Source organism: Pongo pygmaeus, chromosome 9, assembly GCF_028885625.2.
Source record: "Pongo pygmaeus isolate AG05252 chromosome 9, NHGRI_mPonPyg2-v2.0_pri, whole genome shotgun sequence".
In the NCBI taxonomy this organism is placed as follows: Eukaryota; Metazoa; Chordata; class Mammalia; order Primates; family Hominidae; genus Pongo; species Pongo pygmaeus.
The window spans coordinates 7,594,693-7,734,724 of record NC_072382.2 but is presented as its reverse complement, the minus strand read 5'-3'; the positions used below and the strand labels follow the sequence as shown (position 1 = coordinate 7,734,724).

At 52.2% G+C, this 140,032-nt stretch overlaps 4 protein-coding genes and 1 pseudogene across 12 annotated transcripts in view; 3 read left to right on the top strand and 2 right to left on the bottom strand.

Moving 5' to 3' along the window:
• Positions 1–14,529, bottom strand: part of PC (pyruvate carboxylase) — a 112,435-nt gene extending 97,906 nt beyond the window's left edge. Inside the window, exons 1-3 of one of the 7 annotated variants that reach the window (XM_054441746.2) lie at positions 14,424–14,486; positions 13,842–14,098; positions 8,518–8,556 (exon numbers count right to left, since the gene is read on the bottom strand). The gene's annotated coding sequence lies outside the window, so the exon portion shown is untranslated. Of the gene's footprint in view, positions 1–8,517; positions 8,557–10,327; positions 10,516–13,841; positions 14,099–14,423 lie in introns of all 7 variants that reach the window. The other 6 variants (XM_054441748.2, XM_054441743.2, XM_054441744.2 and 3 more) reach the window with 6 other exon arrangements.
• Positions 14,530–31,402: 16,873 nt separating this feature from the next.
• C9H11orf86 (chromosome 9 C11orf86 homolog) lies at positions 31,403–33,157 on the top strand. Of its 2 annotated transcripts, none has more exons than XM_054441740.2 (2): positions 31,403–31,771; positions 32,328–33,157. In XM_054441740.2, exons 1-2 carry the CDS (start codon positions 31,412–31,414, stop codon positions 32,397–32,399), a joined length of 432 nt encoding a protein of 143 aa, XP_054297715.2. In that variant the 5' UTR covers positions 31,403–31,411; the 3' UTR covers positions 32,400–33,157. The 2 variants fall into 2 exon arrangements, with proteins under 2 accessions (XP_054297715.2, XP_054297714.2); XM_054441739.2 differs by having other exon boundaries at positions 32,325–33,157.
• Positions 33,158–51,391: 18,234 nt separating this feature from the next.
• On the bottom strand, positions 51,392–51,539 carry LOC129009211 (small nucleolar RNA U3; annotated as a pseudogene).
• A 27,812-nt stretch (positions 51,540–79,351) lies between these two features.
• On the top strand, positions 79,352–106,890 carry SYT12 (synaptotagmin 12). 2 transcript variants are annotated; one of them, XM_054440829.2, is made up of 8 exons: positions 79,352–79,388; positions 86,604–86,660; positions 91,121–91,314; positions 96,113–96,505; positions 99,958–100,173; positions 100,913–101,033; positions 102,064–102,197; positions 104,593–106,890. In XM_054440829.2, exons 2-8 carry the CDS (start codon positions 86,627–86,629, stop codon positions 104,764–104,766), a joined length of 1,266 nt encoding a protein of 421 aa, XP_054296804.1. In that variant the 5' UTR covers positions 79,352–79,388; positions 86,604–86,626; the 3' UTR covers positions 104,767–106,890. The 2 variants fall into 2 exon arrangements, with proteins under 2 accessions (XP_054296804.1, XP_054296803.1); XM_054440828.2 differs by lacking the exon at positions 79,352–79,388 and adding an exon at positions 79,672–79,923.
• A 5,990-nt stretch (positions 106,891–112,880) lies between these two features.
• Positions 112,881–127,452, top strand: RHOD (ras homolog family member D). The gene is made up of 5 exons (XM_054440804.2): positions 112,881–113,107; positions 121,642–121,729; positions 122,485–122,594; positions 125,855–125,989; positions 126,869–127,452. The coding sequence occupies exons 1-5, from the start codon at positions 112,976–112,978 to the stop codon at positions 127,034–127,036; spliced, it is 633 nt and encodes a 210-aa protein (XP_054296779.1). The 5' UTR covers positions 112,881–112,975; the 3' UTR covers positions 127,037–127,452.
• The last annotated feature ends 12,580 nt before the right edge of the window (positions 127,453–140,032 follow it).

The window sequence follows — 140,032 nt, the reverse complement described above, 5'->3', positions numbered from 1 at the left end:
CGCTGAGGCAGGAGAATGGCGTGAACCCCAGAGGCGGAGCTTGCGGTGAGCAGAGATCGCGCCACTGCACTCCAGCCTGGGCGACAGAGCGAGACTCCGGCTCAAAAAAAAAAAAAAAAAAAAGAAAGAAATTTCTCAACATGGTGAAACCCCGTTTCTACTAAAAAATGCAAAAATTAGCCGGCGCCTGTATTGCCGGCTAACAGAGAGGCTGAGGCAGAGAATCTCTTGAACCCAGGAGACGGAGGTTGCAGTGAGCCAAGATCACGCCACTGCCCTCCAGCCTGGGTGATAAGAGCGAAACTGTCTCAAAAAAAAAAAAAAAAAAAAAGGCCGGGCGCGGCGGCTCACGCCTATAATCTCAGCACTTTGGGAGCCCGAGGCAGGCGGATCACGAGGTGAGAAGATCGAGACCATCCTGGCTAACACGCTGAAACCCCGTCTCTAATAAAAATACAAAAAATTAGCCGGGCGTGATGGTGGGCGCCTGTAGTCCCAGCTACTTGGGAGGCTGAGGCAAGAGAATGGCGTGAACTCAGGAGGCGGAGCTTGCAGTGAGCCGAGATCACACCACTGCACTCCAGCCTGGGCGACAGAGCAAGACTCCATCTCAGAAAAAACAACTTCAGGCCGGCCGCAATGGCTCACACCTGTAATCCCAGCACTTTGGGAGGCCGAGGCGGGCGGATCTCTTGAGGTCAGGAGTTCGAGACCAGCCTGCCCAACATGGTGAAACCCCATCTCTACTAAGAGTACAAAAATTAGCTGGGCATGGTGGCACACACCTATAATCCCAGCTATTCAGGAGTCTGAGGCAGGAGAATCGCTTGAACCCGGGAGGCAGGGGTTGCAGTGAGCCGAGATTGCACCCCTGCATCCATCCTGGGTGACACAGGAAGACTCTGTCTCAAAAAGTAAATAAATAAAAATAAAAATAATAAATAAATTTCTATTGTTTATAAATTACCTAGAATAAGGTTATTTTGTTATAGCAGCCCAAAGGGATGAAGACAATGTATTTTACCACAATTTTTTAAAATGGGGGACAAAAAACTCTTGCAGTGCAAAAACCTAAGTCAGCCTCCTGTCAATTTCTCCCCCAAATGTCCTTTTCTTGTCACTCTACAAATCTCTGCTCTTACTCACATGGGGCCACATGTGCATCAGACATCAAAGGAGAGGTCAAACTGCATTAATAATTCTCAACCACGTCCACTCACCACCTACAAGCTTCCTGGGGCCATACCCAGTGACCAGGACAGGAATGCAATTCTGCATCTAGTTATCATCCAAGACGCAGATTTCTAACAAGAATTTGATGGCAATGGCCTCTCCAAAGATTGGTAGCTCTCCACTGGGAGGTTAGGGAGAGGCCAAAATTCTCACCATTTCCAGAGGGGTGAACTGAAGAACAAGAAAAAGGTGGCACTGGTTCCAGATGCTATAATTTATTGGTAACTAGGCGTGATCAGAAAGCAAGAACTCTTAAGTACCACCCTCTCTTTCTCTTTATTCGAAAAGTTTTAAGAGATGGAAGGAAATGCTAGACATGGACTCAGAAGACTGGGACTCAAATTCTAGCCCTGGTGGGTCACTGACATGATTTTACAACTAGTCCTTGGTCAGAGAAAGCCTTGGGAGATAGAGAATCTAAAGAATCTAAACTGTATCTATTTTGTATTTAGTTCCACCTATTTTTGTGGCCATACTGCATAACAAAAAGGAAGCCTTAAATAGATTAACTGAATTCAAATGGTTTGGCGGGGGGGTGGGGGGGGGTGGGGGGTGGGGGGGGTGGTCGGAATTGCAGTTACATGAGATGAGAAGAGGAAGACATTAGTAATGTGATACTTCTATTTGAGGCACATGGGCTGTGCGACCATCCCCATTTGGAGGCAAAATGGTGGCAGTGGAGCAGGCTCTGCTTAGCAGTTAGATTCAAAGTCCAGTTTCATCCCTGCCAGGGGTCTCTTTAATTATAAAGAAAATGTCATCCAGTTGAGAAAGAAAGGCCAAAAGTTCATTAGAAAAATAATTTACTATACTTTAAAATCATGTATTTATTTCCTTATTAGGTAAGCTTCTCTAATTCCAGGAAAATATTAGATTAAATATAGACAAGGCTAGGAAAATAAAAACCATAGTATTTATATTTTTGTGTTACGAAATCTGTGTGTTATCTGTTACTTTACGTACTCTAAGAGAATATGGTCTGTTTAGAATAACAAATCAGTCTTGAGATTCCAATTAAAACATGTAACTGAGGCCAGGCGTGGTGGCTCACATCTGTAACCCCATGATTTTGGGAGGCTGAGGCAGGTGGATCGCATGATAGCAGTTTGAGACCAGCCCTGGCAACATAGTGAAATCCCACCTCTACAAAGAAAATTTTTTAAAAGGCCAGGTGCAGTGGCTCATGCCTGTAATCCCGGCACTTTGGGAGACCAAGGCGGGCAGATCACAAGGTCGGGAGTTCGAGATCAGCCTGGCCAATATGGTGAAACCCCGTCTCTACTAAAAATACAAAAATTAGCTGGGCCATGCCTGTAGTCCCAGCTACTCGGGAGGCTGAGGCAGAAGAATCGCTTGAACTCAGGAGGCAGAGGTTGCAAGTAGGCCAAGATCATGAAACCGCATTGCAGCCTGGGCAACAGAGTGAGATTCCATCTCAAAAAATATATATATATTTTTAAAAATCAGCCAGGCAGGACGTGCATGCCATAGTCCCAGCTACTCAAGAGGTTGAGATGGGAGGATCGCTTGAGCATGGGAGATCGAGGCTGCAGTGAGCCACGATCACATCAGTGCAAGCCAGTCTGGGGGACAGAGAAAGACCCTGTCTCAAAACAAAAAACATGTAACTGAGTAGTTAGTTTAGACGTGTGATTTTACATAGAAATTTTACTAAGTTTAAAATCAGTACTGGCAGATGACAAGCACATGAAAAGATGCTCAACATCATTATCGTTAGGAAAATTCAAATTGAAACCATGAGATACCACCATATACCTTTTTAAATGGCTAAAACTTAAAAGACTAACCATAGCCAGTGTTGGGGAGGATGAAGAGAAACTGGAACTCTCATACACAGCTGGTAGGAATGTAAAATACTACAACTATGTCAGAAAATTTGGCAGTTCAAGTTAAACATACATACAGCTACCAAAGGATCCAGCCACTCCACTCCTAGGCATTTACCCAAGAGAAAAGGAAATATATGTTCACACAAAGACTTATACACAAATGTTCACAGCAGCTTTATTTGTAAATGCCAAAAAGTAGAAGCACCTGAGATGACCAACAAAGGTGACTGGATAAACTGTAATACCCATATAACGAAATCAGCAAAAAAAAAAAAAAAAAAAAGGCTGGGTGCAGTAGCTCACGCCTGTAATCTCAGCACTTTGGGAGGCCAAGGCAGGAGGATCACAAGGTCAGGAGATCAAGATCATCCTGGCTAACACAGTGAAACCCTGTCTCTACTAAAAATACAAAAACAAAATTAACCAGGTGTGGTGGTGGGTGCCTGTAGTCCCAGCTACTCGGGAGGCTGAGGCAGAGCTTGCAGTGAGCCGAGATCACGCCACTGCACTCCAGCCTGGGCGACAGAGCAAGACTCCGTCTCAAAAAAAAAAAAAAAAAAAGAACTGACCAGGAACAGTGGCTCATGCCTGTAACCCCAGCACTTTGGGGGGCCAAGGTGGGAAGTGGGAAGGACTGCTTGAGTTCAGGAGTTCAAGACAAGCCTAAGGGTCAGGTGCGGTAGCTCATGCAGGTAATCCCAACACTTTGCAAGGCTGAGGTGGGATGGATCATTTGAGGTCAGGAGTTGAGACCAGCCTGGCCAACACGGTGAAACCCCGTCTCTACTAAAAATACAAAAATTAGCTGGGCGTGGTGGTGGGCACCTCTAGTCCCAGCTACTTGGGAGGCTGAGGCAGAAGAATCGCTTGAACCTGGGAGGCAGAGGTTGCAGTGAGCCGAGATCATGCCACTGCACTCCAGTCTGGGTGACAGAATGAGACTCCGTCTCAAAAAAAAAAAAAAAACAAGCATAAGCAACATAGCGAGGTCTCGTCTCTACTAAAGATTTTTATATATATATATTAGCCAGGCGTAGTGGCACACACCTGTAGTTCCAGCCACTCAGTGAGATGGGAGATCATGTGAGCCCAGAAGATCAAGGCTGCAGTGAGCTATGATCACACCACTATATTCCAGCTTGGGTGACAAAGCAAGACTCTGTCTTAAAAAAAAAAAAAAAAAGAAGGAAATGAACTATCAATACATGCAACAACATGGACATATCTCAAGATAATTATGCTGAGTAAAAGAAGGCAGAGGAAAAAGAATATATACTGTACGAGTCAATTTATGTGAAATTCCAGGAAATGGAAACTAACCTACAGTAACAGAAAGCAGTTCCATGGTTTCTTGAAGAGTGCGGAGGCAGAGGGAGGAATTCCAAAGGTGATGAATGTGTTCACTCTCTGGACTGCAGTGATGGTTTCACAAGTGTACACATATGTTAAAACTTAGCAAACTGTATACTTTAAATATGTGCAACTTATTATATCTCAGTAATACTCCAATAAAGCTATTGTAAAAACTAAAATGTATCACGCCTGTAATCGCAGCACTTTGGGAGGCCAAGGCAGGCCGATTACTTGAGCTCAGGAGTTGGAGATAAGCCTGGGCAATGTGGTGAAACCCCATCTCTACAAAAGTACATAAATTAGCCGGGTGTGGTGGCTTGAACCTGTAGTCCCAGCTACTCAGGAGTCTGAAGAGGGAAGATCACCTGAGCCTGGGAGGTAGAGGTTGCAGTGAGCTGAGACTGTGCCACTGTACTCCAGCCTGAGTGACAGAATCAGAACCTGTCTCAAAATAAACAAAAATAAATAAATAAAACATAAAACAGTATAGGAAAGTTTAAGAAAAGTGTAACATTCAGCTTCATTTATTAGATTTACAAGAGTCATTTAGGTATTAGAGGTTTTATTTTAATCAGACAAATGGAAGAATTATTATTATTTATTATTATTATTATTTTTATTTTTTTGAGATGGAGTCTTGCTCTGTCGCCAGGCTGGAGTGCAGTGGCACAATCTCAGCTCACTGCAACCTCCGCCTCCCGGGTTCAAGCGATTCTTCTGCCTCAGCCTCCCGAGTAGCTGGGATTACAGGCGCGTGACCACCACACTCAGCTAATTTTTGTATTTTTACTAGAGACAGGGTTTCACCATGTTGGCCAGGATGGTCTCAATCTCCTGACCTCATGATCTGCCCGCCTTGGTCTCCCAAAGTGCTGGGATTACAGGCGTGAGCCACCCACCATGCCCGGCCAGAAGAATTATTAAAATAGTTAACAGAAGTTGAATATAATTTATAAGTTCAATTGAAACATTTCAGAAGTTTCATTAAATTTGCAAATGGGACCAAGCATTAATCAAAAATCCCCCTAAGGCCAGGGGCGGTGGCTCACGCCTGTAATCCCAGCACTTTGGGAGGCGGAGGCAGGCAGATCACTTGAGCTCAGGAGTTCGAGACCAGCCTGACCAACATGAAGAAACCCCGCCTCTACTAAAAATACAAATTAGCAAGCATGGTGGCCGGCGCCTGTAATCCCAGCTACTCAGGAGGCTGAGGCAGGAGAATCGCTTGAACCGGGAGGCGGAGGTTGCAGTGAGCCGAGATCGTGATAGAGCGAGACTCCGTCTCAAAAAAAAAAAAAAAAAAAAAAAAGTCCCCTGAAAGTGACTGTTAAAATGTCCTAGGATCGTAAATAGATCAGAAAGATTTATAGGCTACACTTATAAGCTAAACTTAAAAGTCTAGCCCTTAAAATAACTAGGTTTCTGAATTCATAATTTTAACAAATTGAAAATCAATTGTTTTCGGCCAAAGTAATTTCTGAATAATCTTTGCATTACACAAAAATCCAGGGGTAGGAGTGGGTGTGGCATCCAAACCTCCCTCAGACATGCCACATGCCAGTCACCTGAAACTCACCAAGTCGCTTAGTCTCTAGTCTCTCTGAACCTCTGGTTCCTCACCCAATACAAGAGAGAAATATTTTCCAGAATAAATAATACACTTATTAATGATTTAATATTAATACATTTCATATTGATACACAGCATGTACGTGAGAAGAGGCTCTCAAAAAAGCATGAAGTGATGTACAAACGTAAGAAATGGGCAGCATGTGTCACTTCATAGTAACTGCAGCGCCCAGTGACAGACATGGGAAAGGTGACACACATCCCCAGAGACTAAGTATGACTCAGCACGGCCAGGTCGTGGAATTTTCCCAAAGCATCGTTGTGATGTCATGGTGGATGTCGTCAGGAGAGGAGCTGCCACAGAAGCAGTCAGGCCCTTCCACACACAGGCAGTGGAAATGTACTCCCAGCTGTCCCGTGCCCTCCCGGCCCCACCTCTTTCTCTGGCCTCGAGGCAAATCAGGACAAGAAGGTAACACAAGAGCAGGAAACCCGAGGTAGTGCTGGGAGAACCTGGGGTAATGCCTTCAGGCATAACACTTAACAACACAACAAAGGGCCACATCCATGTCCCCCCCCCAGGAGAAAGCTGAAGAGGAGGGGAGGGTGACAAGCTTAGACTGCAGAGCCTTAGTCCCTAGGCAAAGCTCAAATCAGCAGTGCCTTGGGAACTGAGGAGCCAAACAAGCTTTGACAAATTACATGACCTGGAAGAAGAGGTCCCTTCTTGGTGACTGATTTTCCCTCCCTATTGATGGATCTAAGGGAAGACATCAATAAAAGATGGCAATCTTAAAAGAAGAAAAAACAATGTGATCAGCATCTTGGATTCTGCTAACCAGCCTTCTCTAGGCTTCAGTTTCTTCAGTTCTGTAAGACAAGCGGTTTGGGGGAACCTTCTCCAACATGCCCACCTCTCATTGTAGGGATGCAAGTAAGAGAAATAACATCCAACTCTAGCAGCCAAGAATAAGAGGACAGAGCAAGCAGAGAGAGAACAAGGGGGTGAAACTCATGGAGGGTGGAGTTCTTCCACGTTATGGCCATTCCCACCATGAGCCCATTGCCCTTACTCAATGGTAGCGTGCAGATGGCACCTGCTGGCCCAAGACCTAGGTCCAAGGGAGGACTGCGGGAAATCTCACACAGGAAACCAGCTTCTGCGTCGTGAAGGGTCGTCAGAGGAAAACCTCCACATAATGGGTGGAAAACCGAGAAAAACTCCTATACCAAGGAATCCCCACTCAGCAATGGACATGAGCTCTGGAGAAAGTTGTCCCTGAGCCACAAAGTCCCCAAGGCCACAGCAGGCCTGAAGAGAAGCGCATTATTGCCGTCACAAATGCTGGGAGAGCACCTGGTTCCCTGGCTTGGCTGCTCCTGCAGACCAGCAGGGGGAAAGGGGACTGGACTAGCAGGGGACCGGCTGGAGGGCTGTGGAATTTAGGCTGAGAGGAAGCCACTGAATCTCCCAGGCACCTGCCACCATGGAAATCCATGTTGGGGGAACCGTAAAAGCAGTAGAGGCCGGACGCGGTGGCTCACACCTGTAATCCCAGCACCTGGGGAGGCCGAGGAGGGCGGATCACCTGAGGTCAAGAGTTCGACACCAGCCTGACCAACATGGTAAAATCCCATCTCTACTAAAAATACAAAAATTAGGCCAGGCACAGTGGCTCATGCCTGTAATCCCAGCACTTTGAGGGGCTGATCACAAGGTCAAGGCTGATCACAAGGCGGATCACAAGGTCAAGAGATTGAGACCATCCTGGCCAACATGGTGAAACCCCATCTCTACTAAAAATACAAAAATTAGCTGGGCATGGCGGCACGCACCTGTAGTCCCAGCTACTCGGGAGGCTGAGGCAGGAGAATCGCCTGAACTCAGGAGGTGGAGGTTGCAGTGAGCCGAGCTTGCGCCACTGCACTCCAGCCTGGCAACAGAGCGAGACTCCGTCTCAAAAAAAAAAAAAAAAAAAAAAAGAAAAGAAAAAAACTTAGCCAGGTGTGGTGGCACATGCCTGTAAAACGTGCAGGGGAAGAAGGGCAGGTCCCTTTTTCCCCGTTGTTACCGTGACTGGCAAAGGTTGAGCGTCACCCTCTGGAAACCCGTGTCAAGTGACTTTACAACCAGCTGGCAGAGCCACCTCACACCACAACTGCCTGCTCTCCATGCTGACTCAAGGGGTCTTCTCAGAGGTGGCCCAGCCCCAGGGATTCTTCCTGCCCAGCTTCCTAAGCTGACCATGCCCTTCCAGAACCAGGGCCTTCTGCTGAGGCTGGCCAGCTGCCAAATGGGGCCAGCAGGGAGCCAGATGTCACTTTTCTGTAAAAATCAAGAGCAACTGGAAACAGACAAGACTGCTTAAACGGATATTATCCACAAATCAGAGCACAGCCTTTTTTTATTGATTGAGCTTAAGACCTGATATGCCAAACTGCTGGCATCCACAGCTGCTCCTGGTGAAGACCCCCACACATCCCGCCAGCCTGGATTCAGGCACAGGACTTACCCTTAGTGTTTGGTGAGCTCTCCAGAAGGCAGACACTATCTAAAGCAAAAGAAAAAACAGCATTACCCTCATTGCTCCAGGAACTTCCCAGAGAAAACAGGAGGGGCAAGAACACAGACTTTAGAACCCAGAGAACTTTTTCACTCTTGTTGCCCAGGCTGGAGTGCAATGGCACGATCTCGGCTCACTGCAACCTCCTCTTCCCGGGTTCAAGCGATTCTCCTGCCTCAGCCTCCTGAGGTAGTTGAGATTACAGACATGCGCCACCACGCCCGTCTAATTTTGTATTTTTAGTAGAGACGGGGGTTTCTCTATGTTGGTCAGGCTGGTCTCGAACTCCCGACCTCAGGTGATCCACCCGCCTCGGCCTCCCAAAGTGCTGGGATTACAGGTGTGAGCCTCCACACCCGGCCGAGAACTGTTTCTTTGCTTCCATTGAGGGCACCAGGAGGGTACAGGGCTGGAAGTGCCAGCTCTGCTGTCCCACTGCCTGGACTGCACCTCTTGTTACTTTAACAGCCGCTCTGTAATCACTCAGTCTGTTTCCTCATCTATAAAATGGGAATAATAACAACGCCCATCTCACAGCATACTAGGGAATACCCAGTGAGGCAGCACACACACAGCAGTGGCACCATGCCTGGCACAGAGGACACACTGGGATGTTAAACGACAGGCTAGGTGGGAGGCGCTTAAGTAAAACCCTTTTCTGCCACCCACTACACATGAACAAGAAGTTCTAGAAACAGTTCTTGTTTTATCTGAAGTGCTTTCTCTTCCTCCCCACTCCATCCAGCCTCAGGCCCACTTTCTCTGCATCTCCAGAGCTGTCTCTAATCCTTCAGGAGCTCCCTCTGAATACTGGGAGTCTGGTTCTTCTCTCACTCCACAACTTGACACTAATAAGCTGTCTTACGTGACCTGAGATGTGTCCTCTATTTCCCGGCTATTTCCTCAAATCCTTTCCTGCAGAGACCCCTCCCTGCCACACGTAAGAGCACACCTCGTGTTTATGCCCATGGGAGCCCACAGTTGGTATTATGTGATCACTTTTCGGAGTTTTATCGACTGCTTATTTCCGAAAAAGCCACAGCTACCCTAGCCACTAGTCAATGAACAGCAAAATGGAAACACAGGCCAGCAAGCTCAAATCCCTGTTCAGAGAAAACCAACTGCCTTGGCAGATAATGTCAAGGCTGAAATTCAATGTCTGGGGCACCCAAGTCAATAAAATATTTATTGAGCACATACTTTGCACAAGGAACTGTATGTACACTCTGGCCCTGCCCACAAAGTGCCAAAAAGCAAGTTGTTAGGGGCTGGTTAAAAGAAGCAAAAATGGGATGGCACGTGAGAGGGACTCCAGCAGTGAGCCGCCTAGCCTGCCTGGCTGTGTTACTCTGGGCGAGTTATTTCACCTCTCTGTGTCTCACCTATGAGAGTCCGTCATTTGTAAGAGATGGATCTAATAGTACTTTCGTAATAGGATTGTTGTGATAATGATGTGTGTATGTAAGGGGCTTAGTAAGGCCATCACCACCACACAGTAGTTGACTTTTATTAATAACAATAAATCATTACTTATCATCATCATTATGAAAAGAGAGCCCAGTCCAACTGAATAGAGTTGGCAAGCCTTAATAAAGTCCCGTGTCTCGAAGAATAATTTAATTTTGACAGGACAAGATAAGAGGCAAGGCCCTGCAGAAAACAAAGTCAACAAGAACAAGAGCAGAGGGGGGACTATGAGAAGCAAGTTTGGGGTAACAGTGACTAATCTCACTATGGGGGCTGACACAGAAGAGGGTACCTGCGGAGGCAAATGGAAGAAAGAGCCCAACAGGTGGAATCATATTAGAGAGTCTTGAACGCCAAGATGAGGCAAGCTTTTCATTCGGTAAGTAAGAGGAAATGGTTTATTCTTTTGGCCATTTCCCATCTTCTACCGTCAGGCCCGACTCCTTTGGCAAAGTGTCCACAGGTGAGACTAGAAGGCAGCTAAGAGAAAGAGAGGAAGGCATGGTCAGTCAGGCCCAGGTGAGGTTTCAGAGTGAGCAGGCAAAATGCCCCGCCGCTGTGAAGGAGGCCTCTGGGCGAGAAACCTGCCCCAAAGCAGGAAGTTTCAGGATACGAGAAACAGGGCCCATTCAGATGGGGGCAGGACGATATTGGGAGGCAGCCAAAGAAAAGACCATGCTCATCCTCAATGAAAATGTTGACCAGAGGCCGGGTACGGTGGCTCACGCCTGTAATCCTAGCACTTTGGGAGGCTGAGGCAGGTGATCACCTGAAGTCAGGAGTTCGAGACCAGCCTGCCCAACATGGTGAAACCCCATCTCTACTAAAGATACAAAAATTAGCCAGGCAAAGGGGTGGTGCCTGTAATCCCAGCTACTCAGGAGGTTGAGGCAGGAGAATTGCTTGAATCCGGGAGGCAGAGGCTGCAGTGAGCCAAGATGGTGCCACTGTACTCCAGCCTGGGCAACAAAACAAGACTCCATCTCAAAAAAAACAAAACAAAACACAGAAAATGTTGACCTGAATGAGGCCTCTAGCCCATGCAGAAGGTGCCAGTGAGAAATGTGGACTGCCAGATGTACTGCCATAGTGACCATGGTGCTGGCCATCCCTGCCACCTCCAAAAGTAACTCCTTTCCGTATTCCCCATCTTGCACCCTTCTCTCCTCACTGGTTCCCAGTTTGACCCCTTTTCAACTAATTCACCCAAAACATTCATTAAGCACCTACTTGTTCCTGGCACTATTAGGGACTGTGAGGACAGACGGAAGAGGGACACAGGGAACTGTGGCTTGGGATAAGAGTAGTGAATCTGAGGTCCTGCCCTGCCCCTGGTCCCAGAGCCCCCATGAGTAGTGGTGGGAGGACAGGTACCTATCGCAGTGCCTGGGGCACTGGAAGTGAGACCGGGTGAAAACAAGGAGCAGGACAAAAAAGGGAAAAGGGCCTGGGGGACCTACTGTGGGCTACCAGGGACAACCTTCTAGGGGAGATCTTGGAGGTGAGAACTGGCAAAGGGAACCGAGTCAGCCAGGCTGCAACGGGCTTCAGTAGAAAGACAGAAGGCGTTATGACACACGAGGGTACACTGGGGTAAACTGAGGAAACTCTGGATGACAGCCTAATTAATTAAAAAAGCAGATACTGAGCAACTGTAGTGAACAAAGCCCCTTCCCTAAGAGCAGGGCACGGCAGGATGGAGGAGCCATTAGTAAACAAATGACGGCTGTTTTCAGGGAGCTTACCAGAACACCATGGGACACAACCTGCAGCTCAGGCCTGCAGCTGGGCCCTCAGAGCCCTGTCTGCCTTTGGGGCTTTTTTTTTTTTTGTCTTTTTTTTTTTTTTTTTTTTGACACGGAGTCTCACTCTGTTGCCCAGGCTGGAGTGCAGGGGCGTGATCTCAGCTCACTGCAACCTCCAACTCCCAGGTTCAAGCAATTCTCCCGCCTCAGCCTCCTGAGTAGCTGGGATTACAGGTGCCCGCCACCACACCTGGCTAGTTTTTGTATTTTTAGCAGAGAAGAGGTTTCCCCATGTTGGCCAAGCTGGTCTCGAACTCCTGACCTCAGGTGATCCACCCGCCTCGGCCTCCCAAAGTGCTGGGATTAAAGGCATGAGCACCGCACCCAGCCCCGTCTACCTTTGCATCTAATCTTGCTTCCTCAGTTTGGCTTCCAGTCACTGACTTACCTGCACCTTAGCAAATCCTAGTGCCCTCACCTGGTTACATCTCCTGTAGCGGCCTCTTCCCAGTGACCAATCAAGTTTCTTACACCCAACAGTGAAGCTGTTTCCCACACAATCTCCTTCCACCTTCCTCAGCCTTCCTCTTCCAGTTCTAATTGCTTGAAACCTCTGTAACTGGCCAGGCATGATGGCTCATGCCTATAATCCCAGCACTTTGGGAGGTCGAGGCGGGTGGATCACCTAAGGTCAGGAGTTCAAGTCCAGCCTGGCCAACATAGTGAAACCCCGTCTCTACTAAAAATACAAAAATTAGCCAGGTGTGGTGGCATGCGCCTGTAATCCCAGCTACTCAGGATGCTGAGGCAGGAGAATCGCTTGAACTCAGGAGGCGGAGGTTGTGGTGAGCTGAGATCACTCCACTGCACTCCAGCCTGGGTGACAAGAGCGAAACTCCAACTCAAAAAACAAAAACAAAAACAAAAAAACCTGTTTAACAAAACCTCTCCAGAATAAAACTTTCTAGCTGTTCAAATCCAGTCAGTTTCTCCACTTCAGTGGCATCAAAAAGAGGTCCACAACTCACCTCCTCCACGAAGTCTTCCCAAGCCCATCCCCTTCCAGGCCATTTCTCCTCTCTCTCGCTTTAGTGTGTGGTTTGCTGTGATTTACTGGCCTCTACTGAACTTCCTCTTCCATGTCCTCCTAGGGCCAATACCTCGCCCACTAGGCTGTCTACAAACATCTGCAGCAGGCTGCCTTGCTGCTTAGGTTTTGTTTATTTTTCTCTCCCCCAATCAGTTTGTCAGCAGTTGCAGGACAAGAATTGACCTCATCGCCCACGCTGTCTCTCGGCCCAGTGTAGGGATAGGAACACTGTAGGTGTGCAAAAGAATGTGATTAAGAGTTCAACAGTTAAGGAGAGCCTGCAGGCAGGAAGCTGTAGCTGCAAGTGAGAGAAATGCTGAGCACATCCACCCCCAGCACAAGTGTTTGCATCACATACAGGGAAAGGGTGCCTTGGGGGAGGCCAGCCAGGGCTGATGGTGGCAGTGGGTAAGGGAGCAACAGGGAGGCAGATGGCAGGCACTCTGGAGGTTCTGGTTGTCATCAGCAAGTGTTGGTACTTCTCTGAGCCTGTTTTCTCAGCTGGAGAAGGGGTAAGGAGCACAGGCCCACCTCTTCTCACAAAATAAAGACACAATCTGATTTTTAACAATTTCAGGCCAGGCACGCCTGTAATCTCAGCACTTTGGGAAGCCAGGGCAGGCCGCTCGCTTGAGCGTAAGAGTTCGAGACCAGCCTGGGCAACATGACGGAACCTCGTCTCTACCAAAAAATACAAAAATTAGCTAGGCATGGTGGCGCCCGCCTGTAGTCCCAGCACTGGGGGACTGTGGCAGGAGGGTCGCTTGAGCCCGGGAGGTCGAGGCTGCAGTGAGCCGAGATCGCGCCACTGCACTCCAGCCTGGGTGGGTGACAGCAAGACCCTGTCTAAAAAAGAAAAGAAAACAAAAGAATCTCAAAGTTGCCAGGGACCTAGGGACTTGGCTTCCGACTCTGATGCGCTTTGTAAACTACTAAAAGCTGGAGAAATAAGGGGCTGAGCCCAGCCCCACCTCCTGAATGAGCGGCCTTGGGCGAATCACTGCGTCTGGGCGCCTGGAGCTTCCCCGTCTGAAACAAAGTAGAGGATCCTACGGGAGGCGGAGTGCGAGCGCAAGGAACAAGGAAAGCCCTCGCCTTACACGCCGCGGCTTCCTGCAGAGCTGAGCCACATCCAGTACGATGGGGACAACTTGGGCTCCCGATCCTGACAGACTTGGGTTCGAACCCTCAGGGACCTCGCGCGAGGCGCTTTAGTCAGTTTCTCCATCTGCAAAATGGGCCCGAGAGCAAGAATGAGGCAGCCCGCGGGCGGACGCTGCAGAGGGGCGCTCGGGGGCTGGAGCCGGGGGCGGGTCCGGGGGCGGGTCCAGCCGGCCGAGCCCCCGCGCGAGGGGGAGGGACGCCGCCCGCCGCGTCGCGTCGCGCACCGCGCACAGCCCGCCGCCGTCTCCTCCAGCCGTCGCTCGCGGAGCCCGCGCCGCCTTTGCGCGCGCGACCCTTACATAAGCGTCCCTCGCGGCGGTGCCGGCGCACGTCCACCCGCTCCGACCCGCCGCGGGAAGAGGACCGTGCGGAGCGCGGCGGACACTCACCTCCTCGCTGCCGCCAGTCCTCGCCGCCGCCTCTACCGCTGCTGCCTCCACTGACAGAGAACAGCTGCGGTCTCCGTGCAACCGAACTTGCTGCAGTCCCGGCCCCGCCTTACGGACTTCCTATTGGCCCAGACAGCCCAACCCCTCCCGTTATTGGGCAGTGTTCTCCGTCACTCCTCGCCCCTCCGCTCTGGACTCCTCCCTGCGCCCGCCTGTCCGTCACGTTTAAGCCTTGGCGCCCCACGTCAGCCCCGCCCCTCCCGTCCCCGGCGAGCGCCTGGATTAGTGGCGAGGCTGGGAGAGCCCGCCCCTGGCGCACCACCGCCTACTCCCTTGTCTCCGGAGCCTCACGTGGGCCGCCGGACCCTAGCCGACGCCCGCAATAGGCGGAAGTGGCCGGGCTGCGGCTCGCAGTTATTGGCTGTCGGCGGGGGTGGGGACGTTCGATTCATTCACCCGAGTAGCACGTGTCTCCCGAAGCTGCAAGCACAACAGATCGCACTGGGGCTCAGGCATCCCGGCTAGACGCAGATACGCGCTGGCTAGCGGAGAAGAGGTCGCAGGAAAAGCTAACGTTAGCGAAGGGCAGGAGGAAGGAGAAGGCGCTTGTGCCACACGGGTTACATGACTGTGTCCTTTAGTAGCTGCGTAGGTGATGATGGGGGTCTAGAGTACGTCTGTGTGACCTTGGGCAAGCAACTTAACCTCTGAGTCTTCGGTTTTGTCATCTGCAGAGCGAAGCTGCTCAGGACCTAGGGGGTTTGGAAGGCCTGTTTGAGACACAAGACACTTGACAAGACCCAAGACACTTGTCAAAGAGGAAAGCTTTGACAAGTGGAACAAGTGACTGAGGCATAAGTCTCTGTCATCGAGGCTTATTAATCCAGTTTGAGGGCGTGCTCGGGAAAAACACGAACCACAGACACATCCGTGGTTGTTTTTCCGAAGAGGTTTTCGGGAGGTTTAGTATTTATGCATTTCCTTAAAGGGGGAATGAGGGGAAGGCATGTAGGAAGAAGAGCAAGTAGGCGATTAGGACAATAGTTACATTCCTATGGGACTTTAGCTAATGCCCGGTAAATCTACGTAAGATAAGATGAATGTCTGAAGAGAAAAAGAGAGTAAAGGAAGAGTCAGTTATGCAGATGTCTCTGAGTAGGTAGTTTTGACTTTGTTCTGCACCTGGGAAAATAAGCTTGTAATGACATTCTTATTGTGGAATTTTTAGGAGCTAGACTTAGATTGTAGACCTGAAGCTACAATTGACCTGTCCTTGTTTATGGGAGACCAGCAAGAATTTACTTGTGAATGATCTGTGGGGGCAGCCCTTCCCAAATGCCTGAGACTTTTTACCTTTCCGTGTGGATCTGGCTGATGCCTAATGCTAGTAACAGCTATTGTTTTGGAAGAGGGTGTTGCAGTGACTCAGCTTCAAGGCTTAATCTTCACTTTCGCATGAATTGGGGCGGTGGCGGGGGGGGGGGGGTCCCGAGATTTTTACTTTCATTCACCGCTTCGTAAACTGGGATCTGTGCCAACCAGGGGATAAAGGAGTGACCAAACAAACCAAAATCCTGCCTTCAAAGGAGAGCAGACAGATTAATATATAGTACATCAGATGGTAATAAGGGCAAAAAGAAAAAATAACGTGCTTCCAAAAAGGAGACTCAAAGACTATGAGAACATCTTGCCAACTAGAAATTGTTTGTTGAGCCTGGAGAGATCTGACTCTTCTCTCAGACTCCTTGTATAAGTAGTTTCTCACTCCAACTTCCCTGTCATTCCTTCTACCCGTCCTGAAGAACCCCAACCTTGGGTTGGATCCGACACAGCTATTTTAGTAACAGAACAAGGATTAAGATCCCAGTTCACCTTTGGGAGGCTGAGTAGGGAGGAATACTTGAGCCCAGGAGTTTGAGACCAGCGTTGGCAACACACTAAGACCTCATCTCTGTCTTTTAAAAATTAAAAAATGGGGCCGGGCTCCGTGGCTCACACTTGTAATCCCAGCTCTTTGGGAGGCCGAGGCAGGCAGATCACAAGGTCAGGAATTCAAGACCAGCCTGGCCAATATGGTGAAACCTTGTCTCTACTAAAAAAGTACAAAAATTAGCCAGGTGTGGTGGCAGTCACCTGTAGTCCCAGCTACTAGGGAGGCTGAGGCAAGAGAATCGCTTGAACCCGGGAGGCGGAGGTTGCAGTGAGCCAAGATCATGCCACTGCACTCCAGCCTGGGTGACAGAGCGAGACTCCATCTCAAAAAAAAAAAAAAAAAAAAAAATTAAAAAATGGGCTGGGCACGATGGCTCACGCCTGTAATCCCAGCACTCTGGGAGGCTGAGGCGAGTGGATCATCTGAAGTCAGGAGTTCAGGACCAGCCTGATAAACATGGTGAAACCCCGTCTCTACTAAAAATACAAAAATTAACTGGGTATGGTGGTGGGCACCTGTAATCCCAGCTACTCGGGAGGCTGAGACAGGAAAATTGGTTGCAGTGAGCTGAGATTCCACCATTGCACTCCAGCCTGGGCAACAGAGCAAAACTCCATCTCAAAAAAATAAAAATTGGCCAGGTGCAGTGGCTCACGTCTATAATCCCAGCACTATGGGAGGTCGAGGTGGGTGGATCACTTGAGGCCAGGCGTTCGAGACCAGCTTGGCCAACACGGCGAAACCCTGTCTCTACTAAAAATACAAAATTAGCCAGGCGTGGTGGTGCATGCCTGTAATCCCAGCTACTAGGGAGGCTGTGGCAGGAGAATTGCTTGAACCCAGGAGCCGGAGATTGCAGTGAGCCAAGGTTGCACATTGCACTCTAGCCTGGGCAATAAGAGTGAAAAACTTTGTCTCAAAAAAAAAAAAAAAAAGAAGAAAGAAAGAAAGAAAAAGAAAAAGCACTTCTCAGCGTGGGCTTCTGTGCCACTAGCAACAGAATCTCCTGAGGACAAGGTGGGAAACACAGATTCCTGAGCCCCATCCCATTGCTCTTATGCATATTAACCACCAACTCAGAGGTCTTAGAATCACCAGCAGAATACCTGAGTCGCCTTTGCCTCTTCAATCCATCTCTAGGGACTGAGACTGAAACTGACCCAATAGGGACTGAGACTGAAACTGACCCAATAGTCCCATAGACTTTTTTTTTTTTAAATAAACGTAGAAATGGACCCTTTTGGTCTTAAAGCTTGAAACTTACATTTGTTTTATCTGAGTTCCTTCCTCAGGAAAGGACACTCAGGCCTCTCAAAAAAAAGTATCAGAGAACTGAAACTCACCAATTCAAGGCATCCAGACAACAAGATGCCAGAACCCACTTTCACCCTGCTTGCTTCCTTACTTCTCCCTAGTTCCTGTTTTCTTTTTTTTTTTTTTTTTTCTGAGATGGAGTCTTGCTGTGTCGCCCAGGCTGGAGTGCAATGGCGTGATCTTGGCTCACTGCAACCTCTACCTCCCAGGTTCAAGCAGTTCTCCTGCCTCAGCCTCCCGAGTAGCTGGAATTACAGGTGCTCGCCACTATGCCTGGCTAATTTTTGTATTTTTAGTAGACTATGTTAGTCAGGCTGGTCTCGAGCTCCTGACCTCGTGACCCACCCGCCTCCACCTCCCAGAGTGCTGGGATTATAGGCGTGAGCCACCATGCCTGGCCCGTAGTTCTTGTTTTTTTACACATTGTTACATTTCTTCCCTCTATGTTAACTCTTAATTTTAGTCACTCAGGGAGATGGATTTGAGACTGATCTTCTATCTCCTAGGCTGTAGCACCCAGTTAAAGCCTTCTTCCTTGGCAATAATTGTCTCAGTGATTAGCTTTCTGTGGAGAAAGCAGCAGGACCTAGATGGAGGCCCTGGTGTTTCAGAAACAAGACCCCCTGCACTGCAGTGCTAGTTTTAGAAGCTCTCCCAGTGGTTCTAATGGAGTCGGTGTGAAGACCCACAGAGAGGCTAGAGAAATACTCTCTAGGCTTCCTGGATGGTAAGACTCTTCCAGGGCCCTTTAAAAACAAAACCAAGGCCGGGCACAGTGGCTCACGCCTGTAATCCCAGCACTTTGAGAGGCTGAGGCAGGTGGATCACCTGAGGTCAGGAGCTCGAGACCAGCCTGGCCAACATGGTGAAAACCCGTCTCTATTAAAAATATAAAAATTAGCTGGGTGTGGTGGCACATGCCTGTAATCCCAGCTACTTGGAAGGCTGAGGCAGGAGAATCACTTGAACCCGGGCGGCAGAGGTTGCAGTGAGCTGAGATCGCGCCACTGCACTCCAGCCTGGGCAACAATAACGAAACTCGGTCTCAAAAAATAAATAAAAAAATAAAAACAAAACCAGATTCCTGGACCCACACTCACCCCTGTGGATAATGATTCAGTCAATTTGGGGTGGGGCCTAGTAATCTTTTCAATGCTTTTTTTTTTTTCTTTTAGCAAGCACTCAATTGATTCTTGAGATCTGGGGAGCTTGGGAAACTTAGCTAAGCTCCTAGGAGGATGCAGCAGCAGCTGAAGCCAGACAGAGGGGCTGAGACGTGCTATGGAAGGCTGGCCAAGGTTAAGCTCTGGTACAGAGAACACAGGCAGCAGGACTCTGTTGGGAGGGAAATGATGTTCAGGGGGTCCTTACAGAGCAGCTGAGGGGCTGCCCTAAGGCTAGGAGTGTAGGCCTGCTTTATTATTTCTTAGTAGCTAACACTCTAAAACGTTCTTGGGCTGGGCCGGGCATGGTGGCTCACACCTGTAATCCCAGCACTTTGAGGGGCTGAGGCAGGTGGATCACTTGAGGTTAGGAGTTTGAGACCAGCCTGGCCAACATGGTGAAACCCCGTCTCTACTGAAAAATACAAAATCAGCTGGGCGTGGTGGCGCACGCCTGTAATCCTAGCTACTTGGGAGGCTGAGGCAGGAGAATTACTTGAACCTAGGAGGCGGAGGTTACATTGAGCCAAGATCCCACCATTGCACTCCAGCCTAGATGACAAGAGTGAAACTCCGTCTCAAAAAAAAAAGAAAGCCGGGCGTGGTGGCTCACGCCTGTAATCCCAGCACTTTGGGAGGCCTCGGCAGGCGGATCATGAGGTCAGGCTATTGAGACCATCCTGGCTAACACGGTGAAACCCCGTCTCTACTAAAAATACAAAAAAAATTATCCGGGCACGGTGGCGGGTGCCTGTAGTCCCAGCTACTCAGGAGGCTGAAGCAGGAGAATGGCGTGAACCCGGGAGGCGGAGCTTGCAGTGAGCCGAGATAGTGCCACTGCACTCTCCAGCCTGGGCAACAGAGGAAGACTCTGCCTCAAAAAAAAAAAAAAAAAGAAAGAAAATTCTTGGGCCAGGTGCAGTAGCTCACGCCTATACCCCTAGCACTTTGGGAGGCTAAAAGTGGTGAGGAGGCTCTTCTTCTTCCTCTGCCCCAGCCTGTGGGCATCGGCCCTGGTATGGACCTGGCACCATGATAAAGGGATGCGGCCATGGTGAGGCATCTCCCACAGGCTTTAGGGGCATGAGACTTGGGCAAGTGGGCTCTGAAACAGGAGTGGGAGCTGGGTGTGGTGGTGCATGTCTGTAATCCCATACTTTGCGGGGGCCAAGGTGGGTGGATCACTTGAGCCCAGGAGTTCGAGACCAGCCTGGGCAATATAGTGAGGCCTCATTTATTTTTTTTTTTTTGAGATGGAGTCTCGCTCTGTCACCCAGGCTGGAGTGCAGTGCAGTGGCGCGATCTCGGCTCACTGCAACCTCCACCTCCCAGGTTCATGCGATTCTCCTGCCTCAGCTTCTCGAGTAGCTGAGACTACAGGCGACTGCCACCACGCCCGGCTAATTTTCTTGTATGTTTAGTAGAGATGGGGTTTCACCATGTTAGGCACGATGGTCTCAATCTCCTGAATGTGAGGACTCATCTCTATTAAAAATTGAAAAAGAAAGGCCAGGCACGGTGGCTCATGCCTGTAATCCCAGCACTTTGGGAGGCTGAGGTGGGCGGATCACTTGAGGTTAGGAGCTTGAGACCAGCCTGGCCAACATGGCGAAACCCCATCTCTACTAAAAATACAAAAAATTAGCCGGGTGTGGTGGCTGGCGGATGCCTATAATCCCAGCTACTTGGGAGACTGAGGCAGGAAAATCATTGAACTCGGGAGACAGAGGTTGCAGTGAGCCGGGATCACACCACTTCACTCTAGCCTGGGTAACAGAGTGAGATTCTGTCTCACAAAAAAAAAATTAAAAAAAAAAAAAAGTCAGCCAGGCGTGGTGGGGTGTGCCTATAGTCCTAACTACTGGGGAGGCTAGGTGAGAGGATCGCTTGAACCTGGGAGGTGGAGGTTTCAATGAACCGAGATTGTGCCACTGCGCTGCACTCCAGCCTGGGCAACAGAGCAAGATCCAGTCTTCAGACAAAACAAAACAAAACAAAAACAGGAAGTTGCAGCTAAGAGGCTGGGCTGTGGGTAGGTAAAAGGGCTGGCTTTGCTGTTACTCTGGGGGGCACGTTGGGAGTAGCTAACCCATCCCTTTGCTTCTTAGGGACATGTTCAGAGGCTCGGAGACAGAAGAGGGCAGATCTCATAATTGACAGAGACTTCTGCAGTCTAAGAACACAGGGGAGATGCTGGCCCTTGGTCCACCTCGGCCGGTGGAAGGTCTGACCGTCTTGTGGCGATCCCATGATGGGTTCACGAGCCCAGTGGAATTGTCCAGACTGAACGGCCAAAGTAGGAGGAGGCTGAAAAGACAGGGCGGTTTCTAGGGGTGAGAAGCCACGGGGTTAAAGGAGCCTGGGAACACGGTGGGGGGAAACATTGGAATTTAGGCTCCCTCCAAGCCAAAAATGGTACTTGAGTGGCCACAGGCAAGGGCACAGGCCACCTCACACACTTGCAGTTTCCACACCACAAACACTCCTGGCCAATGCTTTGCTTGCTCAGTCCACGCTGGCGGGAGAAATCTTTCTTTTGTCATCTCTGGGGTGGGGATCGGGGACATCGGGGTTGTCCTTATGAGATCCTCAGGTTAAAGCCAGGCTTCTGGATTCTAAACACAGAGGGGTGAGCCATTTCCAGTCTCATAGTAACTGCTGTGTTTCGAGGGATCTGTAGCTTTGTTTTTTGTTTTTTTGTTTGTTTGTTGTTTGTTTTTGTTTTTGTTTTTGTTTTGAGACGGGGTTTCACTCTGTCACCCAGGCTGCAGTGCAATGGTGTGATCTCAGCTCACTGCAACCTCCGCCTCCTGGGTTTAAGTGATTCTCCTGCCTCAGCCTCCTGAGTAGATGGAATTACAGGCACCTGCCATCACATCCGGCTAATTTTTTTTTTTTTTTTTTTTTTTTTTTTTTGAGACGGAGTCTCACTCTGTTACCAGGCTGCTGGAGTGCAGTGGCGCGATCTCGGCTCCCCACAATCTCCGCCTCCCGGGTTCAAGCAATTCTCCTGCCTCAGCCTCCCAAGTAGCTGGGACTACAGGCGTATGCCACCATGCCCAGCTAATTTTTGTATTTTTAGTAGGGACGGGGCTTCACCATGTTGGCCAGGCAGGTCTTGAACCCCTGACCTCAGGTGATCCACCCGCCTCAGCCTCCCAAAGTGCTGGGATTACAGACGTGAGCCACTGCGCCCAGCCAGGATATGTAGCTTTGTCTGGGAGCTCCCATCCATCTGGATGTCTCCAGCCTTCTTGTTCCTAACTGCCCTGTCCTTGGCCACCATGCTGTCTGAACTTGCTGGTACGCCGTCCTCCCTACACCCCAATGGTATGAGGTATCATCATTCCTCTATCCCCATCGTGCCTTCTGCCTGTGCTTGGGCTGTTTCCCTTGCATGGGTTTCCTTTTCTCAATAGATTCGCCTGATAAACTCTCTTCCTGTCATCTCTCTCTCTCTCTCTCTCTCTCTCAAGACTTAACCCAGCCATTGTCTCCTTCATGAAGCCCTCCAAAGCCACTCTCATGGTGTAAGGGGCCCTCCTAGGACTCCCATAACACCCTGGGCATTATTTCTAGCCCAGCACCACACTGCTTTGAAATGAGGTGCTTTGAGGTCTGTCCCCCGAAACGAGTCTGGGAAAGTAGCTCATTTTTTATAGTGCTGCAGAAATGGCTCAATATCCTCCCACCACCTCATCTTCCTTCCCAGCCCAGGGACACTGTCAGAGCCTCAGAAATTCCTCAGAATTTGCTCCTCTCGGTCCATGCCCCCAGTCTGACCTGTTCCAGGTGATCATCTCTTTAACTTTTCCCTCCCCCATAAACGTGGCGTCCACTGGACTCTGTGGACTCTGCTTGGTCTCTGGGGCACTCCTATTCGCTGACTATTAAACATTTACTATGTGCTAAACTCAACTCTTGTAGAGGTGTGAGGAGGGAATAAGGGACAGAAGATAAACCCAAGAACTTTTTTTTTTTTTTTTTTGAACAGAGTCTTGCTCTGTCGCCCAGGCTAGAGTGCAGTGGCATGATCTCGGCTCACTGTAACCTCTGCCTCCTGGGTTCAAATGCTTCTCTGCCTCAGCCTCCCGAGTAGCTGGAGTTACAGGCACCCGCCACCACGCCTAGCTAATTTTTGTATTTTTAGTAGAGACGGGGTTTCACCATCTTGGCCAGGCTGGTCTCGAACTCTTGACCTCATGATTCGCTCCACACACCGCCCACCTCCCAAAATACTGGGATTACAGGCGTGAGCCACTGCACTTGGCCCACAAACAATTTTAAATTAAATAAATGTATATCTGCACAGTCACTCATCTTACTTCTGGTGAGCATTATACTTTTTTACTTATTTAAAAAAATTTTTTTAGACAGAGTCTCAGTCTGTTGCCCAGACTAGAGTACAGTGTCACGATCTCTGCTCACTGCAACCTCCGCCTCCCAGGTTCAAGCAATTGCTGTGCTCCAGCCTCCCGAGTAGCTGGGATTACAGGTGTGTGCCCCCACACCCGCTGATTTTTATATTATTAGTAGAGATGGGGTTTCACCATGTTGGCCAGGCTGGTCTTGAACTCCTGACCTCAGGTGATCCACCCACCTCACACTCCCAAAATACTGGGATTTACAGGCATAAGCCACCACGTCCAGCCGCATGGCTGATTTTTGTATTTTTTTTAGAGACAGGGTTTCGCCATGTTGGCCAGGCTGGTCTTGAACTCCTGGCCTCAAGTGCTCTGCCTGCCTCGGCCTCCCAAAGTGCTGGGATTACAGACATGAACGACCACGCCCAGCCTGGACATCATATTTTCAAGGAGAAAGTCTAGTAGTACTAACTGCTAGGTTTATAATTTTGTCTGATCCTCCTAGAGGGTACATGAAGACTCAGGCCCCACCCATGGAGGGTAGAACACACATTTGCTGAAGACTCTATGTGCTGGGCTGACTCAACTGGGCTGGATTCCAGGCCCATCACTGACTATGCTTCTGTCATTTCAACGGAAAGAAGAGGAAATGAGGATAAGTTCCAGAGGGATGCAAGGGTGAAGTGCACTCACAAAGATCAGTCTCCAGGGTAGAGGGCACGCCCCACCCCTGCTGCCCTCCAAGGTCAGTCAGACTTCCAATGTCTGATTCTCAAGGTTCTGGCGAGTGGGCTCTCGGGACTGGGCTCCAACATCACCTCCTCCGAGAGGCCTGCCTAGATCCTCCCCTCCCTCAAGCCAGATGTGGTCTCTCATTCTCTTCTGTTCACCAAAACAAGGTCTTGCCCACAGCAGGTAGATATAGATCACTTTCATTGGCTCACTCCTAAGGAACATGGTAGCCTGCCCCAGCTTGCAGCCTTCCAGTATGTCTAAGCCTGACCAGAACTTTAAATGACATCAGCCATGTACATGAATAGATACAGGAAATACCTCTTTCCTACTTCACTTTAGGAAATAGATACTACTGTGTTTTGTTAATTTCAAGGCACACTTCTTTTCCTCCACATTTTAACCTCTCTAAAACGGGGCTGCACCTTCCAATGAGTGGGTAATAGGTACTCTCTTCCTTCCTTCTTTCCTTTCTTTCTTTTTTTTTTTTTCTTTTCTGAGACGGGGCCTCACTCTGTTGCCCAGGCTGGAGTGCAGTGGCTTCAATCACAGCTCCAGCCTCAACCTGCTGGGCTCAAGCAATCCTCCCACCTCAGCCTCCCAATTGGCTGGGACTGCAAGCACATGCCACCAGGCCCAGCTATTTTTTTTCTATTTTTTTATACAGGCAGGGTGTCATGTTGTGCAGGCTGGTCTTAAACTCCTGGGTTCAAGCAATCCTCCTGCCTTGGCCTCCCAAAGTGCTGGGATTATAGACGTGAGCCACCGTGCCCAGCCCAGATATTCTTTCTTAACGGTATATAAAATACTGCCACCTTTCCGTAGATGTCCTCTTAGATTTGATGAAATAAAGCATTATCCCTGTGTTATAGCTGAGAAATTATAGACACATGAGGTTAAGCCACTCACCCAAGACACAGAGCCAGTACATGAAAGGGCAAGGCTTTAAACTCAGGCAATGGAGGAGGCCTGGAATCCTCGGTGTCTGTGGTAGGCCATCTCCAAGACAGTCCCCAGTGATCCTAGCCTCCTGGTGTTCACACCCTTGTGTAATCTCCACCCCTTGAGGGTAGGCTGGACCTGGTGACTCGCCTCTAAGGAACAGAATAAAGCAAGTGATGGGTTGTCATGTTCTGTGGTGGGCAAGTCTATGTACACGTATCCCTAAAACTCAAGGAAGCTGAGGCCAAAGAAAGCGGCTGACAAATTCAGTTTCTTAGAAAAAACATTTCTTTTTTTTGTTGTTTCTTTTTGAGACGGAGTCTCACTCCGTCGCCCAGACTGGAGTGCAATGGCACCATCTAGGCTCACTGCAACCTCTGCCTCCCGGGTTCAAGCAATTCTCCTGCCTCAGCCTCCCGAGTACTTGGGGTTACAGGTGCCCGCCACCATGCCCGGCTGATTTTTGTATTTTTAGTAGAGACCGGATTTCGCCATGTTGGCCAGGCTGGTCTCAAACTCCTGACCTCAAATGATCCGCCTGCCTTGGCCTCCCAAAGTGCTGAGATTACAGGTGTGAGCCACCACACCCAGCCAAAAAGAAACATTTAATATAGATTCAGGAACAGAAGCCAAGTCTGCGTCTCAGGCTGCGGCAAGACATGATGGTGGATCCCCACGCTATAAACCCCCAGACCCAGGGCTTATATACCACAGGGCAGGAATGTGTAAGACAATTAAAGTTGAGACCTCAGAGAAAGGCAAGAATGTGATATGAATCTGCCTATGGGTAAGATTTCTGGTAACAGTAGATAAAGTAGAAATCTTAGAGGCATTCCCGGAATGGGGGTTAATAAGAAGTCAACATGGTGGATTAGCATCCAAGATGGAGTTGCTCTGGCCTCCACATGTCACTTCTGCAGTTAGGTCCCCAAAGATCCTGGCTTGTCTTTCTCACCATCTCTTGCTCTCACTCGCTTGCTCTGATTAAAGCCAGCTGCCACATAGTGAGATGGTCTTTGGAGAGGCCCAAGTAGCAACAATCAACCATCAAGAAACAAGCCCTCAGTCCCACAGTCCGAAAAGAATTGAATTACGCAAACAACCACAAGAACGAGCTTGGAAGCAGATTCACCCCAGAAGGACCTGGAGAAGAGTTGACTGTAGCCTCTGAGAGATCTGAGCCAGAGACCTGCTAAGCTACACCCCCATTCCTGACCCACAGAAACCAAGATAATAAATGTGTGTTGTTTTAAGTCTCTAAGTTTTGGGGTAATTTGTTAGATAGCAATAGACAACTAACAGTCTCCAATATTTAACACCAGTTATTTACTGTGTTGGGTCGTGGGGACATTAAGGTGTTCTTCTAGCCTTCAGGGGGTACCTAGTCTGGTGAGGTGAGGCAGACATGTGTGATTGTGTTACTCTGTGTATTGGGTTATTGGGTGGGCTGGAGAGAGGACTGCCTATCTTACACAGCCTGGAGGTGTCAGGGCAGGCTTTTTGGGGAGGTGTCACTCACAAAGCAGAATTTTGAAAGGTGAGTAAGAGCTTGCCAGGTGCTATAGTTTGAATGTCTGTTCCAAAACTCATGTCGAACTATAATTGCCATTATGACAGTATCAAGAGGTGATTAGGTGACTGGATTACTGCAATTATCAGGAAGCGGGTTCTTGATAAAAGTGAGTTCAACCCCCTCTTGCCCTTGCTCACGTTTACTTTCTCTTACCCTTCCACCTTCTGCTGTGGGATGACATAGCACGAAGGCCCTCATCAGAGGCTGATGCCATTCTTTTGGACTTCCCAGCCTCCAGAACCATGAATCAAATGAACAATTGTTTAGAAATTAACCCATCTCTGTTACAGCAACACAAATCAGCCTAAGATACCAGGTGAAGAAGGCAAAGAAGCAGTGAGGAGGGAAGGAGGAGAACACAGATTTTCTCCCTCTCCTCGATGGATCTGGGAAATTGCTTTAAGACTGCATGCTTGGCAAGAGGGTACTCCACAGCTATGTGCTTGACGCAAGAGTGAGTGATTCATCCCACCACATCTCAAAAGTCTGTGAGTCAGCCAGTTCTTCCTGGGCTCAGACCTTTGTGAGAGTGGGGATTTGAGTTGACTACGTGTGTTGAAGTGAGGGTGTTGAAGATTGTGTAATGGTTTTGTTGCTTTTTAACCAGGGTCAGGATTGACCTTTGGTATGTTGTCAGGGTTGAAATTAAAAGGCCTGAGTACAAATCAGAGTCAGTGTTTGGGACAGGCTGGGGCAGAAGGTCAGGCTCCTTTTTTACATTCTCTTCACACTGGCCCTGTCATAGATCCTCTGGGAGCTGAGCCTGGCAGATTTTAAGCAACCCTTCACCCAGGGAAGATTCAGAAACTGAGCAGAAGGGATGAGGGCAAGGCCAGGCCCTGGGGGACAAGGCTAGTGTGAGCCAAGAGCTGCAGCCAGCACTTCCCTGGCCCTGGATAGGGGTGCCCTCTGCAGTACCCCAAACATGGAGGAGGCAGGACAGCTGGCTTCCAGTCCTGCCTCTGCTGCCGCGTCTGGGGAAGGAGACCTGAGTGATTGAAGCATGGGTTTTTAAAGCCCGGCTGACCAGGGTGGCCGGCCAGCTCTGCCACTTAGTGGGCATGCTCTCCAGCCAGGTGCTTAATCTCCCTGATCCTCAGTTTTCTGATCTATAAAATGAGATGACAATCCCCACATCATAGGACTATCATGAGGTTTAAATGAAATCTGTGAAGGGGTTGACTCAAAACAGTGGTTAAAACAAAAAGGAGCTGGGCGTGATGGCTCATGCCTGTAATCCCAACTATTCAGGAGGCTGAGACAGGAGGATCACTTGAGACCAGGAGTTTGTGACCAGCCTGGGCAACATAGAGAAATCTTATCTCTAAAATAAACAAAGAAATGCATAATAAAAATAAAACAAAAAGGAGCATGGAACAGCACTCAAATTCCACCATTTTGAGGCCAGGCGTGGTGGCTCACACCTGTAATCCCAGCACTTTGGGAGGCTGAGGTGGGCAGATTGCTTGAGCTCAGGAGTTCAAAACCAGTCTGAGTAACATGATGAAACTCCATCTCTACAAAAAATACAAAAATTAGTCAGGCATGGTGGCACATACCCGTAGTCCCAGCTACTCAGGAGGCTGAGGTGGGAGGATCACTTGAGCCTGGAGGCCAATGTTTTATTGAGCTGAAATTGTGCCACTGCCCTACAGCCTGAGCAACAGAGTGAGACCCTGTTTCAAAAAACAAAACAACCATTCTGGGGAATCTGCTGGCCCAGCCCCAGGCTTCTTTCTCTTCCTCCTGTCTCGGGGGAAAGAGTTGCTGCCAGTAGTCTCACCTTTAGAAGCATCCACACTCATGATTTCATCTTATTTTTGAAACAACCCATTTTACAGGCTGGGTGGGGTGGCTCATGCCTGTAATCCTGGCACTTTGGGAGGCGAGGAGGGTGGATCATGAGGCCAGGAGTTTGAGAACAGCCAGGCCAACATGGTGAAACTCCATCTCTACTAAAAATACAAAAATTAGCCAGGCATGGTGGCATGTGCCTGTAATCCTAGCTATTCGGGAGGCTGAGGCAGAAGAATCGCTTGAACCTGGGAGGCAGAGGTTGCAGTGAGCCAAGATCGCGCCACTGCACTCCAGTCTAGGCGCCAGAGCAAGACTCCATCTCAAAAAAAAAAAAATTTAAAAAGAAACAACCCACTTTACAGATGAGACTGAAAGGATCTGCCCACGGCAGTGAATACCACTGATATGGTTTGGATTTGTGTCCCCACCAAACTTCATGTTGAATTGTAGTCCCCAGTGTTGGAGGTGGTTGGCTCATGGGGGTGGATTCTCGTGAATGGTTTAGACCCATCCCCTTGGTGCTGTTTTCATGATAGTGAGTTCTTGTGAGATCTGGTTGTTTCAAAGTGTGTAGGCTGAGCACGGTGGCTCACGCCTTTATTCCAAACACTTTGGGAGACTGAGGTGGGCAGATCACTTGAGGCCAGGAGTTCAAGGCCAGACTGGGAAATATAGCAAGATCCTGTCTCTACCAAAAATACAAAAAATTAACTGGGCGTGGTGGCAGGCACCTGTAGTCCCAGCTGCTCAGGAGGCTGAGGCACGAGAATCACTTGAACCCAGGAGGCGGAGGTTGCAGTGAACCAAGATTGCGCCACTGCACTCCAGCCTGGGCGACAGAGTGAGACTCTGTCTCAAAACAAAGTGTACAGCACCTCCTGCCACGCTCTCTCTTTCTCCTGCTCCTATCATGTGAGATGCCTCATCCCCGCTTTGCCTTCCACTGCGGTTGGAAGCTTCCTGAGGCCTCCCCAGCAGCAGAAGCTGCTATGCTTCCTGTACAGCCTGCAGAACCATGAGCCAATTAAACTTTTTGTCTTTATAAATTACCCAGTCTCAGGTATTTCTTATTTTTATTATTATTATTTTTTGAGACAGAGTCTCGCTCTGTTGCCCAGGCTGGGGTGCAGTGGCGCAATCTTAGCTCACTACAACCTCTGCCTCCTGGGTTCAAGCGATTCTCCTGCCTCAGCCTCCCGAGTAGCTGGGATTACAGTTGCCCACCACTATACGTGGATAATTTTTTGTTTTATTTTGAGACGAAGTCTTGCTGTTGCCCAGGCTAGAGTGCAGTGGCACGATCTCGGCTCACTGCAACCTCTGCCTCCTGGGTTCAAGCAATTCTCCTGCCTCAGCCTCCCGAGTAGCTGGGATTACAGGCACACGCCACCCTGCCTGCCTAATCTTTGTATTTTTTCAGTGGAGACGGGGTTTCACCATGTTGGCCAGGCTGGTCTCAAACTCCTGACCTTGTGATCCACCTGCCTCGGCCTCCCAAAGTGCTGGGATTACAGTTGTGAGCCACTGCAACCTGGCCTAATTTTTGTATTTTTAGTAAAGATGGGGTTTCACCATATTGGCCAGGCTGGTCTTGAACTTCTGACCTCAAGTGATCCACCCACCTCAGCCTCCCAAAGTGCTAGGATTACAGGCATGAGCCACCGCTCCCAGCCTCAGGTCTTTCTTTATAGCAGCAGGAGAACGGACTAATACAACCACCAACTCACTTTGTTCGAGGGGTTGCTGTGTGCCAAGCCCTGTGGATCACATTTAATACGCACAACAATTACCCAAGTTATTTGTCCCTCTTACGGATGAAGGAGAAAAATGTGCCCAGGGTCACAAGGCTGCAAGGAATGAAGCTACAGTTTACCCAGAGGCAGTTGGTCCTCAGAGCTTGAGTGCTCAAGGATAGTGCTGTGCTGCTGGGATATTAGGGGCAGCGCTGGGCCTGGAAAAAATCCAGGCCTCCTGACTCCTAGCCTGGAGCCGTCCTATTTCCTTTTGTTTCTTAAAAAAAAAATTAAAAAAAAAAAAAAGAAATTCTCCAGTATTGTAAAACACATATACCATAAAGTTTACCATTTCAGCCATTGTTGTGCAACCAATCTCTGGAACTCTTCATCTTATGAAACCTGAAAATTTACAGCCATTAAACTCTTCATTCCTCCCTCCCCCAGTGCCTGGCAACGGCCATCCTCCTTGCTGTCTTTGTGAATGTGATTGTTCTAGGTTGGAGCCATACTGATTCTTTTTTTAAAAATATATTTCTTTTTGAGACGCAATCTTGCTCTGTCACCCAGGTTGGGTGCAGTGGCACAATCTCGGCTCACTGCAACCTCCACCTTCCGGGTTCAAGTGATTCTCCTGCCTCAGCGTCCTGAGTAGCTGGGATTACAGGTGCCCGCCACCGTGCCCAGCTAATTTTTTGTATTTTTAGTAGAGACGGGGTTTTACCATGTTGGCAAGGCTGGTCTGGAACGCCTGATCTCAGGCAATCTGCCTGCCTCGGCCTCTCAAAGTGCTAGGATTACAGGCATGAGCCACCAGGCCTGGCCCAATTCTTAAAAGGCTGTCTCTGTTTTGCTGTTAAGCCATGGTGCTCAGTGTCAATGGATGCCAGGGCCATAGAAATTCAGAGGAGCACCAACTCTTCAGGGATGAGGTAGTCAGGGAAGACTGCCTAGAGGAGAAGGAGGGGAGGGGAGGAGAAGGAGGGGAGGGAGGGGAGGAGAAGGAGGGGAGGGAGGGGAGGGGGAGGGGGAGGGGGAGTGGGAGGGGGAGTGGGAGGGGGAGGGGGAGGAGAGGGGAAGTGGGAGGGGGAGGAGAGGGGGAGGAGGGGGGAGAGTGGGAGGGGGAGGGGAGGGGGAGGGAGAGTGGGAGGGGGAGGGGAGGGGGAGGGAGAGTGGGAGGGGGAGGGGGAGGGGAGGGAGAGGGGAGGAAGAGGGGAGGAGGAGGGGAGGGGAGGAGGGGGGAGGGGAGGGGGAGGGGGGAAGGATAGGGGAAGGAGGGAGTGGCAATTTCCTCCCCTTGGCCTTCGCTCCTTGACCCAGAAGGTGGGGAGGCAGTGGTGAGGTGACTCAGGGATGCTCGGCCCTGTGGCCTGCCCTTTGATTTATGAAAGCCACCTTGGCAGCACCAACCTTTGCCCCTAGGTGATCTCTTGTCAGATGGGTGGAGGCACTGGGCCACCTCAGAGGGCCAGTGTCTTGCTGAGGGGCCGGAGCAGTCCTGTGCCTGCAGCCTCTGGAGCCATGGGAACAGGGCTGCGAAGCCAGTCCTTGCGAGGGCCCCGACCCTCCTATGGAAAGCTGCAGGAGCCCTGGGGGCGGCCCCAGGAGGGCCAACTCCGCAGGGCGCTAAGCCTCAGACAGGGGCGAGAGAAGTCCAGGTCCCAGGGCCTCGAGAGAGGCACAGAAGGGCCAGATGCCACTGCCCAGGAGTGGGTGCCAGGGAGCCTGGGGGACACAGAGCAGCTGATCCAAGCCCAGCGAGGAGGCAGCCGGCGGTGGCTGAGGCGGTACCAACAGGTATGGCTGTGGGCTGAAGGATGGAGGGTACCACAGCGGGTGGGCGGGGATGCCAGGGCAGGAAAGGTTCAGAGGCAGAGCCATCCTGGGCTGTGTACCAAGATGACAACCGAGCTGCCTGGAGATGAGGGTGCAGAGAGAGACACCCCAGAGCCACGTTTCAGAGGGCCCTGAAGGCATTTGAGATGTATCCCATAGGGACTTGGGGAGCCACTGAAGGTTTTAGAGGAGGAGGGTGACACGGTGAGCACTGTTTTTAGCTGATTGATAGTATGTTGGACGGAGGAAGGGAGCAGGAGGCAAGGAGATCAGCCAGTGCAACTTCCCGGGAAGTACACTGTGTGACCCTCTCACCCCAGAGAAAAAGGGGAGATCTGGACCCCTTTGTGGGGGGCTGCGGGCTCCTGGCCCCTACCTCCTTCCTCTAAGAGACAGGGTATCCAATGAGCAGTGCTTCTCTCCCTGGGGTCTACCCCCACCTCGTGGCTGTGGGTGGAACAACATCTAAGCCCACCACTCAGCCCGTGGGACCTCTCCCACCTCTGTCTTCCAGCAGGTAAGAAGAAGGTGGGAGAGCTTTGTCGCCATCTTCCCCAGAGTGACTCTGAGTCAGCCGGCCTCCCTGTAGCCCACACTGGGCACCATCAGCTAAAGATGCTGGAAGCCATGGTGGCCCCCTTGCTGTGCCCGGACCAGCCCACCGTGTCTGCTGACCTACCTCTTCACGGCTCTCTGGACTATGGCTGGGTGGCCCAAGGAGGCTTCTGCCACCAGCACACTGGAGTCGCCACATGGCTGCTCCTCTCAGCTCTGGCCCTTCCACTCCAGCACTAGCTCTCTTCGAAGACCCTAGCAGGGTCAAAAAGAAGGGGGCTCAGCTGTCTGCCCTCTGGGCTTGGGTAGGGGCCTTGGACTATGATTCTGTGAAGGTTTAGAAGAAGCCTGCCCGGAATGGGGGCTGTGGACGCTCCTGCCCCACACGACCAGCTGTCAACTTCCAGGACGGAGCTTGATGAAGCCAGACCCATGGCTGAGAGGCTCACGGACGTTGCCTGGTCACTGGACCATGACCCAACTGCCCTTCTTGTCAGTTGCTGATGGTGGGCCAGGGCGCAGGTCTCCCTCCCAGATGGTGAGCCCTCTGGGGCAAGGACCACAGCTGGGTGGCCCTCCGGGCTGAGCACCCTGTGCTGAAAACCTTTGAACCTCACGGTGTCCTGATGAAGGAAGCAGAGGAAGCCTTTCTCCCTGTGTGACAGAGGGGGAAACTGAGGCCCAGAGTGGGGAAGGGATTTCTTGTTTTTGGCATCTCCGACCCCACCCCACCCCATCCAGTGTCCAGCACTGGAGTCGAACACAGTAATAAAGATGCTGAGAAAAAGTCAACGATTTGCCTGGTGACTAACTCGCTGGCTCAGACACCCCCCCGCCCGCCCCGCTGACCCCTGTGAGGCAGGCTAAGCCCAAAGCATCCCAGAATGGTTGGGCAGGGGCACCAGGGCCCGGGGCGGGGTGGATCCCCCACCAGGCTGGGCCTTTCCTGCCACTTCTCTGGACCTTTCTCCCCAGAGGGATTGTGCCCACCCTGTGCTGACCTCAAGGCCAGCTTCAGAGGACCTGGCTCTCAGTGTCCTGCCTCTGTGCCCACCCCACTGAGGTGGGGCTCCTTCTGAGGCTTAGAGAGGCAAGGGCCACACAGAAGGAGAGGGTCTGACCCCAAAAAGCCTGAGCTCTTCGAGAGACACTGGCACTTTTTGCAAGGCCCCTGGGACTCTCCAGGCTCAAGCAGGCCCAAGGTCAAAGGTGAGGGAGCAGCTAAGCATCCTGGTCCAGGATCTGTTCCGGGGGGCGTTGTCCAGCAGACAGAGGGGTGGCTTCCCCGTTTTCCCAGAGACCAGGCCCCATCAGGGCCATTTAGAAACAAGGGGGGAGCTGGGAAAATTTTCTTCCAGGAAGCCTAGGGTACCTGGCTGGGAAGCTAGACGGTAGGAGCCCACCAGAAGCCTTGAGCCCAGCCAGTCTTATGCTTCAGATGCCCTTCTCAGCCTCTTCTGCAGCAGTCCCTGAGGTGCCTCTGGGGAACCCCAAGACTCCAGGGAACAGAATTGAAATTCACAGCTCTGACCCACCTCTCAGTGTCTGGAGAAGGACCTCTCAATGTTCCTCCTCAATGTCTGGAGGAGGAAAATGGGGCCCAGAATGGGGCAGGACTTCTCATCCTCCAGGACGCTGCCCTCCAAGTTCGTCCCAGCCTCTTTATCCTCAGAGAATCTCTAGTCCAACTCCCAGAAGTTCTACTTGTCACACTGACCAGTTAGTCTAGTTATGTGCTTTTTTATTTTCTTTCTTTCTTTTTCTCTCTTTCTTTCCCTTTCTTTCTTTTCTCTTTCTTTCTTTCTTTCTTTCTTTTCTTTCTTTCTTTATTTCTTTTTCTTCTTTCTTTTTCTTTCCTTTCTTCTTTCTTTCTCTCTTTTTCTTTCTTTTTCTTCTTTCTTTTTCTTTCCTTTCTTCTTTCTTTCTCTCTTTTTCTTTCTTTCTTTTTTTTTTTGTCTAGTTAATGTGCTTATTTTTTGAGATGGAGTCTTGCTCTGTCACCCAGGTTGGAGTGCAGTGGCATGATCTCGGCTCACTGCAACCTCCGCCTCCCGGGTTCAAGCGATTCTCCTGCCTCAGCCTGGATTCTCCTGCTTCATCCAAGTAGCTGGGATTACAGGTGCCTGCCACTACTCCTGGCTAATTTTTGTATTTTTAGTAGAAACGGGGTATCACCATGTTGGCCAAGCTGGTCTCAAACTCCTGACCTCAAGCGATCCACCCTCCTTGGCCTCACAAAGTGCTGGGATTACAGACATGACCCACAGCGCCTGGCTTTTTTCTTCCATTACACTGAAAGTTCCATGGAAACCTGGTCTGTTCACTACCAGGACCCCAGTGCCTAGCTCTGGGCCTGGCATATAGTAGGTGTTTAATGAATTATCATTCCATGAATGAGGGACTGGCCCAAGGTCACCCAGTGAGTTGATGGCTGAACTGAGCCTGAGGCTCATGGGTTTGAGGGGGTCCCATTCAGACAGAGGAATTCTAGCCTTGTCAGCAGCCCCATCAACAGGGACCACATCTCTGGGGTCCTTGGCTGAGGCCTCCCCCAAACATTTACACACTCTGGTAGGTAGGTTGCTTCCAAAGATGTCCATAACCATCTCTCCCATCCCATCTCTCCCATGCATTGTCTTGTCACACCTCTCATCTAGAGTGGAGTCTATGGGGGGCCAAGGTAGGCGATCTCTGAAGCCCAGGAGTTCCGGGATGCAGTGAGCTGTGATTGTGCCATGTACTACAGTCTGGACTAGACAGCAAGATCCCATCTCTTAAAAAAAAAAAAAAAAAGTGGAATATATTTTCCCTTTCCTTGACTCTAGATGGGCCATGTGACCTGCTTTGGCCAACAGAATGCATTGGAAATAATGTTCTGGGACTTCGCCACCTAGGCCTCAATAGGCCTTGCAGCTTCGTTTTTGCTGTCCTCTGTTTCTACTTCTAGAAGCCAGATGCCATGTAAAGAACTCTGGGCCATCCTGCCAGGAACGGTGGCTCACACCTGTAATCCCAGCACTTTGGGAGGCCGAGGCAGATGGATCGCCTGAGGTCAGGAGTTTGAGGCTAGCCTGGCCCACATGGTGAAACTCCGTTTCTACTAAAAATACAAAAATTAGCCACACATGGTGGTGCAAGCCTGTAATCCCAGCTACTCAGGAGGCTGAGGCAGGAGAATCGCTTGAACCTGGGAGGTAGAGGTGGCAGTGAGCCAAGATCATGCCTTTGCACTCCAGCCTGGGCTACAAGAGCAAAACTTCATCTCAAAAAAAAAAAAAAGATTAAAAAAAAAGAACTCTGGGCCATCCTGATAGGAAGGCCATGTGGAGGTCAAGGGCCACATGGAAGAGAACCAAGGTACCCCAGCCAACAGCCAGAACCAACTGCCTGTCATGTAAGTGAGCCCCCAGCCCAGCTGCTAGCTGACTGCAGCCTGGCTCACCCCAGCTGACACCACATGGAGCAGAAGAACCACCCAACTAAGCCCAGCCAACCCATGGAATTGAGATCTAAGAAACCCTTTTTGCTTGACACCTCTAGGTTTAGGGTGTATTACATTCCTAGGATTGCCATAACAAATCATCACAAACTGGGTGGCTTAAAACAACAGAAATTTGTTCTCTAATACTTCTGGAGTTCACAAGTCCAAAATCAAGTTGTTGGCAGTGCTGCACTATTTCTGAAGGCTCTAGGGAAGAATTCTTCCTGCCTCTTCCTAGCTTCCCATGGTTGCTGGCAATCCTTGGTATTCCTTGGCTTTTGGATGCATCATTCCAATCTATGCCTCCATCATCACATGGCATTCTCCTTGTGTGTCTGTGACCAAATTTCCCTCCTTTTTTTTTTTTTTTACAGAAAGCATCTTTCTCTGTTGCCCAGACTGGAGTGCAGTAGCATGACCATAGCTCAAGTGTAACTTTGAAATCCTGGGCTCAAGGGATCCTCACACCTCAGCCTCCTGAGTAGTTAGGACTACGAGCATGTGCCACCATGCCTGGCTGATTTTTTTATTTTTATTTTTTTTTTGGCACGGAGTCTCACTCTGCCGCCCAGGCTAGAGTGCAGTGGCGTGATCTCGGCTCACTGCAAGCTCCGCCTCCCGGGTTCACACCATTCTCCTGCCTCAGCCTCCTGAGCAGCTGGGACTACAGGCGCCCGCCACCATGCCCGGCTAATTTTTTGTATTTTTAGTAGAGACGGGGTTAGCCAGGATGGTCTCAATCTCCTGACCTCATGATCTGCCTGCCTCAGCCTCCCAAAGTGCTGGGATTACAGGTGTGAGCCACCACACCTGGCCGCCTGGCTGATTTTTTTATTTTAATTTTTATTTATATATATTTTTTGAGATGGAGTCTCACTGTCACCCAGGCTGGAATGCAGTGGTGCCATCTCAGCTCACAGCAACCTCTGCCTCCTGGGTTCAAAGGATTCTCCTGCCTCAGCCTCCTGAGTAGGTGGAATTACAGGCACCCACCACCATGCTCGGCTAATTTTTTTTTTTTTTTTGTATTTTTAATAGAGATGGAGTTTTACCATGTTGGCCAGGCTGGTCTCAAACTCCTGACCTCAGGTGATCTACCTGCCTTGGCCTCCCACAGTGCTGGGATTACAAGCTGGGCCACTGCGCTCAGCATTTTTTTTTTTTTTTTTTTTTGAGACAAGGTCTCACTTTATCACGCAGGCTAGAGTGCAGTGGCACAGTCTTGGCTCACTGCAGCCTCAGCCCCCCAGGTTCAAGCAATTCTCTTGCCTCAGCCCCCCAAGTAGCTGGGACTACCACCTGGCTAATTTTTGTATTTTTTGTAGAGGTGGGGTTTTGCCATGTTGCCCAGGCTGGTGTTGAACTTCTGTTCTCAAGCAATCCTCCCATCTTGGCCTCCCAAAGTGCTGGGTTTACAGGCATGAACCACTGCACCTGGCCAAACTTTCTCTCTTTTTTTTTTTTTTGAGATGGAGTTTCTCTCTGTCGCCAGGCTGGAGTATAGTGGTGCGATCTTGGCTCACTACAACCTCCACCTCCTGGGCTCAAGCGATTCTCCTGCCTCAGCCTCCAGAGTAGCGGGGAATACAGGTGTGCACCACCATACCCAGCTAATTTTTGTATTTTTAGTAGAGACGGGGTTTCACAGAGTTGGCCAGGATGGTCTCAATCTCTTGACCTCATGATCCGCCCACCTCAGCCTCCCAAAGTGCTGGGATTATAGGCATGAGCCTATTTCTCTCTTCTTGTAAGGACAACTGTTGTATTGGGTTTAGGACCCACTCTACTCCAGTATGACCTTAACTTGATTATATCTGCAAAGACTCGGTTTCCAAATAAGGTCACATTCACAGGTTCCAGGTATACATGAATTTTGCGGAGACAAAATTCAACCCAGTAGAGGGGGGTAGTTTGATATGTGTAATAGGCAACACACACACCTCCTTCCCGTGACCCTGGCAGGGTAGCTCTCAGCTGGGGCACAGTAGCCTGAGGACAATGCCAAGAGAGGAGCAAGGCATTTGATTATAACCTTCCTGGAAGGAATAAAGTTACACGGTGCTGCAGACTGGTTGCCACAGCTGGGTAAAACCTTTACAACAGGCTCTGAGGTCCATTAGAAAACTTGTCTCAGCCAGGTGCGGTGGCTCACACCTGTAATCCCAGCACTTTGGGATGCCAAAGCAGGCAGATCACTTGAGGTCAGGAGTTCGAGATCAGCCTGGCCAACATGGTGAAACCCCGTCTCTACTAAAAAAATTTAAAAAATTAGCCAGGCGTGGTGGCGAGCACCTGTAATCCCAGCTACTCGGAAGGCTGAGGCAGGAGAATCGCTTGAACCCGGGAGATGGAGATTGCAGTGAGCCGAGATCTCCCCACTGCACTCCAGCCTGGGCAACAGAGCAAGACTCTGTCTCACAAAAAAAAAAAAAAAAAAAAAAAATTTAAATGAAAGAAAAGAAAACTTGTCTCTTTCCCAGTAACTTGGAAAAGCAGGGGAAAAAGGCAAAAAAGAAAGAAAACTTGTCCCCAGGCTGGAGGAGGCCAGAAGAGTGGCCACGGAGTTTCTAAACTGGGTGACCACTCTTCTGTCAATAATAGTCCCTGAAGAATTTTTAAACAGAGGAAGACAGGAAGAAGGAAAATAGCGTTTCTAGATCACTCATGGGGTCCACGCCTTCTTCTGGGCACTCGGCCAGGGCCATCTGGGGAGACAACAGGATTCAGTGGTTAACCATGCTGGTGCTGGGGCCGGACTACCTGGGTTTGAATCCTGACTCTACCACTTGCTGGTTTATAACCCTGAGCAAGTCACTTATCTTCTCTGCCTCAGTTTCCTCATTTGTAAAATGCAGCTAATAACGGCACTCAGCTCCTAGGGTCACTGAGGGGTTCTCATGAATGTAAGGTCCTTAGCACTGCCCAGAACAGAGGAAGTATCCTTATGATCTAGTCATCCTCATGTGCAGCCACACAGGGCCGGCATCATTGTCCCCATTCTACAGGTGAAGAAATGGAGATTAATTCTTTTTTTTTTTTTTTTTTTTTTTGAGACGGAGTCTTACTCTGTCACCCAAGCTGGAGTACAGTGGCGCGATCTCTGCTCACTGCAACCTCCGCCTCCCGGGTTCAAGCAATTCTCCTGCCTCAGCCTCCTAAGTAGCTGGGATTACAGGTGTCTGCCACCGCGCCTGGCTAACTTTTGTATTTTTAGTAGAGACGGGGTTTCACCATGTTGGCCAGGCTGGTCTTGAACTCCTGACTTCAAATGATCCATCTGCCTCGGCCTCCCAAACTGGGGATTACAGGCATAAGCCACTGCACCCAGCTAGAAATGGAGATTCAAAAAGTGGCGTGGGGGGCAGGCTGGCTGCTTGCACACACTGTTCCCTTTGCCTAGAACACTCTTCTCTCCCTTTTTCTAGCTTATTCTCTCTTCATCTTTGGCTCAAGTGTCTCATCCTCAGGGATGTCTCCCTCTCCTGCTCCCCCAGACTGAGCTGGTCTCCCTTCACCTTCCCAGAATCCTGGCTTCGTCCCCAGGGCCCCAGGCACTTAGACATCGGGTGTGGAGGGGGTTCAGTGGTGGCCCCAAAGAGATGTGTCCATGTTCTAATCCCTGAACCTGTGAATGTGACCTTATTTGGAAAAAAGGTCTTTGCAGGTGTGATTAAGTTAAGATCTTGGGAGGAAGAGATCATTGTGGATTACCCAGGTAGGCCCTATATCCAATGACAGGTTTTCTTGTCAGGGAGGCACACAAAGGAAAGACACAGAGGAGAGGCGACACAAAGATGGAGACAGAGATTGGAGTGATGTGGCCACAAACCTTGGAAGCCAAGGATTGCCAACACCACAGAAGCTTTTTATAGCTTCTGTAAAAAGGCAAGAGAGGACCCTCCTCTAGAGCCTCGAGGGGGAGTGTGGCCCCATTGGCAGCTTGACCTTGACCTCAGGCTGCTGTTCCCCAGAACTGTGAGAGAACCCATTTCTGTTGCTTTCAGCCACTGGGTTTGGTGTCATTCGTTACAGCAGCCACAGGAAACTCACAAGGCGTGTTTGTAGAATTCACCTGGAACACAGTCCCCTGACTCCCATTTGGACTGTAACTTGGGTGCAAAATAGGCCTTCATCATGTTAAGCCACTGATCTGGGGGCTGCTCTTTACAGCCACGAGCCTACTCTGACTCATTCCATGTCAGTAACACGTGGCTCCCTCAGGAGACTGGAAACTCCTTGAGGGCAGGACCATGTCTCCCACTCACCATGAGCAGCTCACCCTGTACAGTGGCCGCCACATTGTAGGAAGAAGCATTTGTTGAATGCATTGAGGCTGAGACCTGGAGAATGAGCAGGAGTTGGCCAGATAAAGGGAGGGGATCAATCTTTCATGTGAAGGGAAAGGCGGAGCGGCGTGGGAAAGGTCCAGAGGCTGGAGAGAACAGAGTTCACCTGGGAAGTGCCAACCCATTCAGTGGTCTAGGACGCAGCAGATGCCCCCTGGCTCAGGCTCTGCACACGTTTACTGCAAATGATTCCCCATCTCCTCTCCCTGCTCCCTGCCCCACTCAAGACTTCTTCAGGTCTTGCCCATCCTGGTTTTGTCTGCACATAAGAACATCACGGTCATGGGGCAGGTGGGTGGCTGGGAAAGACACTGACTGGGCCTCAGGCCAGGCTCCGTGACTGCCACCCACACACTCATGCCCTTGGGCCTCCATTTCCTCCTCTGTCAAAGGCAGATGATAATTTTCCTTGCCAGCTCTTAGGGCGGGGTGAGGTGACAGGAGGAGGCGTGGACCGCACTGAGCTGGGCCAGAGCCATAGCAGGGCTGGGTTCAAACCTGGTGAGAGGAAGGCCCCAGGCTGGAGTGTGGTGGCGCGATCTCGGCTCACTGCAACCTCCGCCTCCCAGGTTCATGCCATTCTCCTGCCTCAGCCTCCTGAGTAGCTGGGACTACAGGCGCGCGCCACCACGCCCACCTAATTTTTTGTATTTTTAGTAGAGATGGGGTTTCACCGTGTTAGTAAGGATGGTCTTGATCTCCTGACCTCGTGATCCGCCCGTCGCGGCCTCCCAAAGTGCTGGGATTACAAGCATGAGCCACCGCGCCTGGCGGTCGAGTCCATTTCTATGTTCTCTTTCAGCTGCCCCCAGTGGGCAGAGCAACCCAGTGGGCAGTCCTCTCCCATGCCATGGGGTCTCAGGTACCCCTCATGGGGTCCTACAGACAGGATCTGGAGGAGCCTGTGACCCCCTCAGTCCCACTCCACCAAGCTCCACTCTCTCCTGCTCAACATCCCAACATCCCTCACCCAGCCTCTCCTCACACGTCCAGGGCTGGGGAGCTCACTACTTACCAGGCTTTGATCTGCGCATATGACGCCTTCCCTCAAGGAGCTCACTGTGGCTAGAGAGGCAGACAGACCGACAGACACATAACCGGCTGCTCTGCTACGAGGCAGAATGGAGTAAGTGTTCACTGGGGCAGCAAGGTGAGGATCACACAGAGGTCCCCATTCCTGAACCAGTGCGACATTCTGAGCCTGGCCAGACATCTTCCCCAGCTTCCTGCAAGCTTCCTGTGAGGGCAAAGCCTTCGAGAGGTAGAAAAAAACCATCTTGCAGGGGCAATGGGCCTGCTCGGCTGCACCAATAGGGGAGGCGGCGAAGCAAGCAGGGAACGCTGTGCCCCCACCCACCTCTCAGAGTGAAGACTGCGAACTCAGGCTGGAAGGGCCCTAGGAGTCCAACAGATGCAGCCCGTTTATTTTACAGATGTGGAAACTGAGGCTCCCACAGCAAACCAGAGGCAAAACTGGGGGTCCTCTTCCAGAGCTCCTACCTCCCAGCCCAGAGTTCTCTGCCTGCACTGGGTATCGAAAGCCCCCTTCCCGAGGAGCACCTCTGCCCAGCCGCCACACCGTCTGGGAAGTGAGGAGCGCCTCTGCCTGGCTGCCCCATCTGGGAAGGGAGGAGCACCTCTGCCCAGCCGCCACACCGTCTGGGAAGTGAGGAGCGCCTCTGCCTGGTCGCCCCGTCTAGGAGGTGAGGAGCGCCTCTGCCCGGCCGCCCTGTCTGGGAGGTGAGGAGCGCCTCTGCCTGGCCGCCACCCCATCTGGGAGGAAGTGAGGAGCGCCTCTGCCCGGCCGCCCCGTCTGGGAAGTGAGGAGCGCCTCTGCCCGGCCGCCCCCTCTGGGAAGTGAGGAGCGCCTCTGCTCGGCCGCCCCCTCTGGGAAGTGAGGAGCGCCTCTGCTCGGCCGCCCCGTCGGGGAAGGGAGGAGCGCCTCTGCCCGGCCACCCCGTCTGGGAGGTGAGGAGCGCCTCTGCCCGGCTGCCACCCAGTCTGGGAGGAACTGAGGAGCGCCTCTGCCCGGGCGGCCCCGTCTGGGAAGCGAGGAGCGCCTCTGCCCGGGCGGCCCCGTCGGGGAAGTGAGGAGCGCCTCTGCCCGGCCGCCCCGTCTGGGAGGAGAGGAGCGCCTCTGCCCGGGCGGCCCCGTCTGGGAAGCGAGGGGCGCCTCTGCCCAGCCGCCCTGTCTGGGAGGTGAGGAGCGCCTCTGCCCGGCTGCCCTGTCTGGGAGGTGTACCCAACAGCTCCGAAGAGACAGCGACCATCGGGAGCGGGCCATGAGGACGATGGCGGTTTTGTTGAAAGGAAGGGGGAGGAAGTGTGGGGAAAGGAAGGAGAGATCAGATTGTTGCTGTGTCTGTGTAGAAAGGGGTGGGCATAGGAGACTCCATTTTGTTCTGACTAGGAGAAATTCTTCTGCCTTGGGATGCTGTTGATCTATGTATGGCCTTTCCCCCAGCCCCCTGCTCTCTGAAACATGTGCTGTGTCAACTCAGGGTTAAATGGATTAAGGGTGGTGCAAGATGTGCTTTGTTAAACAGATGCTTGAAGGCAGCATGCTCTTTAAGAGTCATCACCACTCCCTAATCTCAAGTACTCAGGGGCACAAACACTGCAGAAGGCCGCAGGGTCCTCTGCCTAGGAAAACCAGAGACCTTTGTTCATGTGTTTATCTCCTGACCTTCTCTCCACTATTATCCTATGACCCTGCCATATCCCCCTCTCGGAGAAACACCCAAGAATGATCAATAAATACTTCAGAAATTAAAAAAAAAAAAAAAAAAAAAAAAAAAAAAAAAAGAAAGCCCCCTTCCCTGGGAGGCACCAAACTCAGGGTGCCCAGCCAGTCAGGAGAGCCAGGAGGGGCTCAGGCTTGGGCGGAAGTCTGAGTCCAAGCCTCCAACCTGCAACTAGCTTGCTGAGTGACCCTGGGGACACCATGGTCTTCATTTTCTCCTCCGTAAAATGGGATCATGATCTTTGTTTCTCCCTTGGGCTGAAGGACAGATGAGATGCTGAGTGTTGCAAACGCTTTGCAAACTGCAGATGCTGTGTCCAGAGAGGCAACACCACCGTCACCCGCTCCTCACCACCCTCTTCATCATGCTAGAGAGTAAAAGCTCTGTGGCCAAACTGCCCAGGTTTGAATCCTGACTCTGCCACTTGCTAGCTGGGTGACATCGGGCAAGTCATCCGATGTCGGGCAAGTTCACCTTGCTGCCCCAGTGAACACTTACTCCATTCTGCCTCGTAGCAGATCGGCCGGTTATGTGTCTGTCTCTCTGTCCCTCGAACTAGTTGTCCCTCCTTACAAGGTTGTTGAGTTAATACATGTAAAACCCTTGGAGCAGTTGGTCCTTGGTTCTTAGGAGCCAGTTCCAGGATGTTCTCACCGTGCAACCCAGGGCAGGTCTCATCTCTGAGCCTCAGCAGCCTCCTCTGAAAAATGGGGATGTTAATAATAGCACCTGGCTGGGGGCGACCTGGAGGATGGAGCAGGGCCAAGGCACACACTGTGCTGAGCCCAGGGCCAGCCCACAGAAGCACTGGCTCAATGAGTACCTCAGAAGCCTGGCATTTGGAGCCCAGCGTGTCCTCAGCTCACCTTGGCTGGGCTTGGCCTTGGCAGGCCCATGGGTGGCAGGGAAGGGCCATCAGGATCTGGGAAAGCAGGTCCAGCCCCAGACCAGATGGCCACCCTGGGGCCTCCCAGGAGGTAGGCTCTCCTTTAGTGACCTGCATGGTCATGAGTTTGGGAGGAAGGAGCTTTCTCCCCGCCCCCTGCTCCCACTGTGGCTGCCAAAGAACCCTCCCTGTCTCACCCCAGCCAGGCCATGTCTCCCTTCTCTGAGCTTCAGGTACAAGCAGTCAGTTAGTCAATAGCTGGCAAGGCTCACTCAGAGCCCTGCTAGGGCGAGGACTTCAGCAAAGATGAGTCGCGCCTGCTCACTGAAGTCCAGCCTGGTAGAGCCCACATCCCAGCACAAAGGTGCCCTGAGAAAGGCAAGGTTAGCTCTTGGAGGGTGGGCACCAGAGAGCCTCCTGAGGAGGGGCCGGCAGAGCTGAGTGTGGGCTACCCCAGTGGAAGAGTTGGAAAGGCACATGAGGCAGAGGGAACAGCAGGTGCAAAGGCATGCAGATGTGGAACAGCTGGAATATTGGGAGAACAAGGCAAACTCAGTTTCTTGGGGAAAAGGTGGAACCGGGGAATGTGAGGACAGAGAGGTTGGCAAGGGACAGAGCTCAAAGGACCAGGAAGGGCCGGGTGTGGTGGCTCACACCTGTAATCCCAGCACTTTGGGAGGCCAAGGTGGGTGGATCACCTGAGGCCAGGAGTTCAAGACCAGCCTGGCCAACATGGTGAAACTTCCATCTCTACTAAAAATACAAAAATCAGCCGGGCACAGTGGCACACACCTGTAATCCCACTTACTCGGGAGGCTGAGGCAGAATCACTTGAACCTGGGAGGCAGAGGTTGCAGTGAGCCGAGATCATGCCACTGCACTCCAACCTGGGGGACAGAGCGAGACTCCCTCTCAAAAAAAAAAAAAAAAAATTTAGCTGGGCATGGTTGTGCACGCCTGTGGTCCCAGCTACTTGGGAGGCTGAGGTGGGAGGACGGCTTGAGCTAAGGAGGCAGAGGTTGCAGTGAGCTGACATTGTACTCCAGCCTGAGAGACAGAGCCAGATGCTGTCCCAAAAAAGAGAAAAAAAAAAAAAAAAAAAAAGGACTGGGAAGACAAGAACAGGAGTTTGAACTTGGCCTGAGGAGCACCAGGGAGCCATTGTAGAGTGTTCAGCAGAAGAGGGAGAGCAGCAGCTTAGAAAGATTCCTTGCGGTCAGGTGAGCACAGAGGGTGGGTGGGGCCCACTGGGAGGAGTGCAGAGGCTCAGAGGGAGGCGCAGGCTTAACCGGGCCACACACAGCTGAGTGCCCTATACCCAACACCCCATCCGGCCTCCTTGGCATAGCTTTACCTTCTGTCTCGTTTCCACTTGCCTGAGTTCCACCTCCCCCAGTAGCTGCTCCCAGAGGCCAGGAGCACTTGGGCCTCCCCTCCCCGGCCAAGGCATCAGCCCTGACAGCAGGAGGCGGATGTGTCAGTGATGGCTGGTGGCATGCCTGCGCCCCTGCTTCTGCCTGCGCCTGTGTGGGACGCCTCCTGGGCCTTTCCCTGCTCTGTCCCCGTGCCCAAGCTGGAGCCACGGGCCCCACCTCTCCATCCTCACTCTCATGGTTGTCACCTCCTGCACATAGACAACAGACAATGCCTAGTTAGTGTGATGACATTAAATGTCCGCAGACAAGAGACAGTTGGAAGGATGGAAACCTCCATAGTCGGTGACTCTTTCCCGACTGGTTGCTCTGCCACGAAGCAGAACAGAGTAAAGTGCTAACTGGGGCAGTGAGATGAGGGAGATTAAACAGAGGCCCCACTTCCTAAACCAGTGTGACACTCGGCCTGACCAGACACCTTCCCCAGCTTCCCGTGAGCTTCCTGCGAGGACAAAGCCTGAGAGATGGAAATAAACATCTTGCAGGGAAAATGGGGCTGCTCGGTTGCACTAATGGAGGAAGCAGCGAAGCAAGCAGGGAACGCTTTTCCTGGCATTCTACATCCACACCCACCAGCTAACCTTGTCAGCCCCATCTTCAAAATAAAATATATCCACACTCTGAGCTCCTCCCCTCACCCTCAGCAACACAGCCCTGGGCTGAGCCACCGTCATCTCTCACTGGGATAATTTCTGCAGCCTCCTAGCTGGTGGCCCATGTTCAGCTTCACCCTCTGCCATTTACTTACCACACAAGGTCCAAAACAAAAGCCAGGTCCAGGCACTTCTCTGATCAAAATTCAGAAATGGCTTCCCTGTTCATGCAGAGTAAATTCCATGGCCCACGACACTCTACCCTCTGGGTGCCTCGAAATTCATCGGGAGGCCTCTGCCTCGACTCCACTCACCCTGGCCCCTTGTTGTTCCCGGAACCCAACACACATCCCACCTCAGGACCTTTGTACTTACCGTTCCGTCTACCTGAAATACTTTCCCCGAAATGCCTGCCTCACTTCCTTGCCTCTCTGCTCATTAATTGCCTCATCACAGAGGCCTTCCTTGACCTCTACCAAAAACAGGTCTTGGCTGGGCGAGGTGGCTCATCCCTGTAATCCCAGCACTCTTGGAGCCTGAGGTGGATGGAACACTTGAGGCCAGGAGTTCGAGACCAGCCTGACCAACATGGCAAAACCCCATCTCTACTAAAAATACAAACATTAGCCTGGCATGGTGGCATACTTCCTGTAATCCTAGCTACTCGGGAGGCTGAGGCAGGAGAATTGCTTGAACCCGGGAGGTGGGGTTGCAGTGAGCCAAGATTGTGCCACTGCACTCCAGCCTGGGCCACAGAGCAAGACTCAGTCTCAAACGACGACAACAACAACAACAACAACAAACCCAGCTCTCCCCAACCCATCCTTTCTCTCTGCTCCTTACCTGTTTATTCTGGCTGACATTTACTTATTGTCTCCCCCACCAGAATGTCAGCTCCATGAGGCAGGAATTTGATATGTTTTGTGTCCTGCTGTATTCCCAATACCTAGTGCTTAATAGGTGCTCATTTAATAGTTGTTAACTGAGGCCGGGCATGGTGGCTCACACCTGTAATCCCAGCATTTTGAGAGGCTGAGGTGGGCAGATCACCTGAGGTCGGGAGTTTGAGAACAGCCTGGCCAACATGGAGAAACCCCGTCTCTACTAAAAATATAAAAATTAGCCAGTCGTGGTGGTGTATGCCTGTAATCTCAGCTACTTGGGAGGCTGAGGCAAGAGAATCGCTTGAACCTGGGAAGTGGAGGTTGCGGTGAGCCGAGATCACGCCATTGCACTCCAGCCTGGGCAACAGCGTGAGACTCCACCTCAAAAAAAAAAAAAAAAGTTGTTAACTGAATTGAGTGAATGAATGACTTATTGAATAAGGCTTCAGCATCCAAAAGAGTTTAGGAAACTTCATGGAAGGAGGCTTACTTGGGTCAGGTAGCGGAACTTGCAAACTTGTGGTTCCCTCTCTAATCTTTTGAATTTACTGGCACATGTCTGCCCTGACCCTCTTTTCAAAAAAATATTTTTTATTTATTTTTATTTTTATTTTTTTTAGATAGAGTCTTGCTCTGTCGCCCAGGCTGGAGTGCAGTGGCGTGATCTCAGCTCACTGCAACCTCTGCTTCCTGGGTTCAAGTGAGCGGCCTCAGCCTCCCAAGTAGCTGGGATTACAGGGATGCACCACCATGCCCAGCTAATTTTTGTATTTTTAGTATAGACAGCATTTCACCATGTTGGCCAGGCTGGCCTCAAACTCCTGACCTCAGGTAATCCATCCACCTCAGCCTCCCATAGTGCTGGGATTACAGGCATGAGCCATGGCGCCCAGCCCCCAATATTTTTTTTCAATAAAAAGTAGAGATGAGGTCTTGCTATATTGCCCAGGCTGGTCTCAAACTTCTGGGCTCAAGGGATCCTCCTGCCTCTGTCTCCCAGAATGCTGGGATTATGGGCATGAGCCAACATGCTCAGCTCTCAAGCGTCATTTGTTCATTCAGCAAATGTGTACCCACTTCTGCTCTGGGTAGGACTCTGGGAGCCCAGAACAATCAAGCTCCAGCCCTGTAGCTATGAAAACAAGACAAATACAAGAATGGAAATGAACACTTAGAACACTAAGCAGCTCAGCTGTAAATGATATTTACATAGTAAAATAATGTAATCAACAAATATTTATTTAACCAAAAATCACGACGGAACTCTGTTGGGAGGACCAGAAGAAAGGATAGGTGTGTATGTATGTGGGAAGTGGGAGGGAGATAGAAGAGCTAAGCTCTCATCTTCCATAGTAGGAAGTCAATAGATAGTGTCCAAATTTGAAAAACCAAGAAATTGCAATGCAAGCATATTATCTAGAAATACAGAGGTAAATCTCAGAGGAAATACCTCCCAGAGCAGCTGCCCTGGGGGTGGCATGGGATAGGACCAAGTGCTGCTGGTTTTCTTAAGTCTTCAACTATTTGATTTTTTTTTTGGAAATCAGCTTTCCCAGGTTGAATTCAACTATTTGATTTTGTAAATTAAGCACACAGGTTGCTTTGATAAAAATTTAAATCAGGCCAGGCTCAGAGGCTCACACCTGTAATCCCAGCACTTTGGGAGGCTGAGGCGGGTGGATCACCTCAGCCTCCCAAATCAATCCCAGCACTTTGGGAGGCTGAGATCGGGAGTTCAAGACCAGCCTGGTCAACATGGCGAAACCTCGTCTCTACTAAAAATACAAAAATTAGCCAGGCGTGATGGCTAATACCTGTAGTCCCAGCTACCCAGAAGGCTGAGGCAGGAGAATTGCTTGAACCCAGGAGGCGGAGGTTGCAGTGAGCCAAGATCACGCCATTGTATTCCAGCCTAGGCAACAAGAGTGAAACTCTGTCTCAAAAAAAAAAAAAAAAAAAAAAAAAATCAAATCAAATCAAATCAAATAATAGATTTAACATAGATTTATAAATTACTTATGAGGCTATGAATTCGTGGCTGCAAGAATTAGATGTTTTGGAAATAAGTCTTTTAAAGGTCATTTCAAAAGGCAACACAGGGCTGGGCATGGCAGCTCATACCTGTAATCCCAGCACTTTGGGAGGCTGAAGCAGGAGTATCACTTGAGCTCAGGAGTTGTGTTTTTTTTTGTTTTTTGAGATGGAATCTCGCTGTGTTGCCTAGGCTGGAGTGCAGTGGCTCAGTCTCGGTTCATTGCCACCTCTGCCTCCCAGGTTCAAGCGATTCTCCTCCCTCAGCCTCCCAAGTAGCTGGGATTACAGGTACCTGCCACCACGCTTGGCTAATTTTTTCTATTTTTAGTAGAGACGGGGTTTCACCATGTTGGCCAAGCTGGTCTCGAACTCCTGACCTTGTGATCCGCCGACCTCGGCCTCCCAGAATGCTGGGATTACAGGCATGCTCAGGAGTTTCAGACCAGCCTGGGCAACATAACAAGACCTCATCTCCACTGCTAAAAAAATAATTAGCTGGGCATGGTGGTGCATGTCTGTAGTCTCAGCGACTGGGGAGGCTGAGACGGGAGGATCGCTTAAGCCTGGAGATGGAGCTGCAGTGAGCGATTATTGAGCCTGTGAACTCCAGCCTGGGGAACTGAGCAGGACTGCGTCTTAAAAGAAAAAAGGCAACACAGGATAATTGGCAAAATTGCAATATGATCTAAAGAATGGAATGGTATCGCCATTACATTTCCCAAATTTGATGGTTATGTAAGGGAGTTCTTACGAGATGCATGCTGAATGAAGTTTTTAGGGGACATAATGTTTACAACCTATTCTCAAATGATTTAAGGAAATATATACACATATACACATATTACATATTCATATAAAAGAATGTGAACGATAAAACAAATGTGGCAAAAATTGGTGGATCAAGGTGAAGGGTATATGAGCATACGTTGTACTACCCTTGCAACTTTCCGTATGTATACATTTTTTTTCAAAATAAGGCCGGGCACAGTGGCTCATGCCTGTAATCCCAGCGCTTTGGGAGACCAAGGTGGGTGGATCACCTGAGGTCGGGAGTTCGAGACCAGCCTGACCAATATGGTGAAACCCCATCTCTACTAAAAATATAAAAATTAACGGGGTTTGGTGGCACGCGCCTGTAATCCCAGCTACCCAGGAGGCTAAGGCAGGAGAATCGCTTGAACCTGGGAGGCAGAAGTTGCAGTGAGCAGAGACTGCACCACTGCACTCCAGCCTGGACCACAGAGGGAGACCCTGTCTCAGAAAAACAAAAAAAAAAAAAAAACAAAATAAGAAATTAAGAAAATAAAGCAATATGATAACATCACAAAAAGAGAGATAGCCAGACAGTATGTACCTCCTGATGGGAGCAACAGTACTATCTATAAAACATGCTTGCCCAAATAAGTCATGGCTGCATTTTATCAAGCTTCTAGATCCAACCCCAATTTACAAGAACCCCTGGCAATGGATAAACATATTAAATCACACCATGGGGCTGCAACCAGCAAAATGCAGGTGTGGGGATCCCTACAGAACAGCCCAGCTTTTTTTTTTTGAGACAGAGTCTCACTCTCACTCTGTCACCCAGCTTGGAGTGCAGCGGCACAATCTCGGCTCACTGCGACTCCCACCTCCCGAGTTCAAGCAATTCTCCTGCCTCAGCCTCCTGAGTAGCTGGGACTACAGGTGCCCGCCACCACGCCTGGCTAATTTTTGTATTTTTAGTAGAGATGGGGTTTCGCCATGTTGGCCAGGCTGGTCTCGAACTCCTGACCTCAGGTGATCCACCTGTCTCAGCCTCCCAAAGTGCTGGGATTACGGGCGTGAGCCACCACGCCCGGCCACTTTATTTCAACAAATAAATTACGAAGAAAAAAGAGAGATGGGAAAACTCTAGATGAAAAGAAACCTGACCTATTAACCAATTGCATTGCTTCTATTTGGATATTAATTCAAACAAACTGCAAAAAAAAAAAATAAAGAAAATATTTATGAGACATTTGGAACTTTGAACATTGACTAGAAATTGACGAGATATTTGATATTATACAACTATTCCTTTTTTTAGGAGCAAAAATGATATAACAATTTATTTTTTCTTTTGAGACGGAGTCTCACTCACTCTATCATCCAGGCTGGAGTGCAGTAGCACGACCTTGGCTCACTAGCCTGCATCTCTTTGGTTCAAGCGAGTCTTGTGCTTCAGCCTCCCAAGCAGCTGGGATTACAGGTGTGCATCACCATGCCCAGCTAACTTTTTTTTTTTTTTTTTTTGAGACAGAGTCTCTCTCTGTCGCCCAGGCTGGAGTACAGTGGCGCGATCTTGGCTCACTGCAACCTCCCAGCTTCAAGTAATTCTCCCTCAGCCTCCTGAGTAGCTGGAACTACAGGCACGTGCCACCAGGCCCAGCTAATTTTTGTATTTTCTGTAGAGACAGGGTCTCACCACGTTGGCCAGGCTGGTCTTGAACTTCTGACCTTGTGATCCACCCGCCTTGGCCTCCCAAAGTGCTGGGATTACAGGCGTAAGCCACCGCGCCCGGCCTAATTTTTGTGTTTTTAGTAGAGACAGGGTTCACCATGTTGGCCAGGCTGTTTTCAAACTCCTGACCTCAAGTGATCCACCTACCTCAGCCTACCAAAGTGCTGGGACTACAAGTGTGAGCCATGGCATCTGGTCTATTTTTTCTTCTTAAAAAATGTTTTGCTTTATATGTTCAGAGAAACTTCTTTAGTAATAAACTATAGAAATGATCCTTGAAAGTACAGTCCTTATTTATTCTTAAAAATTTTTTTTTGCTTGATATAATAGTTATGCTGAGGCCAGGCACGGTGGCTGATGTCTGTAATCCCAGCATTTTGGGAGGCCAAGGCGAACGGATCACGAGGCCGGGAGTTCAAGACCAGCCTGGCCAATATGGTGAAACCTCATTTCTACTAAAGATACAAAAATTAGCCGGGTGTGGTGGCAAGCGCTTGTAGTCCCAGTTACTCAGGAGGCTGAGGCAGAAGAATCGCTTGAACCCGGGAGGCAGAGGTTGCAGTGAGCTGAGATCGCGCCACTGCACTCCAGCCTGGGCGACAGAGCGAGACTCCGTCTCAAAAAAAAAAGTTACGCTGATAAAAGACTCCTCATCTTTTAGATTATTTTCCTTGTGATGAATGGAATAATCTAATGTCTGGGATTTGCTTCAAAGGTGAGGGAAATGGACAAGAATGTACATGAAGCAAGATCAGCTTGGGTGCTGGGTGGGGCTGGGAGTATCTAATTTTGTATATGTTCAAAATAGAGAGGGTTTTTGTTTGTTTGTTTTTGTTTTTTGAGATGGAGTCTCACTCTGTCACCCAGGCTGGGGTGCAGTGGTGTGATCTCTGCTCACTGCAACCTCTGCTTCTTGGGTTCCAGCAATTCTCCTGCCTCAGCCTCCTGAGTAGCTGGGATTAGAGGAACAACCACCTTGTTCCAAAACTCACAAAGGGGCTCCGTCTGATGGTGAAGATGCTTCCAAGATGTCTGTGAAGACTTTGCTCACAATTGTTCTATAAAATGTATTCAAGACCTAGCTACTCATGTATGGGGGCTGAGGCTGGAGCATTGCTTGAGCCCAGGAGTTCAAAGCTGCAGTGAGCTAAGAAGGTGGTACTCCCAGCACGGGCAATATGGTGAAACCCCATCAAAAAATACAAAAACTGTAGCCCGGCATTGTGGTGCGTGCCTGTAGTCCCAGCTACTTGGGAGGCTGAGGTGGGAGGATCACTTGAGCCTGGGAGGTCAAGGCTGCAGAGAGCTGAGATCGCGCCACTACACTCCAGCCTGGGTGACAGAGCAAGACCCTGCCTTAAACAACAATAATAACAATAACAAAGGCCGGGCGTGGTGGCTCACGCCTGTAATCCCACCACTTTGGGAGGCCGAGGCGGGCAGATCACGAGGTCAGGAGACCGAGACCATCCTGGCTCACACAGTGAAACCCCGTCTCTACTAAAAATACAAAAAAATTAGCCAGGCGTGGTGGCGGGTGCCTGTTGTCCCAGCTACTCAGGAGGCTGAGGCAGGAGAATGGCGTGAACCCAGGAGGTGGAGCTTGCAGTGAGCCGAGATCGCGCCACTGCACTCCAGCCTGGGTGACAGAGCGAGACTCCGTCTTAAAAAAAAAAAAAAAATAAATAACAAAACAAGGTCCCACTGCATTCCTGCCTGGGTGACAGAGGAAGACCCTGTCCCTAAAAATAAATAAATAAATATAAAATGCATCCAAACCAGGACTGTGGCTGTTAGTTCCTACTACTGCCGTTGTTGATGGTGACTATGCCGCACGGTGCAGGTATCACCTCCACCATACACAAGAGGCCACGTGCTGTTCCAATGACAACTCAGGACCCAGAGCCATCACTAGGAAAAGCAGAAGCTAAATGAGATGTTTAGAATTCCAGCCAGTCTCAGCTGTGGCAAGAGGGAGCACTTATCTCTGTATATTTGGACATCTGTAGGCGGTGTTTATTTGCTGGGAAGTCTGGGTCTTTTCCCCTGGGGCTGCTGGAAGCCATGGCAGCCGAAAGACACAAGCTGGAGGAGGCTCAGGAATGGGCAGCCTGAAGTGGACACTGAGGTCAGGCCTGGCATGGTGGGTGAGAACTAACCGCAGACTCAGTGGTGTCAGAGGTGGCCTGGCCATAGGGAGGGCCCTGGGCAAAGCTTGGACAAGCATCTCTGGGCTTTGATTCTACATTGAAGCTGTTATGTGCAGGGTTACACAGATCCGGGTATGAATCTTGACTCTGCCACTTGCCAGCTCCAGTGTGGCTCATGGCTGGAAGATCCTGTGTTCTCATCTCTGAAAATGTCTCATCTATGACAATGTCGAGACCAAGCTTATGGGTTGTCCTGAGGGATCAGTGAGGTGATGTTCGGAAGCTCTTAGCACAAGGCTAGGTGTGCCAGGAGCACTTGAAACCTAGAGGCTGCCACCGCCACAGCTGCTCTCTTTTAGACGACAGAAGTCCAGCTCTAACAAGACTGAATATGTCAAATTTCTGTATGAAAGGCACCATAAACACAGTAAAAGACAAGAGACAAGGGAATAAAAGAGTAACTTACAGTAGAGAAGTCCGGGCACAGTGGCTCATGCCTGTAATCTCAGCACTTTGAGAGGCTGAGGCAGGCAGATCACTTGAGGTCAGGAGTTCAAGACCAGCCTGGCCAACGTGGTGAAACCAGGTCTCTACTAAAAATACAAAAGTTAGTTGGGCGTGGTGGTGGGCGCTTGTAATCCCAGCTACTTGGGAGGCTGAGGCAGGAGAATCGCTTTAACCCAGGAGGTGGAGGTTGCAGTGAGCCAAGATTGTGCCACTGCACTCCAGCCTGGGTGACAGAGCAAGACTCTCACTCGAAAAAAAATAAAAATACAGTGGAGAAGCCTGACAAATACTAGCTCAGCCAGGTGACCAAGGCCGACACCAGCAACATCAGGGTTACGATGAAAGAGGCACTTTCCCTCTATGATCTTTTCACCTAAAACCCATAAGCCTTCCCTAATCATGAGAAAGACGAATGCCAATTGAGGGACATTCTGCAAAACAGATGGCAGTCCTCAAAACTGTCAAGGTCATTTAAAAAACAAACAAGGAAACCTGTAATCCCAACTACTCAGGAGGCCAAGGTGGGAAGATCACTCAAGCCTGGGAGTTTGAGACCAGCCTGGGCAACATAGCAAAACCTCCTCTATAAAAAATAAGTAAAATTTAAAAATGGTTTTAGACTTGGCCCGGTGGCTCATGCCTGTAATCTCAGCACTTTGGGAGGCTGAGGTGGGCCGATCATTTGAGGCCAGGAGCTCGAGGCCAACCTGGCCAACATGGTGAAACCCCGTTTCTACTAAAAATACAGAAATTAACCTGGCGTGGTGGTGGGAGCCTGTAATCCAAGCTATTCAGGAGGCTAAGGCAGGAGAATTGCTGGAACCCAGGAGGCAGAAGTTGCAGTGAGCCGAGATCACTCCCACTACACTCCAGCCCGGGCATCAGAGCAAGACTCCATCTCAAAAAAACCCCCAAAGCTGGGTGTGGTTACTCACGCCTGTAATCCTAGCACTTTGGGATGCCCAGGCAGGCAGATCACCTGAGGTGAGGAGTTTGAGACCAGCCTAGCCAACATGGTGAAACCCCGTCTGTACTAAAAATACAAAAATTAGCCAGACATGGTGCTGCACGCCTGTAATCCCAGCTAATCGGGAGGCTGAGGCAGGAGAATCGCTTGAATTCAGGAGGTGGAAGTTGCAGTGAGCTGAGATTGTGACACTACCCTCCAGCCTGGGCGACAGAGCGAGAATCCGTCTCAAAAAAACAACAACAACAAAAAACCAAACCCAAAACAAAAAACAAAACCAGAAAAAGGTTTTAAATGAGGATAGCTGAGAAACTGTCACAACCAAGAGGAGCTTATGGAGACATGATGAGTAAATGTAATGTGGTGTCCTGGAAGGGACCCTGGGACAGAAGAAGGACATGTGTGGTAGATGCATCTGACCCAATAATGTAAGCATACCCTGAGAAAGACGTAAGAAACACTTGTGACGGTCCTGAGCTAAGGAATCTGAGAGTGGCTGCTCTAGAGATTCACCCCTTATCTATGAAGAACCCTTGGCCCATCCCTTGGAACTCAGGTCATGTACAGGGTCAAGGCCCTCTGCTTTGGGTTAGGTGGAGGTTGCTAAGTAAAAATGCTATATAAACTGCATGCCGTTTATAAACAGTAGCAGTTCTCTTGTCCAGCCTGCTGCCACTGGACTGTTCTTGTATGTAAGTTCCCCTCAATCAGCCGTGTGTCTCAGCCAGGCGTGGTGGCTCGCACCTATAATCCCAGCACTTTGGGAGGCTGAATGGGAGGACTGCTTCAGCCCAGGAGTTCAAGACCAGCCTTGGAAACTCAGTGAGACTCCATCTCTTTTTTTTTTTTTTTTTTTTTTTTTTGAGACAGAGTCTCGCTCTTTTGCCCAGGTCGGCGGGTAGTGGCGCGATCTTGGCTCACTGCAGGCTCCGCCTCCTGGGTTCACGCCATTCTCCTGCCTCGGCCTCCCGAGTAGCTGGGACTACAGGCGCCAGCCACCGCGCCCGGCTAATTTTTTGTATTTTTAGTAGAGACGGGGTTTCACCGTGTTAGCCAGGATGGTTTCGATCTCCTGACCTCGTGATCCGCCGGCCTCGGCCTCCCAAAGTGCTGGGATTATAGGCGCGCGCCACCGAGCCCAGCCGGAAACTCAGTGAGACTCCATCTCTACAAAAAATTTAAAAAATTAGCCGGGTGTAGTGGCATATACATGTAGTTCTAGCTACTCGGGAGGCTGAGATGGGAGGATCACTTGAGTCCAGGAGGATGAGGCTGCCGTGAGCAGTGATCATGCCACTGCACTCCAGGTTGGGCAACAGAGCAAAATCTTGTCTCAAAAAAAAATAAATAAATAAACAAACAAACAAACAAACAAACAAACAAACCCTATGTCTCGTTCACTGCCTCCAGGTCTCTTCTTCAGCCTCTTGGACACAGTGCCATCGCTATTGGCATCAATAGGGGTCAGGCATGACAGGACAGTAGGTAAAAACTAAGGAAATAGAAATAGTTACGGACTTAGCAATAATGTATCAATATTGGTTCATTAACTGTGACAAATGTATAATAATAACATAAAATAATAATAGAGGAAGCTGGGTGTGGGCTATATGGGAACTCTGTACTATCTTTGTGATTTTTCTGTCAATCTAAAACTATTCTAAATTAAATAATATACTAAAAAAGAAAACAGACAAGAGACAGCCTGGGAGAAAATATTTGCCATATAAAAAACAAGGACACTTCATCTATACAAAAAATAAACAAAATTAGCCGGGTGTGGTGGCATCCGCCTAGAGTCCCACCTACTCAGGAGGCTGAGGTGGGAGGATCCCTTGAGTTCAGGAGGTTGAGGCTGCAGTGAGGAGAGCATTTATAGGCAGAAAACATAAGAATGCCTATAATTTTTTTTTTTCAGATGGAGTCTTGCTTTGTTGCCAGGCTGGAGTCCAGTGGCACGATCTCAGCTCACTGCAACCTCCGCCTCCTGGGTTCAAGCAATTCTCCTGCCTCAGCCTCCCGAGTAGCTGGGATTACAGACACCCGCCACCACGCCCGGCTAAATTTTGTATTGTTAGTAGAGACGGAGTTTCACCATGTTGGCCAGGATGGTCTCGATCTCTTGAGTTGTGATCCACCCACCCCGGCCTCCCAAAGTGCTGGGATTACAAGCGTGAGCCACCGCGCCCGGCCTATAATTTTTTTTTAACCCAGTAGAAAACGATCCAGCAGGAAAATGGGCAAAGGAAGGAAATGGCAAGTTCACAGAGGAGGAGACAAACAGGTCAATACACACATGAAGAGATGCCTGGCCACCCTGTCATCAAAGAATGCAAACGAAAACAACAATAAACCATCATTTCTCCCATTGAGATTGGTAAAAGTTAGAGTAAATTGATGACGTCCCCTGTTGAAGAGGGCGTGGGGAAATGAGTGGTGTAGGCAGATAAAATGGTACCACCTTTGGAGAAGGCAATTTGGCTATAAGTTTTTTTTTCTTTTCTTTTTCTTTTTCTTTTTTTTTTTCTCTTTTTTTTTTTTGTGAGACAGAGTCTTGCTCTGTTGCCCAGGCTGGAGTGCAGTGGCACGATCTTGGCTCACTGCAACCTCTGCCTCCCTGGTTCAAGCAATTCTCATGCTTCAGCCTCTGGAGTAGCTGGGACTATAGGAGTGTGCCACCAAGCAACAAGGGACCAAAGAAATCATTGCTCAGCTCTGGGTTTGACCTGATCTGCACCATGACTGGCTAATTTTCGTATTTTTAATACAGACAGGGTTTCATTGTGTTGACCAGGCTGGTCTCGCTCTCCTGACCTCGTGATCCACCCGCCTCAGCCTCCCAAAGTGCTGGGATTACAGGCATGAGCCACCACGCCCAGACTATGACTTTTAAGATAAAAATGCACATGCCCAGTGTGTTCCTTGCTGCATTATTTGTAATAACAAAAATCAGAAACAACCTTAGTCCATCAATAGGAGACTAGGATGCACACACACAATGAAATACTCTGCAAATGACAAAAAGCCTGAGGCGCGCTTACAGTGCTAATAGAGCAATGATCCCCGTTAACACTGTGCAGCACTCATGTGCCAGCCTCTCTCAAAATTAACTCTGTGAGTTAATTACTATTGTTATCCCCATTTTACAGATGAGAAAAACTGAGGCAGAGAGGGGTTAAGTAACTTTTTCAAGATTGCACACTTAAATAGCAGAGTGAGGATTTGAACCCAAGTAAGCTGCTCTAAACAACAACAGGCTGGGTGCAGTGGCTGAGGCCTGTAATCTCAACACTTTGGGAGGCCAAGGTGGGAGGACTCCTTGAGTCCAGGAGTTCAAAACTAGCCTGGGCAATATGGTGAGACACCCATCTCTACCAAAAAAAATTTTTTTTAATTAGCTGGACGTGGTGGTACACACCTGTAGTCCCAGCTACTTGGAAGCCTGAGGCAGAAGGATCTCTTGAGCCCGGGAGGTTGAGACCAGCCTGGGCAACATAGCAAGACACTGTCTCTACAAAAAAAAAAAAAAAAAATCACCGAGCATGGTGGCACATGCCTGTAGTCCCAGCTACTTGGGAGGCTAAGGAGGGAGGATCCTTTGAACACAGGAGATTGAGGCTACAGTGAGCTATCATCACACCACTGCACTCCAACCAGGGTGATGGATCGAGGCCCTGTCTCCCAAAAATAAAAATAAAAACCACGACCACCAACTATATACACTCTCACACACACACGTACTCACACACACACATACCCACACAAATCTATGTGCATCTGCATACATATTTGCAAATACATAAACAATACCTGAAAGGTCTCCACAGCCCAGCAACCTGATGAGCATCTTACCTTTCCAGGGCAAAGTGAGAGGATGGGGGAGTGGATAAGACTTTGACCGCATCTGCGTGAAAGAGGATTATTTTGATTCTGTGGTTTTTTGTTTTGTTTTGTTTTTCCTTTCATTCCTCTCTTCCCTGAAGCTGCCCCACCCGCAGCACACAGACACTGGCCACTGGACCAGCTCTCCCAGCACTACCTCCTGGGAGGGTGGATGCAGGGGAACAAAGAAGTCGTTGCTAAGCTATGCGTTTCAAATCAGACTTTTTCAAAGCCCACAGCAGGAACGATGGCCTTGAGAACAAGCCTCCCATGTAGGAGCCTTTCATGGCTGGGCTGTTGAGGGAGAAGAGGTTTGTTGAGAAAAGAGCCACAGGCTCACAGCTAAAGGTGTACAGCAGCCGCATAAGAATAGAAGAAGCTGGGGGCAGGTAGGCACATTTTCCTGCTTCTGAGTTAGCCTGAGGCCTTGCCCCAACCCTGCCCCCGGGAGTGCTGAGTGCCTTCAAGCCCCTGGGAGAGTAACTTAGCCATGCTCAAAAAACCAGAAATAAAAAAATAAAACCAGAAAGGTCAGGAGGCTGAGTCTGGGTCCTCAGGCCTCAGGAAGCTGCAGGGGGACCCCTGCCAGCACCCTTGTATCCCATGGAGATGGAAGAGCTTCTAAATGTTTCTCAAGCCTCATAAGGATGGGAGAGGGTTGCAGGACTAGAGGACCTGGCACCAGGAAGGGAGGCTGCTGCCCTCCCTCATGTGGCCTGCCTACCTGTTAACAGAGGCCTCGTCAAGCCCTGGCCAGCAGGGACCAAGGCCAATGTTCAGGAGCTGAGAGGCAAGAGGCCCTCAGGGGAAGGACAGAGAAAGGTGTGGGGACTAGGTGCCCCCTTCCTAATGCTAGGACCAACTTAAACCTGCGGTGCTTGGCTCTGCCCTGGGACAAGAGGATAAGGGGCAGGGAGAAAAACTGGTTTCATGAAATTCAGTGGGTTGACAAAATACAATAGAATCAAATCAAATAACAGAGTATTACTTTATGAAACTTTTGCTACATGATTATTGATTAAATGTTGTGCTGGTTTCAAAGTGCACTGGATTTCCCACTGTTAGTCAAGGCCAAAAATATGAGAAAAATTTTCTCAAAGACTACAAAAAGTCTCCTTGTAGGTCAGGCTGGTGAGATGAGTTTAGTTATTAGAGAGTTAGAAAGGGTTACATTTTTCATACCAATTCTTATCTTTAGGATCTTAAACTACAGCCATTTGTTTGATTTTTGGCACAGGGAGGATATAAGTGTACTACTTCTGTAATTTAAAAATGTTACTGGCCTTGTTCGGTGGCTCACGCCTGTAATCCCAGCACTTTGGGAGGCCAAAGTGGACAGATCACCTGAAGTCAGGAGTTCGAGACCAGCCTGACCAACGTGGCGAAACCCTGTCTCTACTAAAAATGCAAAAATAATTAGCCAGGCGTGGTGGCAGGTGCCTGTAATCCTAGCTACTCCGGCAGCCAAGGCACAGAACTGCTTGAATTCGGGAGGCAGAGGTTGCAGTGAGCCGAGATCACGCCACTGCACTCCAGCCTGGGTGACAGAGCAAGAGTCTGTCTCAAAATAAATAAACAGATAAATAAATAAATGACGTTACTGAATGTCCCTGACATCAAAAAGGGACTGGTGGGCCCAACAGGCACAAGGTTGGCCATTGTGATAGGGGATGGTAGGAGCTCTAATCGGTGAAGATAAAGGCACATATAAAGGACTCTGAACCCAGCCATGGGGGCAATGGGCAGTGGGTAGAAATGGCACGTGGGATGAAGAGGGGTCTCAGCCGAGTTGAGTATGAGTTAGGCAGATGGGGAAAGCACTATCGAGGCAGATGATAAAGTTCCTGGAGGGCATGAGATCTCCCTGTCCGGTGGAGTACAGTGTGTGGCCCCATCCTCCTCCAGGCCGGCCCTAAAATGCTGTGTCGAACAAGGTCCATGATAGACTGGGTAGGGCAGGCGGGTGTCCAAAGCAAGGTAACCAGAGGTCAACCCCAAAGGGCAGTGCCACCTGGGAGATCCAAGGCGTGGGCACCAGGCGAGGCACAGGGTACAAGGTCGGTGTTAGGACTTCATGTGTCCCCCAAAATCCACGTTAAAGCTCTACCCCAATGTGACTATTTTTGGAAATAAGGCTTTTCAGAGGTAATTAAGGTTAAACAAGGTCATAAGAGTGGGGCTCTAATCCAACAAGACTGGTGTCCTTATAACAGGAAGAGGCGGCCGGGCGCGGTGGCTCACGCCTATAATCCCAGCACTTTGGGAGGCCGAGGCGGGCGGATCACAAGGTCAGGAGATCAAGATCATCCTGGCCAACATGGTGAAACCCCGTTTCTACTAAAAATACAAAAATTAGCTGGGTGTGGTGGCTCGTGCCAGTAATCTCAGCTACTCGAGAGGCTGAGGCAGGAGAATCACTTGAACCAGGGAGGCGGAGGCTGCAGTGAGCTGAGATCGCGCCACTACACTCCAGCCTGGCGACAGAGCAAGACTCTGTCTCAAAAAAAAAAAAAAAAAAAGAAAAGAAAAGAAAAAAAAGAGGAAGAGGCTCCACAAGGCAAAGAGAAAAAGACCAGGTGAGGACATAGGGGAGGGCAGCCCTCTACAAGCTAGGAAGAGGGCAGAAACCAACCCTGATGGCATCTTGATCTTAGATTTCCAGTTTCCAGAGCTGTGAAAAATAGATTTTTGCTGTGTAAGCCATCCAGTCCATGCTGTTTTGTTATGGCAGCCCCAGAAGACTAATATTGTCAGGTTGGGAATAATGACTCAAGATGGCTCAAGAAGAAAGGCAGGACCAGGTATGTAATTTGCAGGGCCTCGTGCCAAATGAAAACGCTGGACTCCTTGTTCAAAAATTATTGAGAATTTCAAGGCACTTTGGGAGGCTGAGGCAGGAGGATCGCTTGAGCCCAGGAGTCTGACACCAGCCTGAGTAACACAGTGAGATCTCATCTCTACAAAAAAATTTTTAATTAGCTGGGTGTGGTGACACGCACCTGTTGTCCCAGCTACTCAGGAGGCTGAGGCAGGAGGATCCCTTGAACCCAGAAGGTTGAGACTGCAATTGTCAGAGGTGTTTGAACCAGAGCAACTCCATCTTGAGTAGGGGCTCGGTAAAATAAGGCTGAGACCTACTGGGCTGCATTCGCAGGAGGTTAAGGCATTCTTAGTCACAGGATGAGACAGGAGGTCGGAACGAGATACAGGTCATAAAGACCTTGTTGATAAAACAGGTTGCAGTAAAGAAGCCGGCGAAACCCACCAAAACCAAGATGGCGATGAGAGCAGCCTCTGGTCGTCCTCACTGCTACACTCCCATCAGCGCCGTGACAGTTTACAAATGCTATGGCAATGCCAGGAAGTTACCCTATCTGGTCTAAAAATTACAGGCATGAGTAATCTACCTCTTGTTTAGCATAAAATCAAGAACTAATCTCATGCCTGTAATCTCAGCACTTTGGGAGACCGAGGCAGCCAGATCACTTGAGATCAAGAGTTCAAGACCAGCCTGGCCAACATGGTGAAACCCTGTTGCTACTGAAAATACAAAAAATTAGCCAGGTATGGTGGTGCACACCTGTAATCCAGCTACTCAGGAGGCTGAGACAGGAGAATTGCTTGAACCCAGGAGGCAGAGGTTGCAGTGAGCAGAGATCGTGACACTGCATTCCAGCCTGGATGACATAGTGAGACTCCTTCTCAAAAAAAAAAAAAAAAAAAAAGGACCATAAAAATGGGCAACCAGCAGCCCTTGGGGCTGCTCTGCATATTAAGTAGCCATGCTTTTGTTTCTTTACTTTCTTAATAAACTTACTTTCACTTTATAGACTCATCCCAAATTCTTTCTTGTGCAAGATCCAAGAACGTTCTCTTGGGGTCTGGACTGGGACCCATTTCCGGTAACACCATGGGTGGTGCTTGCGCCACTCAACTCTAGCCTAGAGCAACAGAGCTAGACCCTGTCTCGAAAAAAAAAAAGAGACAGAGAATTTTAAGACAGCAACAGCAGAGCATTAACCATGTACTGGGCCCTGTGTGCAAGCTCAGGTTTTACACCTGTGAAGCCAACCCTAAAGAGAGGTTCAGGATGGAGGCCTTGAACTAGATACAGAGGTCAGGGGTCCGTGCGTAATGCAGGCTGGAATCCTCATATGTGCTCATGCACAGAGGTAGGCACACATACAACCAGTTCAAACAGCAAGCAGAACGCAAGCAGAGAGGAAATCGAGTTGCAAAGGCAGAGAGATTACTTCCACAGGAAAAGTGAAGAATGAGCAGCCATCAGACATGCATTCTTAGCTGTCAATATCCCTCACTCTTCCCCTTGTCAAGGGCAGGCTTCGGCAGCCATGTTCGTATGTATCACGTGACCCCCACTCTCTTGGTCACTGTGGGTTGGAGGAGGGCTGATCACCTGACCCAAGTCAGCCAATCAGAGCTCTCTCCTGACACTGGCTGTGGTTGAAGGTCTAGAAAATGTTAATTGGGAGAGCTGTGGCTGGCAGAGAAGGAAAAAGGAAGCTGAAGGGCACTTGAGCTCATAATGGTCTCTCCAACCCTGATCCTGTCCTTTATGGACATTTGGCAGTGCTGCTGCCTTGAGGTGCCTTGCAATGCTGGATCTTTTTGTTAAAGCCACCTCTGTTGCTTCAGCCAGCTTGAGTGGGTTTCTGTTACTTGCTAGGGGTTGGGAAGGCTTCACCAACGAAGGGAAAATTAGTCAGGTCCTGAAGGATGAGCAAGATACGGGAGTGGACCGCATCGTGAGGGAGTGGACTTCCTGGTGGGGTTAAGGGTGCCTGAACACCTGGGAGGCAAGTTGAAGCCAAGACCTGGAGTGATGGAGAGGCAGGGTAGGCTACCCGGTGAGTAGGAGGCCGAAGGAACCACAGCAGGGCTCCACATCTCCTGGCCCAGAGGGGCTGGGACGTGAGGCCCAGAGGACACTCGTCCCTAAGGGGAGCCTGAGACTGAGGAACTCTCATGCCCTGCATCGGGCTCGTGGGCGAAGGGCCTTCCCAGGGACTGCACCATGGCCTGTCCCCAGCCTTACCCAGGGGCCTGCCTCTCAGGTTCTGCAGGTCCCAGGGGTCAGAGCTGTGTGGGGTGCTCCACTGAGTACTTCCTTCAAACTCCTTCAGGTTTGCTATTTTTATCTGCGGAGTTCTCAGTTCCTGAGTGGGAGGCAATAATAAAAGGGAGTGGGTGGGGAGAAGGAATTCGTATATTTCTTTTCTTTTTTTTCTATTATTTCTTTTGAGACAAAATTTCACTGTTGTTGCCCGGGCTGGAGTGCAACAGGGAGGCCTCGGCTCACTGCAACCTCTGCCTCCCGGGTTCAAGCGATTCTCCTGCCTCAGCCTCCAGAGTAGCTGGACTTACAGGCATGAACCACCACGTCCGGCTAATTTTGTATTCTTAGTAGAGACAGGGTTTCCCTACATTGGCCAGCCTGGTCTTGAACTCCTGAACTCAGGTGATCCGCCCGCCTTGGCCTCCCAGAGTGCTGGGATTACAGGTGTGAGCCACTGCACCCCGGCCTATTTTTTGAAAAGTGGATTTGGAAAGAGGGTTTTTTCCTTTTCATTTTTGACAAGGAGCACTTCCTTCCTGATCCTGAGGAAGCCCTTCCTTTTTTTTTTTTTTTTTTTTTTTAAGACACAGTGTCGCTCTGTCACCCAGGCTGGAGTGCAATGGCCTGATCTCGGCTCAGTGCAACCTCCGCCTCCCGGGTTCAAGCGGTTCTCCTGCCTCAGCCTCCCGAGTAGCTGGGACTAGAGGTGCGTGCCACCACGCCCGGCTAATTTTTGTATTTTTAGTAGAGACGGGGTTTCGCCATGTTTGCCAGCCTGGTCTTGAACTCCTGAACTCACGTGATCCGCCCACCTCAGCATCCCAAAGTGCTGAGATTACAGGCTTGAGCCATCGCACCCGGCCCGGAAGCCCTTCTTAATCTGATTTTTCCTCCTTTCAGTTCTTTTATTCACGGCTTATTCATCAACTCTTTACTATTCCTTGTTACCATTGGTTTGAATCCCACCTCTGCAACCTGCTGGTGTTTATTCTTGGCTACATTTCTTCTTTTTTTTAGAGACAAGTTCTTGCTCTGTTGCCCAGGCTAAGTGCAGTGTCGTGATCATAGTTCATTGCAGCCTCAACCTCCTGTGCTCAAGTGGTCCTCCCACCTCAGCCTCCATAGTATCTAGGACTACAGGTGTGAGATGGCTACATCTCTGTTTTTTTTTTTTCTTTTTGAGACAGTCTCGCCCTGTTGCCCAGGCTAGAGTGCAATGGCATTAGCTCGGCTCACTGCAATCTCCACCTCCTGGGTTCAAGCGATTCTCCCACCTCAGCCTCCCGAGTAGCTGGAATTACAGGCATGCGGCATCATGCCCAGCTAATTTTTGTGTTTTTGTAGAGACGGGGTTTCAACCATGTTGGTCATGAACTCCTGACCTCAGGTGATCCGCCCGCCTCAGCCTCTCGAAGTGCTGGGATTGCAGGCGTGAGCCACTGCACCCAGCCTGGCTACATTTCTTAATCTCTCTGTACCTCAGGTTCCGGATGTGTAACCTGCGGGCTGATAAATGAACCTTGGTGATAAGAGTCCTGGGAGGATTGAATGAGCCAATGTGTATAATGCACTGAGAATGGTGCCAGGTATATAAGGACTTCATGCATGTGGGTTCTTGGGGCTTTTGTCGTTGTTGTTGTTGTTCTGGGACAAGGTCTGGCTCTGTCACCCAGGCTAGAGTACAGTGCATCTTGGCTTCCTGCAACCTCGCCCTCCCAGGCCCAAGTGATCCTCCACCTCAGCCTCCCGAGTAGCTGAGACCGTAGGCATGTACTATGACGCCTAGCTAATTTTTGTATTTTTTTTGTAAATATGGGGTCTCACTTTGTTATCTAGGCTGGTCCCGAACTCCTGCACTTAAGTGATCCCCATGCCTTGGCCTCCTGAAGTGCTGGGGTTACAGGCGTGAGCCACTGTGCCCCGACCTTGATTGATTTTTTTTTTTTTCTTTTTTTTTGAGAAAGGCTAGAGGGCAGTGGCTTGATCTTGGCTCTGCAACCTCTACCTCCCAGGCTCAAGCAATTTTCATGCCTCAGCCTCCCAAGTAGCTGGGACTACAGGTATGCGCCCCCACACCTGGCTAATTTTTGTATTTTTAGAAGAGACTGGGTTTCACCACGTTGGCCAGGCTGGTCTCGAACTCCTGGCCTAAAGCGATCCACCCACCTCAGCCTCCCAAAGTGCTGGGATTATAGGTGTGAGCCATTGTGCCCAGCCTCAGCCCTTGATTTTTAAATACTGACAAAACACCCGCTATATGCTGGGCCTGAAGGCTAGAGAGATGAATAAGACACCTCCTCTCTGCTTCAAGTTCCCAGCATCTAGTAGGAACAGGCACAGGAACAAATAATTCCAGGACAGACACTATAAATGTGTTAAAGGGAGGGTCCAGCTATTGTGGGAAAAGGGAGTGAGTGGCTTGCTGGAGCATTATGGAAGTCTTCATGGGACAGAGTTTGTTTTTTGTTTTTTGTGTTTTGTGTTTTGTTTTTGAAACGGAGTCTCGCTCTGTCGCCCAGGGTGGAGTGCAGTGGCGCAATCTCGGCTCCATGGGAGAGAGTTTGAAAGGATGAAGAGTTTACATCCTCTGGAAAGAAGCAAATAGAAGGCATTCCAGGCAAAAGGAACTGCATCGAGTAAAATCATGGAGGCAGGAAAGGGCTTGGTGTGTTTGAGAAACAGTGATTAGGGCATGGTGGTGGTGGAAGCTTAAATTGTATGGCCCATGGACAGTGACAGCCGGACAAGAAGCTGAAGTGACAGGTGAGAAAACACTGAAACCATCTGACCTTTGATTTCTGGCTTTACGGAGACATGTAGAGAAAAGGTTTTGTCCCTCCCAGGCTAGAAAAAGACAGAACTGAGTCCTAGGGATTACCCTGAAGCAGCATCTCCACTCATCCACTCTGCCCCACAGCAACATCTGTGCCATTTCTCTCCCAGACTCCCTCATGGTGAGGCGGGTGGTGACAGTGTGGCTTCTGGAGCTAGCCACCTTGCCCAGGTCCAGGCTCCAGCTCTAACATGCTGGGCCTCAAGGGCCGGGCAGGAGAGATTGCAGCCAAGACAGGGATAGTGTCCAGACAGTGGACAGCATGATGTAGCCAAGCCCCAGTAACCCTCAGGTCCCCCCCACCCCTCCCTGGGCTCTGTGCCCAACCCTGAGCTCATGCCCCTTCATCTTGCCAGGCCTGTTCCGGCTCTGTGTTAACTGGCTGCCCAGTACCCTGCTGGTGACACCTGCCACCACCTCCAAATGCCTTCTGTGGCTGCCCTGCATCCTGCTTATGTCAGTGAGGCCCTGGGACCTGTCCCTAGGCAACCTGGGAAAGGGCAGGTTCCAGCTGTGGCTCAGAGCCTGGGAAGGGGTCAGGAGATGGGTTCCTGTGGTTCTTCTGGTTGTCCTGTGTTAACAGGCGTCTGTTAGTGATGGTGCCCACACCTTTTTTTGTCTTGACTCCTAGAACAAGTTGAACCAAAGGAATTCCAGACCTGGGAAAGTGGAGAAAGAATTTTGGGGTCGGGGTCAGAGCCATTTACGACTTTGCCTAGGGCCTGGGTCTTCTTTCTCCTAAAGGCCTCATCCCACAGCACGCCACACAAACATGTCACATAACACACAAACACATGTCGTATTTCACAGTAAGTAGAATTCTTTATCACACTATGTTCAGGTGCAGTATTCTAGTTGACAACATATTTGTGTACGGTCAATGTTAAATTTAGCTAGGTGCAGTGGAACCTACCTGTAGCCCCAGCTTCTTGGGAGGCTGAAGGGGAGGGTCATCTGAGCTCAAGTGTTTGAATCCAGCCTGGGCAACATAATGAGACCCCCATCTCTAACAAAATGAAATGAAATAGTAAAGTGTATGTATATTAACTTTGATTTTCTTTTCTTTTCTTTTTGAGATGGACTTTTGGTCTTGTCACCCAGGCTGGAGTGCAATGGCACGATCTTGGCTCACTGCAATCTCCACCTCCTAGGTTCAAGCAATTCTCCTACCTCAGCCTCTTGAGCAGCTGGGATTACAAGCACGTGCCGCCATGTCTGGCTAATTTTTGTATTTTTAGTAGAGATGAGGTCTCACCATGTTGGCCAGGCTGATCTCTAACTCCTGACCTCAGGTGATCCGACCGCCTGGGCCTCCCAAAGTGCTGGGATTACAGGCGTGAGCCACCGCACCCGGCCTGATTTTCTTTTCTTATTTGGAAGCCAATCATTTTCCCCAGATGGCAGGCATTGTCGGCTCTTTCCACACTGGGTCTGAGGCAGTAGGCTATGAAAACGCTTCCGCAGAGGCTCTTGGTATCTGCCCGGTTTCCTCTGCTTGGACTGTCTTTTCCCACCCACCTTGCCTGGCTGATGCCTGATCATCTTTCAGGTCTTGGTTTTGTTTTTTGTTTTGTTTTTTTGAGACAGTCTTGCTCTGTCGCCCAGACTGGAGTGCAGTGGCACAATCTCGGCTCACTGCAACCTCCGCCTCCCGGGTTCAAACGATTCTCCTGTCTCAGCCTCCCGAGTAGGTGGGATTAATGACACCCACCATCACGTCTGGCTAATTTTTGTATTTTTAGTAGAGACAGGGTTTCACCATGTTGGCCAGGCTGGTCTCAAACTCCTGACCTCGTGATCCACCCACCTCAGCCTCCCAAAGTGCTGGGATTACAGGCGTGAGCCACTGTGCCCGGGCCAGGTCTTGGTTTAAAAGTCACCTCCAGCCAGGCATGGTGGCCCAAGCCTGTAATCCCAACACTTTGGGAGGCCGAGGCGGGCGTATCATCTGAGGTCAGGAATTCGAGACCAGCCTGGCCAACATGGCGAAACCTTGTCTCTACTAAAAATACAAAAATTAGCCAGGCGTGGTGGTATGCACCTGTAATCCCAGCTACTGGGGAGGCTGAGGCAGGAGAATTGCTTGAACCCGGGAGGCGGAGGTTGCAGTGAGCTGAGATTGCACCATTGCACTCCAGCCTGGGCGACAGAGCGAGGCTCTGTCTCAAAAAATTTTAAAAAATAATAATAAATAAATAAAAGTCACCTCCTCCAAGAAACCCTCTCTGAAGCCCTCCCACCTCAGACTGACTGAGCTACCCCACCTTTGTGCTGCCACATCACACTGCCTTGTAACTTCTTGGCTACGAGTTGGCCTCTTCCATCAGATTATGAGTCCAAGAGGGTAGGGTCTGTCTCATTCATTGGCCCTCAGACCAGCATCCCTCTGAAAATGTAAGTGCTTATAAATATCAGCAGGGAAACGAGGCAAAAGGACCTTGAAGTCAGCACTGGGGCTGGTTCTCTATCAACCTTAAAATGCTAAGAGCTGTCACATTTCAGGGTCTCATTTCAGCGTCTCACTCATCTAGGAGGTTGGCATGGTTATTAACTACATTTTGCAGTTGAGGAAACTGAGGCACAGAGAAGGTAAGAAACTAATCCAAGGTCACACAGTGACTTTAGTGTTCTGAACCACACATGCTGTGTCAGGGATTTAGCATGAAGTAACCACACACTGAAAGAGGGCTGTCGTGTTTCTTCCTTCAGATGGAGGGGACTGTGAAGAGAGAAGGCTTTTGAGACCTGGGGGGTCATCCTTTCCTTTGGGAGGAGATTGGGAATCTGCCCGTCATTCCTGAGTTCCAGGTCTCCAGGAGTGAGTCCCTGTCCTCACAGGTGCAGGCCCCAGAGTCCAGAAGGAAAGTGGGTATAAGTGGCTTGAGCCGGATCAAGTCAATGTAATTGACACGCAGAGTGGGGAGGAGCAGCCCAGCCAGGCAATATGTAGTGTCTCAGGTTGCAAACGGGTCTTCAGGGACCACCCATAACATAACTTAGTTGGGGCTAGGATCCCTACCAGGCACTTTTATTTACATATCTCCCTTGATGGGGAGCTTGCCCCAACTCGGGGTCATTTTCACTGTGGGGGCCCTGGCCATGCAAGCTCTTGTGTCTGCCGAGCTGATACCTGCCTCCCTGCAGCTTCCTCAGGGTGCTAGTCCTCAGGGCACTGGTGCTCAGGGCCTGGCAGGGTTGCACCTTCTCTCCTTTCTCCCTGCGGCCCTTCCAGGAGCTGAGTGAGCGTCTGGGCCTTTCTGGTCTTCAGCCAGGGCTCCTGCCTCTCTCCTCTTTGTCCCAGCCCCCAACCCTGACAGTCAAGGCCTTTAGTTCTTGAGCCCATCCCATTCACCCTTCGAGGCTCCTGGCCCACAAGCCCCCTCCCTGGGCCCGGGTCCCACCAGCAGTTACCTCGTTACTGAATGGATCCTCCCCTGTCTGTGTGTCTTCCCATGAGGTTACAGGCCCCTGTCAAGTGTGGCCCCCGGGGCAGGGCCTCCCTACCCTCCACTCAGCTGCAGTCTGCTCAGCGCCTTCAGCACAGGCTGGGGCTAATGCCGTCTGCATTCCTTTCCTGGGGCTGCCATGACAAATTACTGCAAATTTGGCAGCTTACAAAACCAGAAATTAATTCTCTCACAGTTCTGGAGGCCAGAGCCCAGAATCAAGGTGTTGGCAGGGCTGGTTCCCTCCAGACGCCCTCCGGGAGAATCCATCCCAGGCCTCTCTCCCAGCTTCCGGGGGCTGCCAGCAACCCTTGGTGTTCCTTGGCTGAGGGTTTCATAACTCCAGCCCCTCCCTCCGTCTCCACGTGGCCTTCTCTCTGTGCCTTCGTGACTGAGATGTCTCTGTTTTCTTTCTTATAAGGACACCACCCATCGCATGTAGGACGCACTGTAAATCTAGAGTGATTACAGCTTGAGATCCTTCACTTAATTGCATCTGCAAAGACCTTATTTCCAAAAAAGATGACATTCGCAAGTGCTAGGTGTTAGGACTCAGATGTATCTTTTTGAGGGGTCACAAGTCAACTCGCTGCAACCATCCCATCAGCCTAGATGTGCGTAGATGTGTCCGGGATCAGGGAGGGTGTCCCCTTCACCTCCACATCCCATGGAAAGTGCTCATTGGAAGAAGTGAAGATCTTGTTAATGGATTTGATGACTGGGAACCCAAGCAGTACGCCCAGAGCAGATGCCTGGGGGAGCTGAGTATGGGGGCGGGGAACAGGTGAGGACCCACAGATCCAAGGGCTGGCTTCCCTGACGCACCCAGCACCAGCTTCTCTGGAGAGGGTTGGAGAAGCGGCTCCTGCCGGGCTGCCCTCTGCCAGGCACTGAGGCCAGCCTGTGAGCCAGGCAGGGGACCCAGCAACTGGGAGCTGGTGGGAGCTTGGGGCCTTGTGGGTGAGACCCAGACTGGACAATAAGGGGCTGAGGGATCATAGTGGGGGTAGGACTAGGGGTGGAGGTGGGGGTAGCAGGCAGGCCCCAAGGCTGTTTTGACTTATATGGAGGCAGCATCGAGGCATGGCACGGGGGTCTGAGAACCCAGAGGGGCCTAGGTGCTCTGGCTGGCTGTCCGTGGCCCGCAAACCTGGCCAGGTTCCCTGTCCTGCCCTCCAGGGCAGCGGGGATCCTCGTGGCCTCCTCATTGCCACTCTCGACGCTCCCTGGAGGCTGGTGGCAGTCAGGCTGCCTTGGGTGTATGCAGGGTGGCTGGAATGAAGTAAAAAAATTTAAAAAAACATTATTTTTCACTGTAAAATATTCCTGCGTCACGTAGCTCCCGCCACAAACTACTTAAAAGACAGCTGCTTTCTTTGTCTAGTGCCAAACTTTCTAGATGCAAGTCCACTGAGCCGGTGTACACCTTAAATAAACTCTCCTACACCCCATTTGGTCTCTCTGGCCCCTTACTTTCCCGCAACAATGGGAGATCCCTGCCTTGCATCCAGAGCTGCGGCTCCTTCTTAAGCTTCCCCCAACCAAGGGGATCCCGGTGACAGGTGGAAAGGCAGCTCAGGCGTCTTGTGGAAGTAGAGACCAGTAGTCCCTGGGCAGCAGGTCGCAACAGGAGGGCAGGGCAGCCAAGGCCAGTGCTGGGAGAGCAAGTCCCTGCCACCCCTGCTGGCCTCAGCCTGGCCCCATGAGTGCTGGCCCCCAACACAGGCCCAGCTCCTCAGCATCCTCTCTGCACCCCACGGGCTGCTCTCCAACGACCTGTGCTACAGACAGCTGCTTCCAGGGACCACATTCTTACCCTGGCATGGAGGCGGGGGGGCCATCAGGCAGGTTGTGGCATGATGGGAGTCCCAACTGGGAACAAAGGGAAGGGAAAGGGACTTGGAGCCAGGACTGGTGGGCTGCACATGGCCAGGCCCAGGGATTTTCGCTGTCCTGGACGTGGATTCCTCCTTAGCAATAAGAGTTAGAAACAGCATCACCTTCACGGCACCAAGGAGATAATGAATGTGGAGAGGGTTTGGGACATGTGTGACACTTCCCAGCTGTTGTGGCTTTCACTGCTAAAATCCCTTCGTGTGGTAAACGCTGGGATCTTCGTAAAGCTCCTTCATGTTCGTAGCCAGAACCCATGTGAGTGCAGGGGGGTCCACAGCCTCTCCCTCCTCCCTTGCTGGAAAGGAGGACTCTGGATCTCAGGAGGCTGGGAGCAGGAGGAAGGGGGTTTGAGAAGCCAGAGGCCTGGCCAGGTCACACTGGGAAGGCCAGTGGGCTCATGCTAGAGAAAAATATCATACACGAAAAGATGAGGGCCAGGCATGGTGGCTTACGCCTGTAATTCCAGCACTTTGGGAGGCTGGGGCGGGCAGATCACCTGAGGTCAGGAGTTCGAGACCAGCCTGACCAACATGGTGAAACCCCATCTTTACTAAGAATACAAAAATTAGCCGGGAGTGGTGGCACGTACCTGTAATCCCAGCTACTTGGGAGGCTGAGGCATGAGAATATCTTGAACCCAGGAGATGGAGGTTGCAGTGAGCCAAGATCGCACCACTGCACTCCAGCCTGGGCGACAGAGATTTCTATCTCATTAAAAAAAAATAATAATAAATAAATAAATAAATAAATAAATAAATAAATAAAAGATGATGGGGGAGGGAAGTGGGCTGCTGAGAAGGCGTGAACTGAGGGCCTGGGAAAGAGCTTGGAGCTGGGGCAGAGAGAAATTTGGGGAGCAGCAGAGATGGGTAAGAGACTATGGGAAGAAAGGATTCTTGCCAGGGATTATGAATGCACTTCTTTGGCATTTTCTAGAGAGGCTTCAGAAAGATGTAAATCACTTTTCGGCCAGTGTACATGCTAGACTGGTGTTTCTTTAAATATGCTAAAACAGAGCCTGAAAGTAGTGTATATTATCCAAAAAAAGAGTTTCCCAAAAACTTTCCAAGTTGGGCTTGTTCTGAAACCGTATGCCCTATTCTGTGAGCCTAGTAGAAGTTGGCACGATGGGACGCGGTGCTACGAGACCCAGCTCTGGAACTGTGGGTCTCAGCTGAGGGTGTCTGGGATCTCAGGAAAGTTCTCTGTGGCCAGACTCAGTTGTCTCATAAAGTGGGATCATCTGCCTCAACGGCACCAGCGCTGTGAGGATTACATGAGGTCGTAAATAAGAAAGCACTTTGCACAATGTCAAATATTACATAAATTCTGTAATTATTGTTATTTCAAAGAAAAGATGTGAGGAGGGTCACAGCTGCAGCTGTCATTTGCTGATGACTTGCTCTATACCAGGCATGAGCTCCTTTAATTGTCCTCCAACCTCATGAGTGAGAACAGCTTCCTCCCCATTTTACAGGTGAAAGGCATTTAGCTCAGGGAAGGAAAGCCATTGGTCCAGAATGGTAATTCAAGTTCATGTTATCCTGACCCCATAGCATTAGGCTGAGCCTCTCTAAAAGTGAAAGAGTTGAGGCCAGGTATGGTGGCTCACACCTGTAATCCATATACTTTGGGAGGCGGAGGCAGAAAGATCATTTGAGCCCAGGAGTTCAAGATCAGCCCGGGTAACATAGGGAGACCCCATTTCTACAATCTTTTTTTTTTTTTTTTTGAGACGGAGTCTTGCTCTGTCGCCCAGGCTGGAGTGCAGTGGCGCAAACTAGGCTCACTGCACCCTCCGCCTCCTGGGTACAAGTGATTCTTCTGTCTCAGCCTCCTGAGTAGCTGGAATTACAGATGCCTGCCACCGCACCCGGCTAATTTTTCATATTTTCAGTAGAGATGGGGTTTCCCCATGTTGGTCAGGCTGGTCTCGAACTCCTGACCTTGTGATCTGCCTGCCTCAGCCTCCCAGAGTGCTGGGATTACAGGGGTGAACCACCTCGCCCAGCCACAACAAAAAGTTTTAAAGGCCAGACGCAGTGGCTGACACCTATAATCCCAGAACTTTGGGAGGCCAAGACGGGTGGATCACCTGAGGTCAGGAGTTTGAGACCAGCCCGGCCAACATGGTGAAACCCCGTCTCTACTAAAAATACAAAAATTAGCTGGGTGTGGTGGCAGGCGTTTGTAATCCCAGCTACTCAGGAGGCTGAGGCAGGAGAATCACTTGAACCTGAAGGCGGAGGTTGCAATAAGCTGAGATCACACCATTGCACTCCAGCCTGGGGGACAAGAGTGAGGCTACATTTCAAAGAAAAAAAAAATTTAAAAGGCCGGGCGCGGTGGCTCACACATGTAATCCCAATGCTTTGGGAGGCCGAGGGCAGGTAGATCACTTAAGGTCAGGAGTTCGAGACCAGCCTGGCCAACATGGTGAAACCCCGTCTCTATTAAAAAATACAAAAATTAGCCAGGCATGGTGGCACGTGCCTGTAATCCCAACTACTTGGGAGACTGAGGCAGGAGAATCTCTTGAATTTGGGAGGCAGAGGTTGCAGTGAGCTGAGATCGTGCCACTGCACTCCAGCCTGGGGGATAAGAGCGAAACTCTGTCTCAAAAAAAAATTTTTTTTTTAAATAACTGGGCTGGCTACTCTGGGTACACTGCCTATGGGGTAGCCCTGCTCCACAAGGAGCAGTACCAAAAAGAAAAAAAAAAATAGCTGGGCATGGTGACATGTGCCTGTAGTCCCAGCTCTTTAGGAGGCTGAGGTGGAAGGATGACTTCAGCCCTGTAATTCAAGTCTGCAATGAGCCATGATCTTGCCACCACATTCCAGCCTGGATGACAGAGCAAGACTCTGTCTCTTAAAAAAGAAAAAGAGGCCGGGCGCGGTGGCTCAAGCCTGTAATCCCAGCACTTTGGGAGGCCGAGGCAGGTGGATCACGAGGTCAGGAGAGCGAGACCATCCTGGCTAACACAGTGAAACCCCGTCTGTACTAAAAATATAAAAATATTAGCCGGGCATGGTGGTGGGCGCCTGTAGTCCCAGCTACTCGGGAGGCTGAGGCAGGAGAATGGCATGAACCTGGGAGGTGGAGCTTGCAGTGAGCTGAGATTGCGCCACTGCACTCCAGCCTGGGCGACAGAGCAAGACTCCGTCTCAAAAAAAAAAAAAAAGAAAAGAAAACAAAAGTGCAAAAGTGAAAGAGTTGGGCCTGGGCGACGGAGCGAGACTCCGTCTCAAAAAAAAAAAAAGAAAAGAAAACAAAAGTGCAAAAGTGAAAGAGTTGGGCCTGTGGGATGCACAGGGCAGAGAAGTGGCTGGTGCCTCATGAGCTGAGCCGGGGCCTGGAAAGTGGAGAACTGAGGCCGAGTGCAGTGGCTCAACGCCTACCGTTCCAACTGTATTCATCCATTTTCATGCTGCTGATAAAGACATACCCAAGACTGGGCAATTTATAAAGAAAGAGTGGTTTAAAGGACTCACAGTTCCACGTGGCTGGGGAGGCTTCACAATCATGGCAGAAGGCGAAAAGCACATCTTACATGGTGGCAGACGAGAGAAAATGAGAGCCAAGCGAAAGGGGTTTCCCCTTATAAAACCATCAGATCGCCGGGCGTGCTGACTCACGCCTGTAATCCCAGCACTTTGGGAAGCTGAGGTGGGTGGATCACCTGAGGTCGGAAGCTCGAGACCAGCCTGATCAACATGGTGAAACCCCGTCTCTACTAAAAATACAAAATTAGCCGGGCGTGGTGGTGCATGCCTGTAATCCCAGCTACTCGGGAGATTCAGGCAGGAGAATCGCTTGAACCTGGGAGGCAGAGGTTGCAGTGAGCCAAGATCGTGCCATTGCACTCCAGCCTGGGCAACAAGAGCGAAACTCTATCTCAAAAAAAAAAAAAAAAAAAAAAACAGATCTCATGAGACTTACTACCACGAGAACAGTATGGGGGAAACCGCCTCCTATGATTCAATTATCTCCCACTGGGTCCCTCCTACAACACGTGGGAATTATGGGAACTACAATCCAAGATGAGATTTGGGTAAGGACACAGCTAAATCATATCACCAACACTTTGGGAGGCCGAGAAGAGGGGATCACTTGAGCCCAGGAGTTCATGACCAACCTGGGCAACGTGGCGAAACCCCGTCTCTACAAAAATACAAAAAATTAGCCAAGCATGGTGGCACGAGCCTGTAACCCAGCTACTCAGGAGGCTGAGGTGGGAGGATCACCTGAGCCTGGGTGGTAAAGGCTGCAGTAAGCCGTCTTTGTGCCACTGCACTCCAGCCTGGGTGACAGAGTGAGACCCTGTCTCAAAAAAAAAAAAGTGGCGAGCCGCTTGCTGGAGCACTGGTCTTGGGGCCCAGCTGTGTGGCCTTGGGCGCCTTTTCTTTCTAGTCTCTTCACCTTTAAGTGTCACTGACTCCACGCACAGCATCTCTGTGGTGCTCAGATGGAGTATCCTTCAGGCCAGACCTCAGGGTGGGGCCTCCCCTGAGGTGCCCTGCTCTTCAGGAACTGGTCCCAAGGGTCCCAGAGGCCAAGGAAGAATGAGTAGGGGCTTTGCTCAGAGGAGGTGACCTCTGTAGGGTGTGATGCACAGAAGATGGAGGAAGCTGTTGGTGACAGCAGGGAAAACACTCCAAGCAAAGGGACCAGCAAGGGAGAGTCCCCGAGGCGGAAAATGGCTTGGCAGGCGTCAGGAAGGCCAGAAGGCCCAGGAGGCAGGAGCTCAGCAGGTGACAGGGATGGTGGCATGAAAGTTCAGAGAGGCCAGCAGGGTCTGTAGGCCCCAGAAAGGAGTTTGGCTTCCATCTCCAGTGCAGCATGCAGCCACATGAGATGTTTTTGTCTTTGTAAATTGTACAGAAGCATATCACACATGCACAAAAGTGTACAAATCATCAGTGTACAATGCCATGAATTTTCACAAAGTGAACACACCCAGGAGATGGGCACTGAGATCAAAACCAGAATGTGACCAGCACCCCAGCATCCTCCCGTAGGCCCCTCTAGTCACCACCCCCATGGGGACAAGAGTCCCATGCACAGAGTAGTTTCGCTTGTCTTTGAACCTCCTGTAAACGGACCCATCAGCAGTGTTCTCTGTGTCCAGCTTCTTTTGCTCAGCAGTACGTTTGTGAGATTCACCCACCTTTTTTTTTTTTAGACGGAGTCTCTGTCGTCCAGGCTGGAGTGCAGTGGCATGATCTCAGCTCACTGCAACCTCCACCTCCTGGGTTCAAGCGATTCTCCTGCCTCAGCCTCCCGAGTAGCTGGGATTATAGGTGCATGCCACCATGCCCAGCTAATTTTGTATTTTTTAGTAGAGACAGCATTTCACCGTGTTGCCCAGGCTGGTCTCGAACTCCTGAGCTCAGGCAATCTACCCGCCTCGGCCTCCCAAAGTGCTAGGATTACAGGCGTGAGCCACCGCACCTGGTGGATTCACTCGCCTTTCATCAGTGGTTGTAGTTTTGCTTCTCTTCTTAGTGGCACAGTCTTCCATTGTGTCACTACACCACAATGCATCTATGCATTCGATTCATAATGGGCATTTGTGTTCTCCTGTTTGGGGCCACTGTCAACATTCTAGCCTTGTCTTTTGGTGCACCCGTGTACACTTTTCTGATCATTGAAGGGTGTTCAACATGAAGTTGACAAGATCTCTCATTTCAAGCTCACTCCCACCCCTGCATCAGCTCCCCAGGGTGACACCAGAACTGAACCAGCCTCAACTTTGCTTTTTTTTTTTTTTTTTTGAGATGGAGTCTTGCTCTGCTGCCCAGGCCAATCTCGGCTCACTGCAGCCTCTGCTCCCAGGTTCAAGCAATTCTCTTCCCTCAGCCTCCTGAGTAGCTGGGACTACAGGTATTTTTAGTGGAGACAGGGTTTCACCATGTTGGCCAGGCTGGTCTCGAACTCCTGGCCTCAAGTGATCCGCCTACCTCAGCCTCCTAAAGTGCTGGGATTACAGGCTTGAGCCACTGTGCCTGGCCTCAACTTTGTCTTTTGTTGCTTGGGTAGAATACCCTATTAGAGTCTGGCCCCTTTTATGCCCTGATGATGTGTCTGACTCCCAGCTCCCTTCCAAACCAGGAACTCAGCCATTCATTCCCCAGGCCTGGGTGTCCTGTGAAGAAAATGGACTCAAATGGAGTCAATCGTACCAAAGCTGCAGCTGGCTGTGAAGGTTGAGTCAAATGGGAAATGGCAGTGAAAGCTCAGGGCCCATTACCCAGGCCCCCCGCCCCATGATAATGCCCTTTCTCTTTGTTCTGTTCCAGGTCCAGGAAATTAAATGAAGACAAAAGCGCCCCCTGTGGGTGACGGTAAGATGCAGCTCTCTTTCTTTTTTCTTTTCTTTTTCTTTTTTTTTTTTTTTTTTTTTTTTTTTTTTAAGACGGAGTCGCGGGGATCTCACTGCAAGCTCCGCCTCCTGGGTTCATGCCATTCTCTTGCCTCAGCCTCCCGAGTAGCTGGGACTACAGGCGCCCGCCACCACAGCTGGCTAATTTTTTTGTATTTTTAGTAGAGACGGGGTTTCACCGTGTTAGCCAGATGCAACTCTCTTTCTAGGGCTCCCCAGCGTCCTGTCTTCTAGACCAAGGATGGCCGCACTGCACCAAGCCAGCACAGACCCAGCCTCCACTGAGAGGTCAGTGCCCACAGGCTGCCCTCAGCTCTAAAGGCCCAGAGTGTAGATGAGCCAGGAAGCACTGCCACCCTTGCACACTTGCTCCCCATCTGGGATCCTCGCCCCTCTTCTTCACCCCACCCCAGACCGTTGGAGAGGTCTCCCCAGGTGTCCACCCAGCCTGCTCCCCTGGTTACTGTGCCCACAACATGTGGCACCTTCCCCCGCACCCAGCCCCTCCCAGTGCAAGCCGTGCCTCACTGCCAGACTGCGCGGGCAGGGAGGGACCTGTCCCCTGTTCCCGGAAGATGGAAGATCGCCCACACCTGGCACTGTGCCCAGCCCCTGCGGGGGCGTCATAAATATCTCCTGAATGATTCATTCATTCCTTTGGGAGAGAAAGCACGACCCCTTAGTGGTTAAAGATATGGAGTTTGAAGTCACACAGACCTGGGTTCAATTCTGGCTCTGACCTTTGGCTCTGTGACCTTGGTCACCTCTCTGAGCCTGCTTCTTCATGTAAAAAATGGAGTCACCACGATCAGATTAGGCTACTGTGAGGACTGAGATGATGTTGTAAGGCACCAGCACAGAGCTGACCTACAGTTACAGCTCAATCGTGGTGGGAGGGAGTAATTATCCATTCAGAAAAGGGGAAACTTTCCGCTGCGCCTCCTGTTGCTGTTTTCTTTGGCTCCCGGAGGTGCGCAGTATCGGGTCCGTTTTTAAGGTAAAGAAACTGAGGCCTAGAAAGGGAACAGGATAACCCAGGGCGCGGAGGCTGGGGCTAGAACCCAGGCCGGTTGGCTCTGAGTCCAGTGCTTGGCCTGCCTCTCAGAGGCCTGTGGGCACGTCCCCACCCACCCCTGTCCCCAGGCCTGGGAGCGAGGGGTTGGGCTTGGCCTCAGGGCGTCCCTGGATCCCGGACGCGCTTGGGGATCTCCGGCTCGGACCCCGGGAGCAGAGACAGCGCTCGAGCTTGTCACTTTAAATTAAAGAGGGAGCGGGCGGGCGAGCGGGCGAGCGCGAGGGAGCGCGCGGCGGGCTCCTGGGAGCGTGCCCGGACTGCGGCGCAGCTCCGGTCCGCCGCCCCGGCCCGGCCGAGCCCCCGGCCCGCGCCGCGCTCCTCGGAGGCGGGAGCCCGGCGACACTGCAGGGGTGGCGTTGCCGCCGGCGGCCGGACTAGGCGCAGGTGCGTGCGCGCCGCGGGAGGCGGGCCGGCAGCTGGAGCCCAGCCGGAGCGGCGGCCCCTCCGCGGAGCCCGGGTGAGTACGCACCCCGCCGACCCCCGTGCGCGGCCGGGATCGCACCCTGATCGCGGACGCACGCAGCCCCCTCCTCGGGCCCTGGGCCCGGGACCCCAGAGCCCCGCTCACTCCGCGCGCCTGCACCTCCGCGCCGCGCTTGCACACGAACGAATGCCGGGCACCGGGCACGCCTGGCGCCCTTGCCCGGCCCGGCCACTCCGCGCAGTGCGCATCGCATCGCACGCCCCGAATGTGCACACACGCGGCTCACCCCGCCATTTACACGCCTCCTCGCGCCCACGCTGCACACACGCCCCTCACTTTCGCATTCAGCGCCCTGACGGTCCTCACTGTCCCTACTCTAGCTTCACATCCCCTCCCGACACTCCGGTCCCCATACACCCTGGAGGTTCCCGAGGCAGGAGCGCTGGTCTGCAGGAACCGTCCCAATCTGGAGGGGAACGTTGCACCCCAGCCCGAGGAGGCCCTGGCTGTGTGAAGAGCCAGATATGACCCTCAGCCGCCTGTGGCAGCAGCCTGAGTGGGGGGCTTTCCAGAGCTTAGGAGACGGGTATGGCGGGGCAGGGGAGGAAGCTTGCCCAGACTCAGGGCCTCAAGGCTGTAGATTTGGGCTGAAGTTGGGGGAGGGAGGTGGGGGGCCGGGAGCCTGGCCTATGGGTGGAAGGCCCTGAGCTGCCCATCCTGGGAGCCCTCTTCCAGGGGCTGCAGAGAGACTGTGTGCGCCCTCCTTCATTCCCAAAAGCCTGGGAAAGCTGCACCATGGAATGTCAGCTCCTTCTCCCCCTCAGGGGGTGACAGTTTTAGAGAGCAGCAGCAATAGCGCTTCCTATTAGAAATGGGGAAACTGAGGCTCAGAGAGGGCAGGAGACCCACCCAAGTTACCACAGCCAGTGTGAAGAAGGGTTAGGACAAGTCCCCAAGCCCCCAGCCTCCCTACTCTGAAGTCTGAAAGCTTTCCTAAGCAGCTCTGCAGAGTGGGGGCTCCCAGCCTGGGTTTCAAACCGGACTCTGCCACTTGTCAGCTCTGGTGACTGACTGACAAATAAAACACATCTGTAGGCTGGCAGTGCTGCCCACACTGCACCTCAGTTTCCTCTCCAGTACAAGGAGCAGGGTAGCAGCCCCCTCAGAGGGCTGCAGTGCTGAGATAACACAGGGCAAGTCACACAGTAGGTGCCCAAGAAATGCCAGCCAGCACCTCCCAGCCAGTCTGCCCTGCGGTTTCTGTGGGCTGTTTGGGGGATGGCAGCAGGATGTGGTTATCTCAGAAAGCGGAGGAGGGGTACTTGAAAAGGTTTCAACCTAAAGATCCTGAAGAGACTCACAGCTTGAAGGGTGAGGCTTTCCTGGGCCCACCTCCCGACCCTTCCCATTGCCTTGCTAGCCAGAAAATGATGTGAGGACACTGGGCAAGGAGGTGGGGTGGAGCAGAGGGCAGGGACAGAAGGCCCCTCTCCCCTGCCGAGGCACAACGTTCTTGGAAAGCCAATTCTCTGCCAAGCCCAGGAGGGGCCTCTGCCATGGTCTGATTCCAGCAAAGCTGGGGGAAGTGGGGGGCTCTTCCAACTCCCCACCCCAAAAGCCTGCCTGATCAGGAGTCAGCATGGTGGCCAAGAGCCCAGGCCCAGATCCATTGCACCCTGGCACCAATCCCAGTGTTGCTACTTGTATGCTAGGTGACCTGGGGCCCCAGCTTCCTCATCTGTAAAAGGGGGATCCATTAATCCATTGAATCATCATGTCTGTAAAAGGGGATCCATTAATCCATTGAATCATCATGTCCGCATGATGTACCTACTACAACCAGGCACAGTGCTAAGCACTTAGCACATATTATGTCCACATGCATGCAGCAGTAAGGAGATATTGCTAGGTAGGTATGATCGAGCTGGAATTTGAACCTAGAGCTGTTTTCAATGAGTAAGCTCTGTGCAGTTTAGGGTCTGGGGGTTTGGGACTGAACGAATTGGTCAGATGGGGAGGGGTGCTGCAGGGGTAGGGATGTGCGGTCTGGGAGCTCAGTGAGGGTCTGGAGCCACTCTGGTCCCCCATGTTATGCTCTTTGCTGTGTGTCTGGACACGGGGGATGCTCCAGTCACAGGCTGCCCTGGTCCCACTGTACCTCATTGCTATCCTCTTCTAGCCAAAGCCACAGTCCCTCTGCCTGGCAGACCTCCAGGCTGCCAGCGGGAGCCCACTGAGGTCGTCCCAGGTGAGACGGAGTCAGGGGGTCTCGGGGATAGTGAGCAAAGCCCTTGAGAAGGGCACTGGCTGCACAGCCAGCACTTGCGGCTTGGTCTCAGCTTCCTGCTCACTGGTTCGGGCCAATTCACTGCCCTTCTCTGAGCCTCCCTGTCCTCCTCTGTGGAGGAGGGGATAGTAACAGAATTTGCCCCATGGGTCTTACGGGTGATGGGGAAGATGGCATGAGGGTTGTCACTGCTAATGGAAGAGGGGCTGGACTGGGCTACAGGAATGGCTGCCAGGCCCAGCTCTACCACTGCTGGCTGTGTGGCTTTGGGCAAGTCACTTAACCTCTCTTAATCTCCCATAGCTTTGCTGGGCGTGGTGAGATGACGCCACTTCATTCCAGCCTGGGTGAAAGAGCGAAACTCCGTCTCAAAAAAATAAATTAATTAAAAAAAAAAGTAGCTCATTCAAAGTCCCCTTTACCAGGCTTATGAGCAGGGATGCTTCCAGGGCTCAACAGGTTCTAGCAGTGAACGGAAGGATGGGAGCAGCCAGGGAAGGGGCAAAGCTGACTTAGCTCCAACTCCTGTTGGAGTCAGGGGATGCAAACCCATTGTCCCCAAATCTTCTAACTTGCTTTTTTTCTTTTCTTTTTTTTTTTTTTTTTTTTTGAGATGGAGTTTTGCTCTTGTTGCCCAGACTGGAGTGCAATGGTGTGATCTTGGCTCACTGCAACCTCCACCTCCTAGGTTCAAGCGATTCTTCTGCCTCAGCCTTCCCAAGTATCTGGGATTACAGGCATGCGCCACCAAGCCCGGCTAATTTTGTATTTTTAGTAGAGATAGGGTTTCTCCGTGTGGGTCAGGCTGGTCTCGAACTCCCAACCTCAGGTGATCCGCCCACCTCAGCCTCCCAAAGTGCTGGGATTACAGGCCTGAGTCACCGCGCCCAGCCAGATCTTCTAACTTTCAAAGGGAAGCTGGAAATCCTTTTTAAATCAATTTTTAATGGGAAATTCCCCCCCACCATACACTTTTTTCTGAGGCACAGTCTCACTATGTTGTCCAGACTGGTTTTGAACTCCTGGGCTCAAGAGATCCTCCCACATCAGCCTCCCCAGTACCTGGGACTACAGGCACGACCCACTGCACCCAGCTACATTTTTCAATTTTAAAATGTTGGCAACTCACTTAAATGTAAGACAAATAAACACATCTGTAGACTGGCAGTGCTGCCCACACTGCCCAGACTAGGGGTTAGGGGGCCTGTGTGGGCCATCACCAGGCTGCTAACCACAGCAACCAATATGTGCCAAGCCTGACTACACGTACCTTCTCATTCCACCCTCCTGGCAGCCTCACATCTGCTTTACAGATGGGGAACTGAGGCTCTAAGAGACTAAGAAAATTGCCCAAGGCCACTGCAGCTAGCCAGGGGCAGATATGGGAGTCAGAGCTGGGTGCAGCTGACTACAAACACTGTGCTCAGGATGATACCCTGTAGGAGCCTCGACCTCTCTTCCAGTTCTCTTCTCCCTCCACTCAGGCAGATGAGCTCTGCCTTCACAGGGCACCAGGCTGGAACATCTGTCTGGAGGCCAGGGGCGGTGGCTCACGCCTGTGATCCCAGCACTTTGGGAGGCCAAGGTGGGAGGATCACTTGAGGTCAGGAGTTCAAGACTATCCTGGCCAACATGATGAAACCCCATCTCTACTAAAAATACAAAAACTAGCTGGGCATGGTGGCTCATGCCTGTAATCCCAGCTACTTGGGAGGCTGAGGCAGGAGAATCGCTTGAACTCGGGAGGCAGAGGTTGCAGTGAGCTGAGATCGCGCCACTGCATTCAAGCCTGGGTGACAGAGTGAGTCTCTGTCTCAAAAAAAAAAAAAAAAAGAAAAAAGGAGCTTCTGTCTGGGGTGTGCCTAGCAGTCATTCACACCCTCACTGAAATCTCAGCTCCCTGGGAAAGGATGTCGTGTTAAAGGGAGAGGAAAGAACAGACAGCGTGGGAGTCTGGGGTCTGAGCTGGGCCAGCCATGGAGGTGATGGGGCCCCCGACAGCCAGAGGCCTGATGCAGCTTGAGGCTTTGTCCCGTACCACGCCTGTTGTGCTGTGGGGTGTACTTTGCCATTGCATACCTTGCTCGCGTGCTGCTGGCATTGGCTGTCCCAGCTTGGCCCCACTCTTGCAAAGTCAGCTTGTGCCAGGTAAGCAAGAAAAAGCCGATGGCTTATCTGATTCCCGGCAAGGCAGAAGCAGGCTGGGAGGTGCACATTACCATGTGTTTCAGCGTATCCAGACCAGCTTCCGCCAGGAGCTAGGACCACCTTGGGCAGGTACACGGTGACCCATCTGACCTGCAGTTCCTTAGGAAACTTTTTGGAAACCATATGCCCACTTGCAGTGAGACACAGTGGTTAGGAGCATGGAGCCAGACGGCCTGGGTTGAACAGTTTATTAGCTGTGTGGCCTGGGGCAAATTACGCCCCGGAACTCTCACCTGCAAACCAGAGATAATAATAGTACCTACCTCATGGGGCTGTTAGGAGAATTAAATGAGGTCAGATATATGCAAAGTGCTTAGAACGGCGCTTGATGTGTAAGAAGGGCTTGGCAAGGTTGTCTATTACTGTCATTATCTCCAGCCCAGGCCCAGGAATGAGCTTCCACTCTAGTCAGGATGGGTGAAGCCCTTCCTGGCTTAGCACCACCCTTCCATCACCATGACAACGCACATCTCCTTGTGGGAGTGGGGGCAGCATCAGGAGAACTGGGAGCCAGGAGCTGGCTGTGCACCTTACCTGACCTGCTTCTAGAGGCTCCTGGGCACCTCCAGGACTTAAGGGGGTGGACTAGGACTTATGGCACCCCAAATGTGCTGGATAACCCTGACTGGAGCATGGCACCCCAGCTTCTTGACTCCAAAGCCACAGATTGGGGAGAACCCTGGAGTTCCTGAAAATGTTGAGGGCCTTAGCTTTACCCTCTGATTCGACCCCAGTCCCAAAGGGAACCTACAGGATGCTCCGAGGGGTTGGGAGCTGGTGGGTCACACTCCCCGAGGACTTTTTATACTGCGCCTGAATGGTGTTTGAATTTTTTGCAAATTGGTTACTACCTTTAAAACTCAGGAAATGGCACATAAAAAATTCAGGTATCTGGCTTTTCTTTAAAGTGCCAGAAGATCAAGCCACGGTGGTTGGCATTCCTGCTGGGGCAAAAATGCAGCTGCCCTTGGGCCAGGCCATCACTCTGCAGTTCCTACCTCCCCCTCCCCTTGCCGTACCACCCCGCACCAGGCCTGCAGGCTTACCATGTGTAACCACCTCTCTGAAGTACAAGGGAATCCAGAAACTGGGGTGGGCGTTATCCTGGCCCTCGGTGCCCTTGACCAGAGATCAGTGCAGCCCATCCCAATTTCCTTTTTCCAGGACTCCCCCCACACACCCATTTAGAACACATCTGCGAGCCAGATTTACTTCTTAGCACAATAATAAAACAATGAGCAGTCACCTAGGTTCAGGTAATGGGTTGTACGAGCTCCCAGACCTTTCTAGAACAACTTAAGCCTCAGTCTTTCCTAAAAGCTGGGGGTGAAGGATGGGATGGGGAAGAAACCATGCCAAGCAGTGAAAGGACTGATAATAGAATATTGCAGACACGCAGCCTTTCCTTCCCAATCGAAATGGAAGCATTTGAAGGAAGGCTCTGGCTCAAGCCAGGGGGTCCTTGCTCTAATGAGTCACCTACCGCGTCGCCGCTGGTCAGCCTGATGTTGTGAGGATGGAAATGAGCTGGGGTTGCCAGATTTGGCAAATACAAAAACAGGACACCCAGGAGCACTGATGTTTTGGATGAACAATGGAAGAGATTTTGGCATAAGTATGTCCTATGGAATATTTGGGACACACATATTAAAAACTTATTTGAAATTTGGCCCAGCGTGGTGGCTCACACCTGTAATCTCAGCACTTTGGGAGACCAAGGCTGGTGGATCACCTGAGGTCAGGAGTTCGAGATCAGCCTGGCCAACATGGTGAAACCCCATCTCTACAAAAAATACAAAAATTAATCGGGTGTGGTGGCACATGCCTGTCATCCCAGCTACTTGGGAGGCTGAGGCAGGCGATCACTTGAACCCAGGAGGCAGAGGCTGCAGTGAGCCGAGATCGCGCCACTGCACTCTAGCCCGGGCAACAAAGAGAGACTCCATCTAAAAAAAACAAAACAAAACAAAAAAATCTGAAATTCACATGCCACTGGGCATCCTGTGTTTTCTCTGGCAATCCTGAGGAGAGTCTTAGAATGCTTGAAAAGAGCTTTAAACATCATTTCTCAAAATGCCAAGCCTCCCTTTGGTGGCACTCCCCTTATAGCTGAGCGTAAGCTCTGGATGACAGGCACGTGGGTGCCAGGAGGCCAGGACCTAGGAGCGGGACGCTGACTCTCTGCAGCCCTCTCTGCTCACTCTCTTTTCCCTTCCAGTCACAGTCACCGCAGCAGACATCATGGCCGTGGATGTGGCAGAATACCATCTGAGCGGTGAGTGCCCAGGGCAAGCCCCTCCTGGATCACGCCTGCGAGACCCTTACACCAGGCCTGGGTGGGAGGTGTCCATGGGACATGAATGTCCTTGCCATTAATGTCCTTGCCATTAATGCCTTCACTGTCAAGGACAGTCAGTGTCTTGCCCAAGGTCAGACAGCCCTGGGGACATCAAGCTTGGCACAGTCTGAGGTCTCTTCGTCTTGCCACACAAGTGGCCCCTTCCTGTTAAAGTGACTTTCTCTCTTTCACTTGAAAGGGTCCCCGGGGAGACCCTCGTTCTGCTGCACCCTGGGGATGAGCCTGTGACTCGGAATCCACTCACCGAGGCCTTTTGTGGAGACTGTCAAGTAGGCAGGGGAAAATAAACCCAGGAAGTCAATGTTAGATTCATGGGGCGTTAAACTCAGAGACCACCCAGTCCAGAGGCAGAGGTTATAGTGAGCTGAGATCACACCACTGCACTCCAGCTTTCCAGCCTGGGCGACAGCGTGAGACTCCGTCTCTTTAGAAAAAAAAAGAGGCCATCCAGTCTAGGGCCATGACTCCCACCCTGTCACCCTATGCCTCAGCAGGGAGATGGGAGCTGGCTGGGAGATGCCTCAAGATTCCAGATATACTCCTGCAGCCCTCCCCATGGACGGCGGATGGGGTCAGAGCCGAAACATACCAGCTGTCTTTTCTCCCTTTGTTCCTCTCCTCATTCACAGATGGGAGAAGTGAGGCGCAGAGAGTAACAGGGTCAGGATGTGCACTCAGGTCTCCTGACTCCCAGCCCCGTGCTCCCCATCACTCCAGCCCCTACCCTAACGCAGCCCCAGGGGAGCCCAGGGCTTATCTGAAGAGTGTGCCTGGGAATCACCTTTCCCATGACTTTTTCCCAAAAGTGAGCCAGGGAGCCGCACTTTTCACCCTCAGGCTCACAGGTCTTGCCCCCCCACACCCCGCCCCCTACCCGTATGGCCTTGGGCAAATGGTGAAACTTCTACTTACTTATCTGTAGAATGCAAACGATGAGTCTTGCCTCAGGGCCGTTGGGAAGATTTAGAGAGCTGATGGATGTGCAGCGCCCAGCATGGTGCAAACGCCACTCTCCCAGCGGCAGGGCTTTGCACATGCTGTTCTCCTGGCCTGGAGTCCTTCCCTGCCTCTGCCTCTGCCTGCCTGAGTCCTGGCGCCTGGTGGTGGGGTTATAGGTGCAGATCTGGACCCAGTCTGTCTGGAGGCAGATCTCTCTTCCGTCCCTCAGCTTCCTTATCTGTAAAATGGGGACAACGATAGAACCAACCTCACAGGATTGCCTTGACTTGATGGGTTAATGTACGTGACGTGCTTAGAACAGGGCCTGGCAAATCATAAATAGTAAGTGCTTCATAAGGGGAGCTATTCCTCCTCCTTCTCGTCCCACTCGTTTCCGGTCTTCGCCTAGACCCCACTTCCAATATCACCCCAAGACTGGTATTCCATAAAATCAATAATCAAATGAATGCGAATTGTCATTTCATGTCCCTTCCTGGGGCTTTTCCTTCTGTACCCCCAGCCCTGCCCCCTTTTCTGCCACCCCGGGCATGGGCTCCACCCTTCAGCTCCCAAGAGCCTCAGGCACAGGGGAGCCTGAACCTGCTTTGCCACCTGGCTGTGCCCACAGCCTGCTCAGAGACCTTGGGCCTCTGGTCCTGCCCTCTGGCCAACCCCGGGCTACCACCCAGCCCTGCTGTGACCCTGTTCCCAGGACTCCCAGAATACGCCAAGCCTTGGCAGGGCAGGGCCCGGGAGCCTCCATGGATCTCTTTGTTATGGGCATATGTAGACCACAGGTGACATTCTGTCAACAGCAGCAGGAGGAAGGAGGGTTTCTTCACAGCCCTTCCACCGTCATTACCCATTCCTTCTGTTTTTCCCTGGTCTGCGCAGCCCGTGACTATGTGCTGCGTGACTTTTGCGCACGTCACACAATTGCGTGATTAGACCATGTTGGGGATTCATTTTTTTTCCTCTCTTAACAAGCCAGAAATGTGTCTCTGCATTGCCACAGTGCCATCCTAATGACCTCAATTGTCATTCTCGAAGGCCAGTGACATTTCCTCCCAAGACAGAGCCACCAGCCCTCACTGGCCCCCTCAGTGGGACCTTCAGGCTGTTTCCAGATTTCTGCTGTTATAAATACAGCCTCGATGACTCATCCCAGACACAAAACCTGTTGGGATTTTCCCTTTAGAATAAATTCACCAGAGTGGGACCGCTGGATGGGGGATGTTCTTGTCATCCGCATTTTCCAAACGGAGTATGAAGCCCAAAGGTGCTGGGTGACTTGCCTGGAAGCCAAGGTACCGGTGCCCGAGCTCTGCCGTTTCTCACCGCTGGCCTTGAGTGGAGAAACAGATGTGCCTATTACCCTTCCTTGGTCTCAGTTTTCCTCTTTTAGAAAGTAGGGCCTTGGCCGGGCACGGTGGCTCATGCCTGTAATCCCAGCACTTTGGGAGGCCAAGGTGGGCGGATCACCTGAGGTCAGGAGTTTGAGACCAGCCTGGCCAACATGGTGAAACGCTGTCTCTACTAGAAATACAAAAAATTAGCCGGGCGTGGTGGTGGACGCCTGTAATTCCAGCTACTTGGGAGGCTGAGGCAGGAGAATCGCTTGAACCCAGGAGGCAGAGGTTGCAGTGAACTGAGATCGTACCATTGCACTCCAGCCTGGGCAACGAGAGTGAAACTCCATCTCAAAAAAAAAAAAAAGAAAAAGAAAGAAAAGAAAGTAGAGCCTTACAGGGTGCTCAGTGCTGGGAGGGTGTCAGGGCTGGAGGCCAGTGAGTCAGTGCTGTGGACTCTGGCCAAAGGCAGCTCAGCAGACAGCAGGGCAGGCTAGGGGGGCTGCCCTACTGTGTGATCCATTCCTGTGTGGCCAGGCCTCAGGGCAGCAGTGATGAGGTACTCCTCTAGCCCCGGGTCCCCTCCCTCCCTCCCCCGGCCACTCTGCCCACTCTGGGCTTTTTATACCCCTCTATTCTTCCCGCCCTTTACTTCCAGCTCCTGTTGCCATGGCCTGGCACACTTCTTGTCCCTCCTCATATCTCAGCTTACATGTCCCTCCTCCGGGAGGCCTTCCCGGACTGCTCCCATTCCCGGTACCCTGATCTGTCTATTTATTTGCCTGCTCCACCCCACCCCCTAGACTGCCAGCTACTTAAGGACAGGGACTTGGCCTGGGGCTGACTCAACCCTGGCTACCCGTGCCCATAGGCTGCTGGCACACCAGGATGGGTGCTCAATGGATGTGCAGTGATCAATCTCCATCCCTGAGATGCCCTTCGCATCTCTCCCCACCTTGCTTCGAGGGAACTGTGCGGGGTCGAGGCCGGGTGGGGCAGTGGTTACCCCACTTGCTTTGGGGTCTGGCTGCCAGAGTTGGGGTCCCAGCACCACCCCTTCTGGGCTCTGTGACCTTGGGCAAGTTCTTTAGCCTTTCTGTGCCTCAGTTTCCTCAGTTGAATTGAGACAGACGCAGTACTAAGAACAGTTTAGAGAACTGTATTTGCCAGCACTGTGACCTGCACAGTGAATCCAGTGCCTCCTTGGCTTCCTTTGGGGAAGCAGAGCCAGGTTTCCTGGGAGAGGAAGGCAAAACCTTGGAACATGTATGGTCCTGCCACGTGCCAAGCACGGTGCTGGGGAGGACTCACTTGCCACAGTTGAGGGGGTTGTTAATTTCTGTTTTCGGGGGCAGCAAGGCTCAGAGAGGGAAGGTTATTGACTCATCAGCAGAGCAAAAGCCTCTGAGCATCTGGATTTGTCTCCAAGCCCTGCACAGCCTGCAGCCACCTCTCACTTGTGGCTGAGTTGTTTGTTTGTTTTGGTAAGAGATTCACAGAGAGATAAGATTCACATACCAAGCAATTTACCCACTTAAAGTGTACAATTCAGTGGTTTTTAGTATATTGTGCAACCAACCACACAATCTATTTTTAGAATATTTTCATCATCCCCCAAAGAAACCCTATTTCTCCCAACTTTCCAGCCCCTGACAGTCACTAATCTACTGTATAGACTGGTGTCAATTCTGTCTACATAGATTTGCCTTTTCTGGATATTATGTACACAGGCTGATCATCCTAAATCCAAAAATCCAAAATCGAAAATCTGAAATTTTTTGCGGGCCGACATGATGCTGAAAGAAATGTCCATTGGAGCATTTTGGATTTCAGATTTTTGGATTAGGAATGCTCAACCTATAAGTGTAATGTAAATATACCCAAATCAGAAAAAATCTGAAACCCAAAACACTTCTGGTCCCAAGCAACACAGGAAAGTGTATGTCTTGTTCGACATGGGATCTCCAGCACCTAGCACATAGTAGGCATTTAATAAATATCCATTCAATGAAGAAGTCCTTGCTGCTCCCCGGGTGGGGGTCTGTATCCACTAGAAATCCCTAATGAGAGGCTGCCCTTGCCTTGCAGTCATCAAGAGCCCCCCTGGCTGGGAGGTGGGTGTCTATGCTGCAGGGGCCCTGGCCCTGCTGGGAATCGCGGCTGTGAGCCTGTGGAAGCTCTGGACGTCGGGGAGCTTCCCCAGCCCCTCTCCGTTCCCCAATTACGACTACAGGTACCTTCAGCAGAAGTACGGCGAGAGCTGCGCAGAGGCCAGAGAGAAGGTGAGGCTTCTGCTCCTGCAGGTGCACAAGAGAGTGCAACCCCATGCCCCTACCACCCACTCAGATCAGCCTTTAGCCCCTCTCCCTCCATCACCGCCTCCTCCTGGTTAATGTCCTCCTTTGAATGGGGAGTAGACCTCCCTCCTCCCCTTTCACATCTTCAACTTTTTTTTTTTTTTTTTTCAGATAGAGTTTCCCTCTTGTTGCCCAGGCTGGAGTGCAATGGCATGATCTGGGCTCACTGCAACCTCTGCCTCCTGGGTTCAAGCAATTATCCTGCCTCGGCCTCCCAAGTAGCTGGGATTATAGGCGTGCACCACCATGCCCGGCCAATTTCGTATTTTTAGTAGAGACAGGGTTTCACCATGTTGGTCAGGCTGGTGTCGAACTCCTGACCTCAGGTGATCCACCTGCCTCGACCTCCCAAAGTGCTGGCGTGAGTCACCACACCTGGCCTGCTTTTTAACTACTAAAGTTTTCTTTCTTTCTTTTTTTTTTTTTTTCTAAATGCTCCTTGCAGAGCAGGGCTACCCCATAGGCCAAGTGCCCAGAGTAACCTGATATATTCTTCTTACTCTCTTTTTTTCTTTTTCTTTCTTTTTTTTTTTTTTTTTTTTTGAGATGGAGTCTCGCTCTGTCGCCCAGGCTGGAGTACAGTGGCACAATCTCGGCTCACTGCAAGCTCCGCCTCCTGGATTCACGCCATTCTCCTGCCTCAGCCTCCCGAGTAGCTGGGACTACAGGCACCCGCCACCATGCCCGGCTAATTTTTTGTATTTATAGTAGAGACGGGGTTTCACCGTGTCAGCCAGGATGGTCTCGATCTCCTGACCTCGTGATCCGCCCGCCTCGGCCTCCCAAAGTGCTGGGATTACAGGCGTGAGCCACCGTGCCCGGCCCTTTCTTTCTTTCTTTTGAGACAGGGTCTCACTCTGTCACCCAGGCTGGGGTGCTCTGGCACAATCTCAGTTCACACCTCCTGGGTTCAAGCGATCCTCCCACTTCAGCCTCCTGAGTAGCCGGGATTACAGGCCCAAGCCACGATGCCTAGCTAATTTTTGTTATTTTTTGTAGAGATGGGGTTTCACCATGTTGGCCAGGCTGGCCTCAAACTCCTGGGCTCAAGAGATCTGCCCGCCTTGGCCTCCCAAAGTGTTAGGATTACAGGCGTGCACCACCATGCCAGGTCCTTCTCTTTTCACCTCCCTTGTAGCTGAAGCATTTTGACATACTGTTGAACTTACATCATAAACATTATTTTAATGGCTGTATGAGATTCCTTTTTGTACATGTGCCATGATTGACTAAATGTCATGATAAATAATGCAGTGGATGTTCTGTAGGTAAAACTTTGTCTTCATTTGGGATAGTGTACTTTGGATGGATGTCCAGATGTGGAACTGCTGTATCGGAGGCACACACATTCTTAGGCCTCTCACTATACCTTGCTGAATGTTTTATCATTTAACACATGGCAGGGAATTTTCCGAATGTCATGTAGAGTTCCAGAGAGCACAGCCAAAATCTATTACCAGATTAGAATCCCTCATGTTCACTCACTTAGGGTGTCTGGGGGGACTATCGCACACGCTGTTGGGGGAGTGTAAATTTGAAAAAATTTTTCCAGGCCTGGCATGGTGGCTCACGCCTGTAATCCCAGCATTTTGGGAGGCCAAGGTGGGCAAATCACTTGAGGTCAGGAGTTCAAGACCAGCCTGGCCAACATGGTGAAACCCTGTCTCTACTAAAAAAATACAAAAATTGGCCAGGCACAGTGGCTCATGCCTGTAATCCCAGCACTTTGAGAGGCTAAGACTGGTGGATCACCTGAGCTCGGGAGTTCAAGACCAGCCTGACCAACATGGAGAAACCCCGTCTCTACTAAAAATACAAAATTAGCCAAGTGTGGTGGTGCATGCCTGTAATCCCAGCTACTTGGGAGGCTGAGGCAGGAGAATCGCTTGAACCCAGAAGGTGGAGGTTGCAGTGAGCTGAGATCACGCCATTGCACTCCAGCCTGGGCAACAAAAGCAAAACTCTGTCTCAAACAAAACAAAACAAAACAAAAAAATTAGCTGGGCGTGGTGGCAGGCGCCTGTAATCCCAGCTACTCAGGAGGCTGAGACATAACAATTGCTTGAACCTAGGAGCTGAGATCGTGGCAGTGCCCTCCAGCCTGGGCAACAGAGTGAGACTCCATCAAAAACAAAAACAAAAAACCTTCAAGGGACTGTGTCCTCTGAGCCAGGATTTTAAGAAAGCTATTCAGTATTGCAGTATTTGTATTTCTGAAAAAGTAGAAACAACATAAATGTCCAACGGTAGAGAAGAGTAAATTAAATTATGATTATCTGCTCAATGGAAAATTGGGGAACCATGAAAATTATGGTAAACAGCCAGGTGCAGTGGCTCATGTCTGTGATCCCAGCAATTTGGGTAGCCGAGGCAGAAGGATTGCTTGAGCCCAGGAGTTGGAGACCAGCCTGGGCAACAAAGCAAGATCTCGTCTCTACCAAAATAAATAAATAAATAAATAAATAAATAAATAAATAAATAAATAAAATTAGCCAGGTGTGGCTAGGCGCAGTGCTCATGCTTGTAATCTCAGCACTTTGGGAAGCCGAGGTGGGCAGATCACCTGAGGTTGGGAGTTCGAGACCAGCCTGACCAACATGGAGAAATGCCGTCTCTACTAAAAATATAAAAAATTAGCTGGGCGTGGTGGTGCATGCCTGTAATCCCAGCTACTCAGGAGGCTGAAGCAGGAGAATCGCTTGAACCCAGGAGGTGGAGCTTGCAGTGAGCAGAGATGGCGCCACTGTGTACTCCAGCCTGGGCGACAGAGCGAGGCTCCATCTCAGGAAAAAAAAAAAAAAAAGCAAAAAAAAAAAGCCAGGTGTAGTAGCTCACGCCTGTGGTCAGACAGTTGGGAGAGTGAGGTGGGAGGATCGCTTGGGCCCAGAAGGTTGAGGCTGCAGAGAGCTGTGATCGCACTCCACCCTGGGCAAGTGAGACCCTGTCTCAAAAAAAAAAAAAAAAAAATTATGGTAATGAAGGCATGGACGATGCTTGTGGTATAAAAGGTTCTTGTTTTCTCAAATCCCAAGGTCAATTTAGGGAAAATAAAAATATTTATTTATTTATTTATTTTTGAGACAGAGTGTCACCCTGTCACCCAGGCTGGAGTGCAGTGGCGCAATCTCAGCTCACTGCAACCTCCGCCTCCCGGGTTCAAGCAGTTCTCCTGCCTCAGCCTCCTGAGTAGCTGAGATTACAGGTGCATGACGCCATACCTGGCTAATTTTGTAGTTTTAGTAGAGACAGGGTTTCACTTTGTTGGCCAGGCTGGTCTTGAACTCCTGACCTCAGGCGATCCACCACCTCAGCCTCCCAAAGTGCTGGTATTACAGGCGTTAGCCACCATGCCTGGCCAAGGCAAAAAAAAAAAAAAAATTAATATTTGGGTGAGTGTCACCCAACATGAAAGCTTCCTGTATTGTAAACTTCCCTTGTGGCTGCTCCATCACCTCTTGAGTGGCTGGCTCCTGGTATTCTTACCCGTTCTTCTTCTGGGACACTTAGATTGCTAGCTGCTTTTCCTTTTTCTAAACATTACTGCAATCGACAACTCGATGTATGGAATTCTGTCCCTACAAATATACATATTAAGAAAAAGTTGAGGGGCTGGGCGTGGTGGCTCACGCCTGTAAGCTCAGCACTTTGGGAGGCCGAGGCAGGCGGATCACAAGGTCAGGAGCTCAAGACCATCCTGGCCAACATACTGAAACCCCGTCTCTACTAAAAATACAAAAATTAGCTGGGTGTGGTGGCGGGCGCCTGTAGTCCCAGCTACTTGGGAGGCTGAGGCAGGAGAATTGCTTGAACCCAGGAGGCAGAGGTTGCAGTGAGCCAAGATCGTGCCACTGCACTGTAGGCTGGGCAATGCAGTGAGACTCTGTCTCAAAAAATAAATGAATAAATAAATAAACAAACAAACAGTTGGCCAGGCGCGGTGGCTCGCACCTGTAATCCCAGCACTTTGGGAGGCCGAGACAGGCAGATCACCTGAGGTCAGGAGTTCCAGACCAGCCTGGCCAACATGGAGAAACCCCATCTCTACTAAAAATACAAAATTAGCCGGGCGTGGTGGTGTGCGCCTGTAATTCTGGGTCCTCAGGAGGCTGAGGCAGGAGAATTGCTTGAACCTGGGAGGTGGAGGTTGCAGTGAATCAAGATCACGCCACTGCACTCCAGCCTGGCGACAGAGTGAGACTCTCTCAAACAAACAAACAAACAAAAAGTCTCATGTACCCCTAGGCTGGGCACGGTGGCTCACGCCTGTAATCCCAGCACTTTGGGAGGCTGAGGTAGGTGGGCGAATCACCTGAGATTGGGAGTTCGAGACCAGCCTGACCAACATGGAGAAACCCTGTCTCTACTAAAAATACAAAATTTGCCAGGTATGGTGGCGCACGCCTGTAATCCCAGCTACTCAGGAGGCTGAGGCAGGAGAATCACTTGAACCCCGGAGGCAGAGGTTGCAGTGAGCTGAGATCGTGCCATTGCACTCCAGCCTGGGCAACAAGAGCAAAACTCCGTCTCAAAAAAATGAATAAATAAATAAGTGACATGAAATAATATTAAACAACGACCTTCCTAGCTAAGGGATGCAGGGCTTCTGTGAAAGGGGAACTTGGAGATCCAAGAATGAACAGGCCTTACTCATCTCTTTGCCATCTCCCAGCGACCTTGCCTATGGCCCCCATGATGCTGCCACGTCCCTCTTTCTCACCCCTAGAGAGTGCCTGCGTGGAATACCCAGCGGGCCAGCACGCGGGGACCACCCAGCCGCAAAGGCAGTCTCAGCATTGAGGACACCTTTGAGAGCATCAGTGAACTGGGGCCTCTGGAGCTGATGGGCCGGGAGTTGGACCTGGCCCCCTATGGGACCCTCCGGAAGTCCCAGTCGGCCGACTCCCTGAACTCCATCTCCTCCGTGAGCAACACCTTTGGGCAGGACTTCACACTGGGCCAGGTGGAGGTGAGCATGGAGTACGACACTGCCTCCCACACGCTGCACGTGGCGCTGATGCAGGGCAAGGACCTCCTGGAGCGGGAGGAGGCCAGCTTCGAGTCCTGCTTCATGCGCGTCAGCCTGCTGCCCGACGAGCAGATCGTGGGCATTTCTCGGGTAAGTGGGGCTCAGGGCGGGGCAGAAGGGCGCTCTGGGCTCACTAGATGCCTCCCAGGCAGGCGGGGCGGTGGGGCCCGGCAGGATCCCAGAAAGGCACTAGAGTGCAAGTATGGATGCTGATCCCAGAGCTGAAGCTTCAGACTGTAGAGAGAGCTCTGTGCAGAGCCGGGAGGTGGGGGGCTCCACCTGAAGGCTCCCATTGTGTGGAGTTCTTAGCTCTCCCGCCAAGTGAATACAGAATGTGGCAACTGTCCCTGTCCACACCTGCCCTGTGTCAACATGGGGTCCCAGCAGAAAAAGGATGACATGCTCAAGAAGGCTAATTTAGGGAGAGCTTAATAACAAGATTGGGGCTGGGCACGGTGGCTCACGCCTGTAATCTCAGCACTTTGGGAGGCCGAGGCGGGTGGATCATGAGGTCAGGAGATCAAGACCATCCTGGCTAACACGATGAAACCCCATCTCTACTAAAATACAAAAAATTAGCCAGACGTAGTGGTGGGCGCCTGTAGTCCCCGCTACTCGGGAGGCTGAGGCAGGAGAATGGCGTGAACCCGAGAGGCAGAGCTTGCAGTGAGCCGAGATTGTGCCACTGCACTCCAGCCTGGGCGACAGAGCGAGACTCTGTCTCAAAATAAAAATAAAAATAAAAAAATAACAGGACCGTCCAGGTACAGTGACTCATGCCTGTAATCCCAGCACTTTGGGAGGCCAAGATGGGAGGATTGCTTGAGCCCAACCAGGAGTTCGAGGCCAGCCTAGGCAACGTGGCAAAACCCCTTCTCTACCAGAAAAAAAAAAAAAAATTAGCAGGCTGTGGTAGTGCCAGCTAATTTATAGTCCCAGCTACTTGGGAGGCTGAGATGGGAGGATCACTTGAGCCCAGGAGGTTGAGGCTGCAATGAGCCACAATTGCACCACTGCACTCCAGCCTGGGTGACAGAATGAGACCCTATCTCAAAAAATAAAAATAGGGCTGGGCGCAGTGGCTCACACCTGTAATCCCAGCCCTTTGGAGGCTGAGGCAGGTGGATCACCTGAGGTCAGGTGTTTGAGACCAGCCTGGCCAACATGGTGAAACCCCGTCTCTACTAAAAATACAAAAATTAGCCGGGCATGGTGGTTCACACCTGTAATCCCAGCTATTCAGGTGGCTGAGGCAGGAGAATTGCATGAACTCAGGAGGCGGAGGTTGCAATGAGCCAAGATCACGCCACTGCACTCCAGCCTGGGCGACAGAGTGAGATTATTATCTCAAAAATAATAAATAAATAAATAAATTTTAAAAATGAAAATAACAAGACCATTTAGAGTGGCGCGGATGGGGTGTGGGGCATCCTCAGGGATGGCATGGTACCCTGGAAGGGTGTAACAGGAGGGGCGGTCCCACTCTAGATCTGAAGGGGTGAGGGGAAGGTGAGATTACTGGGCCCAAAAGGATAGAGGGCCACCTTGTGTGGAGAGGGCTACCTTGGTGGAAGCTCTGCCCTTTGGCCAAGGGACATGGTCATCCCGCAGCAATACTGCAGAGAGGGACTTCCCTCCCCCTCCAGTTTCCTTCTAGTGACCTCCACTGGCTGACCCAACCAGAAGCCAAAGGCCAAGGGAACCTGTTGACACAGCCCATGGAGGTCAACTCTCAGGGATAGAGCAGAGTGGGGAAGGGTGGAGAATAAAGCCTGAGGGGCAGGGAAGGCGCCCAGTCCCTTAGGCTACCCTCCACACATTGCTGTAACTCACAGAACCAAGCCAACAGAGCCACATCTGGGCTGAAGGGTGGGGATAGCCTGTGAGCAGAGTGCGAGGAGGGCGTGTTTAGGGCATTGAGTTGGGGTGGCCCAGCTTCTGAGACACAGTATAGTGGGCAATTAGGAGCAGGACCCTGGAGCCTGACTGCCTGGGTTCAAATCCTGGTTCCACCTCTTCCTAGCAGTATGACCTTGGATAAGTCAGTTTAGTACCCCATGACTCAGTTTCCCCATCTGTCAAATGGGCATCATGGTTATTGAGGAAGAGATGGGTTAATGTATGTGAAGTTCTTGCCCAGCCTGGGTCAGTGCCTAGCAGGTTGGCTCTCAGGACCGTGCAGAGCTCCTGTCGTGCCCAGCCATGTTGCCTGTGGTTTGGGCTGCCTAGAGGACTTTGGGTGGTTCAGGACACATTCCTTGAGGAGAGACATTGGCAGACAGCAGCCACCACAGCCTGATGTGTGCTGAGAACCTGGTTCACAGAGCCCAGCGCATCCATGATTCTCTCATTAGCCCGTGACGCCAACAGGACGGATTGTTAGGGCATCTTACAGATGAGGAAACCGAGGCTCAGGAAAGTGCTTTGCCCAAGACAACCCCAGTAAGGAAGCAGGAGGTCCGGGACTCGAACCCAGGGTTCCATCTTCCTCCACCCATGTGCGCATAAAGCACACGCTCAGAGAATGGCTGGTTGGGGAGCCCAGGCCCCCATGAACAGGGGACAGCTGAGAGGCTAATTTAGCCGAAAGAGGGAGAGGTGGAGCCAGATCATGAAGAGCCTGAATGCTGAGGTCAGGAGGTCAGGAGGCCAGGTGGGCTTTATCCCTTGGGGGCAAGGAGCCCTTCAAGAGCAAGGGATTGTGTAGGGAACGTGAGCACTGTGCGAGGAGCCTTCCCACGCCCAGGCAGTGACAGAAGAGTGTGGTCATGGTGGCTGGTGGCGCTGGGGGATTTATTCCGGGGAAGGCAAGCTTCCCAGCATAACAGCCTGGGCAATCCCACCAGGGGGTGCTGCCCCCAGGCTAGGCAGCCCCCCAGCCTCAGGCAGGGTCCAGGGATGAGAGCGCCTTTCTTTAAATATCGTCAGGCAGTGACTAAAGCATCCCCCTTACTCCCCAGAGACAGTGCCCGAAATGCACCTTCCCAGGGGGCCTGCCCACGACTTCCTGGGAGGAAGCCAGTGGTGCCCACCAGGCAGGACTGGGCTTGGAAACCGAGTTGGCCCAACCTCGCCTAGTCCTCCCTTCCATCCACCCATCCAGCCTATGGTGTTCAAACAGTCCTGGGCCAGGCTCTGCAGGAACCTGGGACGTCAGTGGCTCGTGACTCCACAGGCAACTGTCCCACTCCACTGCTTGCCTGGCCTAGGGCTAGACTCGAGCAGATGCAAGAAAGATGGAGACCAGCTCATCCAGGGCATCTTGAGGGTTCTGGGGTGCCACGGGCACTGAGGACAGAAATTAGTTGGGATCAGATTGTGGGAGCTTCAAACGCCAGGCCACTAGATTGGCCACCACTGAGGAGAGGACAGGAGGCTTTTACGCCTTCAAGGCTGAGCCACCAAAGGAAAGATTGGCATTGAGGGTGTCATGACAACAGAGCCAGGACTCTAGCCTGGGCCTCTAGACTCCCTGTCCAGTGCTGTCTCCCTGCTGTGGTCTGTCAGGCCCCTAGCGCCCTCCATGGCCTTTTCTCCTGCAGATCCAGAGAAATGCCTACTCCATCTTCTTTGATGAGAAGTTCTCCATCCCCCTGGATCCCACAGCCCTGGAGGAGAAAAGCCTGCGGTTTTCTGTATTTGGCATCGATGAGGATGAGCGCAACGTCAGCACGGGGGTGGTGGAGCTGAAGCTTTCTGTGCTTGACCTCCCGCTGCAGCCCTTCAGCGGCTGGCTCTATTTACAGGACCAGAACAAGGTAAGTGACTTGCCTGCCCGTCCACCTCGGAAGAGCGTGCACACACATACACTTCCAGGAAGGGACTCCATCATCCTCATCATCCTCTGCAATAGCCTGAGCCCCATCATCATTAGGAGAGCAGAGAAGAAGACCTGAGCCCCATCCGAGGAAACTGCTTGCTGCAGGCAAATTTCAAAAACATCCCGACCACTGTTTACAGCTCGTCTGCTGCTTTGCCACCAAAGCTTCAGAGGTTCTACCCCTACTGAGCTTCTGCTACAGAAACATTCCTCTAGCCTTAGAGGGGATGATTTCAGACAGGCCAAGCTGCACTTTAGTTTTATAATTGTAGGAATGCTCACAGAACATCATTGTTGTTTAATCAAAGAATCTAATTCCATTCCGCTCTGATCGCTGTGTATTACTACCGCAGTGTTTTCCTCGGCCTGCAATGAGGGAACAAAACTACATTTGATAGCTACATTTGACAGGCCACCTCTGACCCTCCACCCCAGGCAGGGCCCACACCCGGTGGAAGGGAGGAGTGGGGCATGCTCCATGCAGTGGCGGGGGGTGGGTGGCTGTCCCCTTCTCCAGGCTGTCCCTGCCTGCCTGGAGCCCTGTGGTAAGGGACCCCCAGTGCAGCCACTTCTCTATGGAGAAGGAAGCCCCAGCCTTTCCCTGGCAACCAAGGCTTTCCCTGGACCCCTCAAGTCGGGTGAGGAGAAGCCCTCTGAGCCACCTGTCTGTCCCCCAGGCCGCTGATGCTGTGGGGGAGATCCTGCTCTCCCTCAGCTACCTCCCCACAGCCGAGCGCCTCACCGTGGTCGTGGTTAAGGCCAAGAACCTCATCTGGACCAACGACAAGACCACAGCAGGTAAGGCCCAGCTGGCAGCCTGGCTCCTCCACGTGGCTCAGTGGAAGCTGCGGCCCAGCTGCTGTGCTGTGGGCACCTGGAGGCATCAGCAGGTGTGGGACACAGAGCCAAGGTCCCCCTCAGCTTTGCTGAGCCCAGAAGTCGTGCAGATGGGTAGGGAGTGGCATGGGGACAATTAATCCAGCCGGGGCAACATGAGATCCCTGGAGGGTGTCAGGGGCCCCTGTGAGGGCAGAGTGAAGGGGGTCAGAGTGATGCGGGGGTCTCAGGGCAGGAGGCAGCACTCAGGGCTGGGGGCACTGGGCAGGGAACCAAGGTGGGCATCTGTTCCCTGGAACTGGAATTCATGGTGGAGGCTCCATTCCCAGAGACAGGGCAGTATCCCAGACTCCAAAAAGGGACCAGGGCCACGGGGTTGGGGTGGGTGCCAGGCAGGACCTGATGCCTTAGGTCTGCAGGAGTCCCCAGTCCCTCTCAAAGCAGTGACCGTGGAGGCAGCTGTATTCTAGAGAACTGAAGACCAGGGGCTGGGGGAGCCTGATCTATTGGGAGTTGCAAGTCTTGGGGTGGGGGTAGGTGGGGAGGCCAGCTGCAGGCAGGTGCGGCAAGGACACCCCGTGGGCAATAGGTGATGGGCAGACGGCAAGTTGTTATTTCAGAGCCGCACACGGTTGAGTCAGGCTCTGCTGTGCAGGCGCCCGGTGACTCAGGGCTGACGTCTGCACTCGGGCCATTTATAGAAGTAACACGGTGGGGCTGCTGAGTTCCCCAGAGCATCCTAGGAGGGGAGCGCGTGGGCTGTGAGGCAGCTGCCTAAGCACAAAGCCCAGCCCTCACCTGACGTGCTGTGTGAGCCTCAGTTTTCTCATCTGTGAAATGAGAAAAATAATAAAAGAGCAAGGTCAGCGCTGCAGGAGGTCACAGCAACAGCAAAGCATTGGGGAGTTTGGAGTCGGTGGGTGGAGCCAGACTGGGCAGGGCTGTGGTGCGTGAGTGTGACGCTGGCCCTCACCTGTCCGCCTGCCCGCAGACCCCTTCGTCAAGGTATACCTACTGCAGGATGGGAGGAAGATGAGCAAAAAGAAGACAGCCGTGAAGAGGGATGACCCCAACCCGGTGTTCAACGAAGCCATGATCTTCTCGGTGCCAGCCATTGTGCTCCAGGTGAGGGGGGCTGGGAGACGGGAAGGGGCCAGGTCACCCCAGGGCTCTGGGGCTGCCACATCTCTCCACCTTCACTTCTCAGGGCCCCTGCAGGGGTAGTGGTTTGCCTCCAGCCATCACTTTCTAGCAGTTATTGAGTGCCGCTGGGGCCAGCCCTAGGGTGGGTGCTGGGGACACAGGCACAGCTTTCTCGGTGCTCACAAGGGACAGGCAGGAGAGTCCCTAATCCACTAAGAGCGTCTTAGACTCCCGAGGTCAGATGAGGGGGGATTCCTGCAAGAGGGGATACCCAGCTCTGAGGGAGGACCATTCCCGGGGGAGGGAACTGCAGAGGGCTGGAGAGGAGCCGGGGTGACCCAGGCACCCAGAATTCCTGCTCTGAATCTCCCAGGCTCTATTTCAGGGTTCTGCTGAACTCCCCAAGTTCCCGTGGTCTTCAGAAGGTGACATGCTCCAGGGAGACCTCTCCCAGCAGGGACATCACAGACCACGGGTGGGCAGACTGCAGAAGATAGGGCTTGGGCCCTGCTTGCATGCCTCGGAGGATGGGGCTCGTACCACCTTCCCTCACTATCTCTAGCCCTCCTCGGCACTCCTGACAATGAGAAAGTCCTTTGTGCCTTGAGCCAAAATCTGCCTCCATAGCCCCAGGGCTGTACAGAACCCACCTAATCTCCCCCAACCCGGGGACCCCGCCTGCATGTAAAGGCCCAGAACTCTGCCTCACTCTGAGTGTTCCTAACCCAGGCACATCCCAGCATCTCTGGCCCATCCTGGGTATCGTAGCCTTCGCTTGCCACCCTCGTGGGGCAGGCTGCCCATGTGTCCTCTGCCTCTCCCTGGGTGTCATAGTGCCACTTCTCCACAGCCTCTAAAAGCAAGAGACTTCTTGGGACCATGGGGGAAGTGGGGGAGGAGAGAGATGGGGCTGGGTTTGAGTTTCAGCTCCCGCTCTCATCTCAAGCACAGTCTCTCCCGTCCTCGGTTGTGAGTGCAACGTGGTGATATTAGTAATAGCAACGCAACCTCTAGCATGTTCTGACTGTGCGCAGGTGCCGTTCTACACAGTTCACTCTTTTTGTTCCTGAAACAGCCCTATGAGATAGAAACCAATTTTTTTTTTTTTTTTTTTTTGAGACAGAGTCTCGCTCTGTTGCCCAAGCTGGAGTGCAATGGTATGAACTCAGCTCACTGCAACCTCCGCCTCCTGGGTTCAAGTGATTCTTCTGCCTCAGCTTCCTGAGTAGCTGGGATTACAGGCACCTGCCACCACACCTGGCTAATTTTTGTATTTTTAGTAGAGATGGGGTTTCACCATGCCGGCCAGGCTGGTCTTAAACTCCCAAACTTAGGCGATCCGCCCACTTCGGCCTCCCAAAGGGATTACAGGTGTGAGCCACCATGCCCGCCCCCAATTTTTTCTTTTTTTTGAGACAGAGTCTTGCTCTGTCACCCAGGCTGGAGTGCAGTGGCGTGATCTTGGCTCACTGCAACCTCCACTTCCCAGGTTCAAGTGATTCTCCTGCCTCAGCCTCCCAAGTAGCTGAGATTACAGGCAAACACCATCATGCCCGGCTAATTTTTGTATTTTTGGTAGAGACAGGGTTTTACCATGTTGGCCAGGCTGGTCTCGAACTCCTGACTTCAGGTGATCTGCCTGCTTCGGCCTCCCAAAGTGCTAGGATTACAGATGTGAGCCACCATGCCCAGCCAGAACAAATATTATCATCGCCATTTCACAGATGGAGAAGCTGAGGTAGCAAGAGCCCAAGTCACTGCCCAAGGTCACACAGCAAGGAAGTGGAGGCCAGGCATGGTGGCTCACGCCTGTAATCCCAGCACTTTGGGAGGCTGAGGTGGGAGGATCACCTGAGGTCAGGAGTTCAAGACCAGCCTGGCCAACATGGTGAAACCCCCATCTCTACTAAAAGTACAAAAATTAGCCAGGCATGGTGGCAGGCGCCTGTAATCCCAGCTACTTGAGAGGCCGAAGCAGGAGAATTGCTTGAACCTGGGAGGCGGAGGTTGCAGTGAGCTGAGATCATGCCCCTGTACTCCAGCCTGGGCGACAGAGTGAGACTGTCTCAAAAAAATAAAAAGGATTGGGGGAAGTGGGGAGGCCAGCATTTGAAACCTGGCAGGAAGGTGCTGTCGCTGTGGCGGGAGGCAGCAAGAGAAACCTGAGGGCCTAGGCAGGCCTAGTTCAAACTCTTGCCTGCCATTTATTTGCTGAGTGACCTGGGGCAAGTCTCCTCACCTCTTAGATCAGAGGTGAGGATTCAGGGAGCTGTGCCTAGCACCCCACTGGGGCCTGACATTTGTAACCTGAAACCAGAGGCCAAGAAGTACCTCTGACTGCTCCTGGTCCTCAGCACCCATGTTGCCTCTTCCTCAGGACCTGTCTCTCCGCGTGACGGTGGCTGAGAGCAGCAGCGACGGCCGTGGGGACAACGTGGGCCATGTCATCATTGGGCCATCAGCCAGTGGCATGGGAACCACACATTGGAACCAGATGTTGGCCACGCTGCGCAGGCCCGTGTCCATGTGGCACGCTGTCCAGCGAAACTAGCAACCAGGGCGGGCTAGGTGGGCAATGGGGCTGCTAGAGCCCGGTACCCACTCAGCTCTGTCTGATGCCCTCTCCATAGCCCAGCTGGAGCCGTGAACACTGGGGTCCCCTGGCAGAGTCCTCATGACCCATCCTGGTCTCTCTGTCCAGATTGCAGCAGAGGAGTGGGCGTGGCTCTGTGTCCAGGGCCCCAGGGTCTTCTCCTGCTTAGGACCAGCTGTGGCAGGGCCAGGACAGAGGGAGGGTGCTGGGCACTGGATGGCTGTGCTGCAACTCAAGCTCACTCAACCCTGCTCCTCCTGGGAGGCCAGCTGCCGAGCCGGGCTATGTTCTGGAACCCAGCGAATCTTGGGGGCCAAGCACTGTGCTAGGCACCAACAGGGGTAACACGAAGAAGACCCGGCCCTTAGGACATCAGGAAGACTAGCTCCCCTGCCCCAGAGGATCTGCTCAGTGCTGATGGCAGCCCAGCTGTGTGGACTCAGGGGGCTCTGAGGGCTAGGGAAACAGGAAGGGTCTCTTTGACAAGGTAGGAGCTGCGCTTGGAGGGGCAGGAAAAGAACTGAGCATGTCGCAGGCAGCGGGCCCAGCCTGAGCAACGGCGGGATGTGAACTTCCCCATCGCAAATGCAGTCCTCAGCCCACTGCAGTGGATACAAGGAAGGGCCTTTCTTGGGGCCGAAGAAGAGACCAAGAGACCAGGCCCGGGCAGCAGCCTGCCGGCCACGTGGAACACTGGCTCCGGAGTTATTCTCTGTGAAATCTACTCCCCGGACCTCAACCATGGCAAGAACCAGAGGTCCAAAGAGGCCCAGACCCAGGTCCTTGCGCCCAATCCTGCGCAAACCAGGCCCGGGCCCTGCAAGCATTTGTTGATGCCCTTCCAGGCCCACTGGGAGAAAGATGCCTCAGGCAGGTCTCAGCCCGGGGAGTGGCAGGGTTGGGGCAGAGAGAATACTGACAGCAGAGGTCTTGGTGGGCTGCAGGTGCCTGCGAAGATGTGGTGGACAAGGAGGCTCTCGGGCTGGGCCTTGGAGGGGTGGCAGCGGAAGAACAGCCCAGGTGGCTGAGGCCTGATGGGAAGCCGGGGGAGGCCAGGGTGGAAGGGCGGCTTGAGGGACGCCAGGAGAAAACTGAATGCCAGGCTAGGAAGGAGGTGGCTCTTGATCACGGGGGGGTATCCCCAACCCTGGGTCTCCTAGCTCGAGTTCCCTAGAAGCAAAATCTGAGAGGGGGATTCTTGGGCAAGTAGCTTCTTGCGGGTGAGTGTTCTCAGAGAAACTTATCAGAGCAAGAAGGGGAGCTCAGGCTGGAGGGAGGAAGCCACGCAAGTGTGGCTTCAAGATTCATCGCCTTGGCCTGATCACTGTGGGGGGCAGGGGCCTGGAGTGCGAGGGGCACCCTGGGGGCTCCCACCCAGAAGCAGAGGGGCCGGGCTGTTGCACCTCTACTGGCATCAGTCTTTGGTTACCCCCCAGCCCCAGTAGGAGGAGAGCAGGCAGAGCTTGTCATCCCCAGCCTGGTGTCCCGCAGTCCCAGGAAGCCGCTTCTCGCCTTCATAGCTGAGTGCTGGGAAGGTCTGAGCTCACCCAGGCCAGCAGGTGGGGTATCATCTGCTCGGTGGGGCCACCCACAGGTGACAGCATGGACCCTCAGGCTGGCTGCCCTTGTTCCTTGGTCCATAACTGGTGAGCTATGGAGACCCAGGCCAACAAGTTATCCCCAATGATATGGGGGGAGGAAGGGCTAGAACAAGGGCCCAGGGGACTGGAGGCAGGATGGTGGCTTTCCCCACCTGACGCAGCCATGGCCCAGCCCCAAGGCCAGGCTGTGTACCCTGTGGCCACAGCAGGAGGCCAGCCCAGGGCCAGGAGACACATGGCTGGACAAGGCTTTGCAGCCTGGGAGACCCCGACTCTCTCTAACCCAGTGGCTGTGCAGTGCAGGCCACTGACTCCCCCCCGCCCTCTCCCCTCTCTCCCTCCCCCTAACTGCATGACGTGTTAACTGTGTGCCCAGGACGGCCGTGGTGGGGACCGGGTATGCCAACTGGAATGATTCTAGAACCAAAATAAAGCTGGGGCAGGAAGAGGGGGCTTCCAGGGAGCCCTGCTCGGCCCTGAATCACCTTCGTCTCTTCTCTAGGAATCAGGGACTCAGGCCTCCTATGGGTTACTGTGCATCCTCCTTCCTGCTACCGGGTGCCCAGAGGGGAGTGAGGCCCCGTCTGCTGGGGAGACCATCACAGGGACCAATGCATGCTGAGCATGGTGGCTCACACCTGTAATTCAAGCACTTTAGGAGGCTAAGGTGGGCAGATCCCTTGAGGTCAGGAGTTCGAGACCAGCCTGGCCAACATGGTGAAACCCCATCTCTACTAAAAATACAAAAATTAGCCAGGTGTGGTGGCGTGTGCCTGTAATCTCAGCTACTCGGGAGGCTGAGGCAGGAGAATCACTTGAACCTGGGAGGTGGGGGCTGCAGTGAGCTGAAATCGCGCCACTGCACTCAAGCCTGGGTGACAGAGCAAGACTCAAAAAAAAGGTCTCAAAAAAAAAAAAAAAAGGAAGGACCAATGCATCAGACTCCTCGGGAAGTTCAGAGGAGGGCCACTGAGCCAGCTCTGGCAGGAGAGAGTAGGGTGATGGGGAGTATCAAGGAAGGCTTCCTGGTGGTGACACCCAGCTGAGGCTTCAGGGCCAGAAGGGGGAGATCAGGTAGACACGGCAGGAGAAGAATTCCTGGCAGGGAACCCCATATACAAAAGGGCACAAGGGGGTGAAAACGTGGCCAGTGTGTCCATTTGGCCAGAACAAAGTGAGGATGGTGCAGGGAGTGGGGGGGTGGGAAGAAGGGAGCCAACGGAGAGAAGGGCCTTCCACATTCAGCGAGTGCTGGTGTTCAGCCTGCAACACTTCAAAGTAAGTGCTGCTGCCATCCCCTTTTTTGCAGATGTGGAAAAGAGTTCAGAGAGGTTAGGTAACTAGCCAAAGACCACACATCCAGAAAGTCACAGAGTTGGGACTCAAGCTCAGCCTGTCTTTGCTACAGAGCCAGTGCTCTGGATCACTCAGCAACAACGCTCCATTCCCCAGCTCCTCGAACGTAGGGCTGAGGACGTAAGAGAAACCCCCCTGGGTCCCAAGCTGCTGACTTCCCCTCCCCACCCCTGGAAGATCACAAGCGTGTGACATCCGGCATGGATAAGGATGAGCTGATGGAGAATTCCCAGCAGCTCCCGGGAGGCCTGTCCACCGCAGGGACTGACTCCGAAGAGCTTCTGAGGCAACCAGTGAGACAGGCTGTGACAGGAGCCCGTAAGAGGGGCAGAGACCAGGGAGGGCTTCCTGGAGGAGGTAGAAGCATGAGAGCTGGCTTTGCAGCAGGGGGACTGTACACATGGAGGAGGGAGGGGGTCTCAAACTGCCTGAGCAAAGGTGTCACAGTGTCTGGGGTGTCACAGTCAGCTGGGCTGAGGCTTGAGAGGCCAGGTGGGGTTGGGCTGTGGAGGCTGTGTGTCCAAGCTCAGGGAGAAGCTCCTTGTCCTGCTGGCAGTGGGGAGCCATGGTGGGGTCTTCAGCGGGAGTAGGTCCAAGGGAGGGAGGGGTCACTCTAAGAAGCTTTGGAGGTGACACAGAGGGACATCAGTGAATGTTACCCTCGCCAGTGAGTGGCAGGACAGGCAGGCAGGAGGCCTCTGAGCCGCCTTTAGGTTTGGGTTCATTCAGCAGGACTCAAACCGAGGTGCCTTCCTGGAGAGAAGCTGGGACAACCCAGGCTCTGAGAAGCTGTCTTGCCTCCTTCTTCTCTCTTGTAATCTTCCCAACCTGTTTCCCTCCTTTCTCAGGCCACCCCACCTCCAGGGTCCCATCCCTCCCCACCCCTTCATCTCCCCTCCTCCAGCCCTGGGCCCAAGGACATGCCTCCAGGGTCCCAGGCCCCCTCTGTCTGGGAGCCCCACCGAAGAGGACAGGTGTGGAGGTCTCTGACCTGCCCAGCAGCATTGCCTGGGCCAGGCCTGCATGTGGGAGAAGCAGAGCAAGCCACTGCATCACAGTCAGCAGAAGCTCTAAGCTCCAAACTTCCCTTCCTCTCTCCCATCTGTCTGTGCCTGCAGACCCCCAAAAGGGACAAATCAAAAGGCTAAATAAGCACCAAGATGGGGCCACCAGACTTCCTCTCTCTCCAGCCCTCCCACCCTATTATCAGCCCTCCCTTCCCACCCTGAAAGATCAATAATGGTTTGGCAGGAAGAGAAGGCCAGGGCAGGAGGGCACGTCCCCGTGGCCCGGGGCTCCAGTTAGATGGCAGCCAGGCTGGAGCTGTTTGGGCAGGCTAGACAAAAGGAAACTTGGGAGCAGAAGCCCTCTGGTTTCCACCTGGCATAGAGCTGAGTCTGCTGCTCACTTGCTGTGTAAGTTCCTTCCCTTCTCAGGCCTCAGTTTCCCCATCTGAAGAATGGGGGTGTTGGATAAGATGGCCTCTAAAGAGCCCTGTACCTCTGACTTTTGGAGATTCTGTTTGTATGGACTCCGGAGCCCAGGGGCCTGGGTCCAAATCCCAGCTTCTCTGCTTACTAGCTGCGGGACCTTGGGCAAATTATCCAGCCTCTTTGGGCCTCAATTTCCTCACTTGTCAAAGGAGGATAAGAATTGAACATACTTCATAGGATGGCATGAAATGACATGTGCCAAGTGTCCCGCACAGGTAGGTGCTCAGTAAATGTGAGGTGAAGGCTTTGGGTGGAGGAGTTCAGGCTGAGGGCAAAGGCTCTTGGGATCCGGTATTTTGGATGAAAGTGGGCCGGGGCTGGGCGCGGTGGCTCACGCCTATAATCCCAGCACGATGGGAGGCCGAGGCAGGCAGATCACCTGAGGTCAGGAGTTTGAGACCAGCCTGGCCAACATGGTGAAACCCCGTCTCTACTAAAAATACAAAAATTAGCTGGGCGTGGTGGCAGGTGCCTCTAATCCCAGCTACTCGGGAGGCTAAGACAGGAGAATCGCTTCAACCTGGAAGGCAGAGGTTGCAGTGAGCCGAGATCGCATCACTGCCCTCCATCCTGGGCAAGACTCCCCATGGAAAAAAAAAGAGAGAGAGCAAGCAGAGGACAGGGGATGCACGCAGAACCAAGAGTTTCAGGAGCTACACACCAGGGCCCGTGCACTCTGCCAAGCCACTCCAAGGGGAAAGACTGTATCTCTCCCCTTCATTCAGCCATCCACAAACACCCCACACCCCCAAGCCGGGAACCCCAAGCAGGGAGGCAGCCCCAGGTGATGACTGTGCAGGGAGCTGAGCGACCACATGAGGGCAGTGGAGATGCGATCAGGCCCGCACAGGATTTGGCCTCAGGATGGGGACGGGATGTGAGAAAATGGGGAGAGGGGTGAGGCCAGGGGGCCTTGGAGTAGGCAGAGTCTGGAGAGTGGCGGCCTGTCCACAGACTCCCCATTCATGTCACATGTGGTATTCTTCATCCATGCAAGCATTTGTTCCTTTATTCATTTCTTCAGTTTGTTTATTCTTGTAAGCCAGCCCCTCTTTCGTCCATCCTTCCTTCTTTCCTTCCTCTCTTCCTCACTCTGTTTTTTTCCTTCTTGTCCCTTTGGTTTGTCTGGCCAGGCGATCAACTGGACATACCGTCCTGAGCCACAGCTGGGTGCCAGCCTGAGAGAGGCACTTCTCTAGGGGGTACGGTGAGCCTTGGCCCGCGCCCTTGAAGGGTTCAGGGCAGTAGGCCACGGTGCTGGGCTCCCCACAGATCTTGGCCTGGGGTTGGTGGGGCCTCGAGGGGCCTAAGTCTCCCCCAGGCTGCAAGTCCTGAGAAGCCTCAGTAAACACTAAAACAGTAAACAGTACCCTGGCCAGGCAGACTGTGTGACCTGGGCCATCACTCTAAAAATAAATTCCAGGAAAACAGTACGGTCCCAGGTCCAGCAATGTCTGAGATTAAGGGACATTCCCTGCCGACCAGAGCCGATTTCTGTGGCCCAGTGACTAAGCTCCCTCTCACAGGAGCGTAAGCATGGTGGGGGAGCGGAGGCTGGGGCTTGACGTCAGGAGATTGAATCCTGGCTGTGTCCTGCTGGTCTAAGATACCCCTCTGCCTCTCTCTGAGACTCAGTTCCCAAATCTGTAAAATGGGGGGAAGCAGGTCATCTGCTTGGTCCACCTCGTGGTCTGAGAGCTAAACGAAATTGCAGTTGTGCAGATGAGGTGTGATGGAGGGAGACCGCCTGGCTTTGGGGTCACGCCTGGATCCAAATTCTAGTTCAGCTTCTTACTAGCTGTGGATGTTAGTCAATGACTTAGCCTTTCTGGGCCTCAGGCTCCTCATCTGTGAAATGGAGCTAAGAGTCCCTACCTCCTAGGGAACAGTGCCTACACGTGGCTTGCAATCCATTAATGGGTGTTGTTATTATTAGGAAATGTTCAGTGAAACTGTACAGCATGACAAACATCAAGTGTGTCATTACAGAGATTATCCCTATAGCAACCAAGGCCAAACGCCTCTGCCTGACTCTCGGCTCCCTCCACCCCCAGTCTGGCCCCACCTGCCTTCCAGCCTTGCCACCCAAGGCCTGATGACAGCAGCAGTGGGGAGGAAGACGCTGACAGCTGATCCGAGGGGGTGGGGCCCCTCTCACCACTCCTTGGGGCGGGGAGCCCTGCTCAGGAGCTACCTGCCCAGCCCAGTGTCAAGTCACTGCCGAGCCCTATGGCAGTTTCGGGGAGGAAGGGGCACCTGGAAGGCAGAGCTGTGCTGGGGAGGCTCCTTCCCTCCAAGTGGGGCTCCATCCAGCCTGCAGACCACACCCCAGAGCGGGAGCCGGGCAGAGGAGTCAAGGAGCTGGGCTCTGCCTCTCCACCTAGTGACTCCTGCCCTGGCTGCCTCTTTAGACCACAGTGAGTTTAAAGGAGGTTGAAGGTGCTTTTTCACCTGCCTGACCTGGAACTCCATGAGGGGTGATGTCATGACCAGCATAAATTAGGGGGAACCTAATGACGTCTGCCCCTTGTTCTTTTAAGCTTCAATAGAAACACGCAGTCCAAGATCTGGGAAGACCCTTGTGCCCATTTTTACAAGATTTCAACTCTGGCTATTAGGAGAATTGGAGAGATCAGGTGACAATGAGTTCCCAGTTCAATGCTGGATTTACTGCTGGCATCCAAAGTGCTCCACTGGGCAAGCACCAGCTCCTCTTGCTGCACCACTGTGCGAGCCAGCCTCACCCTCTGCGGGGGCGGGGTGGGGGGGCGGCATTCCGCTCCGGCCTCCGCACTTCGCACGTGCAGCTCTCTCCTGTGGAACACCTTTTCCCTCCCCCATCTGACTGTGTCTCACTTTTTCCTCAAGACTCTGAAAGGTTTCCTGACTCCCTCAACCTGGGCGAGGAGCTCCTTTCCCCTACTCCCGTCCCGCTGCCTGTCCCTACTCCCGCTGTAGTTCTGATCACACTGATGTCCTGCGTGTCTACCATTCTAAGCCGTGGGCTTCTCAAGGCAGGGCCTGGATTTTGTCTTAAACAGTTCAGGGTCCCCAGGCCGTTGGGCACCAGGGGGACATCTCATGGTGCAATAATAAGAAACACTCACACTTTACAGAGGGAAGGTTCCATCGCTTTCCCTAGATCGTGGCCAGCCAGGGTGTCAGGTGGCTGCCCACCTGCAGCAGAGCTTCCTGGTGCTGGCGGAGGGGGGCAGGCCAGGCCTGGTGGGGCCAGTGAAGGGGGTCATCCCCTTCCCACCTGGCATGAAACGCCTGTGTTGTGCTGCGTCCTAAGACCCCTGGGGAAATGCACCATTCATTCATTCATTCATTCACTAAAGGTCACTGGCTCCTGCCTGGGATCTGGGACCCAGCCCCTGAGCACACCCCCGCCCCCACTATCATGGTCCCGCTGTTTGTCTTCTCCCTTCCGACCTCCCGTGGCCCCAGCGCGGCCCGCTCACAGTAGGGGCTCGGGCAGCGTTTCTCAGGGGCCTAGACGGCCTGGAGAGGAAGGACTCCAGCCCAGCCGCCCGGGCCTGTCGCCTGGCTCTCGGGGCGCCTGGCTCTCGGGGCGCCTGGCTCTCGGGGCGCCCGGCTCGCACTTCCTCCCGCCGCCCCGCCCCTTCCACATTCCTGCCCCGCCGGGCCTGCCCCGCGCAGTCTGGGTCTCTGCGCCGCAGCCGCCCGCCCGCCCGCTCCGCGCCCGGCCCCGGGATGACGGCGGCCCAGGCAGCGGGTGAGGAGGCGCCACCAGGCGTGCGGTCGGTCAAGGTGGTCCTGGTGGGCGACGGCGGCTGCGGGAAGACGTCGCTGCTGATGGTCTTCGCCGATGGGGCCTTCCCCGAGGTGAGTGCCCCGCGCCTCCGCCTCTCCCGGTTCCGCTCGCGCGCCCGGGTGTACAGGTCCCTGCCGGAGCGGCCCACGCTGTGCGCCTACCCCGGCCTCCTAGGGGTGTCCCAGCGGGGCCTGGGGTCCAGGGCAGAGTTCTTCCGCCCCAGCCATTGGGAATGAAGGCTTCAGTGATGTTATCTGTAAAGCAGGAGGAATGGCATCTACCGGGGAGGGGTGTCACAAGGACTGAGTGAGGCGACCTGGGGGCACACAAGATCCTAAGACAGCATTTGGCCACACAATTCCGCCAAGAGGGCCTGAGAGCTTGGAAGCCAGACTGCCTAGGTTCAAATTATGGCTTTGCCACTCATAGCTGTGTGCCCTTGGGCAAGTCCCCTAACCCCGCTGTGCCTGTGTCCCTAACTACATCACAGGTGACAGTGCCCACCGCACAGGGTCACTGTGACAGCGAGTTAATAGACGTCAAGCACTCAGCCCCGGCCTGCGCACAGGAAGGACTCATGGAGAGTTGGCACATGTCGCTCCTGGGAAACATTGTCTCCCCTCCAGCTCCTCGCCTCTGGAATGCACATGCCATGGGCTCTGCCTTGGAGTGTGGGAGCACGCCAGCTGTAGCCTCAGCTGCTGGGCCCGCGTCTCTGCTCTCCTCTTATGAGCCCCGTGCCCTTTTGTAAACTGCTTAGCTTCTCTGAGCCTCAGTTTCCTCACAACAACCCTATGGGGTAGAGGGACTGTAGGGCAGTGGTGAGGTGGAGCCCAGAGGAGGCTGACAGGCAGCTCCCGTGCGGTAGCTGGCATGTCCTTGGTGCTGTAGGCATGTCCACCGTTAATCCTTCCTGACATGCTCACTGACTGCCCAGGCAGACTCCACAGGCACCAGGTGGCCCCTGCTCTGCCGCCTCTCAGCCCTGTTGTCCTGGGAGTCCATGGAGTTGCTTCCAGCATCTCTTCTTCTTTTTTTTTTTTTTTTTTTTGAGAAGAGTCTCACTCTGTCACCCAGGCTGGAGTGATATTGGCACAATCTCGGCTCACTGCAACCTCCGCCTCCCAGGTTCAAGCGATTCTCTTGCCTCAGCCTTCTGAGTTAGCGGGATTACAGGAGCCCACCACCACGCCTGGCTAATTTTTAAAATTATTTTATTTTGTTTTATTTTATTTTTGAGACGGAGTCTCACTCTGTCACCAGGCTAGAGTGCAGTGGCACAATCTCGGCTCACTGCAACCTCTGCCTCCCAGGTTCAAGCGATTCTCCCGCCTCAGCCTCCCAAGTAGCTGGGACTACAGGCACGAGCCACCATGCCCAGCTAATTTTTGTATATTTTTAGTAGAGACAGGGTTTCACCATGTTGGCCAGAATGGTCTCGATCTCTTGACCTCGTGATCCGCCCGTCTCCGCCTCCCAAAATGCTGGGATTACAGGCGTGAGCCACCACACCCAGCCCATTTTTTTATTTTTAGTAGAGACGGGGTTTTGCCATGTTGGTCAGGCTGGTCTTGAACTCCTGGCCTCAAGCGATCTGCCCGCCTCGGCCTCCCAAAGTGCTGGGATTACTGGCGTGAGCCACCGCAACCGGCATTCTTCCTCCTTTTCTTCCCAGCATCCTCTAAGCCCCTATGGTTGTACAGGTGCTGGGGCATCTGAGCACAAGCAGGATGGGTCGGGCCTACCCCGGTTCTTATCACACTGTAGTTCTTATCACGATGATGTCTGTCTGCCTGTCTCCCACCCTTGGCCCATGTGCTTTCTGCTGCAGTGGCATTGAGCCACTTTTGTTTAGTTGTTTGTGGAGCTGGTGTCACCTCCTTTGACCAGTCATACATTTTTTTAAGTTGGGGGAAACATGTTTCTGGGCCCCTAGATGCTGCCCATGGGAACCCAACAATGAGGGCACCCGGGGAAGAGCACCACACAGCGACAGGTGGCCCAGGCCCAGGGGAAGGCACCTGATGGGCGGGGGCTGGAGGGCTAATCCTCACCACCAGCTCTGAGATGTCCTTGATGGTGAGACCATCCCAACTTCAGAGCAGTTATGACGTGGAAATGGGCCTCTTACAGTTGATAAGATGTGAATGCTTTGAGGGACGTGCTGGGGCTGGCCAGAAATGGGGGGAGGGCATGCTTATCACCAGGAAAATGGGCTGGATTTGTCCAGGCTCTTCCCCTGTCTGGGGCCCCGGGTTCCCTGGAGCAGGAGAGTCCTCTTCATTTAAAGAACCCACAATGGGCCGGGCGTAGTGGCCCACACCTGCATTCCCAGCTCTCTGGGAGGCCAAGGCAGGTGGATCACCTGAGGTCACAAGTTCAAGACCAGCCTGGCCAACATGGTGAAACCCCATGTCTACCGAAAATACAAAAAAAATTACCCGGGCACAGTGGCATGCGCCTGTAACCCCAGCTACTCGGGAAGCTGAGGCAGGAGAATCGCCTGAACCTGGGAGGCGGAGGTTGCAGTGAACCGAGATCGCACCATTGCACTCCAGCTTGGGGACAACAGAGCAAGACTCCGTCTCAAAATATATATATATATGTAATTAAATAAATAAATTAAAAGAACCCACAATGTGTAAAGTTGGAAAGGCTTCATTTTGCAGATGGGAAAACTGAGTCCCGAACCCAGAGGCTTGCCTCGGGGCACATGGCCGGGCAGTGGCAGCACTGATCTAGAGCCCAGGTCTTCCCCCTCCCGACCAGGGCCTTCTCCACAGCCCCCAGTGCTCTGCCTGCTGGACTCAGCCTCCTCCTGCCCCTGTCCCTAGCACCAGACTCTTCCTCCAGGCAGCCCTCGAAGCCCAAGGGGCCAGCAGCCAGGAGGCTGGAGTCCCATCTCCCAGACTTCCTGCACACAGCAAAGGGCTGAGAGCAGCCTGAGCATTTGGAGGGACCTCAGTGACCCTCATCCGGCTTTGGCCCAACCCTGGATTCAGGGCAGCAGGGGAGGGCAAGGTGGAGAGAGCTCCTAGGACAGGGGGAGCCCCAGGCTGGGGTGCCAGCCTCTGCCCAGTCCTGCCTGGCATTTGGGGCTGTAACCATTCCCACAGGTTCAAAGCCTAGCAGCCCCCACACCAGCATGGGGATAGGAGGTGGCAGGGAGCACCCGGCCCTGCTGGCTAGAGCCCCCTGAGTCCTTCCTGGTTTGCACTTGGACTCCCATGGGTGTCCTAACCAGGGATACCCCGACACTCCCTCTTGAGCCAGGTCCCCCATCTTGGTAATGATCCATTTTCTGTCTGTGAGCCCCTGGAGGGCAGACCCGAGCCTGAGTCATCTCTGTCCTGGTCCAGCACAGGCCCAGCCCTTCTTTTCTGGCTGAGGACAGCTTAACAGATAAGATTAGGTGCCATTGGTCCCATGGACAGAGGGTGACCCTGCCTGGGGGTCAAAGAACAACACAACAAAAGGTACAGACAGAGTCTCTAGGATGACGTCCCGAGTGGGGGAAAGGGCTGTGACAGTTACAAGCCAGAGGGGAAACCCAGCCCCTTTCCGTCTCCAGGAACTGGAGTTGGTAACCTCAGGAAAGGCAGGTGGCTGAGGACAGGGCCTGGTCTCTGCAGCCAGAAAGACCTGGCTCTGTCACTAGCCAGCTATTCAGTGTGTCCCCTTGAACAAGTCATTTCCTCTCTCTGGACATCATCAGAAAGTGAAGGTTGTACTGACGTTCCGAGCTTGCAAGGATCGGAGATGGTGCCAGTACACAGCCACACACAGAAGATCCTTAGAGAATGGTGGATGATGGTGTCATTACCATGGGCATTTGCAAAGCACTGAAACATGTCCCCCAAGAGATTTCCAGCAGGCTGCCCTGCAGCTCAGATCAAGAAGGTGACTGAGTGGGTGGTCAAGCTGGGAGCTCAGATGCAAGAGCACCAGTGCCCTTCACAATGACAGGCCCCTACTCTAGGACAAAGGTCAGAAGCTGCAGAGGGGCTGGGGGTATTAGTCCATTTTCACATTGCTATAAAGAACTACCCGAGACTGGGTAATTTATAAAGAAAAGAGGTTTAATTGACTCACAGTTCTGCATGGCTGGGGAGGCTTCAGGAAACTTACAATCATGGTGGAAGGTGAAGTGGAAGCAAGGCGCTTCTTATGTGGCAGCAGGAGAGAGAGAGAAGGGGGAAGCACCCCACTTTTAAACCATCAGATCTCGTAGGAACTTCTTCACTATTGGCCAGGCGTGGTGGCTCACACCTGTAACCCCTGCTCTTTGGGAGGCCAAGGTGTGCAGATCACTTGAGGTTAGGAGTTCGAGTCCAGCCTGGCCAACATTGTAGAACCCCATCTCTATTAAAAGTACAAAAATTAGGCTGGGCACGGTGGCTCACACCTGTAATCGCAGCACTTCGGGAGGCCAAGGCGGGTGGATCACCTGAGGTCGGAAGTTTGAGACCAGACTGACCAACGTGGAGAAACCCCATCTCTACTAAAAATACAAAATTAGCCAGGCGTGGTGGCACATGCCTGTAATCCCAGTTACTCAGGAGGCTGAGGCAGGAGAATCACTTGAACCCAGGAGGCAGAGGCTGCAGGGAGCAAGATTGCACTACTGCACTCCAGCCTGACTCTGTCAAAAAAAACAAACAAACAAAAAAACCTCCCTCACTATCACAAGAACAGCATGGGGGAAACCGCCTTCATGATTCAATCATCTCCCACCAGGTCCTTCCCTTGATACGTGGGGATTACAATTCGAGATGAGATTTGTGTGGGGACACAGCCAATCCATATCACTGGAGAAGGTGTCACCACCTGGAAGGATGGACGGGGGCTCGTGTGGACACTGCTCCTGGCCACCAGCTTTCCTGGTGGTGAGCATTTATGCTGGGGCCACACCTGCCAGTCCATCCTGCCTCCCACATCATGGCATGACACTCTCCCCTTTAACCAGTGAGGAGACTGTCCTAAGGACACATAGCTGGTGAGTGCCGGAGCCGGGTCTTAAGCCAGGCACATCTAAACCTAAAGCTAGTGCTCCTAGCTACCAGGTCACGCTGCCCTGGCAAAGGCAAAGGGCCTGAGGGAGGGCACCCTGAGCAGGCAAGGGGGAATGGAGAAGTAGGTGAGGCCCTTGTCTGTTCCTGTTGGTTCCTTTTCGTAGAGGGAGTGACAGCATGTCTAGAGTCTGGGGTGGGGCCAGCCCTTACCTCAAGGCTATCCCGACTTCTCCATCTTCCTCAGCTGCCCACTCTGGGACCTGCCTTTCTCCCCACCCCACTCCCTGCAGCTTACCTGGAGGACAGTGCTGACCCACTGCTCAGGTGCTGCCCCTCCCAGCTGGCCAGGGCCTGACTCAGAGGGCCAGCGGGCAGGCAGGCAGGCAGGCGTGAAATTCTCCTGAGTCACGAGCAGGTGTGGGCCCCACCCGGCATGGGAAGGGAAGAGGATAGGGGACCCCCAGACTGTGGCCCCATCAACCAGCCCTGAGCAGGCAGTCGAGGCTTAGGGACCCAAGAGCAGGCGGCCCATCATGCCCCTCAGAGCAGAGGGCACAGGTTGTGGCAGAGTTTTGCAAACACATCTTGCAAAAGCTCCCTCTTCATTCCTGCATTTTCATCTGTGTACAAAACCTGGCCTGCTGCCCGTTCATCTCACCTTCATGGAAAGGCAGCAGTGAGCTCAGGCTGGGCAGGGCTGGAGTAAGGGGCCTCTGTCCTGGGTGACCTCCTCCCAAGCCCAGGCAGGACAAAGAAGAAAGGCCCAAACATGGGGCACTGGGTTGGGCGTGGTGGCTCACACCTGTAATCCCAGCACTTTGGGAGGCCAAGGCAGATGGATCATGTGAGTCCAGGAATTCAAGACCAGCCTGGGCAACATAGCAAGACCCCATCTCTACCAAAAAATACAAAAAATTACTTTGGGGCTGGGCGCCGTGGCTCACGCCTGTAATCCCAGCACTTTGGGAGGCAGAGGCAGGCGGATCACCTGAGGTCAGGAGTTCAAGACCAGCCTCAACATGGAGAAACCCCGTCTCTACTAAAAATACAAAAAATTAGCTGGGCGTGGTGGTGCATGCCTGTAATCCCAGCTACTCAGGAGGCTGAGGCAGGAGAATTGCTTGAACCTGGGAGGCGGAGGTCGTGGTGAGCCGAGACTGCACCATTGCACTCCAGCTTGGGCAAAAACAGCGAAACTCAGTCTCAAAAAAAAAAAAAAAAAAAAAAAATTACTTTGGGAGGCCAGGGTGGGTGGGTGGATTGCTTGAGTTCAGGAGTTCGAGACCAGCCTGGGCAACATGGCAAAACCCTGTCTCTACAAAAAAAGAAAAAGAAAAATTAGCCAGGCATGGTGGCCCACACCTGTAATCCCAGCTACTGGGGAGGCTGAGGTAGGAGAATCACTTGAGCCTGGGAGACAGAGGTTGCAGTGAGTCAAGATCGCACCACTGCACTCAGGCCTGGGTGACAGAGTGAGACCCTATCTTTAAAAAAAAAAAAAAAAAAAAAAGCCAGGCATGGTGGCTCATGCCTGTAATCCCAGCACTTTGGGAGGCCGAGGCGGGTGGATCACTTGAGGTCAGGAGTTCAAGAGCAGCCTGGCTAATATGGTGAAACCCCATCTCTACTAAAAGTACAAAAATTAGCCGGGTGTGCTGGCGTGTGCTTGTAATCCCAGCTACTCACAAGGCTGAGGCAAAAGAATCACTTGAACCCAGGAGGCAGATGTTGCATTGACCCAAGAGATCACACCATTGCACTCCAGCCTGGGTGACAGAGCAGGACTCTCTCTCAAAAATAAATAAATAAATAAAAAAGCCCAGGCGCGGTGGCTCATGCTTGTAATCCCAGCACTTTGGGAGGCTGAGGTGGGCAGATCACGAGGTCAGGAGTTCAAGACCAGCCTGATCAACATGGTGAAACCCCGTCTCTACTAAAAATATAAAAATTAGCCAGGTATGATGGCACGTGTCTGTAATGCCAGCTACTCGGGAGGCTGAGGCAGGAGAATCCCTTGAACCCAGGAGGCGGAGGTTGCAGTGAGCCAAGATCACGCCATTGCACTGCAGCCTGGGTGACAGAGTGAGACTCCGTCTCAAAAAAAAGAAAAAAAAAAAAGGAAGAAGAAAAAGAAAAAAAAGGTGGAGGGCGCATTGGGGCATTCTGGTAAGGGGTCAGGAAAGGCATCCCAGAAAGGTGAAGGTAGCATTTAATAGCGGTCTTGTTTGGATTGTGAGAGGTTGAGAGGCAAAGGAGGAACCCCAAAAAGCTGCGAGTTCCCCAGGGCAGGGATTGAGTCTTTTGGTGCCTGCTTCCCAGTGTCCAGAACTGGGCCTAGAGAAGGGGCTAATGCTGCTGAATGAGTAGATGAATCAACAAATGAATAAAGCAAGGAATGAATAAACATGTAGGTTAATGTTGTTCTAGGAAGGGGGGATAACATGAATGAAGGCTCAGAAATGGGAGTCCCAGCGGCGTGTGCCTGTTGTCCCAGCTCTTGGGAGGCAGAGGCAGGAGGATTGCTTGAGCCCAGGAGTTTGGGGTTGCAGTGAGCTGTGGTGCCTGTGAATAGCTGCTGCACTCCAGCCTGGGAAACACAGGGAGACCCTGTCTGTGAAAAAAAAGAAAAACGGGAGTCCCCTGCCCCCATCCAGAGGGCAATGATAAAAATAACAGTAGCTGGCATGTAGATGTGCTTATTTTATGCCAGGCCCTGAGCTAAGGACTTGCATGGAATATATCACTGAATCCTTATTGTGGCATTGCGGTAGGGACTTTTTTTTTTTTTTTTTTTTTTTTTTGAGACAGAGTCTCACTGTGTCACTCAGACTGCAATGCAATGGCGCGATCTCAGCTCACTGCAACGTCCACCTCCCGGGTTCAAGCTATTCCCCTGCCTCAGCCTCCCAAGTAGCTAGGATTACAGGCATGTGCCACCACGCCTGGCTAATTTTTGTATTTTTAGTACAGACAGGGTTTCACCATGTTGGTCAGCCTGGTCTCAAACTCCTGACCTCATGATCCACCCACTTCGGCCTCCCAAAGTGCTGGGATTACAGCCATGAGCCACCACACCCGGCCTTTTTGTTGTTGTTGTTTTGAGACAGAGTCTTGCTCTGTCACCTAGGATGGAGTACAGTGGTGCGATCTCATCTCACTGCAACCTCAGTCCCAGGCAATTCTTGTGCCTCAGCCTCTTGAGTAGTTGGGATTACAGGCAGGCACCACCATTCCCAGCTAATTTTTGTATTTTTAGTAGAGACAGGGTTTCACCATGTTGGCCAGGCTGATCTTGAACTCCTGGCCTCAAGGCCCACCTCAACCTCCCAAAGTGCTGGGATTACGGGGTGAGCCATGGCGCCTGGCTGGTAGGGACTTTTAATATTCCCATTTCACAACTGAGAACAAAGCTGGGGAGGTTCAGGACTTTGCAAAAGCAGACAGGCTCTAGGCCGCCACCCCAGGCAGGCCAAGGAGGACTTCTCACAAACAACTACACTCCACTGACCCCCAAGGAGGGAGCAGCGCTGTGGACAGACCAAGTCCCCTCTCCGAAGCCTCCTCACAGCCTCCCCCGCCCTGCTTCTCCTCAGAGCTACACCCCCACGGTGTTTGAGCGGTACATGGTCAACCTGCAAGTGAAAGGCAAACCTGTGCACCTCCACATCTGGGACACAGCAGGTGGGTGTGCAGGGGTGGGGGCAGGGTGGGAGGGGCTTCCCTGGGCCCCAGATGCCTGGGACAGATTCCGCTCTGCTTCCTTCTGAACCAGGGAGGCCAGCCAGTCTCCAAGGGACAGGTGCGGGCCAGGAGTGGGCCCAGGAGTCTGAGCCCTCCTTGCATCTGCAGCAGTGTCACCTGCACCCCCAGCACCCCAGGGCCGCCCGCTACGTCCTGGAGGCAAGCGGGAGTCCAGCACTTTGCTTTCAGGACTGTTTCTGGCCTTCTGAGCACTCCACCCTGCTTTTAGTTTCTGTAGGATCTGCCCGTCCATGGCCTCTGCCCTCCAGCCTCCTGACCTTGCCTATACCAGGGTGAGCTCTAAGCTAAACTCAGGGCCTCCCAGCAGCACTCTTAGTTGGACGAGCTAAGATGTCTTTGCCAGGTTCCCACCTACCCCTTATTTCTCACTCCTAAGCTCAGGGCAAAGCCGGCTTCTGAGCAATTGGCCCCAGTTCCTCCAGGCGGTGCCAGGCCTGGCCTCTGCCTTGCCTGCCATCCCTTCCAGACATCCCACAGGCAGAGGTGAGCAATGCCCCAAGGAGGCACTCACATGGAGTAGCCACCTCAGAGCCAAATTTGTGCCAGACTCTGAGGCAAAAAACTAGGCCCTGTCCCCAGAAGCTCCCCATCTGATGAGGTGACCTCCTGACATTGGGGCGGTGCTGACAGGGGCCAGGAGCCCTGAAGGCAGTGACCACCCCCACTCTGCCCAGGGCAAGATGACTATGACCGCCTGCGGCCCCTGTTCTACCCTGACGCCAGCGTCCTGCTGCTTTGCTTCGATGTCACCAGCCCGAACAGCTTTGACAACGTCTTTAACCGGGTAGGTACTGGGGGACAGGGAGGCATAGCCCCCATAGCCAGGCCACTCCACTCTGCCACCCACCCTTGACCCAGCTGACTGTCAGAGCTTGGCAGGCCCGAAATGATATTGATTCCAGAGCCTTTGGCATATATATGGGGAAACTGAGGCCCAGAGTGGGGCAGTGGCTTGCCCAGAGTCGCTGGCACAGGGATTTGGTGGCAGCGTCTGCCCTTCTGACTCCCAGTACAGTGCTCCTTGCCTACCCTATGCTGCAGACTCCGAACACTCTGGCTCTTCCCACTGCAGCTCTGCCTGAGGTTGCTGGGTGAGCCAGAGGCTGCTGCATCTCCCCAGCCTGTGCCTGCCCGAGGTGCGGGAACCATTAAGTCAGAGTCCAGCAGCTCTGCGTAGCTGCTGGTTCTCAGAGGCTGCTCATGGGCATCAGGGATGTGGCCCCTTGAATTCCTCTGCTCCAGCTGCCTTTAGCCATGGCACAGCCCCTCACCCACTGCTGCCAGGGCCTCCGAGTTTCCGCAGGGTACAGCCCATGACAGTATTTGCAACAACAACAACAATGGTGACAATTTTAAGGACTGACCACGTGCCAGGCAGTGTTCTTGGTACTTGCGTGTATTTACTTATTTACTCCCCCCGCCAACCTTATGGAGTATTATTATTCCCGGATCCAGTCACTCGTCCAGAGATACACATCTATTAAAGTGGTAACACTGGGATTTGAACCCGGGCAGACTGCTCCGTCCATTCACTCAGAACGAATGATTGGATTGAGCACATTCATTCTGGTGCTGTTCTGGGCATTGGGGACCAGGAGAGATGGTGGTGCCTGGGGCCAGAGTGCTAGCAGTGGGGGTGATGAGAAGGGGGTTGATTCTAGAAGGCGGAGTTTGCTGATGATCGGGCTTTCTTGTTGGATTGGATGTGGGTGGGAAGGAGGAGTTTTTACCAGAGCAGCTGGAAGGTGGAGTTGCCCTTGGCCAGGATGAGAAGGAGCAAGCTGGGTTCGGGAGTGGGACATCCTAGTGGAGATGTCCAGCAGGCAGTGCGAGGCATGTGTCTGCAGTTCCTCCAAGCAGGCAGTCCAGCTGGCCAGCCTAAATGCAGCCGCACATTTAGAAGCTACGGGTGCAGTAAAGCCTGGGAGAGGCTGCCCGGGGAGGGAGAGAAGTTAGAGGAGAGGAAAGACCACAGGCTGAACCCCAGGGAGAGGAAGAGGAGGGCAAGGCCCCATAAGACCTAGGAGAGCCAGGAGAGTGGGGTCCTGGGGTGAAGTGCAGGCTCAGTCAGGTAGGAGGGAGTGATGCCCAGGGTCAGGGCTATCGAGGGATGGGTAGGAGCAGGGCTAAGGATTCACTGGTGGTGGCCGGGTGTGGTAGCTCACGCCTTGTAATCCCAGCACTTTAGGAGGCCGAGGAGGGTGGATCATCTGAGGAGTTTGAGACCAGCCTGACCAACATGGTGAAACCCCGTCGCTACTAAAAATACAAAAATTAGCCAGGCATGGTGGCACATGCCTATAACCCAGCTACTTGGGAGGCTGAGGCAGGAGAATTGCTTGAACCCGGGAGGCGGAGGTTGCAGTGAGCCAAGATCGCACCACTGCACTCCAGTCTGGGAGACAGAGCGAGACTCTGTCTCAAAAAAGAGAGGATTCACTGCTGGGTTCAGTGGGAGCCACCAAGGAAACCTTTCTCATGGGCAGTTTCAGTGGATGGGGGGTGTGTGGGGAACCTGCCAGGGACCCCACAAAGGCCCCATTTGCTTCCAGGAATGAGGTAGTTTGATGCCAATGTTTTTGTTTGTTTGTTTTGAGACGGAGTCTCACTCTGTCTCCCAGGCTGGAGTGCAGTGGTACAATCTGGGCTCACTGCAACCTCCGCCTCCTGGGTTCAAGCGATTCTCCTGCCTCAGCCTCCTGAGTAGCTAGGATTGCAGGCTTGAGCCACCAAGCCCGGCTGATGCCAATTTTTATCAGGCAAGTTTGATGCCTGAACCGGCCAACTTAGTGCTCCTGGAGATAGAAAGCCCCCTCCCGGGATCGCCGGCTCCCCGGCTGTAGTCCAGGCTGAAAGAACTCGGCCCTGGTGGCCTCACATGCCGCAGAGCAGCCCTCCCTCCACCAGGCAAGCAGTTGAGGCAGACAGCTGCTGCAACCATTTTGTGAGCGGATTTATTTATTTATTACTTTTTGAGACGGAGTCTCACTCTGTCGCCCAGGCTGGAGTGCAGTGGCTCCATCTCAGCTCACTGCAACCTCCGCCTCCCAGATTCAAGCGATTCTCCTGCCTCAGTCTCCAGAGTAGCTGGGACTACAGGTGCACGCCACCACACCCAGCTAATTTTTATATTTTTAGTAGAGACGGGGTTTCCCCTTGTTGGCCAGGCTGGTCTCGAACTCCTGACCTCAGGTGATCTGCCTGCCTCAGCCTCCCAAAGTGCTGGGATTATAGGCATGAGCCACCGAGCCCGGCCTGGATTGATTTATTTTTATCTTTCTTATTTATTTATTTATTTATTTATTTATTTATTTATTTATTTATTTTGAGATGGAGTTTCACTCTGTGGCCCAGGCTGGAGTGCAGTGGCGTGATCTCAGCTCACTGCAACCTCCGCCTCCTGGGTTCATGCCATTCTCCTGCCTCAGCCTCCCGAGCAGCTGGGATTACAGGCACCCGCCATCATGCCCACCTAAATTTTGTATTTTTATTAGAGACGGGGTTTCAGTGTGTTGGCCAGGCTGGTCTGGAACTCCTGACCTCAGGTGCTCCACCCGCCTCAGGCTCCCAAAGTGCTGGGATTACAGGCGTGAGTCACCACACCTGGCCAAGATTTGTTTTTAAAGGATCCCTTACTTCCTTATATGTTTTGCTCAGTTTGGTGGGTGTCCGTGAGGGCCCTTACCCTGCAGAGAGGAAGGATTCTAGAAGGGCAGGAGCAGGGCTCTGAGCCCCACCCCCAGGCTCAAATCCTGCCATTTCCAGCCAAGGCCAAGTTACATTGCCTCTCTGTGCCTCAGTTACTGCACCTGTACAGTGGGATTGGTTGTGAACTTGCTGCCGGGGCCTTGGGGAATTAATGGGTCCATACATGTAAATTCTTAGATGAGAGTCTGGTACCAAATAGTTTCTCCCTAGATGCTGGCTGTGCTGATTATCAATATCAGAGCTCGGGCTGGGGAGCAAGAGAGTGGTCCACTGAGAGGGCCAGAACTCTCCAGGGCTCACACATGCCCCCCCACACGCCCCCTCACCCCCCTGCAGTGGTACCCAGAAGTGAATCATTTCTGCAAGAAGGTACCCATCATCGTCGTGGGCTGCAAGACTGACCTGCGCAAGGACAAATCACTGGTGAACAAGCTCCGAAGAAACGGATTGGAGCCTGTGACCTACCACAGGGTAGGAAACCCAGCCCGAGGTGGGAGTTGGGGAGGACTGGGTGAGGGGACCTCTGGATGCCCCTCAGTGGCACCAGGCGTCCAGAACGCTCAGGGTGTAGGTCAGAGCTGGGGTTGTCTTAGAGGCTGTCAGAGGTCAGAAACTTCCAGCACTTGGAAATGGTCCCTAGAATATGCTGGGAGCCTCCACCGGCAGAAGGGAGAACAAGGAAGTAGGCATATCAGAGTCAGTTCCACCACCAACCTGAGACCCAGAGAGGGGGCCCAGGCAGGCACCCACATATTCAGACTGTGGGTCCCTCTCCGCTACACGCCTGGGTTCATGGGAAATTCATTTCTTGGTGCCTTGAGAGGCAAAGAGGCCCAGAACGGAGGTTAAAAACACAACGAAGGCTGGCTGGGCGCAGGGGCTCACGCCAGCACTTGGGAGGCCGAGGTGGGTGGATCACTTGAAGTCAGGAGTTCGAGACCAGCCAGGGCAAAATAGCGAAACCCTGTCTCTACCAAAAATACAAAAAATTAGCCAGGTGGTGTGGTGCCGGGTGCCTGTAATCCCAGCTACTCTGGAGGCAGAGGCAGGAGAATCACTTGAACCCGGTTGGAGGAGCTGCAGTGAGCTGAGATCGCACCACTGCACTCCAGCCTGGACGACAGAGCAAGACTCCGTCTCAAAAAAAAAAAAAAAAGAAAGAAAGAAAAAAAGAAAAGAAAAGAAAAAGAAACATGATGAAGTGCATGAGGGCGCTTGGGCAAGCAGGGGTACAGGAGCCATGGGTGCTCCGCAGACCCCACCTTCCACTCTTGTCCGGGGGAAGGAAGCGAGGACGTGAGGCCTGCCCAGTGCCCCCTTCACGGCAGCCCCATCCACCTCTCCCTCTAGGGCCAGGAGATGGCGAGGTCCGTGGGCGCGGTGGCCTACCTCGAGTGCTCGGCTCGGCTCCATGACAACGTCCACGCCGTCTTCCAGGAGGCGGCCGAGGTGGCCCTCAGCAGCCGCGGTCGCAACTTCTGGCGGAGGATTACCCAGGGCTTTTGCGTGGTGACCTGAGCGGCTCGGGGCGTCCCAGCGACGCGGGAAGGGGCAGGGCGCTGACCTGCTGCCGAGCTGGCTGGGCTGGACCCGGTCCCTAGGCTGTGACCGCCGAACTGCACCGCAACAGACGGGCGCCACCAAGGCCAGGCCCTGAGGCCTGGGAGTCCTGGACTGAGAAAGGGGGTTCCTGGGCCCACCTGCTCTGTAGGGCTCGTCCTGCGGTGCCCGAGAATCACTCACTAACCCCTATGCCCGGTCCCTGACCGACATCCTGGAGCCGCCTGTGCAGCCTGATGCCCCCTCGTGGCTGCTCCCAGGGCTGCACCTGCCAGGACCTAATGTTCTTAGGTCCCTCCTGCCAGAACCCACACCCGGCCCCTTCCCACCTGTCATACTGGTAACTGTGACAAGGAAAACGACATCACTTGTCATTTGTGTCGTGCCTCTTTTTTCTTTTTTTGAGACGGAGTCTCGTTCTGTCGCCCAGGCTGGAGTGCAGTGGCACATTTCGACTCACTGCAACCTGTGCCTCCTGGGTTCAAGAGATTCTCCTGCCTCAGCCTCCTGAGTAGCTGGGATTACAGGCGCGCGCCACCACACCCGGCTAATTTTTGTATTTTTTTTAGTAGAGACGGGGTTTCACCATGTTGGTCAGGCTGGTCTCGAACTCCCGACCTCATGATCCACCCGCCTCGGCCTCCCAAAGTGCTGGGATTACAGCCGTGAGCCACCACGCCCGGCCTGTGCCTCTTGTTTCAAGGTAGCTTTACACACACGCTCCAAGGTAGGTAAAAGCCCACCCCATCTAGGCAGTGGGATGGGACTGCTTGGATCCAAACCAGCTTTATTGCTTCCACGACCTTGGGCAAGTTCTTCTGGGCCTCAGCTTCCTCACCTGTGAAATGGATCACAGACTAAACCATGGAGCTTTTGGATGAGTGAGAGGGTCATGAGGACCAACACATGCAAAGAGCTTAGTAGGTGCCTAGCACGCAGTAAGTGCTCACAAAAGGTTCGGCCAGGGCCGAGCACAGTGACTCATGCCTGTAATCCCAGCACTTTGGGAGGCCGACATGGGCAGATCACGAGGTCAGGAGTTTGAGACCAGCCTGACCAACATGGTGAAACCCCCGTCTCTACTAAAACTACAAAAATTAGCCAGGCGTGGTGGCCCACACCTGTAATCCCAGCTACTCCAGAGGCTGAGGCAGGAGAATAGGTTGCAGTGAGCCGAGATCGCACCACTGCACTCCAGCCCGGGCAACACAGCGAGACTCCTTCTCAAAAAAAAAAAAAGGGTGTAGCCAGGTGCTGTGGCACACCTGTGCCAGCCACGATTGCACCAGTGCACTCCAGCTTGGGCTACAAAGCAGGAAAAAAAAAAAGAAAAAAAAAAGTGGTCGGGTGTGTTGGCTTACGCCTGTAATTCCAACACTTTGGGAGGCTGGGGCGGATGGATCACCTGAGGTCAAGAGTTCAAGACCAACCTGGTGGTCACATGGTGAAACCCGGTCTCTACTAAAAATATAAAAATTAGTTGGATGTGGTGGTATGCCCCTGTAATCCCAGCTACTCGGGAGGCTGAGGCTGGAGAATCACTTGAATCCGGGAGGTGGAAGTTGAAGTGAGCTGAGATCATGCCACTGCACTCCAGCCTGGGTGACAGAGCGAGACTCTGTCAAAAAAAAAAAAAAAAAAAAGGATCTTGACTTCTGACTTCAGAGCAGTTGAGGCTCGTGCAAGAAGAAAAATCTGCAAGAAGTCTGTGTGAAAAGCATAACAGCAAAAAACCCATCAAGGGCTCCAGAAACACAGGGAAGTTACAGAGGAGAGCTGTCTGAGCTAGGTTAAGCTCACTAGGCTTGGGGAGAATAGGGAAGAATATTCTGGGTGCAGGGTATGCTTAGGGGAAGAGCAATCAGGCTAGAAATGGAGGCTGGGAAAAGTTGTTTCCCATCCCTGAGCAGGTTAGATTAAAAATTCAGCGGGGCCTGGTGTGGTGGCTCACGCCTGTAATCCCAGCACTTTGGGAGGCTGAGAAGGGTAGATCACCTGAGGTCAGGAGTTCAAGACCAGCCTGGACAACATGCTGAAACCCCATCTCTACTAAAAATACAAAAAAATTAGCTGGGCATGGTGGTGGGCACCTGTAATCCTAGCTACTAGGGAAGCTGAGGAAGGAGAATCACTTGAACCCGGGAGGCGGAGGTTGCAGTGAGCCGAGAGCACGCCACTGCACTCTAGCCTGGGCAACAAGAGCGAAACTCTATCTCAAAAAATAACCATAACAATAAATTAATAAATAATAATTTTAAAATAAAATATATAAATAATAAAAAAATTTTAAAAAAAAAACCTCACAGTGGGGACTGGAATCCAGGTAGGGTTTTCCACGTTGGCCCCTAACACTATTTCACTTGCTGTAGCTCGGCCCTGTAATCTGAGCTGTGAGACCCCACGTTGCTGAAGCAGTCCCCCACCTGGAGCTGTTTCTGATGAAACTTCTGGGACAGGTGTCAGCAGCTGGTTCTCATTAAGGATCATGTGTATCAGTGCAAAAGAAATGGTCCAGTTTGGCTGGGCACGGTGGCTCACACCTGTAATCCCAACACTTTGGGAGGCCAAGGCAGGTGGATTGCTTGAGGCCAGGAGTTCAAGACCAGCCTGGCTAACATGGCGAAAACCCATCTCTATAAAAAACACAAAAATTAGCCAGGTGTGGTAGCACGCACCTGTAGTCCCAGCTACTCAGGAGGCTGAGGCAAGAGAATTGTTTGAACCCGGGACGCAGGGGTTGCAGTGAGCTGAGAACATACCACTACCCTCCAGCCTGGATGACAGAATGAGACTCCATCTCAAAAAAAAGAAAATATATGTTTGGTTTTGGAACTTCCCAAGAGCTTTAGGCTCACAGTACAGTTGGAGAATATTTGGGTTTGAGTCCAGAGCACATGGCCATAGAGTAGATTAGGGCAGCTTTGGCTGCTGGTTCATGGTTTGGTTCAGATCGAGCCTCCGAGCATAAGAAAGTTACTCATTCAGGCCAGAAATGAAGCTGTGGCAGGGGGGGTCACAAGTGCCCTGCTCACCTTGTGGCTTGGCCAGATGGGTAGACAGTGGGGGTGCTCAAACTGCATCTGATTCAGGACACCCCAAGATCTCTCTTAGGAATGACCTCCCCCTCAAGCCCCAGCAGGATTCTTTTTTTTTTCACAGACAGAGTCTTGCTCTGTTGCCCAGGCTGGAGTGCAGTGGTGCAATCATAGCTCACTGCAGCCTCAACCTCTGGGGCTCAAGCAATCCTCCTGCCTCAGCCTCCTGAGTAGCTGGGACTACAGTTGCACACCACACCTGGCTAATCCCCCTGCAGGGTTCTAAGTGCCATGGGGAGAGGAGATCATGGGGTGGGCTTGTCACTGAATTGGTGTCAGTGAGTTCACATTGACTTAAGACTCACTGAGGCCGGGCATGGCGGCTCAAGCCTGTAATCCCAGAACTTTGGGAAGCCAAGGCAGGTGGATCACCTGAGGTCAGGAGTTCAAGACCAGCCTGGCCCATATGGTGAAACCTCATCTCTACTAAAAATACAAAAATAAGCTGTGCGTGGTGGCACGTGCCTGTAATCCCAGCTTCTAGGGAGGTTGAGGCATGAGAATTGCTTCAATCTGGGAGGTGGAGGTTGCAGTGAGCTGGGATCATGCCATTGCACTCCAGCCTGGGCAACAAAGCGAGACTCTGTCTCAAAAAAAAAAAAAAAGAAAGAAAGAAAAGACTCACTGTGTGCTTAGTGCTGTGCTTAGTCATTTTCCATGAAGTATCTCATTTAGTAGTCACAGGCCCCAGTGAGCTAGGACTGGGTACACACCCACCTCACAGATGAGAAAGTGGAAGCACAGAGGGCTCGGTCAAATGCTCATGACCTTAAGAAGTAGCAGGGCCGCAGCCGGACGTGGTGGTTCAAGGCTATAATCCCAGCACTTTGGGAGGCCGAGGCGGGTGGATCATGAGGTCAGGGGTTTGAGACCAGCCTGGCCAACATGGTGAAACCCTGTCTCTACCAAAAATACAAAAATAGCCAGGTGTGGCGGTGTGTGCCTGTAATCCCAGCTACTCAGGAGGCTGAGGCAGGAGAATCACTTGAACCTGGGACGCGGAGGTTGCAGTGAGCCTAGACTGTGCCGTTGCACTCCAACCTGGGTGACAGAGCAAGACTCTGTCTCCAAAAAAAAAAAAAGAAGAAGTAGCAGGGCCAAGGTTTAAGCCCAGGACAGTCTGACTGTCCAGCATCTTGGCTGTCAACCACTACACTGGACCCCTGTCCTGAGTCACCTCTTCCCCGGACCACCAGCCCTGGACCCCTGCTTTGTACCAGTATTTCCAGACCCCAAGGAGCTCAGAGTTTACAGAGACAAGAAGGTCTAGAATTGTCTTTCAGGGATTGGGAGCAACATGGCAGGTGCAAAGCTGTGAAGACCACGAGGTTTGCCCCAGACACCAGCAGAGCCACAGCTCACAGAAGGCCCGCTGAAGCAGGCTGAGCAGCACCTGAGGATCCCAGCAGAAGGAACCGGTGCTGGGATTTATTGGGTTCCCACCCCATGCCAGACACTTGATTGATGAGATGCCATTATTAGACCCATTTCAGAGAAGAAAATAAGGCTCAAAGCAGGAGAGTGGTCTGTGTAGGGTCATGTGGCCAGAGGTAGGGCTGAAGTTCAGCTCAGCCTCTCATGGCACTTCACTGAGGACACGTGCTGGGAGATCAAAGTCAGTGAGGAACTGAGCTCTGTGGGCAAAAGAGAAACAGGATGGTCTGGGGAGCTGAAAGATCCAGTGGTGTGCAGAAGTTGGGGAGAGGCATCTGGGGGCCACCACATAGGAGGAGGGAAGTCGGCACCTGCCTGCTGTGCGGGGGAGACAGTTCCTGGGAGAGACAGTGGGACTCAGGAGCACACACATCGGGCTTTCATTCCCTGCCAAGGGCTGCCCTCCTCTCCTTCTTTGAGAGCTCATCACCACCTGAAATGGTCCTGTCTGTCTCCCCACGGTCATGCCAGCTCTCTGAGAGCACAGGCTGGGCTTGTTGCAATCCCCTGTGCTGGCCGGGTGCAGTGGCTCACGCCTGTAATCTCAGCACTTTGGGAGGCCGACGCAGGTGGATCACCTGAGGTCAGGAGTTCGAGACCAGCCTGGCCAACATGGTGAGATCCCGTCTCTACTAAACATAGAAAAAATTAGCCGAGCGTCATGGCAGGCGCCTGTAGTCCCAGCTACTCGGGAGGCTGAGGCAGGAGAATTTCTTGAACCCCAGAGGCGGAGGTTGCAGTGAGCTGAGATTGGGCCATTGCACTCCAGCCTGGGCGACAGAGCGAGACTCCATCTCAAAAAAAGAAAAGAAAGAAAGGAAGGAAGGGAGGGAGGAAAGAAGGAAGAAAGGAAGAAAGGAAGAAAGAAAGAAAGAAAAGAAAGAAAGAGAAATTCCCTGTGCCTCAAACAATGCCTAGCATAGAGTAAACACCAAATACACAGTGAGAAATGAGTAAGTGAATGAATGAATGCCATGAATCAGTGCTCCATTCAGACCCTCATCCATTTGGGCTTGGACCATCACATAAGTCTCCCAGCCTACAGGCTCTCGGCCTCCTCCATCCTCCTCACCCTGGCAGAGCCATCCTCCAAAGCATAAGTGCGTCCCTGCACAGAAGCCTTCAGCAGCCCCCTCTGCCCAGAGAAGAAGGGCCGGAGTCCATGGCTGGGGCCTGGGGCTCTCCGATACCTGGTTCCAGCCCATCTTGATCCGGGCCTTATCCCCAGGACACCTCCCTACACCCACTCCAGCCACACCCAGGGGCCACATCCAAGGAGCACCAACCTCCTAGCCTTCGCTCAGACTGCTTCCCCACCTCGGCAAGCCCTGCCTCCCAGTCACCACCTGTTCAAACCTCCCCTCCTCCCCCAAATCCTTCAGGGTCCAGCTGGGACACCACCCTCTCCAGGAAGCTTGTGGGCCGGGCCTGCCGCCTCTCTCCCTCTTCACTGCATGCTCGCCTGTGCACACCAAAGCTCTCTTCGAGGGGCCCCTTGGCTAAGGAACTGGGCTTTTCTTCCTGTGCTGTGGGAAGAGCCAGGTTAGACTCCCTAAGATGACAGGTCTGGTGGTGGGACCAGGTGGGCTATCTGGGAGGACGGAGGTGGGAGCCTGGAGACCAGCTGGGCAACTGCAGATGTCCAGGCACAAGAAACAAGCCACCACAAGTCAAGGCTTGGTGACTTCTGGGCTGGGAGCTGTAGCACCAAGGGTGGACTTTGGGAAGGGTGGGGACGTTGGGAGGGAGGGAAGAATGCAGGCCTCTCCCACCCGGGGTCGGGTCGGGTAGGAGGGAAGAATGTGGGGAGGGCAAGCACTTCTCCCAGACCTGGCACTGGGAGAGGCGGGGACCTGAGTTGGGTGGCCACTTTTTCACTCTGGCCTCTCTCCCTCTGCCCCGCCTGTGTTTCAGGCCCCATCCTGCCTAGCCCGCCACACATAGCTCTCCAACGTGTCCAAGGAGGGCACGGGGGCGGGGGGTGGGGGGTCCTTGGAGACGCCTGTGAGGAGCCAGAGTTATTACTATTCTCCTCCTCCTTCTCCCCCCAACAATCCCCTCTTTCAATTCCTCACTCCCCAGCCTGGTAGGGCAGGCACGGCCAGATGGGTAGGAGCTGGGGAAGGCCCAGCCTGGAGGCCAGCCCAAGCCAAGAGCCACAAACCACCGTCTTCATTTCCCCACGCCGCCTCCGCCCAGCCTTGGGGTTGTCTGCTGGGAAGGCAGAGGGCAGGGGTGGGGACCTCAAGTCATCTCCTGCAGGACAGGCCTCTCCCTGACACTCTCAGGGTGAGGAGGAGGGCGGGGCACACACTGTCTGTGAGTCACAGAGCTTCCCTCTCCCCTGTGCCGGGGCAGCACTCTGCGCCCCATCCCATGTCTGGACACAGGGAGAGGATGGTGGCCAGCAGATCACCCTACTCCAGGCCACCCTCTGCTCTCCAGCTTCCTTTTCCTCCTGGGGTCCCGTCCTTTGGAGGATAACCACTCACAGCCCCCAGGAAGTCATCGCTCAGCTGCTGGCTAGGAAACCAACAAAGCATATGGCCAGGCTGAGGGCGGTAAGCGTCGAACGAGTGGAACAGCTGACCGCCCACCCCTGGATTCAAGGGTGTAATCTCCACGGTAATGCTGCTGATTAATAGGTCAGATTGCTGGGCGTGGTGACGCACGCCTGTAATCCCAGCACTTTGGCAGGCCAAGGTGGGTGGATCACCTGAGGTCAGGAGTTTGAGACCTGCCTGACCAACATGGTGAAACCCTGTCTCTACTAAAAATACAAAAAATTAGCTAGGCGTGGTGGCGGATGCCTGTAATCCCAGCTACTCAGGAGGCTGAGGCAGGAGAATCGCTTGAACCCGGGAGGCAGAGATGGCAGTGAACCAAGATCGCACCACTGCACTCTAGCCTAGGCACGACAGAGACTCCATCTCAAAGAAAAAAAAGGTCAGATTGTGACTAGAAGGGGATTTTCCTGGGGTCAAATCCTGGCTCTGCAACTTACCCGCTGTGTGACCTTGAAGGAGACACTAGGGCTTTCTTATGTGTCAGTTTCCTTATTTGTCAAATGTGGGTATGAGTAGTTCTGACCTCCTACATTGGTTGGATTCAATAAGCAAATAGTGCTTATTCACTCCCTCAGTGCTAACTCCTAACTAGAGCTATTAACTATGAAATGAGGATAATTGTTTACTGTGCAGGGTTGTTGCAGGGCCTGTGAAGCAGAAACAAGCATGTATGTGTTTGATGCTGGCCCCCTCTTCCCAATCTGGGTCACCAAGCCTGGGAGGAGAAGAGAGGGAAGCTTCATCAAGGAGACGGAATGGAACATGAGGCGGACTGCTGTTTGCAGGCCTGCAGGAGGGGGCTGGACCCTCAGCAGAACCAGGGAGGATGGGGCTGGAATTTCCTCCAGGGCTCCTATTTGCACGGGACACACCAAACTGAGCAGTCCTCAAACCAGGGCTGACAATGTTAATACGTCTGATTAGGAAATGTGTAGTATCAGCTCCTACCAAAAAAATTTTTTTATTTTTATTTATGGTTTTTTGTTTTTTTTTTTTTGAAACGGAGTTTCACTTTTGTTGCCCAGGCTGCAATGGTGTGATCTCGGCTCCCTGCAATCTCAGCCTCCCAGGTTCAAGCGATTCTCCTGCTTCAGCCTCCCAAGTAGCTGGGATTACAGGCACCCACCACCACTCCCAGCTAATTTTTGTAATTTTAGTAGAGACGGGATTTCACCATGTTGGCCAGGCTGGTGTAGAACTACTGACCTCAGGTGATCCACTTGCCTCGGCCTCCCAAAGTGCTGGGATTACAGGCATGAGTCACCACACCCGGCCTTTATTTCTTTTTTAGCCAGGGTCTCACTCTGTCATCCAGGCTGGAGTGCAGTGGCACAGTCTCTGCTCACTGTAGCCTCAACCTCCTGGGCTCAAGTGATCCTCCTGTCTCCGCCTCCCAAGTAGCTGGGACCACACAGCACACGCCACCACAGGCCCTGCTCTAGTCACTGTGTCTACTGAGCACCAAGTGCAGGATGCAGGGTGCAGAGATGAGGTGAGCAGGATGTGGTCCTTGCCTTCCAAGCTTCCATCTTCCATCCTCCGTGGGAGCTCAGATGTGGATACAACCAGTAGGGGAGGGGAGTGTGCAACATTCACTCAGCAGCCCACAAGTGTGGGTGCCGGCTCCTGCCATTGAGACAAACAGGAGGAGTTCAGCTAAAACAGGGTTAGGTCAGGCACAGTGGCTCATGCCTGTAATCCTAGCAGTTTGGGAGGCCAAGGTGGGAGGATTGCTTGAGCCCAGGAATTTGAGACCAGCCGGGGCAACAAAGGGAGACTCTGTCTCCACAAAAAAAAAAAAGTATTTTTTCTTTTTGAGACAAGGTCTCATTCGGTCATCCAGGCTGGAGTTCAGTGGCAGAGTCGCTGCTCACTGCAGCCACGACCTCCTGGGCTCAAGCGATCCTCCCACCTCAGCCACCTGAGTAGCTGGGATCACAGGCTCAGACCACCACAGCTGGCTTTTTTTTTTTTTTGAGACAGAGTCTCGCTCTGTCGCCCAGGCTGGAGTGCAGTGGTGTGATCTTGGCGGCTCACTGCAAGCTCCGCCTCCCGGGTTCCCGCCATTCTTCTGCCTCAGCCTCCCAAGTAGCTGGGACTACAGGCACCCGCCACCACGCCCAGCTAATTTTTTGTATTTTTAGTAGAGACGGGGTTTCACCGTGTTAGCCAGCATGGTCTCGATCTCCTGACCTCGTGATCCACCCGCCTTGGCCTCCCAAAGTGCTGAGATTACAGTCATGAACGACCGCGCCCGGCCTCCAGCTGGCTAATTTTTAAATTTTTTTTGTAGAGATAGGGTCTCACTATGTTGCCAAGGCTGGTACATTTTTTAAAAATTAGTGGAACAGGCTGGGCGCGGTGGCTGTGCCACCGGGTGTGCTGGTGCGCACCTGTAATCCCAGCTACCCAGGAGGCCGAGGCAGGAAAATCGCTTGAACTTGGGAGGTGGAGGTTGCAGTGAGCCAAGATCACACCACTGCACTCCAGCCTGGGCGACAGAGCGAGACTCTGTCTCAAAAAAATAAATAAATAAATAAGTGGAACAGAAAAAAATAAGAAAGATAAAGGGCAAGATCAAAAGCAGTGAGTGGCAAAGCTGGGCGCTTGGACACAGGACCCCAACTCTCAGCCTCAGCTCCTGGCCTCCCCCTGGGCACTGTCCAGGTGCTGGACCTCGACCACCAGAGGGCAGCAGGGCCCAAGGAGAGGTGCCCTCCCCACTCCTCTCGAGGCCCATGGGGCAGGTGTGGTGATCTGCCCCATCGCTCCTGCCTGGGGCATGTTTAGCAACACATCACTGCCACCAGCCCCACCCACTGAGCCCTGCCCACCCCACCAACATTTTACAGAAATAAAACTGGGGCTCAGAGTGGCTGAGTAAGTTGACCATTCAGTTAGTCTAGAAAGACCCAAAAGAGAATCATGCTCTCCTGAATCAGTTGTGGTTCTAAGGTCAGAGAGATGCCGGTTTGAATCCCTCCCCTGCAGCTACCAACTGGCAGGATTCTTGTCAAGCGTCAGGCGGGCCTGGCTGGAGTGAGATTAAATGTGGGAAGCGCAATAAGAGCACTGCTGCTGTTCTCTACTGACCCCACCCCAGAATTTGCAACGCAGTTCAGGGAGATGATTAAAATACTTAAGAGTGTTAAGGAACCCCGAGAGAGTGATCCTAAAAAGAGAGGTGCTATGGGCAGGCACCAGGGGGCACGCCCCACTGCGTGTGGCCAGAATAATCCTGGAGGGTTGCCGGAGAAGGGGTGGAGCTGGAGGACCCTGCGGGGCAGGCTGGATGGCCTTCCTGCTGGAAAACAAACCCATGCAGAGACCCAGCCCCTGTGTGGGGCACTGGGAAAGGTTTTGGAGCTGTGAACTCCTCCTCGCCCTCCCAACAGCAAAGGGCTGCTGCCTCCACAGTGCCAAGAGGTGACACCTCTCAGGAGCTTCTGTCTGGCCCAGCCCAGCCTCTTCAGACACTCTCAGCTCTCCAGCTCTTTTCACTTCCCCACCCCAACACCTCTGTTGAGAATCAAAAAAGAAATGGCCTGATAAAGAATTTTTTATTTTTAGCGACAGAATCTCACTCTGTCACCCAGGATGGGGTGCAGTGGCGCTATCCTAGCTCACTATAACCTCAAACTCCCCGGGCTGCAGCGATCCTCCCACCTCAGTTTCCTGAGTAGCTGGGACCACAGGCGTGTGCCAACATGCCTGGCTAATTTTTTTTTCTTCTTTTTTTAAGACAGAGCTTGGCTCTTGTTGCCTAGGCTGGAGTGCAGTGGCGTGACCTCAGCTCACCGCAACCTCCGCCTCCTGGGTTCAAGCGATTCTCCTGCCTCAGCTTCCCCAGTAGCTGGGATCATAGGCACATGCCACCATGCCCGGCTAATTTTTGTATTTTTAATAGAGACGGGGTTTCACCATGTTGTCCAGGCTGGTCTCAAACTCCCGACCTCAGGTGATCCACCCACCTCGGCCTCCCAAAGTGCTGGGATTACAGGCATGAGCCACCGCACTCGGCCAATAATTTTTTTCTTTTCTTATTTGAAACAGAGTCTTGCTCTGTCGCCCAGGCTGGAGTGCAGTGTTGAGATCTCGGCTCACTGCAACCTCTGCCTTCCGGGTTCAAGCGATTCTCCTGCCTCAGCCTCTGGAGTAGCTGGTATTACAGACGCGCGCCACCACTCCCGGCCTGCCAAGAATATTTTATACCGTTGTCACTCATCACATCCCCCAGGACCATCTCCCTGAAAGTTCCCAATCCCCTCACCTACATCCTCCCCTCCCCCCTGCCCTCAGGCCCACCATTCAGGAGGAAGTCATACCACTCTGATTACATCTTGGAAGGTCTCAGCAGAGTCCAGGCGCAGCCTTCACCTAGGGCATTAACAGACGACGTGAGCTTCTCTTTCCCCATTTCCTTCTCCCCCTCCCTCCCTCAATCCTCCTACCCGGGACCTCCTCCTAAATGAATTATCCCTCCTTATCCACAATTTTATTTACCCATGGTTAACCTTGGCCCAAAACTATTAAATGGGAAATTCTAGAAATAAACAATTCATAATTCTTTTTTCTTTTTTTTTTTTTTGAGACACAGTCTCACTCTGTCGCCCAGGCTGGAGTGCAGTGGCGTGATCTCCACTCACTGCAACCTCTGCGTCCCGGGTTCAAGCAATTCTTCTGCTTCAGCCTCCCAAGTAGCTGGGATTACAGGCATGTGCCACCACGGCCAGCTACTTTTTGTATTTTTAGTAGAGACAGGGTTTTGCCATGTTGGCCAGGCTGATCTTAAACTCCTGACCTCAGGTGATCCCCCCGCCTCAGCCTCCAAAGTGCTGGGATTGCAGGCGTGAGCCACCAAGCCTGGCCATAAGTTTTCAACTGTACACCATTCTGAGTAGCGTGATGACATCTCCCCAATTCCCACTCCATCCTTCCTGGTAGACACTACCTATTAGTTAGTATGGAATCATTACATCAGTTACTTAGTAGCTGGCTTGGTTGGGATCCACTGTGGTATGGCAGTGCTAGTTTCAAGTAACCCTTACTGTATTTAACAATGGCCCCAGGGCACAAGAGTAGTGATGCTGGCAATTCTGATATGCCAAAGAAACTGTAGAGAGCTTCCTTTCACTGAAAAGGTGAAAGTTCTCAACTTAAAGAAAGAAAAAAATCAAAAGCTGAAGTTGCTAAGATTTGTGGTAAAAATGAATCTCCTCCCAGGCACGGAGGCTCACGCCTGTAATCTCAGCACTTTGGGAGGCTGACGCAGGTGGATCACCTGAGGTCAGGAGTTCAAGACTAGCCCGGCCAAGACGAGGCCTGAAACCTCATCGCTACTAAAAAATGCAAAACATTAACCGGGAATGGTGTCCTGTGCCTGTAATCCCAGCTACTCAGGAGGCTGAGGTAGGAGAATCCCTTCAACCTGGGAGGTGGAGGTTGCAGTGAACTGAGATGGTGCCACTGCACTCCAGCCTGGGCGACAAGAGTGAAACTCCATCTCAAGAAAAAAAATATATATATAGCGCTTACTACATGCCTGACACTTTTTTGAGACAGGATCTTACTCTGTTGTCCAGGATGGAGTGCAGTGGTTCAATCACAGCTCACTGAAGTCCCAACCTCCTGGGCTCAAGCACTCCTCTCACCTCAGCATCCTGAGTAGCTTGGACTAGAGGAGCATACCACCATGCCTGGCAATTTTTTTTTTTTTTTTTTTTTTTTTTTTTTGAGAGACAAGGACTCACTGTGTTGCCCAGCCTGGTCTGAAACTCCTGGACTCAAGCAATCCTCCTGCCTCAGCCTCCTAAATTGTTGAGATTATAGGCATGAGCCCCCGTGCCACGCTTTTTTTT

Excerpts from the sequence above, each read along its gene's own strand:
- C9H11orf86 (XM_054441739.2), top strand. The coding sequence starts at position 31,412 with ATGGGTGGAGGCACTGGGCCACCTCAGAGGGCCAGTGTCTTGCTGAGG. Across the intron at positions 31,772-32,324 it reads GGCTGAGGCGGTACCAACAG|CAGGTAAGAAGAAGGTGGGA; the intron begins GTATGGCTGTGG and ends TCTGTCTTCCAG.
- SYT12 (XM_054440829.2), top strand. The coding sequence starts at position 86,627 with ATGGCCGTGGATGTGGCAGAATACCATCTGAGCG. Across the intron at positions 100,174-100,912 it reads ATTTACAGGACCAGAACAAG|GCCGCTGATGCTGTGGGGGA; the intron begins GTAAGTGACTTG and ends TCTGTCCCCCAG. Across the intron at positions 101,034-102,063 it reads CAACGACAAGACCACAGCAG|ACCCCTTCGTCAAGGTATAC; the intron begins GTAAGGCCCAGC and ends GCCTGCCCGCAG.
- RHOD (XM_054440804.2), top strand. The coding sequence starts at position 112,976 with ATGACGGCGGCCCAGGCAGCGGGTGAGGAGGCGCCACCAGGCGTGCGG. Across the intron at positions 121,730-122,484 it reads CCACATCTGGGACACAGCAG|GGCAAGATGACTATGACCGC; the intron begins GTGGGTGTGCAG and ends CACTCTGCCCAG. Across the intron at positions 125,990-126,868 it reads AGCCTGTGACCTACCACAGG|GGCCAGGAGATGGCGAGGTC; the intron begins GTAGGAAACCCA and ends CTCTCCCTCTAG.